At 39.7% G+C, this 141,794-nt stretch overlaps 9 protein-coding genes across 17 annotated transcripts in view; 3 read left to right on the top strand and 6 right to left on the bottom strand.

The window, feature by feature from the left end:
• Positions 1–12,106, top strand: part of LOC120802705 (adhesion G-protein coupled receptor G2) — a 17,761-nt gene extending 5,655 nt beyond the window's left edge. The window contains exons 11-30 of one of the 2 annotated variants that reach the window (XM_040150789.1): positions 537–584; positions 683–750; positions 914–954; positions 1,061–1,100; positions 1,383–1,417; positions 1,520–1,647; positions 1,768–1,888; positions 2,078–2,340; positions 2,437–2,638; positions 3,156–3,312; positions 5,387–5,551; positions 5,805–5,927; positions 6,035–6,080; positions 6,188–6,291; positions 6,411–6,535; positions 6,853–7,224; positions 7,380–7,663; positions 8,789–8,860; positions 9,087–9,239; positions 9,563–12,106. In XM_040150789.1, coding sequence (XP_040006723.1) covers positions 537–584; positions 683–750; positions 914–954; positions 1,061–1,100; positions 1,383–1,417; positions 1,520–1,647; positions 1,768–1,888; positions 2,078–2,340; positions 2,437–2,638; positions 3,156–3,312; positions 5,387–5,551; positions 5,805–5,927; positions 6,035–6,080; positions 6,188–6,291; positions 6,411–6,535; positions 6,853–7,224; positions 7,380–7,663; positions 8,789–8,860; positions 9,087–9,239; positions 9,563–9,666 — 2,651 coding nt within the window. In that variant the 3' untranslated portion in view covers positions 9,667–12,106. Of the gene's footprint in view, positions 1–536; positions 585–682; positions 751–913; positions 955–1,060; positions 1,101–1,382; positions 1,418–1,519; positions 1,648–1,767; positions 1,889–2,077; positions 2,341–2,436; positions 2,639–3,155; positions 3,313–5,386; positions 5,552–5,804; positions 5,928–6,034; positions 6,081–6,187; positions 6,292–6,410; positions 6,536–6,852; positions 7,225–7,379; positions 7,664–8,758; positions 8,861–9,086; positions 9,240–9,562 lie in introns of both variants that reach the window. The other variant, XM_040150788.1, reaches the window with a different exon arrangement.
• Positions 12,107–13,222: 1,116 nt separating this feature from the next.
• Positions 13,223–21,851, bottom strand: sms (spermine synthase). The gene is made up of 11 exons (XM_040150790.1): positions 21,673–21,851; positions 20,023–20,143; positions 17,813–17,900; positions 17,283–17,347; positions 17,013–17,188; positions 16,630–16,784; positions 16,376–16,465; positions 15,593–15,707; positions 14,686–14,765; positions 13,977–14,092; positions 13,223–13,526 (listed from the first exon to the last, which is right to left on the bottom strand). The coding sequence occupies exons 1-11, from the start codon at positions 21,716–21,718 to the stop codon at positions 13,496–13,498; spliced, it is 1,083 nt and encodes a 360-aa protein (XP_040006724.1). The 5' UTR covers positions 21,719–21,851; the 3' UTR covers positions 13,223–13,495.
• Positions 21,852–28,777: 6,926 nt separating this feature from the next.
• On the bottom strand, positions 28,778–79,038 carry LOC120802314 (ryanodine receptor 1-like). Its single transcript, XM_040149990.1, has 108 exons — positions 78,991–79,038; positions 74,628–74,747; positions 74,444–74,542; positions 73,525–73,599; positions 73,291–73,369; positions 73,097–73,209; positions 72,911–73,010; positions 72,722–72,818; positions 72,031–72,105; positions 71,773–71,929; positions 71,501–71,665; positions 71,286–71,407; positions 70,986–71,172; positions 70,711–70,846; positions 70,479–70,574; positions 69,908–70,026; positions 69,602–69,735; positions 69,232–69,473; positions 68,775–68,967; positions 68,446–68,662; positions 68,273–68,377; positions 68,062–68,165; positions 67,880–67,963; positions 67,592–67,751; positions 67,309–67,453; positions 66,950–67,155; positions 66,687–66,861; positions 66,367–66,575; positions 65,897–66,255; positions 65,647–65,776; positions 65,284–65,444; positions 65,024–65,186; positions 64,862–64,948; positions 64,528–64,754; positions 63,987–64,425; positions 63,714–63,912; positions 63,476–63,605; positions 63,334–63,406; positions 63,027–63,227; positions 62,411–62,522; positions 62,167–62,310; positions 61,295–61,568; positions 61,076–61,190; positions 60,804–60,936; positions 60,618–60,712; positions 60,405–60,540; positions 60,115–60,301; positions 59,876–59,987; positions 59,656–59,776; positions 59,262–59,431; positions 58,919–59,139; positions 58,743–58,833; positions 58,500–58,640; positions 58,243–58,406; positions 58,067–58,145; positions 57,745–57,834; positions 57,514–57,654; positions 57,343–57,420; positions 57,188–57,263; positions 56,961–57,084; positions 56,588–56,703; positions 56,393–56,460; positions 56,163–56,284; positions 55,973–56,022; positions 55,722–55,782; positions 55,489–55,615; positions 55,249–55,360; positions 55,068–55,149; positions 54,861–54,991; positions 54,443–54,763; positions 54,109–54,349; positions 53,860–53,947; positions 53,678–53,770; positions 53,098–53,112; positions 50,108–50,278; positions 49,902–49,961; positions 49,645–49,779; positions 49,005–49,117; positions 48,785–48,881; positions 48,591–48,700; positions 48,421–48,472; positions 48,244–48,318; positions 45,609–45,708; positions 45,402–45,481; positions 45,227–45,303; positions 45,038–45,111; positions 43,196–43,213; positions 42,266–42,346; positions 42,057–42,145; positions 41,529–41,657; positions 41,348–41,452; positions 34,745–34,826; positions 33,324–34,645; positions 32,505–32,587; positions 31,892–32,048; positions 31,683–31,769; positions 31,215–31,487; positions 30,962–31,092; positions 30,774–30,816; positions 30,561–30,694; positions 30,397–30,457; positions 30,103–30,249; positions 29,886–30,020; positions 29,636–29,792; positions 29,386–29,450; positions 29,200–29,300; positions 29,031–29,082; positions 28,778–28,873 (listed from the first exon to the last, which is right to left on the bottom strand). The coding sequence occupies exons 1-108, from the start codon at positions 79,036–79,038 to the stop codon at positions 28,778–28,780; spliced, it is 15,054 nt and encodes a 5,017-aa protein (XP_040005924.1).
• A 746-nt stretch (positions 79,039–79,784) lies between these two features.
• nfrkb (nuclear factor related to kappaB binding protein) lies at positions 79,785–89,449 on the top strand. The gene is made up of 26 exons (XM_040151225.1): positions 79,785–79,845; positions 80,236–80,373; positions 80,487–80,688; positions 80,794–80,921; positions 80,996–81,167; positions 81,428–81,532; positions 81,622–81,695; positions 81,770–81,851; positions 81,979–82,174; positions 82,301–82,412; positions 82,501–82,627; positions 82,728–82,805; positions 82,887–82,963; positions 83,068–83,114; positions 83,433–83,493; positions 83,581–83,755; positions 83,872–83,978; positions 84,193–84,316; positions 84,651–84,730; positions 84,926–85,122; positions 85,250–85,520; positions 85,625–85,804; positions 85,980–86,708; positions 87,913–88,019; positions 88,428–88,563; positions 88,735–89,449. Exons 2-26 carry the CDS (start codon positions 80,248–80,250, stop codon positions 88,873–88,875), a joined length of 3,834 nt encoding a protein of 1,277 aa, XP_040007159.1. The 5' UTR covers positions 79,785–79,845; positions 80,236–80,247; the 3' UTR covers positions 88,876–89,449.
• Positions 89,450–89,661: 212 nt separating this feature from the next.
• Positions 89,662–95,575, bottom strand: tmem45b (transmembrane protein 45B). Its single transcript, XM_040150978.1, has 6 exons — positions 95,466–95,575; positions 93,941–94,138; positions 93,639–93,851; positions 93,339–93,523; positions 92,870–93,012; positions 89,662–89,846 (listed from the first exon to the last, which is right to left on the bottom strand). The coding sequence occupies exons 2-6, from the start codon at positions 94,128–94,130 to the stop codon at positions 89,735–89,737; spliced, it is 843 nt and encodes a 280-aa protein (XP_040006912.1). The 5' UTR covers positions 94,131–94,138; positions 95,466–95,575; the 3' UTR covers positions 89,662–89,734.
• A 627-nt stretch (positions 95,576–96,202) lies between these two features.
• gng8 (guanine nucleotide binding protein (G protein), gamma 8) lies at positions 96,203–103,377 on the bottom strand. Its single transcript, XM_040151335.1, has 3 exons — positions 103,364–103,377; positions 96,829–96,913; positions 96,203–96,331 (listed from the first exon to the last, which is right to left on the bottom strand). The coding sequence occupies exons 1-3, from the start codon at positions 103,375–103,377 to the stop codon at positions 96,203–96,205; spliced, it is 228 nt and encodes a 75-aa protein (XP_040007269.1).
• Positions 100,561–112,421, top strand: brd8a (bromodomain containing 8a). 7 transcript variants are annotated; one of them, XM_040151330.1, is made up of 20 exons: positions 100,561–100,608; positions 101,532–101,628; positions 102,040–102,109; positions 102,232–102,281; positions 102,426–102,548; positions 102,671–102,751; positions 102,887–102,951; positions 103,246–103,388; positions 103,698–103,889; positions 105,232–105,322; positions 105,794–105,943; positions 106,552–106,658; positions 106,944–107,424; positions 107,545–107,588; positions 107,724–107,992; positions 108,221–108,313; positions 108,432–108,500; positions 108,754–109,036; positions 110,701–110,745; positions 111,019–112,420. In XM_040151330.1, exons 1-20 carry the CDS (start codon positions 100,587–100,589, stop codon positions 111,076–111,078), a joined length of 2,535 nt encoding a protein of 844 aa, XP_040007264.1. In that variant the 5' UTR covers positions 100,561–100,586; the 3' UTR covers positions 111,079–112,420. The 7 variants fall into 7 exon arrangements, 6 of the variants coding, with proteins under 6 accessions (XP_040007264.1, XP_040007267.1, XP_040007263.1 ...); XR_005709279.1 differs by lacking the exon at positions 100,561–100,608 and adding an exon at positions 100,712–101,098 and having other exon boundaries at positions 108,754–109,086; positions 111,019–111,057; XM_040151333.1 differs by lacking the exon at positions 100,561–100,608 and adding an exon at positions 100,712–100,840.
• Positions 112,422–114,330: 1,909 nt separating this feature from the next.
• Positions 114,331–121,562, bottom strand: dnajc18 (DnaJ (Hsp40) homolog, subfamily C, member 18). Its single transcript, XM_040151016.1, has 8 exons — positions 120,850–121,562; positions 119,706–119,865; positions 119,051–119,196; positions 117,907–118,113; positions 117,541–117,653; positions 117,067–117,176; positions 116,777–116,949; positions 114,331–116,198 (listed from the first exon to the last, which is right to left on the bottom strand). Exons 1-8 carry the CDS (start codon positions 120,974–120,976, stop codon positions 116,074–116,076), a joined length of 1,161 nt encoding a protein of 386 aa, XP_040006950.1. The 5' UTR covers positions 120,977–121,562; the 3' UTR covers positions 114,331–116,073.
• A 3,401-nt stretch (positions 121,563–124,963) lies between these two features.
• ppp3ca (protein phosphatase 3, catalytic subunit, alpha isozyme) overlaps positions 124,964–141,794 on the bottom strand; it is a 25,476-nt gene continuing 8,645 nt past the window's right edge. The window contains exons 3-14 of one of the 2 annotated variants that reach the window (XM_040150694.1): positions 140,389–140,513; positions 140,153–140,264; positions 139,717–139,862; positions 139,472–139,611; positions 131,071–131,148; positions 130,853–130,947; positions 128,560–128,685; positions 128,346–128,423; positions 127,507–127,591; positions 127,096–127,193; positions 126,252–126,302; positions 124,964–125,142 (exon numbers count right to left, since the gene is read on the bottom strand). In XM_040150694.1, coding sequence (XP_040006628.1) covers positions 124,964–125,142; positions 126,252–126,302; positions 127,096–127,193; positions 127,507–127,591; positions 128,346–128,423; positions 128,560–128,685; positions 130,853–130,947; positions 131,071–131,148; positions 139,472–139,611; positions 139,717–139,862; positions 140,153–140,264; positions 140,389–140,513 — 1,313 coding nt within the window. The remainder of the gene's footprint in view (positions 125,143–126,251; positions 126,303–127,095; positions 127,194–127,506; positions 127,592–128,345; positions 128,424–128,559; positions 128,686–130,852; positions 130,948–131,070; positions 131,149–139,471; positions 139,612–139,716; positions 139,863–140,152; positions 140,265–140,388; positions 140,514–141,794) is intronic. The other variant, XM_040150695.1, reaches the window with a different exon arrangement.

Genomic DNA, 141,794 nt, shown 5'->3' with positions numbered 1-141,794 from the left:
AACTCGGACGCCAAATTGTGAGGGCTGTTGTGAGGCTACAGAACTATTTCAGGGTCTCAAAGAAATAGCGCAACATTTGGGGAAAAACACTTTGCTGCTTTCTTGCCTAGAGTTAGATGAGAAGATGGATACCCCTCTCATATCGGTCAGTCATCAGCCAATAACCTTAGCATAAAGACTGGAAACTGGGAGAAACAGCTAGCCAGACGCTGCCCGAATGGAACAAATCTGCCAACCAGTACTTGCATTTTTCCTCAAATTTTTCCACAGATTTGCAAAGGAAGTTTTGAGGAACATGTTTTTACCATGTGGTTGGAGGTTAGGTGTGTGTTTCTCCTCAGTCATATTTAAAATAATGTTTTAATGTGGTCAAATGTGATTATGTAAAATGGGTTAAATGCTCTATAAAGAACTTGAAATTAAGACACAGTATCTTATGTAAAACCCTAAAATCAAGATCTTTCTCTGTTTTGTTCTGGTTCTGTTCACACTGATATTTGTATACAGCCAACCAACATGATTTGACTTTGTTTCAGATACGGAGAAAAACAACTGCACCTGCTCTGCTTACTGCAATAGAACTGGTTAGTGTTTTATCAGCTAACAAAACCACCAGATTATTATCTAGATTCATATAGTCCTAAAGCTTTTAATAAAGCTGCTTTTGCTTCTTTGTTTTTAGATGCATACTACACTTTTCAAATGTCAATACAAGATCCCGAGATGAGCTTTTCATATGTCTTGTCCCTGGTAAGTTCCAGTGCAGACACAGAATATGCATATATGCGTACCTTTATATTTGAGTTATTTGTCTTTAATTATCAATTTTTGCATCAAATAATTCTTGTTGCATCAAACTATAATAATACTTAGTAATAGTAATAATACTATAATAAAACTTGAATCTTTACAGATTTCTAAGCTAAACCAGGCACCAAATTGCTCTCTAAAAAAGTGAGTTTTACCATTTTTGCAGCATTTGAAAATAAAATGTAATATGAATGAATACACTTTTATTAATTTAAAAATAATTCACAATCTTTGTGATGTTCGTTTGCAGTTTTTCATGTCCACTGTCCATCATTTCATCAGAATACAAGGTAATCAGCCACCAAAGCGAAATCATACTGCCTAAACTTTCCAAAACTAATCCAAACTTAATCAAGCCTTTTGCCCATATGATCCAAAAATAAGTACAAGTGCAACTCTATGACACTTGTCCACTTTTTCTCTTTTTGTGACGCTTCTTGAGCAGTTTGTTAATGAAATACAACATTTGGCAACATTTACACTTTGTGAACATTTCATGCCGAAAAAGCACCTCTGTGTTACTTTAACATAATGACTAAGATAGTTTGACTAAAATGGAAATTTCTACACAGGATGCCAATTTGTCCTGTGGAGGCACAGCAACAAAGTGAGTCTAATTCTATTGAAACACAACATTTCTATGCACTAATACATCTGAAATATTTTAACAGCCACTGAAATCTGTGCACCTCGGATTTTTTAATTCTAGTCTTCGAAGCTGCAGAGTGATTTTAGGCTTTGCCCGTGAGGTTCCCATCTGTACTGTGTCAGAAGCTGTGTGGAATCTGTTTCAGTTTGATAAACGGATCCGTTTTAATGGACTGGTGACTCGAGCAGGTGCGTATGTGAACCACAGGGAAACAAGTCAAAGCAGCATCAGTTCATACAGTCAGAAGAATAACTGCAGGTCTGTCTTGTAAAACTTTGCATTTTTGTTTTTTCTGAAATGTCACACAGCGATATGTGGAAATTCAGAAGTCAATGACAGTCTACTGACGTCCCAGTTCACATTGTTTAGCATTAACCTTAAGCCTGCCATGTTTTGTATGACAATAGAAGAGACAAACGTCCTCACCTGGTTTGTATGATCCTCTTACCACCCTATCTTCTGCACTTACTGAACCACATCTTTACAAACTCAGTGTACATGATAGTAACTCAGTTCAGGGTTGTTTTTATTCTAGTAGATCAAAATGTAACACCTGATGTAAAATTCTTACAAATGTCTTCTCCCCAAAATGTTAATTTGTCCTTTTTTTCTTTATAGTCAGAATGGAAAAAATGTGGTTGTAGATCTGGAAGAGCAGTGTATTCATGAGCCATTTACGACACCCAGCCCAAATGCGACAACCATACAACCAAACACCAGCACCTCGTCTGTAAATGTAACTTCATCCCCGCCGAGCACAACAGCTGCTCCCCTCAATGCCACCACCGCTGCTGCTAATGTCACAGTGACGGCAACGCTCAACACAACCACCACCACGGCAAATGTATCTGTTCCTGTGACCCCGACAGCCACCGACACAGGTTTGCCATCACTTCGGCACCGTGTACAACTCTGTCGCAACATTTACATCGTTATAGCATCATTATAGTGACCCTTTCAAATTTTGTTGACTGCAGCTGAAAGCCAAGCCAACGCACTCCTTGAGCTGACCAGAGACGTGTCCCAACTGAACTCCAGCCAGGTGGATCAGCTGGTGTTTCAGCTGGAGAGTCTGCTGTCAGGCCCGACAGTCAGCCTGGCTCTGGGAAACACCTCCATCCACATTGTCAGTAATCTGCTGGGCGCGTCTCCTGAGACACTGGCCGACTCCTCAAACAGGTTACAGATCTGTTTATCTGAAATTCTCTAACATATTGTGTACTGCAATAGAAATTAGATGGCATAACTCAGGGGTTCCCAATCTTTTATGCACGTCTTACCTTTTTTATAGTGACAATTTTGTTGCAGACATATTGAAATATAACTTAAGACAGGGAGTCTCCCATTAGTCTGTTACTTTGTGGTGGCCTTTTTGCAGATTTTATGCAGTGTGTAATGCTGAAATATTGTGTTTTCTGTGGTGAACTATTAACCTACTTTCGTCGGGGGTGTGGCAGGATGATGAAAAATGCCGCGTGGTCTGCAAAAAGTTCAACATAATTTTACCACAAACATAGCCTATGCAGCTATAGAATTGTGCTACTTTTCGTCAGCGGATCATATCACTTCCTCAAAGTGTGGCTTTGAACTGGTCTGCAGCCCAGGGGTTGGGAACCAACAGTATGAACGAACTGGCTCAGTGAATATTAGAATCATTGCTATTGTGCGCAATACTAAATCATTTCTATTTCATCAGGATTATAGGGATTGTTGATAAAGTGGGGTTGAAGCTGGTCCTTGATGAACAGCCTGAGACCCTCTTGTCCCCGGCTGTGGCTTTGTCTGTGAAACCAGCAGATGGTAGTAACTTTCAGGAAACATTTTTTTCCATCTCAGACCCCACTAATGTTCAGGTATGGCATGAATGTTTCACTTTATACTATCTGTATAAGGTATTTTATAGGACATACATCACAACATTTGTGATGCTGTCTAGGGAAGTGCCAGCCTGTTGGATATTGGTTACTATTTTACAGATATTTTCTGGAAGATGTTGGTTTTTTAGAGTTGTATATACAATGTTTGGAATACCAAACAATTGAAATAAATCAAATGAAGTTTCAGGTCTAGATAAAATGCTGCATACTTAACAGTGGTGTAAAGTGACTTAGTACATTTACTCAAGTACTGTACTTTACTTGAGTATTTCGATTTGCTATTCTTTTGTTTGCTATATAGCTGTGTTTAACAGCTGTAGTTAGCCGTTACGTTTCAGATTAAGATTTACAAAAAAAAGATAAGTTTATGAAATACATTAAGATTGGAGAAAAGACCAAAATATGAGGACAGATTAGTGTAGCAGAATTTTTTTTTTTTTTTTTCTTCCTTCCTCTCCAATCAATTATCTCACAAACCCTCAGATTTGTCTTGTGACCCTTTGGAGGGGGCCTGACCTCTAGGTCTGGAGACACTGGACTAAACTACCAAACTGTTTATGAAGTAGACAAAGCAGCTCCACAACCTGCTGCAACAGTGAAATGCTGCTCTCTACACTGATACATCAGTATTAATAATCTAATAATGTCATACGTAATAATATGAGACATTTTTCCGCAAGATGAGCACTTTTACTTTTAATATTTTAAGTACATTTAGATGACAATACTTATGTACTTTGACTTAAGTAGAATTTTGAATGCAGGTTGTATTAGTGCTTTTACTTAAGTAAAGGAGTATTTCTTCCACCACTGATAATGCACCTGCAGCTACATTTTGAAACAGCAGTAACAGTCAGAAACTCTGGACTAACTTGTCAAAGCTAACAGACGTTTTTCACGGCAGAAATACTGACTTATCAAACTATGAAAAGTACACGAGTAATTAATGAATGATAGTTGATGGCTGCTTCCCGCTTAGGTTCATCAGTTCAAGGGCTGCGGTATTTTGCTAGCGTGGCTTACTAAGACATTTCGGTGGAACAAAATTCTTGTTTTCGTTAATTTTTCCACACGTGTTTTACCTGCTATGGCAAGTGCAATTGTCTGCTGAGAAAGACTAGAGAAAGACTAAAGTTTATTACCCAAATAGTTTCGAAATGTTCTGCTGCATGTCTCAAATTAGAAATTGTTCTCCAACATAATGTATACATATATTTGTACACAAATTATAAAGAATTGCTTTTAAAGGATGAGTGTGTAGGATTTAGGGGGGTCTATTGGCAGAAATGGAATATAATATTCATAATTATGTTTTCATTAGTGTACACTCACCTGAAACTAAGAGTCGTTGTGTTTTGTTAGCTTAGAATGAGCCCTTCACATCTACATAGGGAGCAGGTCTTCTTCCCCCGAGCCATGTTTCTACAGTGGCCCAGAACGGATAAAACACAAACACTGGCTCTAGAGAGGTTTTTACGTTGCCTGAAGGCCACCATAGGTTCTTGTACACACTTGGAAAGGGAGGGGTGAGGGGAGGTTTATTCAGTTGGATGCAGTCTGCAACCTCACCACTAGATGTCGCTAAGTCCTACACACTGGTCCTTTAATCAAATTCAACAATTATCTTATATCTAAAAAAAAAAACCAAAAAAAAAACAAAACCCTTCATTAATAGATAACCTGAATGTTAGCTACATTCAGTATATTCTACAAATGTGGAAAGGCTGTTGCTGTTTCTGCCTGAAAACATTCAGTGAGATGAACTAGGTCAGATATTCTGGCAGCCAACCTACTTATTTTCATCACAATGACATGACTTCTGATATGATTTCTGCGGGTACATCCCTGGATTACACTTGTTTCTTTTAAAATCTAACACAATTTTGAGGAAGAATTGACTTGAACCTCTGCAGCTCAGCAATTGCAAATAGTGACCTCTGACAGACTCATGTCGGTTGCCCCAAATAAAGAGTGGTGTTAAAAGTCTCTGTTGATAAAAATCTGTTGGTTAAGCCTGTGCCTCTGTGTCCATGTCCCATGTGTGCTGCAGGTCCGTGGGGATCCCAGGCTGAGGAGGAGTGTGAGAGCAGATTCCTCCATCCCTCAGGGCTCCATTAGGCTGCCCCCCTCTCTCACAGAGGACCTAACCTCTGAGGAACAGCAGCTGGTCTCCCGAGTCCAGTTCAATTTCTACCAGAAGAGCACAGTGTTCCAGGTCTATACAGTCAACCAACGTCCCATTCAAAGTGGGATATCCATTGTCATCAGCTAAGGAGAAACAGAACGCTGAGACTCTTGGCTTTTGAATACAATACAGAAATGTGTTACTCTTATTGTCTGTGTTTTTAATTTCATATCCCTGATTCAGTGTTTGTTTAAAGGGAAGTGAAGGGCTACATTTTAAATTACATACTGAAACATTCTCTTTACAAACTGATAACTGGCGTTGTCTCTAATGGGCCGTGCAGGACAGATCTTTGGGACAACGCAAACTTAATAGTGGGATCCTGGGTGCGAGTGTGGCCAACCAGTCAATCACAGGACTGAAGGACGATGTTGTAATTCACTTGAGGAACACAGAGCCCATTCCGGTGAGTCCTTTTTCAAAAACTATCACTCTCAACGGTGACAAAAAAGCATGATGTCCAATCATAGATTGTAACTGATACAGGCTCTTGTGCCTTTTCCCAAACTACAGGTTCCTTTTGTGGCTACATGTGTTTTCTGGGACTTTACGTTTAATAGTAAGTTTTTTTAAAATTTGTTTTCTTTTTCAAAGTGTCTATCGGATTTAAGTGAATATAAACAAACAAAGCGGAAAATATGTTTTATCTGTGTTTTCTACTGACAGATGGGTCAGGTGGCTGGAATCCTAACGGCTGTTCTGTCCAAAACAGCACAGACAATGAGACGGTTTGTGGCTGCAACCATTTAACCAGTTTTGCTATACTGCTGGTGAGGAGATGATCAGTTTTCTCATTGTTTGGTGATAATCCAATAGTAGTTTGAATCCTAATTCTAACCACTTCCACTCTGCTGTAACTTGTGTTTATTTCTTCTTCTTTTTCTCCCAGGACCTCTCCAGACAACCTCTAACCAATCGTGTCCAGGCCACCATCCTTACTTTTATCACATATATTGGCTGTGGAATCTCTGCCATTTTCCTGTCTGTCACCCTCCTCACTTACCTGGCCTTTGAGTGAGTATTTAGAGTCATAAGATAAATTACAGACACACCCAACATTTATAATTACTATTGAGGTGAAGTGTCTTTTTTAATTTACAACAAGGATGCCACCAATGTTGAAACACCTTGGTCTCTGGCTATATAACTATAAAGTTATAATATTTTTTAATAAAACTCGATTATGGTTAAAAATGAAAGAATGTGCAAAATTCACAAAAACTAGAAATATGCAGATTTTTTCTCACAGCACCTTTTATGATTAACGCATCATTCACTGAGAGGAGTCCAGTGAGATGTTTCAAGTTGTCTAAACCATTTGAACCATGCAGGAAGTTGCGTAAGGACATTCCATCCAAAATCCTGATCCAGCTCTGCCTGGCTCTGTTGCTCCTGAACCTGGTCTTCCTGGTGGATGCTTGGCTGGCACTCTACCCAGACACTGTGGGCCTCTGCATCTCCACTGCCTGGTTCCTCCACTACTTCCTACTGGTTTCCTTCACCTGGATGGGACTTGAGGCGGTTCACATGTACCTGGCCCTCGTGAAAGTCTTTAACAGCTACATATCACGCTACATGCTGAAGTTCTCACTGGCCGGCTGGGGCATCCCGATGATTGTGGTCATTGTAGTCATTGCGATTGACAAGGATAATTACGGTCTTATCTCCTATGGGAAGTTTACTGAGGGCACTAGTGATGACTTGTGAGTTTTTACTTAGATGCCTTATTTGCAGTTATATGCACATTATTCTACATGAACTAAAAATACTCCACAAACACCAAGATACATGAAATAAAACTAACACAAAACAAAAAACTAACCCTTAAATTATATCCCATTCTTGTCCTCTCCCGAAGCTGCTGGCTGAAAAACGACATTGCCTTCTATGTGGCTGTGGTGGCCTATTTCTGCGTCATTTTTCTCCTCAACCTCATCATGTTCATTGTGGTGTTGGTCCAGCTGTGTCGGATAAAGAGGCAGAACCCTCACAATGTGCGGCACCGCACCACACTGCAGGATGTGCGCAGTGTGGCGGGGATAACCATCCTCCTGGGCCTCACTTGGGGCTTTGCCTTTTTCGCATGGGGGCCCGTTAACCTGCCATTTATGTACCTCTTTGCCATCTTTAATTCCTTGCAAGGTGAGTTCACTCATTTGGGTCTGAATTTCCACATAATAGTGGGTCCAATAAAACCTGGGTAAGGTCATAAGGGCATTTCTGTAATCATGGGGACTCCATAGCAGTAGGAGGAAGATCTGACTGTTCTACAAAATGGGTGTTTTATTTTTACACATTAAAATCAGTGGGCAAAAACTGTTTGCATCAATATACTGTAGCACCAACCTTACCTGGGACCCATGGGTAGAAAACCAGCGAAAAAGAAAGGTTGTTCTGGCGTAACACAGGCTCAAATAATTATGTTTTAGGTTCGGTAAATAACCCAACAGTAATATAAAAAATAATAATAACTATAATAATAGCACCATTAATATTGGGTAAAATTAGCCCAGTATTGGCATCTGTGCTACACTGACCCAAACTGGGTCAGGTTTTAACTCAGGGATTATTAGTGTATAGTTTTGGACATCATTAGAATCGCTTATGTTAACATTGTATTTACCAGTCGCTGATGTGGGAATGTGGCAACATCACTACAACGAATTCGGACAGGGCAAGAATCCCAATCAGACGGGTTGTAGACATGCCGACATTTTTAGCCAGATTATCTAATTATCTGAACCACTGAACCACCTGTAAACATCATCTCATTCCCTAATTTCAGCAATCAATTTAATGGGTACAAGGTTATAATTACAGATAGGAATGACAAAAAATGTGATGAGAAAGTTGACCAAAAATTTAAGCAACTCATGCAAGTGCACTCCCACTTACAAAGTGTTCAAGTAAAGTTGTGTGGTAGCAGCACCAGTCCACAATAAAACAGGACTTCCATTAAGCACTTTGAAAGTTTTCAGTAAAAAAAAGAAAATATAAAATATATATATATATAGACATCTAACACACCCCTAAATGAAAGACAACTGTAAAATGATTTAATACGACAAACTCAGACAAACTGTGCAGGCATTATACAGGGGACTCTTACTTTCAAGTTAAAGTTTTTTTCATGTCCATGTCTATGTCCTGTACCTGTATGTCCAAACTGATGACATTGTGCTCCACACTGTAAAAGGTTTGGTGCGGCATTTAAAAAGTGCTGTTTCTGTTTTGTAGGTTTCTTTATATTTGTGTTCCACTGTCTAGTGAAGGATAATGTGAGGAGGCAATGGAGGATCTACCTGTGCTGCGGCAGAATGAGACTAGCAGAGAACTCGGGTTAGATATGTTCACTTCCCATTTCACAGCTCTACCAGTCCTGCTAGTCTAACCTTTACATTTCCGACACTCCTGTTCCGCTCTATTTGGTTTCTGATTCCTCTGAATGTGGACATCTGTTCCTCCAAAGTTAAAGATTCAAGTCCATTAGAGGCATGATGATGGTAGTTAATCAAACATCAAACTCTGGATGATTATGTCACATTTCACCTTCATCTTTTCCCAGAATGGAGTTGCACTGCAACACAGAAGACTGTGAAGAAGTCGTCAGTGACCAGACTAACATCTCTTCATTCCTCAAAGTCGTCCCAGTCCAACAACTCATCTAGCTCCTCGACTTTTCTTGTCGGCGACTCTTCAGAGCAGATTAATGGCATTAGTAAGTGAAGACACTCTAAGCTTTTTATGTTACAGCCACCTGACTGTGAGATGTTTAGTCACTCATGACAAATTTTGACAATTAGACTACTAGTTCAGACACTTAATACAAGTTTTTTGTAGGCCTTAGTAGCAGGACTTTACTCCACCTGCCCAACTATGTAAAAACAAGTTTTATCTCTTGCTGCAGCTCTTAGAATATTTCTATTGTTACCTTGATTGGACATATGTTTGGTCTCATTTATGAGATTATGTGCATTAGGTTATTATATCGTTCGCCACAACTTGTATTTATGAGAAATACTGACAGTAGTCCTGTTATAGGTAGCCCATTTGACGACAGAGCAATCACAGCTGATGAAGACCCCGGGATGGATGTGATCCTCAACGAGATCAACAGGCAATACAGAAACCAACAAGCACTCTGATCCAAAAAGGACAGAACAGACTGTTAAATAGCTCTTATTTAGAAATACCTGTACATAATGTAAATTAATAGAAAGTAATGTATGTGTTATATGACTAAATGGGCAATGTAAAGCCAAAATGCATGGCATTTGATTTTTACACACTTTTCTACATTAATACATTCACTTCACACGAACCTTTATTACTTTTGTACAGTGATGTTATCGATATGAGGTTAGGGTCATATTACAATGGTACGTTGCATGCATTGATGTTGATTCATGGTCAACAAGTCAACATCAGGACAAGCCACTAGACTGGTACCAGTCCAATCTAACATGTGTTGGATTCAATAATGTTAGGCAACTTCACAGAATAGTTATTGTAGCCTTCAAGCAACACCAAAAGGAAATTGTCCAAAAAACTCAGTATATTTTATACTCCCATATCCTGCATATAATCCTTACATCTACATCTCTAATAGATTTACAAGTTAATAAAATTAACTTAGCTGCACTGTTGAAGCACTGTTGCTTCATGTTGGGATAACCTCAATTAGGCGGACAGATACAGCTACAAATACAAAGTGGAGCTCAATAAACACCTCAAGTTAAAAAATATTTACTGCCAGGTTTCAAGTGGGATCTATATGATAAAATTTAAATGAAGAACTCAAGAGTATGCCCTTTTTATTTCTGCTCAGTGTTCAGATATTAACTATAAATGACAGCAGTTTCATATACAGGGAATTACGCTCACATGTGGAGTAACTTGCTAGAAAAGCAGACTAGACTTAGCTTGTCTGCATGCTAATGTTAAATCCAAATCTGTTGGCGGAAAAGTGAAGACTTTGACGAGTTTAAAAGTAAGGGGATTGCAAAAGTCTTCGGGCTTCATCCTGTGGGGAACACGAGTGTCTGTAAAGTGGCAATCCATCCAGTAGAGTAGATTTTCACTGTGGGTGAAAGTATCGGACCAAGACCTCTATCCTTAGAAGGATACATATGGCGTGGCTAGAAGACGATTCACACGCAGGCACGTAGGAGTAGGGATTATCATCAGGTAGCACTTTGTATTAAATGTGATATAGACACTGCACATTTATGCTAACATACCAAAAGCATTGCTGTAGTTTTGCCGGGGTAGGCACAGGACCTGGCTCACATAGCTTATTTGAGAAGTTTTTTGTCTGTGAACTTCAACTCAGAACAATACTTTACTGTGGCTACAACTTTAATTCAGCACTGCGGTGTTTTTTTTTTAGCTTGATTTCAAATATATTTTGTTCAGTCAGTAAGATTTGGTTATACTGTCTGTAAGTATTAAGAATCCAAGCAGCAATGTAGTGCTGATTGAATGAACCCCCCCTGATAAACACATTAAGAACATTAAATCTTGGTTAAGGGTCTCACAGGAGTTTCACGTTGTTCTGGCTTATTAGACCTCTGCGCAGGTTGGAGGTGGGTGAAGTTATGCAGGCAACCACCTGAGGTCAGTGTTTCTGATACAACAGAATACAACAGGAGAGGCCAACCAAGCACAGTCTGTACACACTGAGAAGAGGCCTAATCGGGCAAAATAAGTGAAAATAAACGTGTAGGTATACCACGGTTGTACAGGGCCTTAGTATTAGGTGATAACGGCTGCCTGTACCCCTGTGTGAATATGACTGAGCGTTACTGGTCAGCTGGAACTCAAGCAGCTGATGCAGTCTGAATGAAACAGGTGATGCCATTCAACTACTGCAAGCACAACTCCAGTTCTCTGCCTGAACTAATACTATGCTCCACTTTTACTGCTTTTTTCCAGGGGATCCTAACAACCTTTTATTGTGATGCTGTTCAATTTTGGTATTTTCAATAATTATAACAGAAAGTGTGTTAAAACCTGACCAGACAACAAGGTGACGTATCTGTTTCGTCTTCAGATACACAGCAGCGCTGAATACAACTGTCATTTAGCTTCAGTGACATTCTGTTCTCATTTGCTATAGTCAACTATAGTCTACTACTACAGTTTGCAGCAAAAATCCCATTACACTGTCATCCTGTAAGGATCCACACCAGCTGACCACTTAATACTGACAGTTGAGGAGGCAATAGTCTAATTTACAGCTGCAACTAATAATCATTTCCACTACAGATTAATGTGCTGCCCTATCTTCTTTCTATTATTTAGTTGTTTGGACCATAAAAAGTTCTCAGAGCCAAGGTGACTTCTTTAAAACTGCATGTTTTCTTGAACAAACTGTCCAAAACCAAAAAAATAAATAGTTTACTATCTTACAAGACAAGGAATAGCTGGAAATCTTCACATTTCAGAAACTGGAACCTGTGAAACATTGGTATTTCTGCTTGAAAACCAATTAATTTTCTGTTATCAACTAATCATCTTAGTCTAATGACATATTTGCAGAACACGCTGAACACGCTGGTAATAATATATGTGATGCATAACAAATAAACTGTGCAAAACTTTATCAATTGCTCGTGCTATATCTACATTATTTTCCTGTTCCCCACTTATACTGAGAGGCTTTCTTAAAATAGTCAAAGGGTATCCTTGATTTTTATTCATCATTTTCATTTCTTTTGGGAAAAAAAGTCAAGACATTTTTCCCCCAAAATGTTTTAATCGTAGATGGTCACAAAAATGATCTCAAGTGGGACAGAACAGCATTTGGTGAACTTATATAGAATAAATAAATGTAACTGAGTCCCACAGGGTTGATCACGCGTAAACGTGCTGTGTACTGTATATGCAAGCTACATTCACTGTCCTTTACATGCACCTAATACAGTCGTAAAAAACTTAAAATATATCAGGAGAAACCAAGGTGCTAATAAAACATGACATAAAAACAGCACAAGCACAGAGGTGGCATTAAAGTGGTGGAACTGTTTCCCTTTTAAAACACATTTGGACTTCAACACTTCAGTCTCACTGGGCATGATCACATTGCCTTGATACAACCTGAAAGAATCAAATCACATTTGAGCGGCAGTAACAAAAAAAGAGCTTAAAAGCAACTCACTACAGCTGGGCTGAATCTATAGATTGGCCTATCACACGATTGGAGCTCATAACTCAAGAGGGAAAATAAAAAGCTAAAGCAAACAAGAGAGAACACACACTTGTTGAAAATGAGTTACACCACATTATCAGTGTATCATATCAGTGTTTAAACATCTAACAGTTCCTTCAGAGCACATGCAAATGGACATTCCAAATCAAGTAACACAAATGAAATACAACTTATAGATTGCAGTAAACAACAATGGTAAAACACAACCAAAAAAGGTAGAAAGAGAAGTAAGATTAAGGTAGAATGGGGTCCACAGATAGGGGATAATAAAACTGTCACTGTATCCCTTGAGATGTCTTCAGACTGAATGCAAAGTGATGTGGTCACAGCTGTAGCTCACTGATAATAGGCACAGACCGGCGTGTGTATGTGTGGAGTGTGCCTGCGTAAGGATGGACTACTCAAGACCTACACCAATCAGCCCCAACACTAAAACCAGTTACCGGTTTTAATGTTGGGGCTGAATGGTGTTTTTTTTTGTGTGTGTGTGCGTGTGTGTGCGTGCGCATGTGTGTGTGTGTGTGTTGTGTGTATATAAGACAGATTTCACATTGCTAGAACTCTACTCTATATTTCTCCAGATCCACTCCTATTTTCAAAATTTTAAAGCCCACATAACAATGCATTTATCCAAACCTTGTGTTGCCTGTGATTTCCATGTCACATTCAGTCTGAACGCACCCTTCAGGCTACAGCAGAAGCAGAAGAACTAGAGCATTCACATTCCAGCTGCTGGAGATTCAAGCAGAGAAAACTGGAGGTCTTTACTTTTTCCATATGGTGTAGAAAACCCATCTGACACAGTACAATTAAGGATTGTACACAACAAAATATGAAAGCAAAAATGTACAGTATGGCTTTGTCCCCGTTTGGGAATGTGGGAAAGGATCATTTCAATTTATCTCAACTTGGGTCTTGTAGTTTTGTCCATCATATCTGTGCTCAACAAAGTCATTTCTAAAATTAGAACATTGTTGCAACAAAACCTGGCAGGGTGAAAAAAATGAAGGGTCCAGGTTATGTGAAAAAGAAAAAAGAAAAAGAAATTAACTTTGTGAGCACATGGTTATTATTACCAACATAAATAAGACCCAAATCTACAAGAATAAGATCCAAACAGTAATAAGACAGTAAAACATTATAATAGAAAACATTTTTAGGGTTGTAAATAAATTCAATCACTGTGGTTGGTTTGTGAATTACAACATTAGCATATCAAAAATCTTAGAACTGATGAAAGGATACAGCTCCAAGTAGGAGGGCACACACACCACCTCTTTGGAGAAGCCCACAGGACATGAAAGCTTTCCCAGCTGTTCTTCATACAGACTCAGTGCCTCTGTCAGATTCACGCTGTTACCCTGATCACCAGTGTCAGGAAAAAAAAATAAAAAGTCATGAGACACACATACTGTAGCTAATAAGTTTCTTTTCCTTTTTTCAACCATAGCTGGAGGGTTATAAGTGGAAGTGGTGTGTTCCAGTGCTTAGCCACAATAAAATTAAGAGGCTTTCCCCTTCTTGATTTCCCATTCCGTAAGATATTCCAGTTTGACAGTTTAAAACTAAACTTTATATTAAAACGCTGACCATAAAGCTTAGAGCAAGGAAGCAATTTCATCTCTCTCATCAAATAGCACTGCAGTTCTCTCCTTGACTGATATACAACTGGTTTAACTGTGCTGTGTTCTCTCCTTGCAATATTTACTGCCCAAATAGCCTCTTTCAGCAGGAAATATATCAAACAAAGTAAGGTACTCCAGAAGATGCAAACGTTTTCAGTAAAAATAGGTAAGGGGGAATGGAGGGAAAAAGTTAAAAAGCATCTCTATCTGCCCTCTGATTCCTCTCAGTTAATGCCCACTGAACAACTACGTGTATTGATATATTAACAGTACCAATACCAACAGTTTACACAAGACATACTTAGCAGTTATTAAAGGACAAGACTCACCTGTGTGAAATATTTCCCGGTAGGGTGCAGAACTTTAATTGACAGATCTAAGATGAGACGCAGGAACTCCCATGTTGAGTCTACAAAAACCAGTCAAGACAGGTTCAGAAATAGGTTGAACAACAACATCTTTGTGCTGCATTTATCCAATACCTTAGATTATGCATACATACAGTGGCTTGGATAGAATTGCCATTTTTGCCCATCAATCCACACTCAGTAACCCATAATGACAAAGTGAAAACATGTTTTTAGAAATGTTTGCCACTTTATTAAAAGTCAAAAACTGAAATCTCTTATTTACAAAAGTATTCAGTCCCTTTCTGTCGCACTCCAAGTTATTACTGCTCCAGAGTTCACGCTACCTGAGGCTTGGGGGTCGGTTCAACTCTCAGCACAACAATGACCGGAAACATACATCCAAGAAAACACTGGTGTGGCTTCGGTACAAGTCTCTTACTGTCCTTCAGTGACCCAGCCAAAGCCTGGACTTAAAACCCATAGAACATCTGGCCTGAAGATGGCAGTTCACGGACGCTTTCTATCCAGTGTGATGGATCTGCCAAGAAGAATGGGAAAACTGCCCAAATGCAGGTGTGCAAAGCTTGTACAGACTTGAATTAATGAAAAAAAGTACTGAACTAAGGGAATACTCTTGTAAGTGAGAGATTTTGATTTTTAATAAAGTTGCAAAAATTCGAAAAACATATTTTCAGTTTGTCATAATGGATTATGGAGTGTAGATTGTTGAGCAAAAGAATCCATTAAAAATTTAATCTGCAACATAATAAAGTGTGCAAAAACGACAGTAAAATACAGTACCCTGTACACACATATATATACAGTATATGTGTGTGTGTGTGTGTGTGTATGTGTGTGCGTGTGTACATAGGTAAAATACAGAAACCTTCTTCTGGCTCTGTGGATATTGGGACTGCAGTGAGGTCATTAATCACGTAATCAAACGTCCGTCCCTCCTGGACATACTTCTTCAGCACAGGGACACAGTCCTCAACTAGTATCTGTAATGCATGAGACAAGGAGAATCCACTCAACTGTCTTGTTAAGTTTCTTTCATTTGGAAAATATGGTTAATACATACATTTTCACATATGCTCTATACAATAATATTAAACATGCACATTTATCTTGCTCGTTTCCAATCTAAATCGACAAATCTTTCAGTTCTTTGGCACAATCAGAGACAAAGTATGTTTTGGAGGCGGCCCTCCACCAGCAAGATTATTATCCATCTATCTTTTGGATTAACCCACGAATCACGAAGCTGGCTCACTTTTAACCAGGGTAAATCACCGTGGTAAACTATGCTGAATCTTCTCTGGAGCATGTTAACTTCAGAGGACCAGGTCTGATAAAGTGACAAATATTAAGGAGCAAAGTTGTTTTTTTTATAGATCATAGAATCATTTTGCTGTTCCGGGTTTTCCATGTGTTCACTCCGGTTTTTAAAACCAGAGGGAGAGTATAAGACACAAAAGACATAAAGATGATTTATCGCTGCCTTTTAATAGGGTGAAAATTCTTTCACTTCCGCTTGTGTCGATGCTTTCACACTCTTATTCCATCACTGTAGCTCTGATTAACAACCACGCCCCCTGTTGTCTTTAAAAAGTGATCCACACACTGTTAATTCTCCCCACTCGTCGCTGTATATTTATTCAGCACTCACTTGGTAACAATCTCCCTTCAGGTTGTCAAGGATATTGCCGCAGGTTTTTCTCATGTGCGTTTTGCACCCATCTATCACCTTCTGGTCAATGTACACACTTTGTTAAGGAAGGATCAATCAGATGCGGATGTACAATTATGCATATTAATATAACACTGTGAGGGATAACTAAATTGCCTAAAGGTAAAGTTAAAGTCACAATACTGGGATTAAAAAAAGACAAATTTCAGCAGAATAGAACCCATAAAGGATATCTCCACCATGGTGATCATCTTTGGCTTTTGTTTGACCACCTCAGCGAGGATGCCTCCATCACCTCCTCCTAATATCAGCACCTCTTTTCCAGCATAATTCTCCTTTCCGCTACCTATGATGGCTTGGGTGTAGGCCAAATCACTCTCTGCCAGGTCTGTAGGGTAAATGATTAATTTACACACTTATATATAATAGAAACTAACAAAATAATCACCATTAAATTTACTGAGGAAAGTATAATCAAGAACATTATTACACTTTTAACACCCTGTTAAGAGTGTACTTAAAAAAACATTATTTTCAGTTGATGGGGCTAAACTGACCGTATCTTGTGTCTCAAAATGACATATAAGCCATGTATTGTAGTGTTGTATACACTTACTAACATCTCCATTGAGTACTAGGATATTTCCAAACTGCTGTGAGTGCAATATTTTTATGTTTTGGTATGCAGAATCTTCTTCGTACACCACTCGGTCAATGTCATACTCAATCAGTCGGCCGTCAGCTGTGGGCCAGTATCGGTCAACTTTTGCCCCTCGCACGAGAGCAGGGAGCCTTTGGGGGGGGGGAGTACAATTAATCAATGAAATGAAATACAGTGATCACCTTTCTACTACATGAGCAAAGCCACAAACCTCCAGATACTTACCTTTTAATTCTTGTGATATTGCCATTTAGGAGAACCTTTAGCTTCGTTTCCAGTGCATTTAAAAGCTGCGAAGAAAATACTCGGGTCACCATAAAAGCTTAAGTGCACAACAATTTTCGTCAACTAGTGGGATACTTGTAGCCAATGCCTAAACACACTGGCAGTGAACAATGCAGCAGCTACCGTTTGTATCGTTTACTGTTCTCTGCGTGTATCAACTTGCTATTCAATAGCAATGAAGGGCACAGTTGTATTTCGAGAGGATTGCCAAATATCTGTCTGAGGGAAAGATTGTGGTTGGGTACTGGAGGCAAGTAGACAACATGTGAAGGCAGTAATGTTAGACAGTGGGCCTCATTTTATGTTTCCAGGTAATCCTATATAAGTTGTGCTTTTGTGTATAGTTACCAAGTTGTAATAACATTACATCACAGGACATATTTGCATGCTTTAGTTTGGGTTTGGTTTGGTTTAGTTTTTTTTAGGTAACGCAAAAAAAGTGTTGTGTATTTTTTTTTAAAATCACATACATTGTCTAGTTGTGCAATGTTGTCCTCTTCGTAACACTGCAGATCAATGGTGACCAACCCATGGGAGTGCACACGCAGAATAACAAGCCTGAAAAATGAAGTGAAGATGAAGAGATGGATGCAAACCCATAAAGTGATTAGAACATTTAATTTTACTAAACTGATACATCACCCAAAATCACATTTTCAAAAACTCACACCCTGTTGTCCTGAAGATAGTTGTAAAAGGTTTGTTGTTTCTTCCTTTGCAAAGAACTCACAGTGGGAAGAATCAATACATCCACTGCATCACTCTTTACGTTCTCTGTATGTACCCAACAGTCTTACTTTCACCTAAATATGGCTAAATACATTGCTTCTGCGTCACACTATCAAACCTTCACCAGACGCACTCAAGCCGGACGGCATACTGCAAGAGTGGTGTGAGAGGTTTCTGTAAAAGTTTTTTTTTTTTTGGAAGCTTTCTGTCTGTCCTTCTGTTCATCTAAATATATTATTTCATTTGTTCTGCATGCTCCTGTTCACTGACACAGATCAGTCAGACCTGTCCAACACCAACCACTGAGAACATAATGAGGAGGTCAATCTACTCCAGTCTTTTAGCTTAGCAATTCTCTTTGTTCGTTACTGAAAACTCATCTCAGCAGCTCTGTGAATAGTTCTGAGGACTCCCAGTGGTAAGATAAGATCCTTTGTGAATACTGCACCAGTGCGTCTGTAACTATGACACCGTCTGTAAACTGTAAGACATGTAAGGCTAGCCTGAACTTCTCCAGCAGAGCTCTGAGAGCAAACAGTCACTCATTGTGTGTGTCTGGTACCAGTATAATTTTGGCCAGTCAATACTGGTTGAATCTTAGGATCAGTGAATTTAACCAGTTAGTCAGTGGCATACAGAAACACAGAAACCAAACACTGTACCAAAGCTGTTTCCAAATTGCGATTTGACTTAAAATTATAGTGGAGGACTGCTTAAAAACAAGACCACGCATTTATGGTTAATTCAGACCATACAACACAGACATTTGACCCACAACTTCCTCTATACAAATGACAATTCAGGGCTGCAGGTTATCCCTTTTAGGATGAAATATTTAGCATCCCAATTTTGAGTCTTGTTTTGGTTTTGACAATATTTACGATATGATGTTTACATGGAACATGAGAAAGATGGTTTATTTATATCCCTGTTTACATGATTATAACAGTATCCAGGTTTCTATTTAAACATCTCAGTGGTAATGATGGTTACATGTGCAACACATAACTGGGATACTACAAAAACCTGATGATTGGAGTACCAGTGCACATGTAAACACATTCACCGGTACTACATACGTCAGAATCTGTGTACGTGTCATATGATATGCATAATGTGAGGCGTTTCATACTCAGGGACATAACTGTCTCTATCTTCTTCACATCGAATTGATGTCAGCTTTACAGGATGTCTCCAATCTGTATTTTAGTCAAGTCATGAACATGGAGTTATCTCAATTACTTAAAGCAGTCTTAAATTTGCCCAGCCAACAGTTTCATTCTGCATTGGTTTCTTGGGTTAACTCAAGCCAGCCTTTATGCAATTAACCATATTTTGGCCTCCTCCATATCCACTTGTACAACAATGGCGAGGTCAGATTCATCCATCCAGGTAGCTTGTCAAACTCAGCACCAACTTTGTAATGGATACAACTAAGACAGCTACTTCAGTTGATCAGGACAAATGTAAAAAAAAATCTGTCGCCTGCCAACAGATTTTGGAGAAAAAGTCGCTTTCTGTAGTCTTTCAAAGTCTGAAAATAAATTCCGATTATCAAGTCAACTGTTGGGTCTGCCATACACCCCAAAAGGATGTATGGCATTCTATTTTGTAGAATAGGGAGTCACTACAAAAGCAAAAAAACTACAAAGAGAACTCTTCCAAACAAGAAAAGGGAACCCTAACGATTTGAATTCACAATTTATTCATTTCCAGAGGGTAATCTAACTAAAAGCACTCTATACTTAAAATAAAACAGTAGGTTCCATCTGGCAGTATTAAAATCTGATGTGCATGTTTATATAAAATGTGAAATTAATATTATGTAATAAACTACACAACACTGAGATTTTTCTGGAAATACCTACATCTGTACAGTACCACCAAAGAAAACACAAATCTTAAAAAAAAAACAACAACATTGTGGGGTAAACAAAAATGTTGTTCTTACCGGCCATTCTTGCCTACAAAAGTAGCAAGGTATCCATGCCCATTTGTATCATGGACAGTCTCTGTCATTTCCTGCTCATGAAATATTGACAGCAGGCCAGGAACTGTTGAAGCAGAGTCAACTGGGAAAAGAGGATGAAGCCATGAAAAATAATCTGCCCCTACTCCACATTCTCTGCATCAGTGGTGGAAGAAGTACTCAGATCCTTTACATATATAAAAGTAGCAACATGACAATGTAATAATGCTTCATTATAAGTAAAAGTTCATTCAAAGCTATGCATAAGAAAAGTATTATTGACAAAATGTACCTAATTATGAAAGTAAAAGTACTCATTATGCAGGTGGGATGGCTCCTGACAGTGCAGTATCATTAAACTTTATGCCTCTGGATTATCCCTAAATTATTAAAGATGTATTAACATGTAAACAGCATATTGATGTTGTAGCTGGTCAATGCTGAACTAATTTTAACTACTATATTTACTGCTGAGTAGTTTAATGTATTGCAAAACAAAGCACTGCATTTTACATGAGTAAATCTTAACCAGCAATGTAACAAGTTATTTTAGCTGTCAAATAAATGAGTAAAGCTATACAAAATGTAGTGGAGTACAGGCATCGAATGGCAATAAATGGAAATACTCAGAAGTTGAAGCAATAAATGTGCTAAATCACTATGCACCCTTACTCTGCATAATAATGTAATAATACTGGTATATATATTTCATGAAACCACATTCTTGCCAGATAAGAAGGGTTTCCCCTCTGTTAATAAAAAAAGAGAGTATTTCCATTGTTTGCTTACTTTGTTTACTTCATTTCAGAGGGAAAAATAACGTAGTTTTTACTCCACTACATCTATGTAACAGATATAGTTACTAGTTACTTTTCGGATTAAGTTTTATTGTACAAAACACACGATCATTTTATACAATATGATGTATTATTGTAGATTAAACTTCCCAACAGAGTATGTAGCAGTTAATATCAGTCCCACCCAAACCAACTTAGTGTGCCAACATGTTACACTTACACTGTGTGATATAACTGAATACTTCTTCCATCATTAATACAAAACAAATGCGATTCAAAACCTAGATGTAGTTCATTTTTTATTATCGTATGGTCATATATTTTATTATTGGTGACGAAATGAACACTTCCTGTATTGCTTTTTGAGACAGGTAGGTTATTGCTGGGTCGGACAGCATCAGCGCCTTAAGGTACAGCATAAAACTTCAAAAATGGCCGAAAATGCGCCACTTCCCATGCGACAGCGATGAATTGAATGTACTTTATTGGCATTGTTAGCCAGAAAGGTACTGAGCCGCTGTCCAGAGCAACGACACTGAACAGACACTGAAGTACATGTGTAACAACATGCGTCCATGTAAAAGACACTGAAATGAAACATTTCACCTGGAATAACGATCAGCTTTAACCCCCAACTTGTCGGGAAAATACATATGTATATGCCACTGTCAGCCATGTTTCAACCAAATCAATACAACGTGACTGTTTTGAAGGGCACTGACAGACTAGCAGGTTAATATTAGCACGCTAGCCAGCTAGCTAGCATGCAGCCCTAAAGCAGTGACTGTAACCTGGATGCACTGACTGCAGCAGCCGCCCATCGCACTCGTCTTACCTGCCGTAGAGAGGCTGAAGTCGAGAGTATAATGTCGCAGTGCCATGGCTGCGTGCAACCGTCATCCATGCCTGGAATAGGCAGGCTGCGAATATTTATCTGCAGAGACAGAGGGAGGGCCCTGCTACCACTGCTGTTACCACTACCCACTACACTTGCCAAACGAGGCGTGGCTACTGGGCTGCCGGCGGAGTATGCGGCGACCCGGAGCAGAGAGTAGAAGATGAGACGAGATAGAAATCTTCCTTTGGGCACCGCTTATCTCTGGGGGGAATTATGGTAACAATATTTGCACAATTTGTGTCGAGCGTTGCGCGCCGGTTTCTCAATCAGTGAATGTTTAGAGGAACCAGATGTGTACTGAGATTTGTGAGTGTGTACATTAATCTAAATGTGCGTTACATTTGCATGTGTAAACAAACCTGACAATAATTACTTAGAATACACTCAATGTAGATGGTTTTTATTGATGAGTGCTTAGCTGGAAAAATAGGCAATTCTTTAGTTCCACACAGGACCATGAATACATGTCGACTATATCGCAGTATGACGACAAAAGATTTGACAGAGAGCACAAAACACAGATGATTTGACCATACATAGAGAGCCGAAGTGAAATCAGAACTTCTGGTTTCTGTACAGAAATGAAAAAAACTAAAAATACAGCCTTGGAACAGAGCATTTCCCAAGAGCCATGTGACTCGCTTCGTGTGTTTAGATAAGTCCTGTAGTTTTTTGGAAAATAATCTAATGTTGTTTAGTCAATGTTTTTTTAGATTGTTTTTTTTTTTCATTAGAGTTTAGCTGGATTTAGAGAGGACTGTACATTGTGGAAGTTTTCAGACGGCAAAGATCACAAAGAGAAAGTTGAAAAAATGACTTTTGTTGAGAGCTTTGGTGAGTTTTAAGTATATGGAAGAGACCATATCCATAAAACTACCATATCTAACTAAAATCGGTCATTAGTAACAGAATCATGTTAAGTATCTATGTTAAGTATGAAGAAAAGCAAGTCAAACTGGAAAATCTTTTTATCAGTTTTATTTATACAAGCGAAATTGGCTCAAATAGACAACATAAATTTGCTTTTAATCAAACAAAGGACATGAGCACATAACAGCTGGATATTTGAAAGAAACACTTTACATGAACAAAAGTGGATGATGCTGAGATTTGGAGGAGCCTGTTAATTTGTCCGCAGTCAGAGGTTAACCGCTACTAAATGAACTATCTGATACAGCTCTATTTTAATCCACTCGAGGTTAGAAAATATGTTTAATACTCCTAAAACATTATATTGAAATAGTACAAAAGCGTGTCATATTGCAAATCTCCTATTAGTGTCCATGCCATAGTTAACATATAGGGTTCATTCATGGCTTGTATCAGTTTGAAACACATACATAGCATATTATGAATTATCATAAGTTCGTATCACATTCACAATCACTGATAGTGTTGATAGTGCAATTAATGCACAAACAATGCACATGGGGTGGGCAATATGCACAAAATACATTTTTGCAATAATTATCACATTGTCCATATCACAACATAGGTGTTACAGGTCATACTAAAGAATTCAAAATCACAGAGTGAAAACTTTTTACTTTGCCTTACTGAACTTTTTACTAAAGGTAAAAAAGAGGATGTGTTTTTTAAAGCGGCTATAGTCGATATTTTTATCACAACCATGTATCAAATGACAATGTGAAAGGGGTCCCTCATAGTGATGAACCTACAGAGAATTATCACTTTGAATTTGCAGCTCCACTCTTGCATTACGGAGTTTAGGAGAGAGCAACAGCTCATTGTTTCGTTGTCTGTTGGCCCACAGCTTCCCTGTTCTGGTTCACTCTCACCACTCTCATTGCATTGTTTTCAGTCACAGCAGGCAGCTATTTTCAGTGATTAACCTCCAAAAACCCATTGTACACTACCCGCTCAGCACCAGACGACACAAAGACAGACAGAGTTAGCAACTAAGAACAATCTATAACGATCAAACTAATAATCTTGAATTGAAACCCTTCATATAATTCTGTCATTTTGACAAATCTATCAGGTACATTTAACATCATCATTAAAGCTGTCCATATCCATAGCCGCCATGCAGCACATCATCAGAAAGTAAACCCCCCACAATCAAAAGCATCAAAATCAGAGTCTGCCACTTCAAAGTCAAAGCTGTTAAAGTGAGAGGAGTCGAGTGCGGGCCCACTGGCGTGGTACGTTCCTGCTGGTCCCATGCCAGAGAAATCTGTGTTGAGTGGCAGGTCAGGAGCTTTGGCTTCCAGACTAGAGGGTGAGCATGTGCCTAGGTAACCCATAGCAGAGGAAGCAGCAGCCCCTCCCATCAGCAGATAAACCGCCCTCACTGCTTGGTCATTACTGAGAGTGCCATGACGCAGACACCCTACAGAATGTGCACTTCCTTTGTAATACTTTGTACGGGGAGAATTCCTGCCTGTTGGATTGAGTGGTTTGAAAACAAACAAACAAACAAACATGTTTTACATGTCGTACATGTTATTATTTACACATGTCAAACAAAAGCCCGATGAAAAAAATGTCAATGTATTTGAAAATGTTTCACTAAACTCTGTAATCTTATATCTGACAAGAAAATGTTGCAGACAAACAAACACAAATCCTAAACTCACCTTTCTCCCTCGGGGAAGCACAAATAGGCCCTGGGGAGGAGGCTTCTCTGTCACTAACAGGTGGAGTTGGTGGAGCTTTGTCTAGTATTTGCTCAGGCAACAGATCATGGAGAGTAATGTGTGGGGGTGGTACCTGATGTCTCTTACAAGGACTGAGAGGTGATGAAAGACTCTGTGGGAAATAAAATAAGAATACCGTAAAGGAAAAATATGGGTTGGCCGAGAATTACAAGGAATTTAGTGGTTGATTAAAAGACTGCAAAATCTATAGATAATAAATATATCTAAATGGAAGTGTAAAGAGACAAAAGAAAATGATTTTGCATTATTTTGTTTTCCAATGCTCATTTTTTAGCTACGCTAGCGGCGTGACTCTAGGGTTGGCAATGTCAGTCCAGACTGAAATATGGATTGTCATGAAACATTGTACAAACATTCATGGTTCCCAGGGGATGAATTTTGCTGACTTTAGTGATCCCCTGACTTTTCATTCAGTGACATGAACAGGTCAAAGTTTACACTGTTAAATATCTCTACAAAACGTATTAGAACAAAAATTTTTTTTTACAGACGTTCATGGTTCCCATATAACCTAAGAACTTTGGTCTTTCCTCTAGCACCACCATGAGGATCTCATTTGTGGTTTTGAGTGAAATGTCTCAACAATTATTGAGTGGATTGCCATGAAAGTTGGTAACCACATTCATGTCAGCACCGCAGTGTATCAGTACAGCCTAAGAGAGCCGCTATCATGGCTTTAGGCTCTTAGTCGTTAGGTATGCCTACATATTTTCCAAAACAATTACATTCATAAACATGTCTTATTGACTCACCTTTTTCACTTTTTTCAGCATATTCAGCCATTGACTAAAAAGTGATAAAAATGATTCTGTTATTACCTCCAGGCAAATACATCAAATCAAGTGCATACTAGTGAAATAACTGGGATTGGTTGCGGGTATGGAATGTGTAGTATTTGTGCCTCTCAAAAACCAAGGGTTGCCGGCCCTCTCTTGCACACCTCCAGCTACACAGCTACTCGTTATGGTTGTTAGCTGTGTGAGAGGTCCTACTGAGACGAAGGTAAGCAGGAATGGAAAATACATAGTCAGGTAAAAATGAGAATCTGGGGCAGGATTGTGCTTTTTTTCTTGTCAGATACGTAAAAGAGGAGGGACCAGTAGATGGACTTTATGTGGTTATGTGTAAAATGAGCAAAATTAAAGAAATAGTTCAGTATTTTGGGAAATACACTTTTGAGCTTTCTTGCTGAGAGTGAGGTGAAGATACAACTCTTTTATCTGTCCATTAAATATGAAGCCAGGACCTGATACCTTAGCCTAGCATAAAGACCAGAAAGAAGGGAAATGACTAACCTGGATCTGTCACAGGTAAAAACAAAATCCACCCGATGGTCTCTCTAAAGGCCATTAATGTTATACCTCTTTTGTTTATCCTGTACAAAAACAGACGTATAAAAGGAACAAGTCGTGGTTTTCGCGCTTTATGCACCAGACAATTTATTTATTTTGTTTTTGGCTGGGACCATTTATTTCTTGACCGCTCCTGTTGTTGTTTTTACACTTCAGCCTGGCGAGACGATCTACTATTAACCTGCTAGTCTGTCAGTGCCCTTCAAAACAGTCACGTTGTATTGATTTGGTTGAAACATGGCTGACAGTGGCATATACATATGTATTTTCCCGACAAGTTGGGGGTTAAAGCTGATCGTTATGCTAAGCTAAGATAAGTGGCTGTGGGCAGTAGCTTCATATTTAAAGGACAGACATGAGTGTGGTATCAATCCTTTCATCAAACTCTTGGCAAAAAAAAGGGGAAAAAGCGTATTTCCCCAAAATACTGGAACTATTCACCCAAGTAACTGTAAGTTAAAAAAAAGTAACTATTTTGGTGTAATTGTATCAAAATAGTTTAATCCCAGATCCGGGAAAATTATCGATGTACCGAAACGAGGCAGAGTAATTGATAGAGAAAGCACAGTGGCCATCAGACCTGCAGTCCGTGGGGGTTTCAGCCAGCAGCAGCAGGTATTTATTCTGGAAGAGGATCAGAGCAAAGCAGCAATCCCTGCATCCACCGGAGGGTAATTTAGGCAAGTCTAGGATCTCCTTGCCTTCCACAATTGCCTCACAACTGCTCTGCAACAGCACCAGCTGGTCGGGTGGAGATGATGCATCATGGCACACAAGGAGACTGCCCTCCGCTGTTAGTAGCAGAAACCTCCTTTTCCACTGTTTGAAAATAAATCCACCTGGATAAGAGAAGCAGGTTGGAAATAACAGGAAATCGTATCGAACAGTAAATAGTACTTGTTGGAGAAATGATGCTGTAATAAGCAATTCTAATCATATCCACAAAACACCCAAAGCTTACAGACAGCATTAGGCATGGTCACAGTGATCATGACAGCAGTGTGAGCAGTGTACATCTGGATTAAAGTATGAACACTCTGTCATTCTTTCATCCCCACATATTAAAGGCAGTCAGATGGTTGGAGGATCAAGGGGCTGTGGATGTAGGGCTGAACCAATCAGATTAATGTTGATCCGTGTGCACACGATCTAGCTTGATCACACGCACACATCTGGATCTACTCGTTCTATGTACATATAGTAAAAAAACACATGGACACACTTTATTAAAGCATATAACAGAATTACACAGTGCCAAGAGCTGATGAAAAAAGTTGGTAGAGGAGCAGCTGAGATTTAGTCGGGTGTATTAAGTTTATTTTTAGCTACAGCATGAGATTATGTTTCCATCAGGGTTTGCTACACAGCTGTGGGTACTGAATGCAAACAATTTCACAATGTTCCATGTTTATTTTTGAAAAAAAAAAAATCTATCAATTTTGAACTTGGTTTATAATGGATGATTTAGAGGAGGAAGTCTTTAAGATTATTTCCTCAAACTTGTAATTGGTCTCAAGACCATTGCCAGCTCTATTAACAATATCGTAACATGTTGTGATGTGTCATTTAGGAACAAATCTCTAATGAGTTTGGGCAAACACAGAGACATAAAATACATTTATCATCTCACTGAACAATTATTCAACATCATTGCACCTCCCTGATGCAGAATCCACTTAAATGATACAATCTACTTATTGTAACAGGAAAAATATGAACAAATATCAGTATTTATAAAAGCTTGATAGTGAACGGACATCAAATTTGGAAATTACCATCAGAGAACTGAGAACTGCAAAACTATCCTATAGCTGGTTAAAAGAGAGGAAATCATTTTTGCTCACAAAATGTCACCTCAGCTGTGAAGACGGCTGCTCAGCAAAGTAGAGAATCAACTCACCATACATCCTGAGCATCCCACGGTGGATCCCGGAGACGTTCATGTTATCGGACGATATAGCTCAGTATAACAGACTCAAAAAGAAATGTTTCAGGACAGGATGGCTGAAAAGCACGAGGCTCAATGTGAGTTTTAATGCTCTGCCTTAATCCCCTTTCAGCTGTTCTGCACAACGGGACTTCAGCAGCTCCGCATGAAAATGGGTTGTGATGAGATGTTACACACAAACTGCTGTAGTGTGTGCAGAGTTACTTTGTAAAATGACTTATCAGAATGATGCAACTGCAGGGTTTTAAAATGTAGCTCAACTGTAAATGGCTTTTGACTATGATTAATCAATCAAATCAGAGTCACATTACAATGAAGCTTATTCTTATACAGAATTTAATTATCATCACAGACAACAATAAATTAAATAATTTAAAATCAAGTAAGTATATAAGCTACAGTATCTGAAGAAAACTAAACAGAGAAAACAAAAAACACTCGTTGAGATTAATAAATATGCTCAGGTGAAAGTGACACAATAATCAGAAAGGAAATACATGTTTGAAGCATGTTTGAGTTTGAATAAATCTCTTGTTTGTATATAAAGACAGAAAGGGACTTCATTCTGTTACATACCGTATGTGCTGATTGATGCAGTTGTGTTACCGCTTAGGCTCTTTACCACATTCTCACATAAACAGTAGTTTCACCCTCTCTGCCTCAACAGACAACAAATTAAAACTAATTTATGGAAACCCATTGTGTCACTAAACTGGTTGAAGTATGCAATTTGAAATATGATTAAATAATTGACTACACCTAAAAAAAAGACTTGGTGTGAATTCCATTTGCATATAAAAAGTATTTTTCTTTACTGGCAGATTCTTACAGTAACACTTCTGGGACACTGCAATTTTTTGCCATCTGCTAAAGATGATGGTTTTGTAATGAAATTTGCTCTGCTTGGAAGTTTCTGGTAATGGTCATGCTGTTAATTGTTTACTTTTTTTTTTTTTTGCATTTCTCATGACAAAATCAATTTGTTGTGGGTTTTGTCAGGAATGATGAACACAAGTTGCAAGTTTAATAGTTTCCCTCTGTGTGTGTAAAGTACTTGTTGACTAGGAAAGCTGATCCTCATATTGTTTTCTGAAACAGTCTCCAGCAGGGAAGAAGTCCCAGCAACGCTCCTGGTACATCTTCCACACGTACGACTCCTAAAACAGAGGATTTAAGAAAAACAAGAATTCAAAGGAGGACACTCACATGAGGAAGAGCAACTGAAAGGGGCAGACACCCCAATCAGACAGTGGGGATCCTCCTAATAAAACAAAACAGCAATTAAAAAACTGTAATAAAACAATTCAGACCGACCTGCCCAGTGTGCTCTGTCTCATCTTTGTTGATAAGGTACATTAAGAAGAACCTAAAAAAGAACTCGCATGTTAATATTTTCTCATTCGTACATGCACACTTACTGTACATGCATACACAAACTCACATATTGAACATGCACACACCGTAACACGGAGGAGATACTCACATGTAATTGGCCAAGTTGTGTTCATCTAAAGTGTGGGTCTCAAAGCCATGTGGTGTCGTATCAAAGTAGTCACTTCCAATGCCACATATGAAGCATTTTGTCTGCACAGAACAATCAGTGATGAGAAATAAAGCCATGTTGTGCATAAATCAGATAAAAGTGTAATACTGTTATACAGTGTTATACCTCCATGTCTTCCTTGACCTGCTCCTGTTGGTCTCTGAGTTCTCCGAAGGCGTCAATGATCAGACCTATAATATTTGCACACTAACATTATCGATCAATCAAGTGTCAAATTTAAAAAACCTTAAAATTCCTTTCCTACAACAGCTTCAAGTAAGTCTGTTCCTTTTTCCTCATTTAGGAGTTCGCTCCAATGTTAGTGCCCAATGGCATGACATTTGAAAAGTGTTTTCCAGGCCAGCATTGTCTTTACCCTGAATAATAGCCAGCAGAATGACAATGACGAAGAAGAAGAAAGTTATATCAAAGACCACTCGATACAGCTCGTATTCATCTCCAGCTGGATCCTCGATCTCATCTCCAATGCCTCCGCCAGCACGCACACCCACATACATGTGGAACAGGTAACACTGTAAAGTAAAGAAAATACACATCGTCAGTTGGGAAGTGGTGCAGACACGAATGTGGCAAAGTGCACATTTTTTAGATCAACAGTGACGTACAGTCATCATGTCATCACATTTCATATCTGGTTCATCTTCATCCTCACTCTTGTTGTAAAACTTGCGGAAGAAATTGAAGGCAACTACGGTGTAAAGGTACACCACCACAGCCAACAAGCCCACTGTCATCATGAGCTGGCAGAAACAAGACAGAAACAGAGTAAGTACATTCAAACTGAAGTAAAATTAATTCTATTGAATTTTTTTCTGCACCTGCCTGTTTGCCATTGTGTGTGACTGAGGACAGGATAGTGCGCAGAGTCTTGACACCCATGGCAATATCCAGCAAGTGACAGGCGAAGAAGAAGTTGTTGTAATGCCCAAGCAAGGACATGACCAGGTACCAACAGAGATAAAGGAAAGTCTACAAAGAGATAACAAGGAATGTTCTTTCATTTCACAGAGGCAAGGTCATGGTCACATAGCAGGATATATAGTACAGTATAGTATGATATGGTGTGGTATAATATATTATAGTGTGCAATACACAATTAAATATGGGTTTGCTTACACCATCTGTGAACACAACACCAAATTTCCAGATCTGGTACTTGATGTCAACGGAGGTCCCCCTAAAAAGATACAATATTAGTTGACATTCATGTGAAATTATAGGTCTCAATTTTGAAGAGCAATGTCTAATGTTCATCATTGCACATCTTTATTGTACCATACCATGCAAACACAGAGTTGTCTGGTTCTTCCTGTTTCTTCTCATGTTGTTGACTCACATCCAGGGAGGCTAAATCAACACCCAGGAGCTCAGCGATTCTCTCTCTGCCATAAATGTCTCCATACTTATCCAGAACCTGGACACAGGCATTACATTACACATTAACATGCTCTACAGAGCCCACTTTAAAACCACCAAAATCAAAAACAACTCACCTTTCGTTTGACAAACTTATCCCAATAGTTGTTTGGGAAAGAGCTGTGTAAAAAAGGGACATCATTTATTAATAAAATTAGGAAAGAAAACCTCTTGTTATTAGAAGTAGCTTTCTCGTGAGCCTACTTAATCTTGACACTATAGTGAAGCATCTGTTAGGAGACAAATAATTCCTTTATCCACATACGGCGTATTGAGGACCAGTCGGTCCCACTGGCCCTTGATGTCATCATCCTCAGGCTGCTCAGTGATGAAGAGGCCGTCAAACTCTAGCTTTCGTGCAAGTTCTTTCTCCCTTTTAAATATCACCAGTGGAATCTGCCAAAAACAATTGCAAATGCTCTTTAACTGAAGTATGTACATTTTTGGAATCAGTTTCTGGTATAAGGTAGAACATGGTTTATTAGGTTCAACTGTTCTTTACTGTATGCCCATCATACCTTGAGGCAGTTGTAGCCGATGATGCAGATGAATGAGATGACTGTGTGCAGGATGGCAAGGAAGGCCAATGTGGGCTGCATGTAGCCAGTGCTCTCCTCTAAATAATAATAAACCGGTATGTCTTCCTCATCCTCATCTCCTCCTTCATTCATTCCAGATCCCTCAGCCTCTTCTCCTGAACCTTCAAAAAACCCAGAGCCCTCGAACAGCCCGCTTCCCTCTGACAGTCCAGATCCTTCCATCTCCTCGCCCTCAGGCGGGCTTTCAGACACCTAAACAGAACAGAAAAATGTAGATAAAAGACAGCTTGGTACAGTGGAACTTTCTTTGACTGAACCTCAGACAGCTCACACATAATTTATATAGGCATTTCCTTTGATGAAACCATCTAACACTAAGATAAATATGAGACTGTACTGAGCACTTAAGTACAACACAATCATTCAAATGCGAAATTATCTTTTTACCCTGTAGAACAGCAGAATGAAGTTCAGGGCAAATGCAAGGAACAGAGCCAAAAAACGCAGGTTGTAGAAGTTTCTGGAGAGGTAGTTCTACAAAAGAGGGATAGCATGAGAGAATATTTTTCAGCTGATTTGTGAGTTGGCAATTAGAGAGTGACATTGGAATTATGCTAGTAAGTCAATTCTGAAATAAATACTAGCAGCTGTGGTACCATAAATTTATTTCTTTGGGTTTCCAGCTCAGTCCAGATTTGAAAACCTTCCTTTTTCTGCTTCTTTTCTTTTTTTGTCGCAGATTTCTTTGGTTCTTCTGGTTTTTCTTTGTCTTTGCTCTGGGATTCTTTCTCTGGTTTCTCTCCAGTTTCAACACTGAAAAACAAACACAGAAGGTTTTTTTTTTAAATGTTTCTGTATTCTATCAACATCAAAATCATGACGCACTAAGGCTGTCACTACTACAGATGTGCAGCCCTTTGAATTTACCATCTGTCTGTCTATGTCTCTCCTCTCCAGGTCCCCTACAGAGAGGCCCAATTCTATACTGTATAGTAATACTCCAAGTGTACTGTATATTATATACTGGTAGAAATGTTGATGGTGCAATATTTTGGCAGTTAGCACAAGTAATTTGCTGTATGGAAATAGCCCAAGGCATGTACCTGAGCTGTGAATACAGGACACAAACATCACACCATGCCAAGTTGTTTCAGCAAAATTATCTTATCTATACTATATGCCAGTCTTGGCTAAATGGTCTAGTCTGTTATCTACAATCATGACAGAGAGCATATTAATGAAGCTGCGAAAAAAACTCAAATTTCTTACTCAGCCTTTTCAGGCTCTGGAGGAGGCTCCTCGACAGGAACAGGTTCAGGTGGTTTCTGGCCAGCATCAGTCTCTTCTGGTGGCTGTAACAAAACAAAAACACACACAATAGTTTAAGGAGGTAATGTTTTCACCCGTGTCTGTTTGTTGGCTTGTTTGTTGGTTTATTTGTCAACAAGATTACTCAAAAGGTACTGAACCAATTTGCACCCAACGTGGTGGAGGGATGGGGAATGGGCCAGGGAAGAAACCATCACATTTTGGGGCAGATCCTGATCATTTACTATGAAATTAATTTTTTTCTCTGAAGTCTGGTGTATGCTGTTAGACATTGGCCTTGGAGGAGGTCTGCACTCTACTGAGTACCATTGTAGTTTGTTTATTTGTCAGCAGAATTTTGCAAAAAGTACCAAACCAAATTGCATGGAAATTGGTGGAGGGATGGGGCATGGGCCAAGGAAGGACCCATTAGATTTTGGGGTAGATCCAGATCATTTACTGTGAATTTGAATTTTTTGGCTGGACCACAACAGTGGGGCCAGCCCCATAAACGCAGATGTTGCTGACTGAGTGAGTGAGTGAGTGAGTGAGTGAGTGAGTGAGTGAGTGAGAAACTCCAACACTCAGCTGGCCGATCGTTGGAATTTCCCCATTTGTCGTTGCTTTTTGTTTAACAAATATACAGTACAAGATTTGATCTTTTTCTTTCTCAATTTTTGGGAGATGTCTGTCAATACACAGAATAATATAGGTTTAGGACTGGAAGAATTAGCTAATATTTACATACATTTTTATTTACCTAAAGTGCAAAAAACTCACCATTTTTCTCTTTGTTATGGGAGTTCCTTCAGGAGTTGGAGGTTCAACAGGTGCCTCTACACCCATGTCTCCAAGTCCACCTGGAGCATCAATACCTGGTATCCTCCCACCCTCTTTCTCCTGGGTATCCTCCTCTTCCTCCTCACCACTCCCAGTCTCTCCAGTGTCTGTTACCCCTCCAGTGTCTTGTTCTTCCCCTGTCCTTGGCTCCCCTGGTCCATCTCCATGTACATCATCCTGCGTTGGATCTGGCATGCTTGCTAAAATCTCAGTCACGGTGATATTTTTAGCTCCCTCCACTAAGCCACCTCCAAACAGTGTTTGCCAGATGATCATAAAGAAGCCTTTGCACACATTGTAAATGAAGTGTAGTATACTCATTAGGATGGTCCAGAAAAAAGTGGACAAGGCCACCGCAATTTCCTTGAACGTCATCTTTCTTACCCTGCGATATTGTCTTCGAAGGTTACGGAAGGTGAAAATGCTGAAGAAGCTTAACATGCTGTTTATAAAATCTGCAAAGGCAGAGCTTGATTCAGGCTGCCCTTCCTCTCCATTACTATCCTCATCACCTCCTCCATTTTCTCCCCCTCCTGCTCCTACCTCACCTCCACCTTCATCTCCTTCATCATCTTCTTCTCCCTTTTCTTCTTCCTCCTGCTCTGAAATTTGTGAGGCTATATTCATCTCAAAGATGGTGTCCTCACAGAAGTTGACAAACATCTCCATCTTCTCTGATTCACCACCCTCATTGACAACATCAAAGATAAACTGTCGTTTGGACTCTCTGACCTGGGGCATCTCCCATTGCCTGCGGTTTACTTCACTGATTTCAAAGTAGATGCGCTCAATCTTTCGGCTGGCGCCCATTATTTCAATACGGCCGAGGAAGGGGCGGAAGTAGTTCAGCACACTCTCTGCTTGCTCAAGGAAATTCTGTAGCCTGGTGTCATGGGGGACATGCTCAGACAGGTTGGTGAGCAGAACTGCAATGTTGAAGCCAATGTCCTTGGCAGGTTCCTGGAAGCGATTGGCGAACTCCTCATAGTTAATCATGTCATTCTCATCTGCCTCTGAGCAGGACAAAAGAAACTGGATCTCAGAAGGGGAGTACTGTTTCTGACTGTCCATGGCCTTCTGGAAGTCCTTCTTGGAGATCAGTCCTCGAGGGTCCGTGACATAATCGCTGAAAGCATCTGAGGCCACAATATCTTTCAGTTTGAGGAACATGTCAAAGAACTTGAGGATCATCTCCACGTTGCTGGAGGACTCTACCAACATGTCTACCATCTGGCGGGCAATTGTACCATTTACCACGTTTCCTGAATAATACAGAGTAAATTCAAACAGAGGTTTGAACAGGACAAAATGGGAAGAAATGAAAACTGCTGACCACGAAACAACAGATAAAAGCTTTTTACCCTCTAACAGTGAGAGCAGCATAACAACCATGTCTTTCTGTAGGTCAAGAAGCTCCTTCAGCAAACCAATCTGGCTGGAGTCCTGTGACCATAAAAGGATGCAAGATCTTACAATAATGACAACAGATTTTAGAGATGCAATAGTAATTGGTGAAATGGAAAGCACAAGTGAAAAGTGTCAAGAGTTATCACACAACATTATTTTAACACAAAGTAACCCAAATACGTTATGATATGAGGTTTACATTCAGAAATATGTGGGTTGAACACACTCACATTCACAACAAAGAGGGTGCTGCAAAAAGAAGTTAATTATCCAAACCCTCATGCTGAGAGAATTTGTAAAAACTTAAAAATGGTTTAGGAAAACTTGAATGTCACAATGTAAACTTAACCAATCTCATTTAGTTTTACATAAATTCTGGGTTCAGCGCAAATAAAAACCAGAATGCTTTTTGATGCCACTGGCCTAATCTTATTCTCTTCATATGGTTTGTGTTTGGATATGTATTGCTTCGTCCTAAATATGCTATGAATATAATGTATATTCATAGCATATATACTATACAAACATATACTAATGTTATTTATTATTCTAAATAGTGTTATAGCCAAACAGAGACACAGAAGCCACAAAGGAACACACCAAAAATAAACAGCATACTTCTTCAGGTAAATTATTAGTGAATAAAAATGGCAACAGAATCATAACCCCTGTTAAATGTGCGCACACAAAGTGGATGTCACATTAAAATGTATAATCCAACACCAAAGAATCTCATATTAAAGTGTATACTCCAAAAGCGAAGGTTAAATGTCAGTCCCTTTTCCCAGGGTGTTTTGTAGTAACCTGCTTCTTTGTTATGAATTCAATGATTCAGCAAAAAACGTGTTTGCTTTTAATTATAATATTGTTGCTTTTAAAATTCTTGGTGCTGTACAAAGTAATGGTAATTGCTTAACAAGACATGATGCTTTGCAGTAGGGAGAGTATTGCCATGTCTGGAAATTCACAATTAGTATGCTATTCCTGTGGCCTAATGTGGTACAGTATGCATAAGCAATTGTGCCTCAAGATTTTACTCGAGTGTTTAGAAAAATTATAATGACTTGGTGAATAATGGATTGAATAATGATTTCTCCATTTGGATTTGAAATTTGTACTAGAAGTATGAAGTAATTTGGTGTGCACTGGGATTTAGCAACAGTAATGTGTAACAGCAGAGTGGGGAAAGGTTTGGGTCTCACAAAGTATGTTCTTCTCTTATTTCTGTCTGATTTATGAGACACAAGTGGATCTTTAGCTGTATTTCAAAATTCTGAACTTCAGTTTTATACTCCTTCAAAGACCATCAAAATAAAATTCAATATCATGATGAATTCTGCCTGTAAGGTAAAATAGGTAGTTGGTGATTACAAAAAAAAAAAGGAAAAAAAAGTAATTTCAGGGAGAACATTTTCCAAAATGAATTTAAAAAGGTTGCACATGTGGTTTATCCTGTGTGGTGAAAATTTTTTTTTAGATTAGATATGAGAATAAGTTTTTCCATCATTGTGTGACATTTTTACTTAATGCAAAAAATTAAAAACATGGACAGAGGTTTTCGTTGCAAATCCAATCATCTTTGTTCCTTTTCCAAAATGATCTGGTGTAGTTATTTAACCTTCAAACAACATCTATCGAAAATTTTAGCAATTTTTGAAGTGTTTATTTGATCAAATGACTTGAAAAAGCTTTGTGTTGGTTGACACGATATGGGATGTGGTTGTTGTGACTTCAGACTGACTTAACGAGTATCTGCCTTTATAAACTCAGCTTCTACCTTGTCCTCAGTTTTGTTTGGAAAGATACTGAGCTCAGCATTTAATCAACTGTCAGTGTCAAAATGAAAAACAATCAACTGTGCTATCACAGCATGGGCGCAGGACCGAGGGCAGAGCTTATCATCGCTAACATTAACTGATGATAGCCGTTCACAATAAAACTTCCTTTGGGCTAGCCAGCCGGGAGAAGACTACTGTTGATATTTGTGAGTCACTGTAAACTGTTTAAACAGAGGGATTGTACTAACTCAGTTCAATTGTGTAGGTTAGGTTTTGTTAGCCCCCAATAAACAATGACTGACTTAATGGAGGAAGATTAGTTCATCTTAACAGATGTCTGCAAGGTAGATAGCTAGACCTAACGGCCTGAATGTGAATCCATAGGATGGATGAGTTTTGCAGTGCTTGTAGTTACTACTAATCACAGTCAACTATCGATGTCCACTTTGTTCTAATAACACAACAAAGTGCTACATTTCAGAGGTTTTATATGAGTGGCCCTTGTTTTCATGGCTTTCGCAGTCTTTTAATATGCTTTTAAAGAAGAAGTAACGTATTGAGAATCTGACTGTGAGCTAACAATGGAGTTTTCAGTCAGCAGTAAGTAGAGCTCCACTGCTAAAAGCTGCTGATTCGATAGTGACAATGATAACTCAGTATAGTCAGTTCACTTTGAAATCCCATATATAAAGACTTGCTCGTACATGTACCGAACATCTCTAATTGACAATGCGTTTCCATTTCAAAACAAGAAAAGGCCCCTTTACATCTCCCGCCTCTGCTGGGCAACACTGAAAGGCAATACAGGTTTTCAATTTGTTTTCTGTGTTGTAAAATGATTTTAATGTGGCATGAAAAAGTAATGCCACAATAAAAGAAACAATTAATTTAGTTACATTTGTTTTTCATTTAATTATGACACAGTGAATGTATACACAAAATAGGAAATACAAATACCAATGTATATTGTATTTCACTTTATTTATTTGTTTATTTGTTTTGTTTGACTTGTTTTCATTTAGGTATTTTAGGATCTTTCATAATATACAAACCCCTAATTAAAACCTTTGAAATTAGGTCAATTCTTATTTCATCTTTAAAAGCAGGTGGGTATAAAACAACCTGACAAGGAAAACCAACACTGAATAAATTGCAAACTATTAAACACAATATCACATCAATCGATAAATAAAATGGATACATACTTTACCCTGCATTGACCATGTGGAAGACAGTTTAAATAATGAATAAATTATTCAGTCGTTAAACAATTAAAGACATTATTACATTTTCAAATACACTTGTGTATGACAAATATTTTCTTTCATTTCACAGTAAAACAATGTTTGGTCTAGTCTTGATTTACACACTAAGGGCCCTATTTTAACCACGCAAGCACAACGACAAGTGCAAGGTGGTAGGTCTTGGGCGCACGGGCTGTGCGGGCGTCTCCAGGCGCCCCGGCAGCGCAACGTGCAAAAGGGCTGGCCGGGTTGGAACATAAATCGGAGGGTGCGGCGATTAGTAAATTCGCTCTTAGCCAGTCGCATCACTGGTCTCACCGCTCTGAAACAGCTGTGCCAATCACAGTCACACACGGCGACAACAGCCCAACGAATGGAAAGTGGCTTCTTTAGGAACTCATGTCGTTGTTTGGATGGTGCCGAGCGACACGACCTGAACACACAGCGCCTCAATTCTGCAGCCAGAGACGGACGGTGTAGGTTTTTATTTATCTTCGACAATGATGATAGAAAATACGTAACAACTAGACACCTTCTTGGGATGGGATCACACCAGCCGCGACGCATGTCAACATGTTGACGTTCCGACCCAGGAGGACTCAGTAGTCATTACTACATGAGTACTTAGTAGTTATCACAACATCATTACACAAGCACTCACTCGCTACAGCCGGTGTCCCCAGGACCACGTTTTGCCATGATCTCTCTCTCTCTCTCTCTCTCTCTCACACACACACACACACACACACACACACACACACACACACACACACACACACACACACACACACACACACACACACACACACACACAGAGACTCAAAAGACAATACCAGCCATGCTGTCACAGCTGGTAAAAACGTTGATGAGGCTGCTTATATGACCACACCCATTCTACTCTATCTTATGTCATAAAGGCTCACGCCACAGCGTAAAATGTGAATGTGTGTCAGTGACACACAGGATTGGTGTTATCCAACATCTGCCACTCGAACAACCGCATACCGAGTCACAACAGACCAGTGTGTAGTATTTTATGGAAATACTCTGTAGCAGCCCGGTGTCATCCACACGTGATCTAAAAAAGCTAAACACAGTGGACAGCAGTGCGTAATGGCACTGCGCTCCGGCGCGGCACTTCTCAAATTAAAGGCTACAGATTTATCATCAGCATGTGTGTCCTGCTACCTCCGGATGGCTGCAGGGATTTAATGAACTCAAAGAGAAGCTTTTCGTACAGAATAAAGCAGCTGTGGACAACAGGTACTGTAAGAATCACTAATCTATGGATAGATGCAGACTGATGTACCGGCGTTCCTACTTTAAACACAATAAACGTTCATTTTTTTATGCCAATGGCTGAGGCGTGATGAATTCAAATGGTTCATTTACATTTAAAAGGTTATTCCATCATTGCTGATCATTTGCTTCGTGTATCTAGTTTGCTCTTGTTGAGAAAATCACCAAAGAGGCAGCTGACGTTGAGTCAGAAACAGACGTGGTTCTGATACACCTATTTTCAGCACAAAGACACACACACACATGCACACGCACACACGCGCGCGCGCACGCACACACACACACACACACACACACACACACACACACACACACACACACACACTTATACGTGTTTGTGTCTGCTGATTGGGTAACAGCTCTTACACACCCGCCAAAGAAATCATACCTCGAAACCCTTTGCACAACGTTTCGAGGAGACATATAGTTCAACCTGGAATCCGTGGCAGGACGGTGCACACCGTTTACAGACTGTTCGTGCCCCAGGCGTTGCGGTGCCTCATTTGAATGAACCTCCCTCCTGTTCGCACCTCTCCCCCCGCGTGTGCACTGTGAGCTCTGCGCTTGGCACCAACATACCACACGAAGGGGCCAAGCGAGTTTCAAAGTCAGGAAATTACCAAACCGTCGGAGCGCTGCTTGCACTCGTCTTTGCGGCGCCAAGAAAATAGGGCCCCAAATAATAAATCACATCCTTTACATTCTGTCCTATGATTAGAGTTTACTCTTTGGGATTACACATTTAAAACATCCCCTGTTCACTGGTGTATCATAGTATTTCAAATAGCCTATGATTTCTGCAAAACAGAACATCTGATAATGGGTGAGAATATCAGGTCAAAAAGGGCAGAGCACGGGAAAGTAATTTTCTGTTAAGTGCATTCTATTTGTTAGAGTGTGCTGAGCTGGGAGCTTACAGAAGTATGTATGGCTTGGCTCTTAACTTGAATGTATGATTAGAGGGTTATGCATGCAAACACTTTACTAATGATACAGGTGTGCTATTAGCCTCAGTCATCCACAGAGGATGACTGCACTTTATAGAGTGGAAAAGTCATGGGATTTCTCTCAAAGTATTTTGACATTTCATTTGTAGCATTAAAGTTGCACCATATAGTCTGACACCAACGTGATTCCACACTTTGTCAGCTTGAACTGTTACCTTTAAGTGCATCCATATTTTCATGATTAATTACATGTTTATGTAATTCACAAAAAAAAAGGTATATGGAACCGGCTGGAGAAATTTATTTAATAATGTGCATTACATTAAATGAATATTAAAGGCCTTTTTTTACAGCAGAAATTTAGACTTGTCATAGAAGGAAAGTACAGGTGTTACTAATAATATTAATGATGTCTCTGCTCTATTCACTAAGCCATGAAAGTGTGATGTTGTGCCAGCATGCACAAAACCAGGGGCCTGAAACTGAAGCAGCGAAATGGGATTCGGCCATCATTAATTTGATCTTTTACACCTGTGATCTTCCTACTGTGACGTGTCAAAAATGTCTTCATTGAAAAAGGCGTCCATTCCAGGTTATTGTGAATGTGAAGAACCACCTTGAAACCAGCCCATACAGTAGCTACAAATAAATGGCGGAAATATTTATAGAATCAAGAAATCCAAAGTGACTTTACTCTCTAAATGTGATATTCAGGCATACTATATGCAGTGGATACTGGCTTACCTGTTACACAAAAGTTTGCAAGCATGTTTACTATTAGGCTTGTGACAACATAGTTTTTTTTCATGCACATCTAAGGAGCTGCTTTATGGTTTATACTGTTATATGTACATGGACCAAGCAGAGGTGAAGTCCATCGAAATCAACAGGAGGATTGTCTTAAAGCCATGGTAATGATAAGGTGATTTTGTAAACTTAAACTAATGTAATGGACAATAAGTGCTATGTTGACTCTCTCCTTTGTGACCCATGATAGTTTCAGAGGGCCAAATCGGAACAGAAAATGAGCACCAGTGCACAACTGAGGAAACACTTGGCTCTAAAGAGCACCGCACCTTTCATAGTTACCATCAATTTCTGTCAAAATAAAATATGTCATGAATTCAAAGTCGATTACATAATTGTAGATTTGAGGTCATTGAGCTCAGTCCACACACGAAGTTGCAGAAAGGCAACAATGAGTTTGTGTTTCCTTCATTTGACATGACTACAGCAAATAAATATTTTTCCGTTTGGAAGGTATAATCAGCTGATCGGTATGTGCATACCTGTGCCAGCTTCATCATCATGTGGGCAAAGACATGAAGGAACCCGACAATAGCATCCCACAGCCTGCTGTGGGCCAGGGACTGCTGGTTGCCAGTGCATGGGCCCTGAAGAGAGAAACTGTGTGTTACACACACAACAAACAACCAGCTCGTGTAGAAGCCTGATCTGTTCAAAGTTTACCTGAATATATTCAGTTAGACTGTTGAAAATCTGTTTTGCCACCGTCATAGCTTTGGAGAAATTCTTTTTGCCTGGTTCATCGATGACGTCCTTCCCAGAGTAATACCAGTAGAAATCACTGATAGACTCCTTGATTGAAAAAATGAGAGGTAAGTAGCATATTCCCTCTACCCTAAAAATATTTTATTTTTAAAGAAGAATCAGACTAAAACATATAATTTGGCTTATAAATCCCTTCTTAATCAATTTAAAATACTATATACAAAATACTTACAGTGTTCCGATCATGTGACTTTCTGGATTTTCTGAACTACCACATAAAAACCCTTTGGGATATACAATGACTGGAAAATCCATAGCAAAGTTTTATAGCGAAGGTTCATCCAATCAAACAGCTACAAATTCAATAGCGCATCCCGTTATAAACGTAGTATTTGTGACAAAATAATCCCCAATATGGCCTTTCAAAATTTTAGTTTTTATCTTCATTAATTTCACTCTTTGGGCTAAATTACTCTCAAGCAGCACCTGGAGTCGGAGGAGGTAATCCACGGTACAGATGATGATGTTGATGGTAGTTGTGCTGCCTGTCTGCGTCCGCAAATAGTTCTGAAAATCTGCAGCAAAATATAAATCATTTTGAAAAGTAGTCACGTTTGACAGTGTCTGCTTTAATGGCATTAATACCTTGGTTTGAATTTAAATGTACTCTCATTTGAAACATAAGTCATTCTCACCATTATTGTGACCCTCACAAAGCAGCTGCAAGAAACGGAAGAGGTCACAGGTGAACTCATCATCAGACATCACTTTCTCATCTAAAAAAAAAAAAAAAATCAAATCAATGAAAGTGTTAAATTACATCCTAAAAGCAGGGTGAGATCAGTCTAAATACAATGGTTAAAATATATATATATATATCACTGGTAATTACTTTATCAGGTAAAACAGTGTGAGGATGGGAAATAAAATTCATTTCTCAACTTACCATCATCTCTCTGGATTTTAGTATAAGACATTGCAATAACCACCAGTGACTGTGTGTTGCTTTTCTACCATGAGTCACGCTTAATTGTATAGCTAATATTAATAGAAGAAATACAAATGACTATGGTCTGACAATGGTCTAACATACAATCAAATGTCAAACGACATACTGGAGGCATCAGCATCACATGCATACAGCTAACGTACAAACAGGATGCAGTGAAAAATTACGACAGTAATAGACAAACACATTAACAACATGTATATACTAAACAGACAGTAAAAATACACTGTTGTACAGAAAGAAAGACAACATTAAAGTTAAAACATTGTAGAACCCGTGGGTGAACTGGTCATCTGGAGTTTTACTTTTTGCAAATGTGTATCATCCCATATATCAAATCTGAGCACCAATTTAAAATATACCACAAAAAATGGGCTGTACACTCCATATGTAGAATATTACTTGATACCAGTTCACCACTGGCTGTAGTGAATACACACACACAGCTACACAGACACCGAATCATGCAGCACACACACCAACTTTGCTCTACTGCAGCAGAGTTAAATGTCAGAGAGGTTGGGGCATTGTCCATCAAAATGTTGAAGGGAATCCAGTGCTTGATATAGTACATCAGAGAAAGAGAGTGTGCATTCTTTAGTCAAATCAAAATTACAGTTTGAGGAGCTAATGACTTCCAACAGACTTATACTTGGATGTGCAGGTAAGGGTTTAATCCTTAAACTTTAAGAGATTAAGTTCAAGATATCAGAATATTCTTTTTATTGTTTTGTGTTTAAAAAGGGTTAAAAACTACTATTCTGATAGATTTGAATGTGCTGAGTCTTTTCAAACTTGATGAACATTAGTTATTGAGATTGACAGCAGTTACAACAATGTTTGTAGCCATAATTCAAGATATGAACAGCCTCTCTATAAATGATGTGACTGAAGGTTGTGAAATGAAGAGCTCTATCACCATCTATAAAAAATATTTTTCATTAGAGTCTCACCCACAGTTTTAGTAGTTTTTTCGTGAGCAGAAAAGACCAGATTCCGTTCATTGCCTTTTGAAATAAAAAAGAAATGTGACAGAGACATCCAATCCTCTCTTGGTAGAATTTTAATGTTAGAAAAAGAGGTGATGGAGCAAGAGGGACAGGGGAGAGAAAGAGGAATATGAGGAACAGTGACGCAGATGGACAGAAACATGATTTACCCCGATCTAGGTTCAAGTCTGAGGACCATGAAAGAAGGGACAAGGGAGAGGTGGCAGTGATCGTGGGGAAGGGAGAGAGGATCAGTGTGTTGACAACAGTAGAGGACTAAGAGATGAGGAGGGGGAGATTAACAACATTCCATGGCAAATTCGTTCAGGTAGAATTTCAAATGATCCTCCAGAATTAGATGACAAAAGCTGGTAAAAAAGTAGGTGAAGCCCAGTCAACAAGTCCAACTACTAGACATACTAAGGAAAAAACCTGGACTAATTTAATTGAAATAAAAAATCCTTACATCTAATTCTTTAACAGTTATCCAGGTGTTAATAATATTTCATGTTAGGAACCTAATCATTCCATTAAATTAAAATGTGTGCAGTAAATGCCACAGATGGAAAAACATTTAGAGGATTGATGAATTAATAGATGATCAGAATGTCTTAAATGTATCTATTTATTCAGTCTGACACTGGATAGAGTTTTCTACTCCATAATTATTCCTCTGAAATGCATATTTTGTTGCTCAGAAATAGGAAATCCCCTGTTCTTTTTTGGCACAGGTTGTCGCTAATCTACAATACACAGAAATAACCTATATGGGATTTTTGGGACATATAGAGCACTCAAATCAAGTGAAGACGACCAGACCTCTTGCACACAAAGAACCTATTTTCCAGCCATATCAGATAAGCATGATTTTGATTTTCAGTTAGGTTATTTTAGCATACTTGCTTTGCACAGTTGCCAACCCAATGTCCCCCAATGTTTTATTGCTAATTGATAAGAAATTATACAATAAAAATATAACATCTGCTTAAATTTTTTTTTCGGTCATCAGTGTAGATGATAAAGGTTTGCACTATGATGTTAAATGTAGTGCATGTAGGCTATGCAACTGTTGTTCATAGGAGAACTGCTGCCATCATGTGTGCTGCTGAGGTGAAAATTGCAGTACAATGAATAACAATATCACTTGGTACGCACTTATTTTTGAGTTGTCTCTGTGAATAACTTCTATTCTTTCTGTTCTATTTATAATTTCTATTCTTGATTCCTCATTCAGACAAAATGTGTGCCATCTTCACTTGTATCCCATCGCTGGGGACTGTGTCAGTATTGTGTAATGAGATGGGTGAGGTAAGTGTATTCAACAATGTAATCTGCACCTTCAAACGATGCAGATAATCTATTACATGATAATATTAAACAATGGCTGTGGTGTGATGTTTCCCCTGCTGTACCATGGGCCCTATTAGGTGTGTAAAAGTGATGCTGAAGAAAAGAGTATGGAGACTTACTAGTGCCCTCCTCTGAGACCATGCCCAGCCCCTCTGCCTTGTTCTGCCTCTCAAAGGCATTTAGATCCAAGACACTGCAGAGAACATAAACCCATTTTTAGATTTGAAATCCTCACTCTTCAAACGTAAACAACTAAGTTACTTCAATATTCAAAAGTTGAAAATTGTGTTCATTGATTGAAAACTGACCAGCATGTCTGCATCAGTGCTTGGACACTCAAAAAGAAGCCCACATCCTTCTTATCTTTCAGGTACTCTAGCATTTTCTGACAAAAAAAGGAGTAATCCATAAAAAGCGCTACTTTAAAGGTAACTTCTGATTCCAAATTACATGATCTAAAGGATTCGTTTTCCGAGCACATACCCGTTGAACCTCACTGTTTCCACCATTAAGGATAGAGATACCCAGCTTGAGCGTTGTAGACACCATCGGGCCAGTCTCACCTGCAAGAAAAAAAACCAAACAAACAAAAAGAGAACAAACTCATACACTTGGCAAGGCTAAACCGAACCGCAGTGCAGGCAGGTTTGCAGACAAAAAGTGCTGACTGAATATAAGGAGCTGGACTACCTTTGCAGGCACTGATCATTTGCAGGACCATCTCTGCAGCACCACGGTTGTGAAGTCGGGACTGCTGGTACAAGAGCCTTTGTTTCTCCATTTCTTTTTCCTGTGGTGGACACAAACTTTATGAGCATTTGGTGCTTTTTACCTATATTTCACAGAGAGAATTTGAATAGATAGCATGGACTCTTTTGGGTCAGGATTAGAAATACACCAGCTGTTTAAATTAAAAAAAAAAAAAGAGTTGTTTATTCAAATTGTCCACTCTATCCATTCATATTCTCAGATTCAATTCACATTCACTCACCTTTCACTCAAGTCCCTAACTTTTCACCTCATTACTGTCTAATTAACTTACCATTATCTTCTCAAATGGTTCATAACGCACCATTAACCATCTATACATACAGTGATCTTATAGAAAAAGTATCTATTAATTGGTAGGTTATGTGAACTACATTTTATTACCAATGTCACATCATGCTTTTCCTCTGTGTTGTATATTAGAACATTGTGTAACTCATTGATCATTTTCTTTTCTATTGCCTTTTACAAGCATTTGCTTTATGGGTTATTACTGTCTGACTCGCACACATTCTGACACTTTATTAGTCATGGAGTTGTTACACTACTTCCTCACGTTTGCTGGCTGGAGCAAGCGTTAGACTACAGGAAACAGCCCCACTGGCTTAGCATTTTAGCCATATAACTCACCAAAGTGTCTTTATTGCAGGAGCCCTGCAAAGAAGATACTTTGGACAAAAGCTGTAATACCTCTGTATTCGAGATATTCCTTTGGCATTTCATAGTAGTGTGCCCTTGCTTTACGAAATGGTTTGAAGTATGAATGCAAAATTTAAAAAAAAACTCAAAACATTACTCTGGCTCCAAATGGCCTTTAATCTCTACCTGTGCTAATGCACAGTTCTTTATTTATAGTATTGAGCCAACTGGGAATGAAGTGCCATTTATAGAAAGAAAATGGCTATCAAATGAATATCTCTGAATTCAGAGGACAAATCGACATTCGTCTGTTCAGCCACATCACAAATCCACTTGTAGCATCCCACATCCTGACCCTCAAACACAACCCCCCCCCCTCCCCTGCCTCCCTCCCTCCCGCCCTCCCTCCCTTCCCACACCCAACCCCCCTCCCACCCACCCACATATTTCTGGTCATGCTCTACCCACTATGTGTCGTGTAGTTGGTCCTCAAACTTACACTGCAGTCCCTGACTATCTCAAGAAACCTGATCATGAACTATGCTCTATACGATGCATGTGAACTGACTATGTGTATGATTATGTAGCTTTTAAGGTTGCATGGTCTACACTGGCTTTCACTGTAGTCCGTCAGTACGCTATGTGAGTGGGGGAGGGGGACATTGATCAGTAGCATTCAGTTAAGAAAGACTGGTGTTATGACGGTGAGAGGGATTACATGGAACGATGGCAAAAGAGACAGAGAGAAAGACAAACGGGACAGCTATATAAACTGGGAGAAATGACATCACTAGTCAGTGAGTTTGTGTTAAATCACATTCACAATCATTTTCAGTAGAGATCTCATTTTGAATAACCCTTAAAACACCTCCGATATCATCTCCAGGCTTTTTGTACAGTCTTTTAGCATGTCTAACCCCCCAGTTTGATATGAGCGCTCACACATTTAAAAGGAATTTTTGAACTGGTAAATATTTTTTAGTAGTTTAATCCGACAGTACGTGACAATACGAAAATCTCACTGGAGTTCTTTGACAGTTCAGCTCCATTTGCCTCTAACAGTGAAGTCAGCACCGAGCGTATCAATGAGTACAGTGTCTGAGGCTCATAAATTTGACACAAGGAATGTTGTGAAGGCCTGCACAGTGGCAGGTGGTGTTGCTTTTCAGAATAAACCATATATTATAAAAAGCCCTGCCAGCCCCCGTCAATTCTATGAGCTGAACATGATAACACTAGAGGAGTGGACAGTGTGTTAAACTGTATGGTGTAACAGGAAACCTTTGAGCTACATTGTTCTTACAAATTTGCCTGATTTTCATAACATCATCAAAAAGTGGTTTGCATTATCCATCGAGCTGAGTTGATTACTTATTTTAAAAAGGTTAATCATTATTAAAGCTATGAATATTATTCGATTATCATTATTATTATTGTTGATGTTAGTTTCATATTAATTTAATTTAATGTAATTAGTCCAATCCTGATTCAAGGCACAAAGAGGTGTAAACAAGACTAGTAGGTCTTTTGAAACAGTAAATGGTGCATTGAAATAATTGCAGCGCTTGTTACAATTGGATTACAATAATTTTTTGTCTCAAATTGTTGTGGGATTTGAAAAATTAGGATACATATAATAATTGATAGAGCAAAAAAAAAAACAAACATCTGGATTGGAGCTTTGAGTTTCTAAATCAAGCATCTCACAATAAATGAAGCAGAACATACAGACAGAAGAGACAGAGCACAGACAGAACACACAGAGGTTATGAGACAAAACATAGAAAGACAGAGAGAGAGATGTGGTTGTGAAATAATGCTCCGATGATGAGGCCACTCAATGCGTCGAGAGCTACCGCTCCACTGTGTTCCTGGTCCCTAGCCCCTGGCCGCCCATTACCAGTTCTGACTGTCGCACCTCAAAGGACATCTCATCCTCAGCATTTTCCACCATTTCCTCTCCTCCTTCTTCTTCCTCACCAATATGGCAACTCTAAACAAATGGAGGGATTAAGAAAAAAATATTAGTGTTTCAAAATACATTATGCACATATCAAACCTCAACTAATAGCCAAAACTCTCTGCAATGACTCACCTTTGCCATAATATCTGCATAAGCCATATAAAGATGATCTGTATCAAGTTTACTGAAATGGGACAAGAGAAGACAATTGGCAAACTAGGAATAACATGTTTCCATGTGTTTATACCTCATTTCTGTACATCTCAGTGTCATTTTACAGTAGCAGCAAGGTCCTATCTAACCTCTTTTCTGTTAGAGCAGTACGACTGAAATGCAGAATGAGCTGGTGGAGGGGATCTGGCTTTGTTTCTTTCTCCTCCTCTTCATCTCCTTCCTCTTGCTCCATTGCTTTCTGGGATGCACAGGGAGGGGAAGGGTGAGCGATGGCAAGGAAAGAAAACAATTCTGGGGGAGACATGCACGAGATGCCACTCACAGACAAGTCATCTATCATCCTGTCTTCAAATGAGTAACCCTCAGTGTGAAGCCAGTTGCGTTTGTATCCCTCAAGGAACATATTTGAAGCTCTGTGCCTGCGATTAAAAAACAAAAACAAAAAATGACTTGTGTTAACCTTTTTTATGCATCCGCCGAAGTTATTTTGTGAACATCCTCTACTGTACATGTCAGATCTGCCATAGATCCAGCTTTCTTACCTTGGAATGTTGTATAGTGGTGTCATCCTAAAGCAAGCGACCACAGCCCTGCGTCTCTGCTTGGACAACAGTTTGTGCCACACCATCTTCTTGGATTTAAACGGGTGCTCTGTCTATACCAGAGAAGGTAGACATTGCAAAAGTGTCCATAAGAGTTCCAATGGTAACTTTTTATGTACAGCATGAAATGCCTGAAGTTATAGTTGTTAATCTTTTCGATTGATTTCCCTCCAACATCTGCACCACATCTATTATTATTATTACTATTATTATTATTATTATTATTGTCATTGTTATTATCTCACGTGGTTGTTTCAAAATCTTTGTTATTATAGTTATGAGGCAACACATATGGGAAATCTAGTTTGAACAAGCATTGCCTTTATAACATGCATTATACAGACAAACTGAAACAAATGAAAAAAAGCACAAAAACATGCAAGACAAAACAAAAGAAACAATAATAAAGGAAAACCCCTCACTGTAATTTAGTTTTTCTTTCACATATATGCTACATATTTTCGCAGTGAGTCGAATCTAATTTTTTAAAGCTATTTCCATCTCTGTTAGTGGTCACATCTCATGTTCTGTGCTAGAGACACAGAATGCGTCCACAACAGTTAGTGTGGCTGACACTCACCACTTCAAGGTGGTAGAGGACAGCAGAAACTTCCTGCACTCTCTTGACAACTTTCACGGGAGCGTCAGCATCTTCAGCCTTCCCTGCCATCTCTTTGTACAGGGCCATCTGCCAGCGCATGGATGGGTTGTCCACCTTTCCACAACACAGGGATGCAGAGCTTTCTAAAACGTATTGTGACTGATAATCTATTATCACAAATCTGATTCCTTGGAAGTATATATAGCACCATTGGATTAACAACCCACAAATTATACCTTCCCCTGAAGATGAAGGTTGTTCTGGAGGAACTCTCTAACTTCTTCATCAGTGTCTCTCTGTAAAGTAAAAAGTTTTATCATTGTCCTCCTAAGGTCCTAATGGTTTGCGAGGTAAAATTGCTGCCGAACGGTTACTATATCACGGTATTTAACATCATACAAATGGTTTACAAGAATCTAATTCAATGTCAGAAAAAAACTACCAAAGAGTATCGGATCTTGGCCAAGTTGATAAGCTCCTGATCGGCGGGAGAGCACATGTTGAGGCCTATGGGGAGCATCTTTTTCAAGGCAGCCACAATAAGTGAAGTCTGCACAGAGTAACGATCTCCTCGTCTCTTCTTCTTGGTGCGTTCGGTATCTGAGCCTCCACCCTGAGAAAAGGGGACAATAGAGCAAAAAGCATTCACAGTATCTCATAAAATGCCAGGGGTACGACACCACAGTTAACACTGCTTTGTATCAAACACATTACAGCCCTGATTCAATGCCAGGCAGTCCATTTCATGGATATAAGACCACATTAGTAATTAACTATTTTTTCCTATAATGCTAGGAATGACTGCAATGCCACTAGAGAAAAAATATATGCTATTGTGCATCAGACAAAGTGAATATAAAATAAGTCTGTCAACACATTCAGCATTCATTATAATTCATGACAAACCTGTGATTGTTTTAATACTAACTACTGAACATCGTCCTACCTTTTAGTAATGACTCAGCGCTATACAGTGCTGCAAGCTGTTTATTATCCAATAACAGTAGATCTCTCCATGTAGAATTACCCAGCTACATTCACTGGGTATTCTTATTAAACATTTTACTGTCACAAATGTGTAGATAAAAAGTGCGTACATTTGAATGTCTCTATCCTGCGATTCCCCAAATATAAAGATCATTGTTTCTCTGAGCTCAGACTGGTAAGTAGAGGGTACAGTGAAAATGTGAGGGCAAAGTGGGGATATAGCTGGCTTTAGGAAAGGGAAGCTAAAAGGAATTGGTCTTTTAATCAACTAGGTCAGTGAAAGTGCATTTGCAAAACATGCAAAAGAAAAACGATTTTATTCGAGTGACAACCCATTCAGCGTTCCATGAACAGGATAAATGGCTAAAACAAACTTGTGTGTTTTTCTCTAATATTGAATTAAATTTTGTAACAACAGCAACCCCTGGTGAACATTAAAATGTTAGAAGAAGTTACAGAACAAAACTCTTGAAATTAGAGTTAGACTTATTAGTAGCAGGCTGTTAAACTCACACACCTACTGTAAAACAAACTATCTATGGGATACGTCCCTGTGCTCGCCTCCTGAACTCCTGTTCTGTCGCTGCGAGAGTTCAGTCCTTCTGCTCTTTCTGGAGTCCTCCAAGGTGTGCAAATGTATGTGACAGCATACGCCATGTAAATGTATTTTGTAATATGAATGTTTAGTCTATTAAATGCATGCTGTATGAATAGGTCACAGGGTATCTCGATTTGAGCCATAGTGCAGGTAACAGGATCACACAGTAACAGCCACCTCACAGAAAACTGTAGGTTGAAAAGTTACTGGACATACTGAGAAGTCGAAACTACATCTAACTTGGGGAACTTGGCGACTATATTGTTGAGTGATAGTGATACAATTTAGTACCACTCAGATGTTACACATATTGCTGCTAGAAAGCACTACAAGCACTTCATATGGTCCACTGACTTTTACAAAATCCAAAGTCAGTTATTTTGGTATTATATACAGTGGCTCTTGTGCGTAAACCCTTAGCTTGCCTTGTGAAAACAATGACTAGATTTTACAGGTAGCTCTGTTCAACAGATGCCTGGAACCAGAGAAATTCAGACTCATACATTCCCAGCTTTCTAATGGCAGTCTTTTCATTATAGGTGTTTGCAGGGGTGTAACTGTCAGACATGTACAATTAAATCAATGCCAGAGGCCCTAAGCCCCCCTATTCTAGTCAAATAACAAACACTATCATTACCAGATGTACTAACTCAGCCACCAGCTTCAATTCAGTGCCAGATGCAAGTGTGTTATGTAAGACTTCTTTACAGGAAACAGGATGCTAAGCATTGCGCGGAATACTATAGATAGTAAGTGTGATTTAATGTAATGGTTAGGTTCATGGTCATTTTGAGCATATTCTAAAGAGGGAACCCAACAAATGCTTCAATAAATCTGCTTCAGTGACACTAAACATCAAGTCACATGTTAGTGTAGATACTAGGGAGTGTAAAGGAAACTAAACCATGATTTGCCATGGCATTTCCAGGGAGGAGAGAAGAAAGAGCACAGAGAAGACTAACATCATCCCCTAGTGGAAAAAATCTGCATTACAAGAGCTACAGGTCAACCATCCTTCAACGAAAAGAAACAAAAGACATACTAGAAGACTCCAACTCAACTATGTTCAAAAAAGAGCAAACTCAGTGACAGGATGATGGCACTGTGCTCTCACTGCCACCTTGGGCTTGGTGTAAAGCCCAGTGCCATGAGCCCAATTCTACAGCTGAGTACTTTCATCAAGCGCCTACAGACTCCCCCCCTCACACACTGGCAGGACTGGGGTCGGCCCAGAGATGGGGCCTGCCCTTTTGTCCAGTGATCCTTTATGAGAGTAATGTGAGTGTCTCTCCTGGTGCATATTTATAACAGTTAGTTAAGTCTGTGTAGATATAAATCAGTAGTTTTGTAAAAGCCGTGGCCAATCTAAGTCTGTGTATCAGTGCACAAGACCTGCAGAGGCTTGTACGTTGGGTCAGAGCAATACTAATGACAGTGTAAGTGGATCCAAACTCCATCTGTTGCTCCAATTAAGAAACTTCTGGCTAGGATATTCATATTCTATTAATATAACTAACTTTATATATATAGCAATGACAAATTCTCAACTGAGTTTTGTTCCACTTGTAACAGGCGGCAAAGTATTCATGACTGAGCAGACACAGCTGCATGTACAGAAAAAGCATTTGTCACTGGCACTGAGTTAGTTATCTCCGGTCATGTCTCTCTGAATGGAATGTGCATGTCTTTGTGTGTGTCTTTGCGAGTGAGCGATTGAGTGTACTACATGTGTGTTTGGGAGCGTATGTGGATCAGATGTGCCAGTGTGCTGGGGAGGTTGATGAAAAGCTCCCTCAAAGTGAGGTGCCATGCGGTCAGCACAGTGGTCGTGCAGGAACAAGTCTAACCTCTGAGTCCCCGCCCTGGAAACCCAGCCGCAACCCAAAAGAAGAGGACAAGGGACAGCCAAAGAGAGAATATTGTTAACACAACTGCTATCGTTCTCAAAATTGCGAATTTAAATCAAAACCTCCAAAAGTTATGGAAGGCTTCGCTATGTTAAACTAAGCCCCATAAACAAAAATATATTTAAAAAAAAAACAGAACACGTACAAAATTAAAAACTTTGAAATGCTGTACCTGGTAACGATGGTGCATAATTCCCTTTCTGTCTTAGATTGTTTTGTTGGATTATAATCAGTGATACATAATTTTGAATTTCCTGAGGCCATTTTAAGAATAATACAGAGTTTAATAAATGACCATTTATAACTGGCTGAAAATGGCTGGTAAAGTAACAAAATCTTAAAATTATGATAAACAAAATGAAGGCACAAAGAAAGCAACACATACAGTTGTTTTACAATGTGCCTGCGATACAGTCCTAAAGGTTTTTTTTTTTTGGTTTTTTTTAATCAGCTGCCTGATTTGAGATCTAGCACCATACCAGCCTCCCTGCAGCACTGGTTTTGTCTTTTATCATCTCACCTTGCTCATTTTGCTCTTACTGTCAGCGGTGAGGAATGACATGTTATTGATCTCATTCATCACCACAAAGTTCTGTTCCTCCCGCTTGAAGTTCTACAATAGAGAGAGAAATGGAGAAAATATAGTAAATAATGTGAGCAGCTACAAATGGCTGCATTCCAAGGCCAAGTGAACATACTCACATGAGATTTGGACCAGAAAATAAAGACTTCTCCAACCATTCGGAAGAGCTCTTCTGCATCTGGGTCTGGGCATGTCAGCCACCTGGCCCTGTAGCAGAGCATATTACAGTCAGGCTCCCCAAAGTCACATCAAGTTTGTTTAACGCTATGAAAAGTTAAGTGCTCTAGGTTGCAATTCTGTCAGTACCAGGCAGAATTCACAGTTCAAAGTTTTTTTTTTAAATGTTGGTGTTTGTAACTTTATTGTACCTGTTGTTGTCCACATAGCGAATAAGTAGAGGGTAGAGGGCATACAAGTCTCTGCAGAGGACAGCAAACTCATCACGTATAGTGCCGTCTTCTTCATCTCCCTCTGATTTCCCCTCCATCCGCAAATGGTCCTCTTCAGCCACCACTTTCGAAGTGCGTTTCTTCAGCTTCTCCATTGTTGGGATGAAATGGGACTTGAGCATTTCTGGCTTTGCCCTGCTGACAATGGGCTGTGAAAACACTGGGAAAGAAAACAAATAGTGTCTTTCACTTCTACAGAAACTCACTCAGGTGTATGCAATGACACATTCATAGAGTTCAAAGCAGTGCTCACCAGCCAACCTCTTCATCCAGGAGGCCTCATCAATACCCAGGTTGTTGACTACAATTTTCATGATGCTTCCCAGCAGCTGATTAAGATGTTCTGACGTGACCTCAGTGCAGAGCTGGCCCTCTATCTCAGGGAAGTTTTCAGGTCCTCTCTCCCACCAGCGAGGCAGGTAGTTACAAAGCATGGGCAAAGTGATTTCAATCACATGAGGCATCTCAGTATAACGAGCCCCTGACTCTGCCAAGTCCCCAATATCCTTTAGCAAAGCATCCAGCTCTGGAATGTCTGGACATAATTCCTGGACCTCATTGGGAAGGCCCAAGACTTTGGCATTCACAAGAGAAATAGTGAAAGACGTGAAACTCAGAAACAAGACTTTGTTAAACAGAAACGAATCTGAGGAAAAGGGTATTGCACTCACTGGCTCTCTCCCTGGGTGTCTTTGTGGTGTAGACAGAAAAAGCGTTGAATTCATTTAGAAGGGGTTCTAAGTAGGCCACTGGCATGGCTGCTGCAAGGTGAGCCAAACACTCTCCAAGAGCTGGCCTCTGCCTGTAAATGTAAAGGGCAAGTGAAATAATGCTCCCAGGGTACTTAAAGATTTTAATGAATGGAGATAGGGAGTTACCTCTCAACATGTGGATTCTTGACTGTCCCTAAGGAGTAGATGCTACACATGATGCGATAGCATGACATCTGTAGATCATCCACTGTATGCAAGCGACAGAGACGGGTACAGCAGTGAAATGATAAATGAATAAATGAACACCGTGTGAAATCCGAAATAGCCCTGATGTGAAAACACTTACGGATTACATCATCTCCAAACTGGTGCTGAGCGACATGATCAAACAGGGAGGTCAGCACTGGGAGCAGGGCAATGGTAGTGTAGTTAATGTTCTGGGACACGCCTTTAACTTGCTTTAAAGGAGAAAAGCAGCACATCATCATGGACTCGGGATATTTAAGGTGCAGTGTTTATCAGATTTGCAACAGTCAGGGATAGCAAAATGTTCAAAACCATTTCAAATGCTGTGTTCCTCTCTTACCTGATTGCCTTTGGACACTTTGCCCAGTTTGAGGTTCTCTACCATCTTTTCTATATCATCAGCAGCACTTTCAAAGAATGATCGCAGCCCTGCCTTCACAATCTCAGGCCCCGACTTCATTACTGTCCTAATAAAGTGAATAAGGAGTATTAGAATTAAAAACAAAAACATAACAAAAACATATTTATCCGAATGGTGTTATGCATGTTGTGAGAAAATTAAAAAGACTAAACCTTGCATCCAATGACCGTGCCAGAATGTGAAGACAGTTAACAATTGCTGGAGCATCCGTTCCTGCACATGTAAAAACAGCCCTGCTGTTATAATTTCTTATAGAATCCAACTACAATTATCTGCGTTAGAACAACTACACTTGCTCTAACCCAGATAAGTGAAAGATAAATTACAGACAACCCAATGCAGCCCCATATGAGAAAGAGTGGCAAGATTCAGAAAGACTGATGTTGAGAAACTGACACCTTACCAAAGAGAGAAACTCTGTGTCTCACCAGAGCGGACATTTTACAGAAGATACTATGATGAGAAGGAAAAGGAAAAGGAAGGAAAGGAAATGCAAGAAAAAGGAAACACTGATATAAGAAGGAAAGTGATATATGAAAATAATACACAGGACACCATCTCTGCGTGATATTTCTATATAAGAGAGAGATCACCTTGCAATCATCTCCTTCTCCTTATTGGAAGAATGGCCACCACTACCAAGAACTTTTGCAGGTGTTGACAAGAAGTAGAGGCAGTGGTTTTTGAAATACTGGTTGATTAGAGGCATCAAGATCTGAGAGAGAGAGAGTTTCAGAGAGTGAGTTTTCACACTTAGTACAGCAATGAGGACAAGTTGGGTCTTCAAAATTGTGTCCACTCTAGCTTCAAACAAGAGTTTCACCTTGGCAAAGAATTTGATTTCCTGCTCATGAGGAGACTTTTCCACTCGTCCACTGCTTACCACAGCCTCTGTAAAACACATTGCAAAATATGATAATATTGCAGTAACACTGGCAACAAAGATCTACCTCAAGTTACACCAATACAACTCTATCAGATGTTACAGTATCTGTTCTTCATCCTTCCCCCGCAGTACCAAGATGAGCAATGAACTCCTGGGCAATTTCCATCCATTTCAACAGCTTCTGCAGGAAACCATAAGCGAATCTCTTCTCGATGGATGAGATGTCAGACTCCATATCTTTCAGGCCCCTAAAGTGAAACAGGGTTTAACTCTTTGTACTTTGTGCTTCTATTTAATGAAATATTTCTCCCATGAGTATCTGTGGCACATCATAAAACATAATTTCATGAGGAAAAATTCAAACTATAATGTCAGTGCAATACTGGTTCCCTTATAAAAAAAAAAAATTTTACAAAATACAGTAAATGGAAAAACATGTTAGCAGATTAAGTGAAAATGAATTTTAACAGTATGAATAAAAAAAAATGTTCTTTTGCATTATTACCTTGTGACAGCATATCCATTAAGCTGCAAGAACTTGAGCAGCTCATAAGCCTTCTCTCTATCTCGTGCCTTTTCTTTTGCCGTCAGAGTATCGTAGGGAACCAGTAGAGGATGTGTTCCACCTCCTACACAAACAAATGCACAATCAAAACTCTTGAAGAAAGCAGGAAGAGCCAAGTCTCTAATTTCCCATATATGTGAGTTCCCTCCTCTAAGAAAATATACTACCTTTGGCCTGAAGCTCCAACTTTTTCTTCCTTCCCCAGGTGTTATGGTAATTTTCTGCCAGTTGCTCTGCCATGGACTGTGAACAGATATGAACTCTCATTATTGATCAGATGGTAAGATTATAGCACATATGGTTCAAACGCTTCATTCCATACCTGCAGGTCTCTCGAAAGAGCCATGTGTGAGATATCAATGGGCTGTGGACTGTAACCATGGCTTGGGTCATAGGTTGCCTGGAACAGACAGAGGTATCATTATAAATCGTATGACAAATAACACTGCTGCGATAACATTAGTATTTGTACATTCATCCAACTCCTCTTAACCTGAGCTGTCTGTGAGATTTTTCGTGATGCTGCCTTCTTCTTCTCCGACTCTTCCTCCTCTCTAGCTTTATCTATGTTCCACTCCCACGCAAGCATGGCTTTGATTGACTCTTTGATTGGCCAACGGTAGATCTCTTTGTCCTACCAGAAGAAAAATCAGAGTGATCAGAAGCAGAGAAAGATGAAGTTAAAATACAGAAGATTCAATGCACAGTGTGACTGGGAACCTACCTTCTCTGAGAAGGTTTTGTATGGTCTAAGCATGGGATGATTTTTGGCATTTTCATCCAGCACCTCACCATATGACCAGTTATTCTGGATCTGAAAAATACATACATATACAATCTGTATTACAGCTGTGATTCACGGTTACAAATAAAGTGGCTCCCTTCTTACTTGCAGTGAGTCTGTATCCATTTGGATTTATAAATCCTATTCTTTTTAGCATGTAATGTACAGCTGTCCTGATCAAACTAACCAAACTCCTGAATTAGCTGAAGAATAGTATTCGACTATTGTGAGTGATAACAGTGAGTGAAAACAAATGGTCTACCTTTTCAAAGGCCCATTTATCATGTGTATATTCAGCAAATCTGTTGATAAAGGGATCCAGTCTCTCAGGGATGATAGTGCTGTGGTTGGAGGAAAGATCAGAGTACATGTAGCTTTAATTATTTTACAGAGAGATACTTTATGTCTTGAAAGGCATAATGACAAAAATCCTCTCACTTTGTGGTCTCTACTGGTTTAGGATCAAAGTTTCCCTCTGCATCTACTGATGCCTTTTTCTCTGTTTTGGAGGAGTAGCTGGCATCTACATAGTCGGGAGGAATGGCTCCAGCGATGGCGCATATGCATGGCATTGAAATTTTGAAAATCTCAGCATCAAATTTCTGGAATCACAATGACAATGCATTAAAATATGTCCATACACCATCTATAATATGGAACAAGAAAAATCCTGCAATCTATTGCAGGAGCTCCACCTTGTGTGCAAGAGATTCAAAGATCCCCCAAAACAGTTTGCGGGTCAGATGCAGCTCCTCCTCTGATGCCACTCCAAAGTTGGCCCAACCGTTGGGGAGGCAATAATATTTCCAACAACGTTCATAGTGATTGGTCAAAAGCTGCAGGACACAAAAATATAAAAGTGAAAGTAAAAAATTAATACCAGAAAAACATCTGAACTCAAAGGGAAGTTGGCTTTAATAGTTTAAAGGTCCTCATACCTTCAGTGGCATTTTGGCGTACTCATTGAGAATGGGCACATCAAACACCAGCCGTCTTAACAGGTGCTGAAGCATGGATGGACGTAGATGTCTGAAAAATGATTAACAAATTAACTTCTTCTTCTAACCTGGCAATATTAAATGACCTGTAAAGTTTGCCATGAAGTTAAACGCACTTGCACAAAGCCATGAGGCACTCTTCAATGATGTCTCTTTGGGCCTTTGTGAAGGCTCGTCCACGAGACAGCCGGTAGATTGTGTGCAACATGGAGTCGATCATTATGGCTCGGTGGTCACTGCCAGCAAAGAGTGGGGCACACTTGGTGATGAGTGGTAACACAGCAGAACACAGGTAGCGGTTCAAAGCGAGGGCCATCTCTGTTGTGCTGAAAGCAACCTGTTGGAGAGAAATTTTAGCTATGAATTAAATGCAACAGTATGGGTATAATCCTGCTCTGTACTTCTCCCCAAAAGTCACGTACAGTACGACTGTATGTTTGTAAATTGTTTGAAGCTCACTGTGTCCAGGGAGGCAGCAGCCCTCATGTCAGGCAGAAAGCCCACCTCCAGCACGTGGAGCAGGAAATCCTGGTTCTCAATACCATACACTCTGTCCAGGAACAGCACCATGGGAGCCTTGTGATCTGGCACAAAACTAGCTGACATCTTTGGTTCTATGATGCTGTTGTCTAAGCACAACATAAAAAAAAACATTTTGGAGCAATTATTAACACTATGTTAATTTGGACAGAAGTGATCTGATGGCACAACAAGCTTTCGGCATACAGCTGTAGTTAAACCTTGAAAGAATGCTAGTCAGGATACTGACATCATATACTCTGTGTGTTCATAAAATAAATAAACACTGATTAATGCCACACAACCATTTCAATATGGTCTCTCATGTGTTTACCTTTTCCAAAAGAAGGAATCTGAACAGGAAGACTGATGACTCCCACCAGATCCTCAATAGGGACAAGAGACCTCAGAATGGCCCTGATCCTCAGAGCCTCACCCTTACCAGCCTGGATCAACTGTAGAGACAAGAGTTCAGCTTTTCTATAAAGGCATTTCCAACTAGATTTCATGTTCTTGTATCTGTTCTTTCTTTCTCAGTCCCTTTAATAGCTTACGTGCATCTCTGGAGCACAGCGTCCCAGCAAGTCAATAAGGGCAGAGTAGAAAGACATGATGGCATTTCCAAGGTGAACCCTGTTCTCCTCATGCTGCTCCTCTCCTCCAAACCTACCAAAAAAAAAAAATAGTGGCTCTATTTGTTTCTGCTACAGCAACATTGGAGGAGATAATGCACTCACTGGCGCCTCATCAAATACAACCAAAAGGCCTCTGAACCAAAGCTAAGAGCTCTTACATGGGAAAGCGTCTGTCTTTTTTAACACTAGGGCCATCCCTTGCAGGGTCCTCTGATATTTTGATGGCCTCCTCTATTGCAGCCAACAGACCATTGCCTCCCTCCCCTCTCAGAGCTGGACCAAAGCACTCAGGCCTGCGAATGAGGAGACGTACCACCACATTGGCATTCTCTTCTACGCTCTCTCCTATGGGAGGGAGAGACACACTTTGTTATTCATATGGGAGTAAAACTAAAACATTATGGATTAGTATTACATACTGTATTTTGTAGCACATTAAGAATCAGACCGTTGACAAATACAGCAAAACGAAGAAAGTCAAGGTATTTCTCTCCACCACAAGGATTCCAGCCAATGTCAGGATAGCCTTTAGACAGTAGCATTGGACAGCTCTGCAGTCCACATCCAGCTAAATATTTCACCACCTGGAAAGACATCAGTGTACTAAAGTGATGAACAATTTTGCACAATTCTTGTTTTGTAAAAATTGATTATATGTTACCATTTCTAGGTCCTGCTCTTGGAGAGCCAATGCAAGCTCGTTGTTGTCGATACAAGAGGCTGCAGCCACGTCCAAGGGAGTGGAGCCCCGCATTCCTAAAGAACAGCACATAATGTAGAGCTTTATCACAGTTCACATGTCAACAATAACATATCAAGAATAATGCTGGAACTCAAAGAAAATCACCAAGGCCAATGCCACTGTTCTGAAGAAGGTAGCTGAGGTGGTCAAACATAGAGCGTTGATTTTGACGACTAATGCGACAGAAATAGCAGAGAAAACGGCAACAGTTTGTCACCACTCGAGGGAATCTGATCTCCTGTTGGAAGAAAGCATTTTACAAATGTAAAGTTACGTAACATATAAGGCTAATCTTATTGCCTTCTTTTGTCTATTCTCTGGTGGTAATAGAAAGCAAGGTCTATCTGTGGAGCATGCCTACATTTCAAAAAATATACCTTTGAGTCCCCACCGCCCAGTACATTAACCATAACCTCCATGACAGTTTCATGCATGCCCAGAGCTCGCATCAAGTTGGGGTGCTGATAGAAAACTTTGTTACTCATGATGTTCCTAAGGGAGACAAAAATCAAGTTACTATAGTTTTAATGACATGCATTTATCAAAGAATTCACTTCAAGACAAGATATTCAGAATAAATGAAATCTTATATCCACCCAATGCTTTGAATCATAAGCCTCTCCTCTTCTGGACCCATTTGGACAATAAGAAGTGAGCGGATCTGACCCAAGCACTCCAGCAGGTCCATGGTGTCCTGAATTGACACTGCATTGATGGTGTAGGCCTTGGGAAGGGCACGCATGAGCTCACCCAGCCCATCATACTGCCTGTGAAGGAGGCTGAACATCATGCGCACTAGCTCAGGGTTCTGGATAAATGACTCCTGGGCCCAGTGGATCGTTGTATGGGAAATCAACTCCTGCAATGTGCCTGGTAAAAAGAGTCCAGAAGCTTAAGCAATGGTATAAAAGATACTATATACTGTAGTGACTGTGATTATAGAGGAGGTTTTTGATATGGGGTAGCAAAGTCTCAAATAGGTACTCTAAAGTTACTGGAAAGAAAGTTTCAAGTTCAGGGAATGAACAGGGATAACACAGCACTATTTCATCGAAGAACAGACAAAAATGTTCAACAAATCTTCTATTTAATACTCATGAGTTAACAGGGCAACTCTCATATTTCTGCCAGTGTAGTTCCTAATCAAGGGGTGAACAAAGTTGTTCTTATATGACCAATAAGTACCATTATGACTTGTGATTTTTTCTGGACAATTCATATTTTAATTATGAGTTATGTCGTTTCGTAGCATGTTTTCATCATGGTTTTCAATGCATTTCACTTTGGAAAGCAGCGAAAAGTGACTACTGATGCTGATGCTTTTACAATTCTAGTACATGCTCTAATATTCTTCCTTTGGATCACTTAACCTGGTCAAGTATCTCTTTTTTCTCCAGACAAATGTTGATCTACAAAATACACAGTTTTATTGCAGTTGCATATGACATGCAAAAGATGAGAGACTCACTTGGTTTTTTATCTTCCTGTGGCTCAGGCTCTACCTCTATCTTCTTCTTGCGGGATTTTTTCACCTTTTCCAACAAACGGAGCAGCCGTCCACGGAGAGAATTATCCACTTCTTCCTCTTGTTCTTCTTCTTCGATATGAACACCTGAGAGTGAAGTTTTAAATAAAATATTGTAACTTATATCTAATTTAGTTCATTTTAAATGCTGATGTCAGTAGATTTGATACTGTAGATGAAAACTGACCACAGTGTGCCAGCAGAGCATTGTGAAAAGCCAGCAAGGATTCGCGGACCTCATCAGGAATGGGGCATTCTTCATCCTCAGAGCAGTTCTTGAAGTTCATGAGCATGTTGACCTTCGCAATAGCAAGAAAAGGTACAAGCAAGTATGCTCATATTATTTTCAAAAGCCAAAAATGGCTAATCTTAGTTATGACAACAATTACAAACTTATTTCAGACAGATGAGTCACCTAATGAGAGGGATTTATATTTGTTCTTTGAGGAATATATTCTGTCCCAAAAAGAAAGCTGAAGTTCTTGCATGCAGGCACTGGCTGAGACGAGTTTCTTTGGTAGGATATAGTGAGCATGCTTTGTTTTCAGTGTGCAGCTGAGTGCATTTTAAATCAGCTGCACAGAATAGTTGGAATTTGATATTATGTTTAACCAGTTTTGTACCAGAAAAAAATAAAATACACCATCGAATGGAGAAAGTAGCGCAGAAATGCACGGTAGATTCCTGCTATGCCTTTTTAAACAGTGTTTGAGTGTTTTTAGAATGGAGATTTTCTTGAATTTAAAAATTGCACAATCAACAAATGTACTCTGCTCTCTTCATATGGATTTGTCTGAGTGTACCTGCTCCTGTGGTGGGGACCGAAATTCACGGGTCTTGCGGGCAGTCTCGGCAGCACTCATGGTGAAGGCCAGCATAAGTTCATTGTAGCGCTGCCTCTGGTTGGACTGTATCTGGCTGACGAACTGGTCTGAAAAGGCAGTGATGGCCTCCACTCTGTGACGTAGCTCACAATCACAGAAATACTGCAGTAGAGTACACATCTAAAGGACAAAAGCAAAACTGAATCAATAATAGTATACAGTAGATACTAACAGTATCATTGTAAAACCGAGGGTTTTTTGGACATTCTAAAAAGACCAGAAATACCTGCAATTTGACAGACTCTGGAAGCTTCATCTGGAAAAGTCCTTGCTCTAGATGTTCCTCTTTAGCCTCCCCACTTGTCTCTACAGGTTTTATCTCTTTCTCTGTTTCCTCAGCTCCTTTTTCGCCATTTGCTTGCTCTGACTTGTTCACCGTTTCTTCATGTGGCATGATGGATTCTGTCTCCTCTAATTCTTCCTCTTCCTCCACTTCTTCCTCCTCCTCCTCTTCACCCAAGCCATCATCCTCATATTCCTCTTCTTCTTCCCCCACGGCTTCCTGCTCTTCTTCCTTCATCACTCCTATTTTAGGGGGTACTTTTTGTTCCTTCTCTTCCTGCAACTTGGAATTCTCCTCAGCAGGCTCCTCTGCTTTCTTGCCACTGAAGACTGTGGGCTCAATCATCTTCAGGATGTGTGTGACATCTTCATCATCGAACACACCCATGATGAGGAGGGTACTGATGAGCTTCAGGATTGGAACAAAATGAAACTCAACACTGCCTCCGACAGGATCTCTCATGGCTTGCCCTCCATCTTGCACTGCCTCAGTCAGCATGTTCAGGGCCTTGGTCTTTAGCACCTGGAAACACAAGCAAACATATGATTATAAGTGTCTCCGGAGTTCCCTAAAATGCCAAACCTGTTCCACCTCACCTGTAAGGGGAGGACTGGACTCAGTGTGTAGATGTCTGGATCTGTTCCCACAAACCCAGTGGAAGAGAAATGGAGTTTGGGACGTAGACATGTAGTGAGGCCGACCCCAGGTAAAGCATGAGATTTGTCAGAGTACAGGGTGATAGTGCGTGTTTCGTCTGTCATTGGAACTATGAATTCCTTGTTGGTTCCAAGCCGGTTCCTCTTGGCAGACTCAAGGTGCATGCTGATTAGCAGGTCATAAAAGCCACTCCTCATTGGTCCAGGTAGGTAGGTGTTCTCTATGGCGTAGAAGAGCTGGGATTCATCCACATGGCTGCAAAGAGCGTGAGCCACACGGTTGTTTCCCAAAGCGCACACTGAGCCATACAGCTTCAGAGTATGATAGTGGAATTTCAGCAAGTCCATACGTTCAGACAGCTCCAGGATGTCAATACACCTAGAGAATGCCAAAGGGGTTAATTTTGATGAAAAAAAAAACAGCAAATTTATGTAATTCTTCATAATGCATTAGACAAATGCTGAGTAATTCAGCTCTGACCTGTTCTCTTCTGGGATGTGGAGGGCCATCATGGTAAGTGGCTCCTGACACTGTACCGTCCAGCCCAGTCTCTCACTTACACGCCCTGTCTCTGGAGCCAGGAAGTGGTTGGGCATGCGGCTCCAGATGACTGGGGTTAACATCTGGACATCCAGTCTAGGAGGGCACTGGGGGACAGGGTTCTTGCGTTCGCTCCGGAACATGGCAGCAGAGATTGGCATAATGTTCTGGCAGGACAAGTAAAGGAAGACAAATTATGTGCAGAAGAGATTTACATAACAAAGTCGTAAATATGTGATTGTGGTCTCAATTGTGAGGATTACCGCAGACTGACCTTGAGCTTGCCTAGTTCGAACTGAATCATATTCTGACTGGAAGGAAGGACAAACACAGCTGGGAACAGTTTTGTGTTGGGCTCAACCTGCAAGAACATAACATGGTTACATTAACTGTATTAACATTAAGTGTATGAATACTAGATAGAAAATTTTCTGACCTGGTAAAATGTGTTTATCTCTTTTCCATTAGCAGTGAAAGTCATGAGTCCTGTGTCCAAATCAATTAGACAGCCAATAACAAAATCCTCCTGACTGACTCGGGTCTGCTGGGAGCTGCTGAACTCCCCTCCACATACCATGTAGCAGTTACTGCGTTTTATACTGTGGAAGATAGAAAAAAGTCAAAGCCCAATAGTTAATGCATGTTTGCTATTTTAAATAAAAACACGCTATAATTTGTTTTCTGTCTACAACATACCTGTCATGAATGTTGCCTTTATCATCACCTACAGTGACTGTTACATTTCTCACTTTGCTGATGTCAAAATGAAGGCCATACTGGTGATAGTCAGGTGTGATCCAGCCCACCCACACGCCACTGGGCTCCTGCCCCGCAAACACTCGCACAGAATAATAGTACTGGTAAAGAAAGAAGGTAGTGGTGAGGGGAATAAAGATTAGTACAGTTTTGGGTTAAGATTATTCAACACTAATGTTAAGTCATAGCAAGTACTGACAGACACGTTCAATATGGAAAACACTGTAAACACAAATGAGCAAGTATGCATGAAGCTTATATGGCTAAGAATATGATAACCATATATATGAGTTATAGCCATACTGTAGTGGTGTTGAGAATGATGTCGACGTCATCCCTGTCATCTGGCACCACATCTTCCACTAAGCGGGGCATAGTGGGAACAACAGGCGGTGGTGTAATTAATGCCGCCTTTTTAGCCTTGAAAAGGAACCTGTAAATAACAGCAACAAGTACTCACTATAAATGAAAATGTGAATAGAGTATTTCAGCTGTAGCATTCTCAAACCCCATACACCCCTTCTCAAGTCACTCTGCATAAATCAAGACAGACCCTTTCTTCTTGCTTTTCTCAGTTGAGGCATCTTTCTCATTCTCTCCATTTTTGATGGAAGGAATCTCTTTAGTCACAGAGGGCTCTTTCTTCTCCTCCTCCTGCTCTTTGCGAGAAGCAGACTTCTTAAGTATTTCAAAGTCAGAGTCTGGGTCCACCTCTAACACCTCATCCTCAGGGATGGTCATGGCACGAGTGAGAAGGGTGGTCCCCGCTGGGACTTTGAAGGTTTCATGAAACTCAACTGGCATGCTGAGCCTGAAGAATAGCAGATCTGTGTTGGCATTCTGAGATCCGAATGTCTTGTGGGTCACTTTGAGACAAGGGGCAGTTTCCACTGTCCCATCAACACGGGACACCTAGAGCATAAATAAAAAGGGCCCAGATTGTGATCTACAAAATAATAAGTTATTCAAACTGGGAACAAAGTAATATTTCATCAAAAAACTGTGAAAACTAATTCTCAATACCTCAATGTGAGGATGATCAGTAGGCGCAGTGATGAACTGGGGAAGGCTCTTGCTGAACCACATAGTAATGTCTCTTTTCATGTTAATAGCAAAGGGCTCAAATCCCTCCTGCAGGCCACAGATGGTAAAGTAACGGAGACTGCTGACGTTCTGACCCAAGTTGATCCTTCCGACCTGGGACAGGCCCAGACTGCACACAGGTATGAAGCCTAGGGATGTTCAATGCGTGCATGAAGGTGTATCAAAAACACAAACCCACATGTGTTAATATCCAGTGTCTCTATCTGAGAACATTTGCTATCAGTTGTTACTGTACTTACCCTCTCCTATCTCAATATCCTTAAAGGCCATCTCTGAGCCTGAGTCACTGATCAACATTTCTCCATTGAGTGTAAACATGATGTTCATCTCTGTGAGGTCAATCATACAACCCACCACATCACCAGATTGCCACTGACGACCAAATGGCTCATTTCCCACATGCCAGCGTTGGGCCTGAAAAAGAAAATTGCTAATTTTAGAGTTTAGTATTACAGGAGCTTCGGCATCCTTCACAAACATGTAAACTAGGTCTTGCTCCCACCTTGAAACCATTGAAGACGTATGCCAACTCATCTCCTCCAAGTTCTTTGTCAGCGCGAACACTGGGCCTGGCCCAGCCCACTCTCATCTCCCCGACTGTCACAGCCTCAAACTCAAAGTACCACTTCCCCTGTGTGATGGCATAAGATTTCTCTGCTCTGAACACTCTGATCTTATCTCCACGGGAGCTGCCTGGTCCATGCCCGCCTACATTAACACAAACACAATAAAATTTAATAGAAAAGTATGTAGATTCAATAAAACACCTTTAGCTCTAATAATGAATCTTGCAAGACTACATAAAAAAATAAACAGATACTCTTACCATCCTGCTTATAGAATGCAGTGAAAACTTACTGCTCTCCTGGTCAGGTGGTTCTATGTTGTAACCATATCCGATGAGTGTGCGAACAGCTGCACAAACTGTGTCTCTGTTAGTCTTTTTAGTCTTTTCATCCAGTAGGTTGTAAGGAACCAGACGGGGGTTGCGCTTGTTCAATATATCCTACACAAGAAAATAATATCAAATATGAAAATGTAATAGAATAAATCTAGGAAAAAAAACTTGTATCCATCAAAATATCTACACATATTTAATCATATTATTATCATAGGGACCTCTTCATAAAAAGAATGGTGGTACCTGCACAATACTGTATGTCCAGCCCTGGCGAACTCGGTCTCTTGCCCACACATTGTGTCCATTTTCTGCCAGTCTCTCCACAAGAGTGTTTTGATTAGGAGTCAGCCTTACATGGTTGAGGTCCAGAGGGGCTGGCTTATATCCATTACTCTGCATGTAACTAACGAACAATGCTTTGTGATCAGAATTGGTCCTGGGGAGCCTTTACAAGGCCATTAACAGAATACATGATAAAAGAGCAGCAATGTCAAAAAATGAATCAAAATAAATGAATGCCTTGCAGCTCACGTTTTGGGGAGCTTGGTCCTTTTCAGATTCTCCTCTGCTTTCTCATCTCCCATTCCTACATGACATCCTAGTGCCAGCAGAGTCCTTTGAAATGAATCACACGAGGCATTAGAAATGCAAAAAAAAAAAAAAAAAAAAAAACAAAGCACAGCGCTGTTAATTAAGTAAAAGCACTGACTTACTTAAGTGTCTCTCCTGACATAGCTAAATTGTAATTCTTCTCTGGTTCAGGCAGACTCTGGAAATCTACCAGACAGGGGTGCAGCTTCTTGTTGTCATCACGAAACTTGGCATTGATTTTAAAAAGTAAAGAGCAAAGATTTTTTAAGGAAATTGTCAGTGTACACAACAATATTTTCTATGGGAAAGATAACCAACACTGAAAACACTCACTGTTCCATAGGTCCATCCCTGTTCAATGCGAGTAACAGCCCATAGCTCATGGCTATTTTCTGCAAGCTTCTCTCGAATGCGCTCCAAATGAGGAGGAAGTACAATCTGAAAGGATAATAAGTTCAGTGCAGTGGAAAAGATGAAGATGAAAAAGAGATGGAATAGGGTTCTACCTGTATAGTGTCCACAGGGCAAGGAGTGAAGGCTGTATGTGAGAGGGCCTGAGTTGGACCCAACAGGTTACGGATGCCATCAAAATCATGCTTATACTCCTTGATGGGCTCAATCCGCAAACGGTCCCTGGGCAACACTGCTTCATAGCAAGGAGCATAGCCTGGAGGTGGGAGGAACTTGAAATCCCCATGACGCCCTCCGAGAAGAAAACGTAACCTTGAAGTTGGAGTGGCAAACTGACATTAGTCTCATATGTCATAACTGTACTGTGCTTATTAAACAAAAAAGGGAATTCATAGTCTTTCATGTATTATGCACAAGGTCCTACTTAATGCCTGCAGAGAAGCTGACAACAGGGAAGAACAGGCCGTCCAGGTTGAAGTTCTCAAACATTCCCTGAACAGGATGCCCATTGATACGGAAAGAAATACTGGGCACGCTTAGATCCAAACAGCAGCTGACCACGTCCTCTGCTGCCAGGATATGCTGATTTGGTGCGGCAACATGACTCGGAACACGTCCTGTGGAAACACAGAGCAAGTGAACTCATATTTTGTCAACATACATGAAATCTTAAGTAGTTCATAAGTATAACTCGTAGGCATTGTGTAGGAAAATGTAAGTGGTATGAACTCAAAAGCACAAGATCAAATGTATTGTAAAAATAAGGAAATACATGTAAATGTTCTTGCAAATAAATTGTCCAAATCTGAGCTGGATGTGGTGCAAGTGCAGGTCAAATGCATGCAAAAGACTACTTGTAAGTCATACCATGTTTACTTTACCTGACCAGAGGTGAAGCCCATCAAAACCATAGGAGTAGAGGTCATCCCCAACCCCGTTGCCCCCCCAGCCTTCCCCTCCACCAGGGTAAGGACTGTAGCCTTCTGTCAGAGCCCAACCCACACGCAGGTGATATGGCTGAGCTGTAAGGAATGGCTCCACGTGGTCCACCATCACCTCAAAATACCACTTCCTATACTGAGTGGATCCTTCACAAGTTCCAAGGAAAATGTTGGGTCTCATGCTAAAAGAGGATTAAAAAACAAATACCTAACTCAGAGCAGGTGTTTAGATAGCTGGGCTTCAGGACAGAAGAAACAGTACAAAGCATTTTGAGCCTGTGCTGATGAACGCTCATGCAAACTTACTCACCTGGTTACATAATTGATAATGTTGGTTTGCAGTAGGAGGTCACGACCGGGAAGTAGATTCTCTGTGATGAGATTCTGATTTGACCTGACAGCCACCCCGTTACACACACACAGAGAACAGAGCACATCCAAGACCTGCCATAATTTGGGAGACAGAAATCCATAACGATTGTTCTGATGCTGCCATGTAGCTCAAGATTTGATATGTGACTGTATCTTATGTATTAAAGAATATGTGAACTGCAGTCAACTCAGAAGTTTCAGGTTTTTCCAACATGGCCAGCAAACAGTGTTACATGTTCCTGACCTTATGATTGCGTCCATGCTTATCCAGCAGAGAGATGATTGATTTGATGTGATTCTCCTGGATAATATTCAGCACCTCTGGACTCTCAATCAAAACACAGTACAACACCTCGAGGATTCCTGTCATAAAAATTTGACATATTTACAGAAGGGTTGTGTTTTACATGGTATTGTAGAATAGCACAGTACAATGTAATACACCCTTAGCAAAAATAAGAGAAACACATTAAAACGTAATTCAACTGAATGCAACACAACAATCTACAGCTCTAAAAATAACTGTTTAACTGAAACCTCTTTGGCACAGTCTTTACAAAACCATACAACCTTCAAATAGTTATTGTTTGTCGCAGGAATATTCTTTTAAATTGCATTATACTGTCATATTGCCTAGATCATCCAGTGTATACTGTTTGTAACCAGTCAAATTCAATTTCAAATGACAGGACAAACGACTAGTTTATCGTTGACTAGTTTTATGCGGTCAGTCTATTATATGCTGGCTTTTTTGAAGAGCAAACAAGAAACTATATGTATATCATACATTTAAATGATCTATTTGTCTTGAATACCTGAAGATGCCTCCAAACGATCCAATTTACTGACCAGCCAGTCAAGGTTATCACAAAACAGGGCACAGTTGGCACGATTACCTCTAATCAAAGAAGCTTCACGAAGGAGGAGAAGCAGAAAAGATTGTTAATGCGTTGTATTCAAAAACGTGGCTGGATATGGGAAACATAAATGACTAATCTAAAATCACCATGAAAGCATTGAACAAATCACCAGATGGGCATACTGTACCTAGCAATTCATACAGTAAATTTACTATCTCCTTCCATGACTCTGCGGCTTCCTCCCCAGCATACTCTGAGAAGTGGGCTGCTGTGTTGTAGACATTGAGCCGATCAACACAGTCCAGGACAAGAGTAATCATTCCCTGTTCAAAACAATAATAACTTATAGAGAACTCAAATAAAAATACTTAATGGAAATAAATCAACCAAACTAAATCTGCTTCCAAGCATGCAGGTGTTATACATTTTCAGCAAACGTTATTCCTTTGTACGTAGACCAACCTCTTCCTGGAAGAGGTTCTGTCTGTTCTTGAGGGAGCGAAGCTTGAACTGTTTGTCCTCATGCTCCAGCTCTTCTTCAGGGGGCCGGAAGTAGAAAATTAGGTCTTGCAGGGAGAGAACCACTGTGTCCATAGGCAGAGATGGGGGATTGGCAGATTTGTTTTTCCCACTCAGAGCATCTAGACCTCTGGAGAAGTGAAAAGAACATGACGAGAGTACCACAACAAATATGCTGTTCTAAAAAGCAAAAGCATGGCTATTAGCAAAGATTTGAATCAAATATAACTGAAGTAGTGCTACTTGATGAACTGGTTGAAGAGGCCTGTTGTGCTGTAAATCATTCTGGCAGCTTGGGACTCTTCGTTCTGAGATCTAGCCACTGTGAGTGCATCATCCATGTGACCTTCTTTATGGAGTATGGCCTAAGAATTGAATACAGGTGTTCTTAAAACATAAGTATATACTCAACACTCATGAATAAATTAGTAAATTATACATGTATAATTCTGCTTTACCTTTCTCTTTAGGGGACCCAGACGGGCAGATTTAGCATCAACAGCAGCATATGTAAGCCAGAGGCCTGATGAAGCATGCTGTACAAAGCACATTGACTCTCCATACTTAATCTCAGGTGTGCCCATGCCTTCCACATCTCGCTTCTGGGTCACTTCGATTTTTTCCTGTAGTTTAAATAAAAGTGTGTTCCTCATCAAGCCTGGTAAGAACCTCTATACTGCACATTGGTGTCTCAGACACTCAGGCACAATTGACTTTGCCTGACAATGACCTTTGAAATCCTGAAGCAGAAGGCTGACATCTTGGAAACTGCCTTCTCTGGGTCCACCAACAGAAGTCCTTTCTCCTCATCCAGATAAAGGTACCTGCCTGTTGTTATGTGACGTATCCGGAAAGACTGGCCCCATTTAATGTGACCTCCACTCCAACTACCAACAGGCGCAAAGGAATGAGCATCATACTGTAAAGACACTTAAAGTAAATGATTGTAAAACACATGTTGTTCAATGTAAGGAATCAAGACACTCACGCGATACGCAGTGGCTCAAGTCTCCATAAGGATCGGGCATGACTGCATACAGCCCCTCCTTCATAATGAGCAACTCTGAAAAAAACAAAACAAAAATATGTCAATGATGTGGAACACATATCACGAAATTTAACGTTGACAAATTCAAAAATATTTTGATTTATTTTCACCTCCCTGGCAGCCAGTGGTTTCAGTTTATGTCAGTGAACTATGACAATCAACTTACAGACACTTTCCTCAGATAGGTATTGCATTGCAATGCAATTTGTCAGTTATTCCATCAGTATGTAGTAACGCAAAAACTGCAAGCAGGGACCACTCTAAAAACTAGGACCCTATGACCCTACAATTTAAGCTGCTGCAAAACATTCACAAACAATGCTGCCAAAAAACCCAACCAAGCAGAAAAAATATTGAACATACATTATATGATAAGGATAAGGGGCTGTCTTATTCATTAAAAGAACCAAGTGGCAAAGTCTCAGGTGTGGAAGAGCTTTCAAGACAGTCTCTACAACACAATGCATCACAAGACATGCACCACCAGAGGTGTGTTTTATAATAAAGGGAACATACCAAAAAAACATATGGTATTCTTTAGAAAACGGTTGAGAGTGACATAAAGTGTAAAGCTAATTCAACCAAATATTAATATATTGTGATATGTACAGCAATGAAAGATATTGCTCACCTGCGCTGGTCGTCCCCTTGGTCAGCTCCAGGGATTGCCAAGCACTCGTCCATGTGACCATGGAACAGCCTGAGTACATATCCTCCAGTCAGAAAACCTAGAGAACATGAGTCATATTGCTAAGAGAGACTGGACAGGTTTATGAACTAAAGAGATTTTTTTTTTCCCAGCAACAGCAAAATTACAGACCTTCAGCTAGCTCACATCCAGACATCACAGGGGTCATGGTCCACAGTGTTTGCATGAAGGAAGCATCTACCATCAAGTCACCACTGGCATAGGACAGATGCTGAAAAGAGTGCAGGTGATAATACTGGCAAGATTTACAGACATCATATTGTCAGTTACAGTGGAAGTAAATAAACTTGCGGTTACCAGGTATCTCTCTGAAGAAACACTGACAAGAATGAGGTCATCTCCCACCCTGACCTTCTCGCCTTCCGACCTTTGCTTGGAGGCTGGATGGATGGTCCACCAGCAGGCCTCTCCTGTAACGGACAAATGATTTAGAGTAGAGAAATTTACATTGGCTTGTGTGGGGCATAATAGGCAGTAAAGTCCATAACCACCTGTGGATTCCTCCTGCAAGCCCACATCAAAAGCCAGTTTGTCTGTCAGTGAGCGCGAAGTAGTCAAACAGCTCAAGTACTGCACCATAAAGAAAGGGATAACAAGTTAGTGACATGAGATGACATGCACTCCAAACAATAGAGACAATAATAAATTGCAAGGGCAACTGCTGCGTAGAGGAGAAGACACGATAGAGCAGCAGAAGCAACATACTTGATTGTAAACATGCTCACCATGCTGGAGTGGGTGTGTTTCAGGAGGATGGCATGTCCATACAGTAGGGTTCGGTGACCCCCCCCTTGGGATGACTGGGAGAGGAGGAAGGGGCAGGTAGAGGCAGAGTCAATTAAATTGACAAAAGATGAAAGGAGGTTATAATTTTCAGAGTTGTCCCTTTGAAACCACTTCAAGGTGACAAGACAATAACTGAATATCAAAATAACAATGGGGCAGACTCCAAGCTGGTGCGGAGGTCATTAGGAGGAATAAAAACCACAGCCATGTCTTACAATTGTAAAACTAAGAAAGGTGTAATTGGTAGGAAACAAACTAAATTATCTCAGAACAACTAATGCAAATGAGCAAATCAATTACTAAGTATTATTGTAGCACTGAGGCAGGTTATTTAGTAATTACCAAAACAACTGCTGCTTAAAATCTTTTACTGCTCTTATGCTATGTCATCATGTGTTTTTCATGTTTATATTCTATTATTGTTATTTATTCATTGGACGTTAAAAAATAGATTAGCATGAACAAAGAGATTTACAATGACAGAGACATGACATTTTCAAAAAAAACAATAAAAAAAAGGGGGAAGCTGAGGTTGATCTGATGTCACCCTTGTAATAAACCAGTGGAGGTCGTGTAAGCTAAGTAGCTCTATGACAGCACTAAACAGGTTGTAAAAGGTAGCTGCAATGCATTTATGACACAAACTCTCAGGCTGAGGCAGTGGACAAAAATTTCATAGGACACTGAAAAGGAAGAAAGTGCAAACGTACCCATTTGTCCAGATCGACAGCCTGTGAAAAGAACCAAAGTGAGTTTCAGTTGTTGAATGAACAACATACTGCATTCATTGATTATATCATGGGTACATACCATGGAAGAGACGCAGCTTTTAACCAAACACTACTAATTCTGCCTTACCTCATCCACAGAGGTGTTGGACAGCATCTCCTGTAATGCCCGCACAGACAGGGACTGCTCCAAAATGAAGCAGCAGATAGCCAGGTCTGGAGGGACATTCTGAAATACAGCACAAACTGTCAACCTGGTGAATGGCAGCAATTCAAATTCGCAAATAAATGAGATAAAAGTGTCCTTTCACTACCTGGGCGTTCGAGGTGGTCTCAAGGAAACACAGACGATTCCCGAACCCTTCACATGACAGACACAGCTTGATCTGTTCCTTAAGAATAGATGCAGTGCACTGCAGCACCACGTGATCGTCCTACAAGGACAAAAAAAGTCCAAAGTGAGGGAGGAGGGTTTTTTGGGGTCATTTTGCAGGAGAACACCGGAAGAGCGCAAAAGGGTCGACATACAACAAAGGTCCCCAGCCAGAATTATCTGAGGGAAACATGACATTTTGGATTTTACATTACTCTCAGGCAAAACAACAATTTATGTTATAAACCTGTTTTTTCAAAAGGAAAACTGCTAATTTTCTAATGCAATAAAAATAGAAAATAGATGAAAAAATAAAAATAGGTGAAGCACAATCAGTGACATTGTCTTCTTAATTTCATGCATTCTACTGCATTACCCACAATGCAACGCAACTACCAACAGATCAGTTTTAGATTTGGGTGTGTTATGCTAATAATGTTTAACGCGGCCTCGAGCCGCTAGCCTCAAGCAGAGATGAGGAGTAGGCCATTTTCAAATTTGTAGATTTCTCCGACTCCAATCAGCTCCCTCTGGAGCCACAAAAGGCTTCTTACATCTTTTTTTTCACACATGCCCAACTGTAATACTCCACAAGACATGTAAACAGACTCTGATTTGTAAAATCTGCAGAGTTCCCCTTTAATGCATTCTGAAAATCTTAGATCACATTATGTCTCTTACATTTCATGGCCTTGCATATAAAACTGACCATCCATGGCTCTGATAGGTTGAAGCCCTATGACCCATACTATACTGTATTTGCGAGGGGTGGCATTGAAAGCAAAGCTAATTTCGAGGTGTCTCCAGGAACACAGATAGTGTAGATGTCTGACTGCATTTCACCACATAAATGAGCGTCTTTTTGGCAACTGAAGACAAAAAACACTGTGGCCAACAGAAATAACAAAAATCTGGGGCAATGCATGAATAAAAAAACCTGCAAAAACAGCTGTTTCCCTATTCAACATGTTTTTTACTGAAATTCTCTGAGCCTGTCACTGGCCCAGCTCTAATCTCCCTGCCCGTCTGGCTCCAAGACACCAGGCACGCCCCCACAGCTCTCTATTTCAGGCCACTGCACCTGCTGTTCACACATCCCTTTCTGGATAGCAACAGATATTTCAGATTTGACAGCCACTGAACAAATTGGCCCACGTTGCTGATTTAATAAAGCAATTAGTCAGCTTACCAAGGAGAGGAATATGCAGAATCTTAATTGGACTCACCTTAGCTCAAAACGTCATGCTCAGCTGTTTGTGTTTTTATCTGCAGATGCTTCTGGTTCGTTCATACCCTAAATTAAGACGCCGCAAAGTAACAAATGTCATTTTTAGTAAAAACAGCTCAACATAGTTGTCAGTGGTGTCTCAAATGGGTTCAGCCATTTATATTTATAAGTTAATGTAGTTTGTGCCTTATTATAGTTGTTTTTGCAGTTGTATACTGGCAACAGGTTCTGCAATATATAAACTGCTCCTTTTGACAATAAAACAAATGTAATCCATTTTGGTTCATTACGGGAAATGATGAAAGTCCAGAATAGAAACTGTTGCAAAGATGAGGAAAGTATACAAACTCCAGACAACAAAAGAACCAGAGCTGTGATCCAGGAATTTTCATTATACTGACAAAATCATAGCCCAAGCATGACACACCTTGGATATGGTTTGGTGGTCTGTGTTTTCAGATTAAAGGTGCAACAGAGTGTGGTAGTTCTGCAACTACGACCACTATTTTTTGTTGCTATATTGTGTTTAAGTGTGAGTTTAAGAAAATTTGTATCATGCCTGTGTAACTGTTTGTGAAACTGCAGTGTTTTAAAAGGGAGTTGGTACCGTCTGTTTCCTCTTCACCGAGCTCATGCCCTAAACAGATAAACTGTAAATATATTTATACTTAACATTTACAATGAGACACCGCTCCTATACAGTAGACATAAAAGTCAAGTCAGCAGTTTGCTAATACTTTACAACAGACATTAGATTGAAGCAAAAAAACTGCATCTGACAGTACTCACAATTTAAAGACAATTCAGCCAAATTTTAGGGACCACTTGACAAACTGACAATCCTACCATAGCATATGGCAGATTTAAGTATTAAGTTTCTGTCACATTCTCCAGCACACACAGACCGACAAACAGACCGACCGAAAGACAGATGCCATCATGACAACATGAGGCTAGCAGCTAGGTGTTTATATAAAATTCCACCAGTTTTTGTCAGAATATTTGCCATCTAAGAACTACGGAAAAAATTTTTTTTAAAAATAAAAAATCTGAAAGCATGTTTTGAAACCAGCATCTGATAATGTCAGTCCAAGCAGTAAAGGTCCAATTTGGACTGAAGTAAGCAGGTGCTGAAATGGGCCAAGCTTTGAACCTGCTAATCCTCACACAGTAAATATAGAACTCAGCTGAGTTCAGGGTGAACAGCTACAGAATGACAGTAAGTTTATGACACACTGTTGACATATTTTCACTTTAGTGCTGTGTTTCAAGCCATAAGACAATGCCAGCTGAAAACAAAGGGGTTTTTTTTTACATCTAAGTAGCTGCTAGATTAAACATGTAAAAGAAAACATATTTGACCAATTCCATTCATGATGATGACCAATTCATGCTCATCAAAATATTACGTTAATGCGTCTGTAAGGAAAAAAAAAAAAACGGGCTGCAGACACACTTTAGGATTTGCAACTTATATTCAAGTGACTGTAAGTGTAAGGAACCGAGTTTCAAGTGATACTCAATTTGCAGTCTATAGATATTCGGTTTCAGGTTTTGGCTAACATCAGGGCTAGAGTTGCCACGGTGACACTAACTGGAATATTTACAATAGTCGAGTATCAGCGCTATCTAAATGGAGTGTTACACACAGTAGACTGCTTGAAAGGCCACAATGCCCTTCTGCCGGCTTTGGCACAGAGCTCTAAAGAGGAAATCTGATAGCTCAGCGGTGAGTAATGCAGCAAATATAAACTGATTTTAAACTAAATATTTTATAACATCTACTGTATGATCGATGATGTCAAATTTCAAAACTTAAAAACTGGAACTCCAAAATGAAACCTCCATTAGAAAAATATTTATATTAAAAATACATGTTACCTAAAACAGAAGTTGGGGCTGCAGCAGAAAAAAACGTGAGAACAAACTGACACCCCGAGGATGGTCAGTGACATAATGCACAATAAGTGATCAGTTATGGCTCACAAACAGTGATACGCAACACTGTCTCGTAAAACAGCAGAGAATGAGTACGCTGCAAGGGTTGACCTCCATCTGTAACAGCCTTTTATTTCCAAGGAGCGACAAAATGAGTACATATGCCACGATATTTGTGCAGTAATTACCAATCAGGCAATTTAGGTTTGGAGCACTGCAATCTGTCATATGTAATGTATTTTTTCCTTAAAAAAGGTACTTGGAAATGGGTGAGTAGTCCTTGAGATAAATGACAAGTCTAGGTCAAATAGTTTCTTGACACAAATACAAATAAAAGCAGTTTTTCCTATTTTCATTCTCTCCAACAGCAAAAAACAACACTGCCAAGTATTTAATCTGGAATCACATCAAGTGACAAACATGGTGATTGTGCAATAACAGGACACTGGAGGACTTTACAGTCTCTTAGAATTTTGTTGCAGAAAATTTAGCATATCAGCATTAATCTGTTGTAGATTTTCAACCTACAACCTACCTACATCCCCATAAAACCACTAGGAGAAGTACAACTGAGTCCAGGATTTCACACTACACCCACAACTTTGCTTTTTTTTTTTTCTGTGAAGCCAATGTAATCTTGATCCCTGCCTCAGCCACAGATGCAATGCTCTGCTTCAAGCACTGGTGACTTCACTACAAGCTGCGGAAAATGCAACATGCGATTACTGATTCAAAGAATATTTACTGTCTTACTCGTTATCAAAGTTACAGCTGTGGGGTCATTGTCAAAATGTAGTGGATGAAAATGCTTAATAACTGTGGCTATTTGCTTTTCGTAATCTGTTCCCCGTCTACATGTTAAATGTCACCTGGCACTAGGAGTTTTATTCTCTAAGACAAAACAGTAACATATCAAGTACCCGTTGGGATATAAATAGATAACAATGCCAAAAAAACCAGCCACCTGTCCTTGTCAGTCTGTGCTCCAAGTAAAGAAAGTTACCCAGCACAGAAAATGTTTGTCTATTATCTGTCATGAAGTGACAACTTAGAAAAGTCGTATTACCGTACATTGTCGACTGAATAAGTTCACAAACAGTTGTAAACTATTTGGGAAGAGACAGTCAGCATCACTTACCGTACGCAGGAACTGAATCTCTTCCTCTCCATCTGCACCTTCTGCCATCCTTCCAAGGCATTAAAAGCAAAACCTTGAGAGAAATGGGAAAACGTTTGTCTCACGGTTCTGTGACTCCTGGTGCCTGTACGCCCACCACATAAGGAAAGACGATGTTTGTGAGGGGTTCCTGAAGGGCACTTCTGGTCCTGTGCCCCTCTCTGGCTGTGTTAGGAGGCAGAGGGATTGACTGTTCATTCCTGTTCATTACAGCATGATAAAGAGGTGGAGCAAGCTGACAAAGCTGAACCAGTTATTCAAATGTTCCTAAGTTGTGCTATCTGGACCATTGTCAAGCACTATTTTGTTACAATAATGACTTAATTTAGTTAGGTGAGAACTACACCAATAACAGTTACAAATTGAGTTTTTTTTTTTTTTTTTTAAAGAAGTAAATGACTCATTAATTATTGAAATTGTTAACATTGAATTGTTGTCAGTTACTTTTCTGTAAAGCAACTAATCTATTAATGGGCTAATTACTTCAGCTGTAGAGTACTGCTAGGTTTTTGGGTGCCTGGGGGTAATAATCAAACTGTCGAATATAGTGGGGGTCCGTTGAGGAGAGACTGAACGTGGTAAGTAAGAATTATGTCTTTTCTCCAGCCAAAAAGTGTGACTACGTTATGAGGCTGCGTGTAAAATTTCACACTTTTACGAACCGAATTACTACCGATACACACACATTGATTTCCTGTGGAGGGCAGCAAAACGGGACAGGCGCGCGATGGTCGTCATCCAATTTCAGTAGAAGAAGAAAACGGTACGTCAGCATAACAGTTCCCTCTTCATTTCCCAAACATAAAGCAGTGTCAAGTAAGAGCTATTTAGCAGTTTTTATCCAGCACTATCAAATTAGTCGTTAAACGTATATTTGCCAGTATGCCGTACAGAAATAGTATGTTTGCGTTGAAAGTTGAAAGAGGAATTCAAATGTTGTAACTGGCTCTTTTGCTAACTTAGCTGGTAGCTTAGCTCGCTAAGCAGCGCTACGTGACTGTACAGATTGGCTAATGTTTTGACATTGTTGAATGCTTGCTAATGTAATTTGTAATAGTCTGAACAACCCGACTATTTCAAAACTATATACCCAACAATGTTTGCAAGTTGAGTGACCGGAAGCAAACGCATCAGCTGGCGTCAGTCCGCCTGTTAAAAAGAGGTTTTTGTGTGACTTCGTACCCTTGTGTTCTTCTTTGTGGACAGACTTGGAGAAGAATGGATGCCCTCACACACATGCTTACAGACCCTCTTGATCCAAAAGAAGAAAACGATGGACAGATCACAGAGGAATGCATGCTGGGGAACTGCAGAGTTAACCTTCCAGAGGACCTACTTGAGGACGTGAGTTGTCCGGCGCTCAGTGATGAAATGCTGGTCTTTCGTGAGTTGTTTTCAGGTTAAGACACAATGGGGATGATGCATTCACTTTTGCTGTTTGCTTTTATTTTCAACAGCCTGAAATTTTCTTCTCTGTGATGAGTGAAAGCACCTGGAGTGAAGTACTGTCAGATTCCCAGAGGCAGCACCTTCGTCAGTTTTTGCCACAGTTTCCTGACAACAATGTTGCAGAGCAGGACAACACCATCAGTGACCTATTCAACAACAGAAATTTTAACTTTGGAAATCCCCTTCATCTAGCGCAGAAACTGTTCAGAGGTGCTTCCTATTTACCCACTTACTTACCCACCAACACACAAATATAGCATGCTGGGTGAATTTTTGAAACACTTTTTGATCCTGACCCTCATTGTCTCAACCCAGATGGTTACTTCAATCCTGAGGTGGTCAAGTATAGACAATTGTGTGCCAAGTCCCAGAGAAAGCGACAGTTGTACTCCCTTCAGCAGTATTACCACAGACTGTTGAAGCAGATCCTTGTCTCCAGAAAGGTATTTTTGTAAGAGTTTGAAGTACAAGGCACATGGCCTCTTGCAGTTAGTCTTAATATGTTTTCTTGTTGTAGGAGCTGCTGGAGTTTGCTGTTCATAACGGTCTGGACTTTCCACCAAAAAGAAAGTTACCGACCAAGACTCATGCTGAAATGCGGGAGCCAAGGGTGAGAAAAAGATTGAGCCGCATATTAAAAGAGGTCAAAACTGAGTGCGGAGACAGCAATGCTTCATCTGATGATGACGGTCAGTCTGTTTTTTCATTAGTATCACTGCCAATAATAATACAATTTATTTCCAAAGCACTTCTCTGACATTAGAGTTCCCAAGCTGATTTAGGCAATAGTTACAACCAATAGTAAAATATGAAAAATAAAAAATCTTAAATGAAGAAGGATTCAGTGATAAATAAGACACATTACGAGTGAAATTCAAGTGCAGAAAAGGCAACTTTATCAAACTGACCATACCAATTCTTTTGCACGTCTTCCTGCATATGCTTTTAGACATATCATTATGGACTCCAGCACCACAGTCACCTTCCTCTCCGACACCCACTGTCTCGCTCAGGGTTCTTCCCAGCCTCTCCACCCAAGACATGAAGACCACTGGTCAGCGATTTCTGCAATATCCAGATTATGTTACTCTTATGTGTGAGCACTGTGAATATAATGCTAAAAGACATTTTATTTTTAAACAGAAAAAATAGAACTAGGTGAGCGGAACTTGAAAGCCATGCTGCAAAATCATCGGGAGAAGAGGAAGCGTCAGCCAGTAAGTGGAAAAAAAACACTGATATAGTTTCGTCTTAACTTGTACTGTACCTCACTAATGATTGATTTACTCAGGACCATCCAGACCTGATGACCTCTGACATCCACCTTGGAGACATACTTTCAAGAGCAAATATTGGTCGTAAGGGGACTATGTGTGAGTAAAAAAAAAAAAATAAAAAAATAAAAAATAGATAGATATATATCTTAAGCTGACGTCTTGTTTTTTTTTTTTTAACTTCATGATACACATTTTATACATTTCTTTCCTATTTAAATTCCAGCACTCTTTGATCTGTCTCTGCCTAAGAAGAAGATGAGAGATGACAGAAGGAAGAAGAAAATGAGGACAATAAAAGTGGAATCTGAGGATCCCTTTGAAACTCTTGCACCTGCAGACACCCCTTCAGCTCCACCAGCAAACATCATCAACTCCCTGCCGGACACACCGTCTACTCCACTGCCCAATATCAAGGAAGAGTGAGTCTAGTGCCACGCTGGTGTCAAGAATATTTACACGCTCACACACCTATAATTATATATATATATATACAATCAGAACCCCCAGTTATACAAAACTAATGTAAAGAGCCATCATTATTGCAGAATTGTGGAGGAGTGTCAGAGCAGTCCGGTTACAGTTGAGGAAATAGCTGTCAGTTTCTTCAGCTTGTTGGAGAACATCTTAAGGGCAGAGAACCTTGCCAGTACTTCAATGGTATGCCCTCATTACAGAATCTCACATACATATAGAATTGATCACAGTTCTGACTAGACATTATAACGCCTACGTGTTGATTTCTCAGCTGGAGGAGAAAGTTCAAATGTGGCAGTCCTCTCCAGCAAGTTCCCTCAACGTGTGGTTTTCATCTGCCTCCTGTTGGTCTGAATTGGTTCTTCAAGCCCTGCAGTTTCTTGCAGGAGAGACTAAAGGTAAGTAGCAGTAGTAATTTACATGTAAATAGTCAGACTCTATTTTCCACCCTGTGTTACTCATGTATTTTTCTTCCACACTCTTACGTTTGTAAATCAGATGGCATGATGGCACTCCCCAGTGGCTTTTCTCCGTTTGTGGAATTTGCTGATGAATCTCAGCAGTGGCGGTGGATTGGTAAGAACTTCTAGATTGATGCAGGGCTTGGTGTTCAGGGGGATGCTGTTCATTGAGATTAATGTCCATGACCTATTTCAGGTCCCACCCAGGATACAGAGAAGGATCTCAGTGCGCTTTGTCAGTTGTGGCTGGACTCCAAAGATTTAATTGTCAAGGTAGTACAGTTATTATTATCTGACAAATACTGTTGCAGCACTGACTTTACAGTTTGTGCTATGCTACCATATTTATGTTTATAATGATTTTTTGTCTTCCATAGACAGAAAATGAAGACATGTTAGAGATGACTTCTCCCACACCAAGAGTGTAAGATTCATTCATTCACCAAAAATGGTCAACATGACATAATGATGAAAAATCAATTAACTAATTAGTTGATAGACAGAAAATGAATTGATTATTACTTTGTGGGTAGCTGGTGGGTCTAGGCATGCCATTTTTCTTTTTAACTTAGTTTTTTCAACAGCAAATACTTAATTTCTTGATTCCTCAATCAAAATATCATTAGTTTAATAGTAAATAAAGTTCATATTTATTTGAAGCTTTACATGAACATAATGAAGTAGTTTGAGTTTCAATATCAAGGATGTTGAAGTTAACAGTGTAATGTCTCTAACCAAGCAGTTCGACTGATTATGTGGTGCGGCCCAGCACTGGAGATGAAAGACAGGTGTTTCAAGTCCAGGTTTGTTTGTGCTGCTGGAATATTGCTCTCTAACATTTTGCTTCTTTCAGGCATGAATTCTCTACATACTTTTTGTTTGTTTTTTAGGAGCAGCAGCGATACAACCAGCCACATAAAGCCTTCACCTTTAGGATGCACGGCTTTGAATCTGTGGTGGGACCCGTTAAAGGAGTGTTTGATAAGGAGATGTCTCTCAACAAAGCCAGGGAGCACACACTGCTCCGCTCAGACCGACCACCATATGTCACCATTCTCTCCCTGGGTTAGACCTTCTGTTTCACTCTTACTCCGTTTTCAAGCTGTGGGGAACTGGTGCTATAAGAGTGTGCAACAGAAACCAATCACACAATTCTGACTTCTACCCTCTTTCTTCCATAGTGCGGGATGCAGCAGCCAGGTTACCCAATGGAGAGGGAACAAGGGCAGAGATCTGTGAACTGTTGAAAGACTCACAGTTTCTTGCTCCAGATGTCACTAGTGCTCAGGTGTGATTGACTTTGCATGTTTCATTTCATTCATTTAGCTTACTTGGGCAGCGTAGCTTGTTATTTGACTAAGGTGTCAACATTAAACAATATTTAGTTTTGTGTGTACCCTGTGTGTACCATACTTTCCCACTTTGCAGAGGCAGATGTTGCCTTCAAGCTGGTGCCTTATGGTGACATTTCCTGTGAATAAGGAGCTTTGTTTTCCACTTAGGTGAACACAGTTGTCAGTGGGGCTCTGGATAGACTCCACTATGAGAAAGATCCATGTGTAAAGTATGACATTGGCCGCAAACTGTGGATTTACCTGCACCGCCATCGCAGTCAAGAAGAGTTTGGTAAGCAACAATGTGTTTGATTAAGAAATTGCTATGGTTTATGAAGCTATCAAAAATTATTGTCAAGTACTGACACATTTTAGATCTCTAGTCATGTGGTTTTTGAATGGAGGCAGATAGTAAGGAGCTGTCTATCTAGTTTCATTGTCTGTTATTGTCTGAATAGCAGATGTATTTTATTTCATAAAACCCCTGTAGCTCTGCCAGATGCATACATTTTGTTAGTTTGTAGTTTTTAAAACAACAATGGGTAGAAGTTCACAATTTTCTGATCTTGATGATAAAGCTGGATTGAAAAATGTTAATTCTTATGTTTTTTCTTTCTCCCATCCAGAGAGGATCCACCAGGCACAAGCTGCTGCTGCGAAAGCAAGAAAAGCTTTACAGCAGAAACCTAAACCGGCATCTAAGCCTGTGAGTCAAATGCCTCCATTTTACTGCAGAAAAAAACACGTAGCTGCAATTGCTGTTTTACTGTTTAGAAAACGCTGTTGATGTTGTGCTGCTGAAGTGGAAGTCATCATTTTTCCACCTGGAGTTTTAAATCGTGTCTGAGTAATGCAAATTTTAGTTGTTGATTTCTAACTTCAGACCTTGTTTATTTTTTAGAAGTCTGGAAGTAAAGACGGAGGCAGTAAAACCCCTGGATGTCTGGAAGCAGGACAGGATATAGGCTCCGGTCCCATGTCGCCAACCCCTACAACACCCACCCCAAACACACCTGGAACCCCTAAGTCACCCTTACCCTGCACAGCGTCCACGCCAACAAAAACTGGAGTGCCGGATACAATGAAAACCGGCCCAGGGTCAGTGTGACACAAGATTTTTTGTTCTTATTTATATTGTACAGTACATAAAGTACATCCATGTTTCATCCGTGCAATTTGAAATGGACTCTTCTCTTGTCATATCCTTCTGCCCTTGCTCTCCCAGTGTTCTTCTAGTGTCCCCTCCCGCGTTGCCCCAGCTGGGAACCATCTTACCCACCAGTCAGGCTGGTCCACCAACTTCACAGCCAGTAACATCCCAACACGCGGCTCGGATAGTGAGTCACCTGGCGGCAGGCTCCCTCCCTCAGGTGCGGGTTGTTTCTGCTCAGTCGGGTCTGGGCTCTTCAGCAGGAAATCAGCAGGCTACACTGGTACATCAGACCCCTCACCAGATCAGGATGCCGGTGTCAGTGGCAGCCAAGGGCATTTCACAGGTACCCACAACAACTAATAGTTAAACGTAAGATAAATATGTGTTTGTTTTGCATGTTGCAAATGTATAATTAATTCTGTCTGTGTTTATTGTGTATATCAATAGGCAGTGGTTTCTGTGCCTCTGAGGAGTCAGTCTGCTAGTAGTCCAGTCCAAGTGCCGACCACCCTGTCTGTGTCTGCTGTAACTGTGGCCAAACCTCAAACTGCATCACCTGGTAGCCCGGCTAACAACCCTGCTTCCCCTGCTATGCTGCAAGGAGTTGCCAGCCCGAACATCAAGCAGGTAAAGCTTTTTGTTTTAAATGGGATATTTGATCGGTTAGGTTAACTTCCAGTAAGGCCTTTCTGCACCATCTTGAACTACAAGAATGTCTCAACTAGGCTGAAAGTATTTGCCATGTTGATGATTACGAATCTTATCTGTTGGTATGTTACATGTTTTTTTTTTTCCTTTCAAGGTGTCCATCACAGGACAACTGGGAATGAAGACTCCAGGAGGAGCAGGAATTCCAATAACAGCTACAAACCTGCGCATTCAGGGTAAAGATGTCCTACGTCTTCCACCATCCTCCATCACCACAGATGCTAAAGGCCAGACAGTGCTGCGGATAACCCCAGACATGATGGCAACTCTTGCCAAATCTCCAGTCGCAACTGTCAAACTCACCCCTGACTTTCTGGGCACTGCCACCTCAGGCAGCAAAAGCATATCAGCCACTCTCCATGTGACGTCGCCCCACCCTGCACCTTCCTCTGCCTCCAGTGCTACATCCTGCACAGGAGAAGTACAGACCACTAAAGCAGGCCCCGTCGCCTCCACCTTGTTGAAGGCTGCTGGAGACACAGCCATACGTCTGATGCCCACATTGGCTGTCACGGCTGACCAAAAATCTAGGACCTTCTCCACTGTGACCTCCCCTGACAAGAGTGGCGCCACCATTCGGATAATGCCAGGCCTTGGTGTTATTCCACAGAAACAGGGTCAGACCATCACAATGACAACGACCACTGGCAGTAAACCACTCACAGCGTCTACATGTGCTAATGTAGTGACCATGGCTGCCGGTGTCGTAGCTGGTGCTAAGGGGATCACAGTTGCTCCCGGAGCCTCGGGCTCACCTCTGACACTAGGAACAGCTACAGCCACTGTAAGGCAGGTCCCTGCTACAGTGGTTACTACACAAACAGTAAGAGAATTCTTCACTTTCTATCTATTTCTATCTATCTATATTCTATCAGACGAAGAATGTAGTTCAATACGGTTACAGCTATTGTACACCAGAAATCCACACTTAATATTTTTAGCCAGAGTGTGTAGCTTTTAAGAATGTCAACTTTAGTCAGTTGGGTCAAACCATTTTCAGAATGTACATGTAAGAAAAAGCATGGCCTCTGAGGGCCACTGTTGGACCATTCATTGTCTCACTTTGTTAGTTCCTGTGGGAACATTATGTTTAACAGATCTTTTTCAGTAACACTGTACAAATTAAACTGTTTTTTTTTTTTTCCATTATACATTTTTACATCATATCATATAAGTGATATTGATTAGGTAGGGTTCTAAGTGTTATATATTGTTCAGCATGATCAACCAAATGTTTGTCTAGGTCCTTCACCCAGGTCATGGGATATCAAGTAATAGAAATTCAAAAGCACTGGCACCCACAGTAAGGGAATGCATGTAACCACACACCATAGTCATCTGTCCACACTGTATATAATGGAAATCTCTCCTGAGCGGCTCACATTTGCCTGTGCAAAACAATCCAGTTATGTTTTCGATTTGATATGAGGTGATATACCAGATAAACAAAGCTGAGCACAAATTAGTTTTTTTTTTTTCCTGCAGCAGTCACAGTTTTCCAAAGAAAAGGGGTAAATGAAATTTGTTTATTCGTGCTCATTTGAGTTGAAGTTGGATGCCAGGTGTGAACTGCAAGCTGGCGATAGACTCAATCTGAATTTAGGTTTCTGAACACGAGCTATCTGGTTTGCATGGGAACTTTGATTGAAAACAAATGGATACTTCCTCCTAAATGCCTCTTTGAGTTGTGGATTTATTGCATTGCATAGTTTCCTCCAGAGAGAATTGGATTTCTTTGACGAATTTTCCTGTTTCTCCACTCTCTAAGAAGTCTACTTCCACATAGCAAATTAACTGGACTGTAAATTATGCAGATTAAGTCATTTGAAGTACTGATTAATATGTATAAGCACTTTCTCAATAATGGGGATTTCGACTTTGCTTTGTTACTTAAATGACTTTTCTGATGTTTGTATTGATCCACACTGCTGATTTAAGAAACTCGCCTCAGCTGTGCCTCAGTATTTAACTGCCCCTTCTGAAAGTCACATGACTCAGGAACAATCCTTTTCTTTACAACACTGTAGGGGAAGTTACCTGCACGGATCACTGTGCCCCTCTCTGTACTCAACCAACCACTGAAGAGCAAGAGTGTAGTGACCACACCAATTGTGAAAGGAAGTCTTAACGCAAAGTAAGTCTCATAGTCCACACTGTTATTAATTGATTTTTTTAAAATTAAGAATATTTTTCTTGTTAAGACCGTCTGCAGACATAATGAATTGAGATTTTTTTTGTGAAGATTAAATTAAACTGAACATAAAAATTGTATTATTTAAAGATTTCCACTCTATTCAGTGCTTAGAGGCTTAACTTCTGTTGGACCGCCCTTGTAAGATGATGGCAACTACCTTGTCACTATTTATTTCTATTGTTTGTATATTTTGTTTACACTGCAGCGGCAGAAGTATCAATTTTAGAGCCTCTTAAATATATTTATTCATCGATGTCTGTTTTTCTTTACATGGTTCTTCTCTACAGCTTGTAAGCTGGGCTGGTAGACTGACATGTTTTTGTCCCTTTTCATCTCTTTTCTGAGCAGTATCAGCAGCCTGGGCAGGAACATCATCCTGACCACAATGCCTGCTGGCACAAAGCTGATCGCAGGGAACAAACCAGTCAGCTTTGTCACAGCGCAACAGTTCCAGCAGCTTCAGCAGCAAGGACAGGCCACACAGGCTAGCTTACATTTTACTTTCTTTTATGTCGCAAATTAGAAAGTATTGTCAAGAAAAGGGAATAATCTATTTTATAACACCTGTTCAATCAAAACAAGTTTTCATCTAGTACATCATTGTGTTATCATACATACTCTATGTTATAATAACTATCTGTCTTTCTTCCTATAGGTTCGCATCCAGACAGTTCAGGCACAGCAGCTCCAGCAGCACATGGCAACAGGCTCTCCGAAATCTGTTTCCACAGTTGTAGTCACAACAGCACCTTCACCCAAATGTGCACCCGATCCCCCACCTGCACCTCAACAGTGATCCTGTCTCACCAGCCAGCAATGAATCGTAGGTCCAGTGCACAATACACATGCCTGTATTTGGTTATTGAGTGCTTTGATTGTCAAGCTTTTTCAGGACCATTTGACTGGTTTCAACTCTTGCAAGTGAAGTTTTATATTTTATAACATTGTTGAAAGTTGTCATGATTGCTGAACTAAATTTCATCTAATGAATTTTACTCTCCACCTTATTACAGCCAAAATATAATATAATAGAGCTCACTAGGCTGTTGACAACTGCAAACATATTCATGCAGGTTGCAGTCTTTCCATAGAAATTACTTATGTTTTCTTTCAGTGGTTGACAAACTTTGAAAAGATCAGTTGCGCTGTTGATATTCCGCCTAAATATAACCTCAAAAGTCACAACTTGTCAACTAATATCAAACTACTCCTTCAAATTTCTGTATGAATGTCAGTAAGATGTTGTGTTTTTCATTTTGTTAAATTTATGATTATACAATGTTAGCAAATGTGAAGTGAGTTGGACTTGTGTCTGATTTATTTGGATGTTATGACTTGTTTTTTGTGTTAATACATTATTTGTTCTCTAACCATGTGTTGTATTTTAATTGATAGCAGGCCATACACTTGAACCATACATTTCAGGTTACAATTTATGTAACTTTTTGTTTTTAAAATAGTTTAACAGACCATTATAACAACAGATAAAATTTAAACAGATTTTTTGTTCTTGTTTTTTTTTTTTTTTAATTTTATTTTTTTACATAAAAAAAATCTAAAGTACATTGTGCAAACAGCAACAGCAGACTTGGTCTTACACACAGACCAGCCCCATTGCAAATGAAATAAAAATTGAAGAACCATAACAAAAGCATTCACTCCTCATCTGACTCTTCAAGCAAAGCTTTCTGGCAGTTTGTTTTGGAGGATGTATTTCGCATTCCAATTTCTATGTCCCGGCCCCTTCCTGAGAATCGCTTCACTGTGCTATTGGAACAAGAGAGAGAGGTTTTAGGAAACACCTTAAAGACATAAAGATTACACAAATGACTTTCTGCTCCAGTCTACTCAAAGTTAACAAATCTTTGATATGTTGATTCCAAAAAGTGGTCCTACAAGCTATCTTGCATTGAGAGCCAAATATCGAAAAAGTGCTCAAAAGAACCAAACCAAGTCATAAGTTACGACCAGTACTGGTGCTTTTAATCGTATGTGTGCATCTCATGTTCTACCAGTGTGTGCATGAGGATGCACAAGCATGTAAATGCAGATATATGTACCATCTTTATGTATAAAAATATATATAGAAAACATATAAAAAATATAAATATATATATTATATATATTAAAAAAAACAAAGCCATCAAGATGTGATTGAAGTGTAGACTTTCAACTTTAATTGGGGAGGTGGGGGTAATAGCTAGTAATAGTAATATCGCATTAACAGCTTCATGTCCAAGTGTGGCCTGTTGCCTCATTATTTCATAATAAATGAGGCACATAAAAGGTCTGGAGTTGATTCCAATTATTGACTTTGCATCTGGTAGCCTTCATGGGAACTCTCAATATGCAGCCCAAAGAGGTGTAAATACAAATGAAGGAGGCCACCATTAGTCTAAAAAAACAAAACTAATCTATCAGACAGATAGCAGAAACTTCACGAGTGGCCAAATCAACAATTTGGAACATTCTTAAAAAGGAGGAATGCACTGGCAAGCTCAGCAACACCACAATGCCTGGAAGACCATGGAAGACAACTAAAGTGGATGATCACAGAATGCTTTCCTTGGTGAAGAAAAACCCTTCACAACATCTAGACAGGTCAAGAACACTATCCGGGAGATAGGTTTATCATTGTCAAGGTCTACAATCAAGACACCTTCATGAATGTAAATGCAGAGGGTTCACCACAAGGTGTAAACCACTGTTAATACTCAAGATTAGATAGGCCGGATTAGAATTTGTCAGAAAACACAAAAAAGCCTGCCCAGTTCTGGAAAAAGTATCTTTGGACATGTGAAACTAAGATTAACTTGTACTAGAATGATGGGAAGAGAAGAGTGTGGATAAGAAAAAGGATTGGCTCATGATCCAAAGTATACCACATCACTTTTTCAAACATGGAGGAGGCAGTGTTATAGCACGGGCATGTATGGCTGCCGATAGAACTGGGTCACTGGTGTTTATTGATGATGTGACTGCTGATCGAAGTAGCAGGATGAATTCTGAAGTGTACAGGATTATACTATCTGCTCAGATTCAGCCAAATGCTGCAAAACTGATAGGACGATGCTTCACTGTTCAGACGCATAATGACCTAAAACATACTGCGAAAGCAACCCGACAGATTCTCAAGGCAATGAAATGGAATATTCTTCAATGGCCAAGTCAGTCACCTGACCCAAACCCAACGGAGCATGCCTTTCACTTACTGAAGACACAACTGAGGGCAGAAAGACCCAGAAACAAGAAGCAACTGGAGGCGACTGCAGTAAAGATCTGGCAAAGCATCTCGAGCGAGAAAATACAGCATTTGGTGATGTCCCTGGGTTCCAGATTTAAGGCAGTTATTGACTGAAAAGGATTTTCATCCCAGTATTAAAAATAATCCTTATAAATATACTTATACATTATAAATATAATGTATGATTATATTTATTGATATATTTATTTTTTGGAGTTAAAGGTGAAAGTCTACTCTTCTATCACATCTTGATGGCTTCGTTTCAAATCCACTGGGGTGGTGTACAGAGGCAAAATCCCGAAAATTGTGTCACTGTAAAAATACTTGCGTACCTGACCATATATATTTTTATATATTGTATATACACACAGACACACGCGCGCACACACACACACACACACACACACACACACACACACACACATATATACTGAATATTAAGCCTACATTAAGCCACAAAAGTAACTGGTTTTAATGTTGTGGCTGATCGCTGATAGGTGTATGATAGTCATGTTATAGAGTAAAGATTTTAAATATTCATTCAACAGGTTTAGTAAGCTTTAAGGAGACACTGCATTTTGGTGAGAAATGCTGATTGTAAACAAAACCATTCACTATAAAAACATAACCAGGTACCTTAAAATGCACATTCAGGGCTCAGAATAAAACTCAAAAGGTTTGGTGTTTTCTGTTCAAAGAATGTGATAAAGTGTTATATCTAAAAGTTTCTAACACTTGACTGAAGAAATCGTTATTTGATCAGATTTCTTATTCTTAAATATGGTGACATACTGTACAGTAGAAGAATGCAGGAACACACTTTCGGCCTAACCCAGAGCTTCCCACATGTTTGGGAACTATACACTAACTATACTATATTTATTTATGGTTTTCACTTTTTAAATTTTAACATATAGATAAAACTACCAAATAGGTTTCCTTGCACCAGGAAGAAGGCTGATATCTGATCTGATATATCAAATATAGAGTGAGCACTCACAAATTTTCTATTTTTTAATAAATAATTAGCAACAGTCCACTGTGGACAAGCCCTCGCCCTATATGTGAATTCAGTGAAGTTTTGCTCCTGGCTGGAAGGACTTCAAGAGACTTACTATTAAGAAAAGGAGTAGAGCCCATTCCCTCTTTTTTTTTTGGCTGACAGTCTCCGCGTTTTTCACAAGACAGACAAGCTCATATTATTTCTGTATTCTAGTTGTGGTTTAACAGGCTATTATTAAGTTGCCCTTGAAACCTCACCTTAGAATGAATCCCAGCCATCGTGTTATTCTGATAACTCAAGTGAACTTGTGACATGAAACAATCTCTCCCAGAATATGCTGTGATCACCCATCATTTCCTCTGCACAGTAAATTACTGTAAATTATAGGGGGTTTTTTTTGAGCAAATTATAAAAACAGGTTCAATTCAATCAGTTTACTGCTCTATCATGTAGGTATCATGAAAGTGAAGAAGCACATAACAGATACAGTATCATACGACTATAACTGAATTTTACTTCAACTACTTGAGATGGGATACTTACAACCAAACCACAGAGGAAGTGCAGGCGACTAAAAGCAGGGCGACAGCTAAATGCCAGCAGAAGCACATTGTGACGAACATGATGTTGTCATGCAGTTCCAAGTCCCACTTTGGTCCACTTAAAGGGTATAGTACAAATCCAATCTGAAATTTAAAAAGCTAAATTTTTAGGTGTTCAGAAAACAGACATTGTGTTTGAGAAGAAGAAAGGTCTGAGGTCAGATGTTGATGGATGACAAATCTCAAGGCATTATCCACAAATAGGCCAAGATTAAAGTAATTTGGAACTGAAAAAACACTTTTGGTTAACAGTATTTAAATGGCTCAAACTCTCCTTCTTTTGGCTTTGAGTGTACATTGGTAGTGTGTGTTACCAAATGGTTCTGAACACTCAAGAAATGTTTATGGGCACGCTGACAAATCACATTCAACACATTTGAGCAGTCTCCGCGTCTCATTTTGATAATCACCTGGTAGAACCATGAGCCCTGCAAGATGAACAGGCATGCCCTGAGTAGTTCCAAAATAATGTTGTCTCTTAAGAACACCTCCAACATAGTGCTGGCTGATCCACCAAAAACAGCCACTAGCAGCAGGGAGTGGATGTGAGCATCCAGATGGGGTCGCATGTGCACATGGTAATAGAACAGAAACCCTGGATGATACGGGAGAGCCAAACACACACATAGCTCATATACACATGTATAGAGGGACATATTCGTGGTGTGAGGAATAATGTTCAACTAAACCCCAGCTTCCGTACAGCTTACCTTCAACAAAAAGAGCCAAGGAGAGAGCAAGGCGGTCAACACCAGGTGGCACCAGTTTGGAAGTAGTACTGGCAACCAATGCTATTCCAGAGATCCCAAAGAACAAATACATTGTGCCGTGCTGCCAGTTCATCAGCTTGACCCAAGAGTTGTTCTCTCTGTCATAGAGGTGGGCATGTGGCCCATCCACCACAAACTGTTCAACCATAATACCTGTGACAGGACAACACCAGACAAATGGGATGAGTCAAGAATAGGTTTAGAGAGTGTAAGTGTGCCAATTGATTGAGAGAAAAACTGACCCACAAATGAAGCAAAGATTTTGAATCCTCCCTCAATGTAATCCATTCTTTTAAAGAAAGGTGGCATAGTCTGTCTTCCTTTGGGCTGACTTGTCCTCCAGTAGTGTTGGAGAATGTGTTTCACTGTTAGCCAAAAGCCATAGAACAGGAAAAAAGTGCCAGGAATGGCATGTCCTCCAAAGTTGGCCATCGTTAGGCCTAAAAGAAATATACCTTAGTAATCAATAACATACATTTGAGAGAAACGCAGTGTTTAATATTTTTAGCCTAATGCTCTTATTCCGTTGCATGTTAAAGGACTCAACTTTGAGGTCAAAGTGCAGGCTGATAGCTTTATTTTATCGTGTCTGAGCCATGTAATGATTACAAGCAATCAAGTGTCAACTAAAGGAAAGGAAAAGGGAATGAAAAGAGCCACTGACAATGAGATACCCACAATCACTGGATGTCTATAGATTGCTTGCATATAAAGGCTATTGCAAAGTACTGGGCAAATTATATAGTCACATAACCAGTTCATCAGTATAGTGTACGTTTGCAAATGTTATTGAAAAGCATAAACAAAATAGCTAGTAATATTCTCAGATGAAAGCATCACTTGTAAGATGACAGTGAGTTCATTTTGAGCCAAACCATCAGTCTTATAATCCAATACTAATACTATTAAGGTTCAAGTCATATTAATGTCACATAATCCTCAGATGAAATGGCAGCAAAGATCTATCATACAGTGGAAAAGAAGAAACATCGATTACTTGTTACTATATCCTGGATTTTATCTGATCAGGGAATGTTCATACAGTATGCCCTGTGATCCAGGCGTCAGCTGCTCATTTGTCTTGCAAACATGAAATTCAAATCAGACAGGACTGTTTCCTAAATGAACATGTTGGCCACCAAGGTTTTTAAAAAAAGCACTAAAGCAGTTTGTATCTCAGTTTTAGAAATACTGGTTGCAGTCACTAAAGCCTTACTGGTAAAAATATGAAAAGCTGAGTCGTGCTTTCAGCATAAAGGTGCCACGGAGGTATTTATATGATTTAAAAATTAGACACATATTCTTGTAGCATGGTCTCTCTTAAGATGGCCAATTGGGGCTTTTTTTCATGTTCATGTAGTGTAACTTTCTCTGGTAATATAGTAACAGTAATAGATGGAGGACTTTTAACTTCCTGTTTTTGTCCTCAGTATCAGTTGGTGAGAGTAAGGGTTGTGGTCAGGATCCACATGTTTAGTCAGACAAGTTTTTCTTGACTAGCCCTGTTTGACTTGATGTGACAACTCATTTGATTCTTCCCTCCACACTTTGTACATCAATTATCAGGAGGCACAGGCATGTAGTTTGGTAGATGTAGTTTGTACCAAATAGATTGTAAAAAAAAGACTTGTCATTTCTGCATCTTGGTTAGTTAGCTTAGGTAAGCTGTTGCACAACAGTCCCCTCTACAGAAACTAAATGTGAATACCAGCCTTTATTCTCACAGTTACGACCGATGGTGTGGTTAACAAAATGTAGAGTACATACCTTATTTTAATCCCAATGCTCAGGAGGTCCGCAGAAATGTGTGAATGCTGGCAGCTGTCAGAGTGAGAGCGCACTGGTCTGTGTAAACTGTACACACCTGTTGCCTGCACTTCTAAACCTGTATGTTCATCATAACATAGCCCCACCCATCATTTGCATTGGTTGCTGAGACCAAGGGGACATCCTCTTGGGAAAAAGCTGTGACATTCAGGCAGAAAAACAATACCTGGCTACAGATCAAGTTGTTTATTCAGGTATTAATTAAAAAAAAAAAAAAGACTTTCTTCAGCGTGAGTGTAGTGTAAGTGTAGAGTATTTTTCTCATGCCGTGTGAACAACAAATTAATAATTTCTTTTACTTTTTGATTTGACAAAAAATCATTCTAAAACTTTAATTCCAACATGTAACCAGATTGATGTTTTGGAACACAAAGTTTTAAAAGCAATTTACTGAAAACTTTCATATACTAATGAGTTAATATGTAAACTGTTTGCACAAGGAAAAGCAGCAGCACAGGCCTGTGTAAATGAACTTTGCACCCATTTCCAATAAATCTTTATTGTTGTCATTATCGTATTTAAATGATAATCATTCCTCCAGCAGTCACCACAAAGAGCAACTTGCTGTAAAAAAAAAAGGGTTTGTTTTTTTATTGTGTTTGTCATCTAAGTTGACACTGAATTCACACATTAAAACAGCTACAGGTGTTAATGCCTAGACGTTTGTCTGGTGCATGTCATAGTATTACACAGAATAATTTCTTCTCTCGAAATGGGTTTTCAGAGGAAGGCACTGGTGTCACCAGGGGGTCCTCTTTGGCGTGAGCTTCACAGTAGGCCATCAAATCAGCTGCTGCTTTAGATACCTGTACAAAAAGGCTGCGTTAAAGTGCATCTGTGGGTCAAGGAGGGGAGGATAAGAGGATAAAAAAATCATACTTAATCATATTTATTTATTTTTACCATTGATTAATGAAAACCCAAAGCACACCTGACTTCCTTAATTTGATGTATTTCCTCTTAAAACGTGATATCGGTTATGGAGTGGGAGCAAGGTTTTAATTGACTGAAGGGGTCTGATGGTTCAAAAATTGGGATTGTACTAGTTGGAAAGTTTATGTTTCCACACATGATAAGCTACCTGGTAAATATGCAGAGCTTTTCAGAAGGTACAAGTTTAAAAATAGTTAGTTAAAATAGTTTGAAAATAGATGCTCGTCTATGAAAGTAAATTACTTTGAAACATTTATTTAGACTTTAGTTCTCCATATTGAAACACAAGATATGGCATCAATCTAAAGCAATATCTGCTAAACATTTCATTAGTTGCTGGGCTGTGTACTTCAATGATGTGCCGACTCACCATCATCCTCTCTATGTTGACCTCCAGTTTCAATTGTTCTACCGTCTTTCGAGCATCTGCAATCTTGGCCATGTTGTTCGACATCCTGCCCCTTCCCACTAAAGTCAGCCAGCCTGCTGCAAAACGTCAAGTGTTGAGTTTTCAGACAAGAAATTACGGTACACATCCAGGATAAAGAAAACAGGTGGGGGAAAAATTACAAACATGATCACACAGTGCGTGGCAAATTACTGGAGGTATCTCGGCCATGGTTAGTCTGTTTCAATTTGCTTGTTAATTCTGCTCCCTGGGTCTCAGCTGCAAGTGGCACAGGGAGGGTCTCAAAGGAGGAGGGCAGGGGAGGGGAGGCAGAGCAGCCCTCCCCATGGGGTGGCATCCACCAGCTGAGAATGTAAATACACCTAACATTAACATTAACTTGTTGCTCTTGCACAGTATGTTGGTCATAAACTGCAGATGTGGAGCTGCTATGAGTGCTATCTTCCCACTGCTATTATGTTGCTCAGTTGCAGGCATAGACTGATGCAAGAGATTCATCCCGCTGAGCCTCTTAGAGGGCAGTACATGAAAAGCATCATTAGTCAACAGCCTTAATTTATTTGTCAGGATCTGTGAGTTTGAAATTCATTCGTCAGTTCTATCGATACGAATCATTTCTACATACCAATGGACTTCAAACTTGTAAAATATGCTGCAAATACATGCACACATGCAGAGATAATGTAAAGACATATGATGATGATATAAGATGTTTCCAGGCATCTGTACAAAAGTAGATTTTTTTTTAAAATTGTGAAGTTTCTCAAGATTTATCCTAACTCATAATAATTCACAATATCACTCACCACTGGACCGACAGCACCGGTTGGGCTCCCGGAATGAAAGTCCACTTGTCTTCAATAGGGTCCTCCACACCAACTTACAGTAACAAGTGAAGTGATATTAATGGCAAAGATGAGGAGGGAGGCTTCAGTAGGTTCCCTCCTTCAAATAATTAGCTCTGGTTCTGCCCCCAGGATGGGCTCAGTGCAGCAGTTAAAGGCAACATGCGGTGTGACCTTCATCTCCTGAGTCTCCATCACTCGCTTACCTGAGATAATGGAGGAGCTTGTGTTCGAAGATGGAACACTAAAATGTCGTTTTTTAAATAAATAAAAAAAGCCTACACACTAATTAGCTTTAAATACTTAATAGTGTATTAAATGTAGAGAAATGTTTGTCATAACCGACAACAACTTGCAAAGGCATTAGACTGTTATGAAGAAGCTCTCGAGAGAATAGGCAATGTTGTTTTTCATGACTATAATTAATTTTCTGGTTTGGAATTAATCCTTAGGCAAACATCAGATCTTTGAAACTTAGATATGCATGTATCAAGGGCATTCATTATAGGCTCAATGGGATTGTTTCATCCTAAGAGCACCACATAATGAATAGGCAGTATTTATAACAATTTTATTACTATGTTTATTGTGTGGCACAGCTGGATGTTAGAATTAAAAAAAAAAGTCCTCATCACTGCTTTGAGCAGTTAGATAAAAATGCTCCTCATGCCTGTACAAAAAGAGTGAAAAAGAGCAGATTTTGGACGGTTTAATAGGCTCAGTCTCTACAAAGGGACAGACATATGTTGAACATCAACAAGGTGTGTTCTGATACAGAAAGGAAAATAATCTTTGGCTATATTTCTTCTTTTCTGTCGTGTTGTACTTCATGTGTTTCAGGTTTTAGCTGTAGGCCAAATGAAACCTGTGAGTGTTTCTCTGACAAAGTTAAATTGAGCATTGTGAGTATTATGCAGTTTTACAGTATATCAATAGTAAGCACTCTAAAGGTACAATAAACAGATAATATGCTAATGTCTTTCAAGAGGGTGTGTGTGGTAGAAACAATGAAAGTCTTATCAAGCTCCAAACAAATATTTCAAGAGTCTAATTCTTTCCTTAAAAACATACACAAGAACAGCAATAGTAAGCTTGCAAGGTAAGTTACTGAGTTTCTGTCGAGGTGTGAGTTTTACAACAGTATTACAGTATTTGTCTCATGGTGAAGCTATCTATCATCTACAAGGCTGCCAGTCTTTCCTGTAGAGCTGACAGTTAGTCCACACGCTAGCAGGGGGCAAAGTAGCAGTGTTATTGAGTTAAATGTCAAGTGCCTCATTAACATTTGTTTCCCTGTTGTAATTGGCCTCTTTCTGAGGAAGATACGGGACCATATGACCCCTGTCACCAAGGGCCCAAAAGTATCATTTTATATGTGTTGTGTTGCATATTTCCAGCAGGGAATGTTCAGATTTTGTTGTTCTCCTTAGGAAGAACTTAATATTGTTGCCTGTTCTTGACAAATATAAACTCTAATCATCCAGCCAACCAGCAGCATATGTAACAACATATATGCTGCATAGCATAACAACTAACATCATTTTTGACAGACGCTACATCATAGGATCAGTGAAACCAGAGAGAAGGGAGAGAAGGGTAGCGTGTCCACCTATCTCATCAACACTAGAGTTACAAAGTGTATAGCAACTGACAAACATACAGTATATTTGAATAGCTGCAGGATCAAAAATATGCTGTACATATTTTAATGATTATGTAGGGAGCTTAGGCCTAGCTCCTCATCTCCTTGTCAACTGCAAATTGTCTTCATGAAATTCAGCTCCGGTCTGTCTGCTCACAGTGGGTATCTCTCACAGAGATACTTGAGATGGTTCATGTTTTTCAGTCTGCTTTACCCAAAACAGTTCTACCGAACAATGGTTTTGTAATGGCTTTTATTTTCATTTGTAACATTAACTGAAGGAAATTTGACTGTAAGCAAGAGAAAGCAAGAGATCATAAAGGTTTACTGCTTTATTAGTAGATCTACATAAAACAACAGTGGTGTAAGCAGAACTTTTAAAGAAGAACTATCTATTTTGGCATAATTCTTGTGTAGCCCTTTGGCTACACATGAAATTATATTGTGGGATTACATAACAGAAAAGAGAAGGCACCTCTACAACAGTTGTAGTGTCCCAATTTCATAAAACTGTAAAGGTGGCAAATGTAGACATATTTCATACTGAGACAACATTTAAAGCTAAGCCAAAGCTATTCATGTCAAAACAACCCAGAGAGCCTGGTTCACCTGGATGTCGTGGTTGATTATTTTTTTTTTGCCACATTATACTGGTCACAAACCAGTTTTTCTAGTCTGTGTGACAGACTCACCAGCATTGTTTAAACAGAATTTACAGGTGGTTACTGGAAATACTGTTATCTTCATTTTGCATTCTTTGTGACTTGGGAAAGTCCTTTCATAATGAAAAACGAAGAATTTCGTTATTAAAGGTAAAAAACTGAAATAAATGTGCTTTTAACGGTTTTGTAACTTATTATGACGCAGTGATAAGAAAGTAAACGGCACTTAATTTCATTTCTTTGTTTGAGTTGTTTGGCCTTTTAAATATTCAATATAATGCATTTTACATGTAACTGGCTGTAGTTAATTTATAATACCCACACACCAATTGTTGTATAATTTTTCTGCATGTAATGTAATAATACTAGATGTGAATTATAACTTAGTTGTTCAGTAAACAACTGAAGTATTCACAGAAGTTGTCCGGTTTTTTCACTCAGCTGTTTTAGCCTAACCACAAAAGTGACATCAAATACTCTCTAGGGTAAAAAAAAAAAAAAAAAAAAAAAAGGTCTGTACTATTACCGTTATTTCTGTTCTACAGCCACAAGAAAAAGGGCCGTGTTTGCATGAAACTCAAATACAAGCTAAGTTAGCTAAGTTAAGAATATTCAACAGCACCCAGGGTTGTACCATCTTTACTGTGGTGGTGGGCGTGTACGAACAGTTCGCTGCTAGCTACAGTGATAAATAACTAGTGACTGCATTAAGCTAAATTTTCTCGTCTGGCTGTTACCTGGTAGCATAGACTCTGTTGAGGTTAACGCCAAATCAAACCATTTTTGCGACTCTTAAACAAAGAAAGCCCTATATAGCATTCGAGGTAGCTAGTTAATCCTTAAGTTATCAAAGACACATAAGACTGTGACTTTAACGGACAACGGTGATTCGGCGTGCTAGCTAAAAAGAAAAATCCCGAAAGCCTCAACATCCTTAACGTAACATTCACTGATGTTAACGTCCATCTTCTTATGTCTAGCCATCGTTTAAGGAACTCGCCAGCGTGATTAATTGCTGGGTTTTTAACTACCAAGATGTATGAGATGTCGGGATGACAGTAAGATGGCAAACGGGGTTGGAAGTGAGTAACATCGGTGCATAGCGAATGTCATGACATGCTATCCGTTAGCGCTTAGTGTGTCGTACTGTCGGTGTTACCACCACTAACTTCCTGCGTGGCAGCCTCCGGTGCCTGCAGGGGAGCCTGCAAGGATTAAACGCTGTTATCACGAGTTGACCGCTCCGTTTACCCAAGTGTTGGTGGTTACTGTTTACCACCAGCAGTATAAACGAAATGCTTTTTGTGTGCTGATTCCAGGCATTTATGTTTCCATTGCTGGCACGGTGGGCAGCTTTAGGTGGCATAAAACTGAAGCTTCAAGTGATTAACAATACTGTCGATACCGGGACTGAAAACGGTGGCAGGCAATCAGTTGAACATGCATGACATATAGGCGTTTTATGTAACTATAAGTATATGCCATTTTTTTGTCCATCTTCCACCACATCTGTAGAACACAAGCTGCTTATCATTGGACCAACAGAGCCATGGTCAGTGAGGGAGAAGCTGTGTTTGGCCACATCTGTCATGAAGAGTGGAGACCAGAACTGGTATTGTATTCTCTTCCATTTTTGCCACTTTAGTCTAAAGCCGGCAAAAATAATTCTTTGTTGTGTGCAAAATTTGAAGTGTCATAGGTCTATGATATAGTCATATGCAATCATTTTTTAGTTTGAACATGTATGAATATACTGAAATTGTCAGACGTCACAATCTATATGGCAGTGTATAAAAAGTATGTTTGTATTAACCCTATGATGGACTGGCATACTGTCCACTGAGATTTTGCATGAAATTACAAATAAAAAAAAAAGACAAAAAAGATTTAGAGGAATTTAGACTGGGAATAAAAAAATGGTTTTAAGACTATAATAAACCAGGACAACAGCAGTAGGCTGCTGTGGATTATTTAATGTGTGTTTCTTCTTGGGTCATCTTACAACATTTCTTCATCCAAACAGGGTATCTGTCAGTCGAGCCATCAAACCATTTGCAGAACCTGGGCGACCACCTGACTGGTTCTCTCAAAAGGTATGACAAAATCCGAGCTCACTCAACTGCAGAACACAAGGACCAAATTCACAGTCATTGCAGTAGGTTGCCACATTATTATTTTGTCCTGTTGTCCTTGATTCTCCTTTGGCTCCTCACAGCACTGTGCCTCCAAGTACTCTGAACTCCTGGAAACAACAGAAGCCCCAAAGTGAGCACATAAGTGAATCTTACCCCAAGCAGTCTTTGCAAGCCAAAATAGATTAAATAGCTTTATACTGTTTGACACATGCATTAACAGTTTATGCCAGGTAACGATGCCTTAAACTAATAATGCCTTTGTCTGTAACCTCAGGAGGAAGCGTGGTGAGAAAGGTGAATTGGTGGAGACAGTGGAGGATGTGATAGTACGCAGGTTGACAGCCGAGAGGATCGATGAACTAAAAAAGTTGATCAAAGAAACACAGGAGAAGCACAGGTATACAAGCATAGCTTTTAAAAGAATGAATACGTCACCATCATTGTGAAAACATACAAAAAAAGTAGTTGCATTATAAACCGCAGTCAGTGAGATTGGTTGATGGGGTGCTGTTTTCATAGGAAGCTGAAGAGAGAGGCTGAACTGATTCACGCAGGACATCTAGATTCCAAACTAGAAGAGTTATGGGAAGAGATTCTGCAGTAAGAAGCAACAAACTTTCTTTCTGACCTGTTTACAAAATGATACAGCTAATCGGTTTTTTCCTTTGTAAAGCTTAGACATTAGTTTCTCTCTAATAATGTGCAAAATTAAATGATCTCATGTGTGTCTGTCAGGAAGAAGAAACTGCAGGATGATGAAGCAGAGTTAAAAAGAAAAAACACAGATGCTGCTTATCAGGGTATTTCCTTCGCTTTTAAGGGGTATTTTGGGGGGGAAATACAGAATTATGCTCCAGTTAAGTGTGAAGTAAGTAAAATAGTTCATTTGAAGTGTTGATCTACAATGTGTTGGCCTGCTTGCTGCAGACATTATCCTTTATCTACCCTCAGTTGAAAGTAGCTTTTGCTATATTACTGTTAAAAAATGTACTTGATAAAAATTGCACAGGAAAAATAACTAGTTGAGGAGCCGAACATCAGCTTTTGTGTGACTGATAAGAACCTCCTCTCTTGGCTGCCCCTCCCTCCTCCAGCCAGACAGGTGGCAAAGAGCACACCTAAGCGAGTGCCCGGTGTCACCATGCATTCGCCGTCAGGCTGTAGCTCCCCAAGCCAGGAGTTCTCACCAGGTGACCCACTCGAGAGCTTGACACTGGATCTTGCATCCACAAAGAATGTAAGTCTCTGAAGGTTCAAAAGTATTGAAGCTCTGCCCTACTTTTCAACAATCATACCTCCTCTTGGAACATTTAAAAACAAAAAGTTTGTTGGTATTTTTAGTGGGTGTAATGCTTATGTTAGGAATTGGTATTTCTGTAACTATTAATTATCCCTCGGAGAGGGATCGAATATTTCTGACCAATCCCTGGGAGGAGGCAGAAACACATTATAGATACTTAACAGAATTGATTACAGGTTAATCTATGAAAGCATTCCTGGTATGTTATGGCAGTATGACATCAGGCTTCCCTCCTTCTGTATCTAGGCTTCAGGATCAGCCAGGTTAATGACATTTGCTGAATCTACTGAACTTGGAAATGACGACATCAGCAACGGGTCCCTTCTGGATGACCCCGCCCAAAAGAAACTCCTGTGCCAGAAAGCCACACCACCACCATCTCCACTCCTGTCCGAGTTACTGAAGAAAGGCAGTATCTTGGCATCAAATTCCAGACTGGTATGTTGAGAGGAATTACTGTATTATGCCAACAGTTCCAATCTCTGTAATTAATATGTTCAAGTCTGCAGGGGCATCCCATCTTCATCTCATCATTCGTAGAGTTGCTGTGCATTTGGGAAATATTTAATCATTATGTCTTCCAGTCTGTTTCGTGGTTTTGGTAGCTGTAGTGTGTTTTTCCAGTGGTATTGAGATTTTAGTCATGCAAATGTATTTTCATTTGGAACAAAGAAATATTGTTGGATTTTTTAACACCCAGCTTGTTTTCACCCGGGACATCTAAGTGTTTGGATATTTTAGATTTACTCAAGCTCTGTAAAGTTGGATGGGGTACACATTTGTGTAGCTGTCTTCAGTCGAATCCTCTCCATTTTGAAAGGAGTTCAGGTGTTGTCTTAGGCTGTGCTACACAAGGTCATTCATATTTCTGTTTGTAGCCATTGCAGTGTTCAGAATATGCTCGATTGTACTTCTGTCTTTGGTCGTAAGTAGTCTGAAGCCTATCCTTTACAAGTTTCCTGTGTTTGGAAACAGGAGTTGTTGCTATTCCCTTGACACAGTGCATTCAGTCAGGAAACAATTTTGCCTCGCTTTCTCGAAACGAGTTGAAGAAAAAAAAGTACCATTTGACAGTTAACGTATCACTAAATATAATTAATTTTACTGCTAAATGTTTTTCCTCTCAGTTTCTCAGGCTATTTCTTGGCAAACTGAGGGTAGCTGGCTTTTGCTACCTGGTTTGCTTCCTCTTGTACCTCAAGGCCTTTTGTCATATGTCATCAGTGGTTCCTGTATGGCATGATTTTCCATTGCAGCCGAGGAGTTGTCATTCAATCAGTCCCTGACCAAGGTTCCTCTTGAATGGTTGCTGACAGTTACCTCCTGGTATTCTCTGGCTTGTTTCTTTTTTTTTCTTTTTTATTTGATGAAACCTACTATGCTCTTGTGAAATCCCAACAAGTCAGAATAAGTGTATCCTTTACTAGATCTTTGTCTCCTCACATTCCTCTGGAAATGTTTTTGTTCTGACTTGCAATGCTGTCTGTAGGGCCTGCTGTATAGACATACATACAGGGATTCCAGTCAAATTGCAGAAATAACAAAATATTCAGACATTTAGTTTTAGATTTGCGTTATTTATAAAATAATGCAGTGTACATACAAAATTCACTTTGACATACTGTAATGGATCACCATGTGAGAATCAGCAACAAAATTTCTGATTTTTTTTTTAATACAGACTGGATGAATAATAATACTGGATGTGCACTTTATGTGCAAGAAAACACACAAAATACATGTAAAACGTTTGACATGCTTGAATGTGTATATATCCCAGATAGGTGAGGGTGATGTGTCCACGGGTAATATGACCGCAGCACATGACTTGCAGCTGGCGTCGCCTAGTCAGCCTCTCTCTCAGGCAACAGGTACAGATCCTGTGTGATTTTTAATCATTATTGATAATGATTTGAGTTATGCATGCTTGTTTTTTTTTCAACACTGAATCACAGTGTATACAGTTCCTTTCCTTGGTACTAATCAAAGGAAATTTCATGTTAAAGTGAAAACAAATGTCTCAGAAAATACTCGCATAAGATAATAATCTTGTGCATAAGATTTCATTCCAGTAAAGACAGTATTTAGTAGAGTCTTCTTTGGCACAAAAAAGTTCAAGAGGATTCAATACAATTCATAAGAATTCTATCTTTATTGTAGGAACATGTGTTAAATTTTTAATTTTACTCCTTCAATCCTAAATGTATGTATGCTTTCTATATAAGCATGCTACTGTTGTCTAAACTGTTCGCTCATACATTGGCTAGCTGAAAGCCTACGCTGCTTTGTCTGCACTCTCCAGGATGTGTGTTAATGTGTCGGTATGAATGTTTGCATGGCAGGTGCCCCGATGTTGTCTCGTCTCCTGGAAGCAGGTCCCACCCAGTTTTCTGCCCCATTAGGTTTCATGGTCAGTGCAGACTCAGCCTCCAGTGCTCCGCTCTCTACTGCCATTCCCCTTCATGTTGACTCTACTGCCTCAGCCATTACAGGTCTGTCCACTTTGACCCATATCCAAACCACTCAGTGCTCAATCCACAGGCTAAACCTCTCCACATCACTGATGTTATCTGCTTTGTAGATGCAGAATGCAATTTCAGACCTTGTTTGTTTGCCATTTCCTCTAAAGGTAGGAAATATGTAATATAATGTTTTAGCTATAACTATTAGAGATCAAATTGCTGTGTAATGTCAGAAAAGTGGCACAAGCATGAGAAACTATGTGTCTTCTGTTACGAATATTCCCAAACTCCAGCTATTTTTACACAATTTCATACATCAGAGGGATGTGAATACATACTTGTGATACTTAATAACTGAAGTATACTAACACCTTTTGTGAATATTTAATGAACTAAAGGATACAGATATATGTTTACCGAGGTAAAACCAAACCAGAGTACAAATTGGTTGTGGTTAAAATTTAAACCAAAGCTAATGATAATACTTGAGCTGAGTAAGCTGTGAAATAGATATTAAAAAAACAATTGCTTTTACAAACTGCTACAATTACTAGTTAAAAACTGTATCTCGAAAAAAAAGTGGAACAGTTGTTGTATGTGTGCAGAGGTGGATACGATGGCTCTGTCTCTCTCTGCAGAGGATAAGGTGTCAGGGCTCAGTGTGGAGGATGTGACTGTGTCCTACATTGGAGATGAGCTGGACCTGAAGACGGTGGGGGACATTATCGCCATCATCGAAGACAAGGTGCAAAAGGGCGAGAAGTACTATAGATTTTCACAGCACAGAGATCAGTTGTGGATAAACTAAACATTTATGACACCCGTTTGGGGTTTTACATGAATTAAATTCTTTTCCAATCTGACTATTTTCATTTTGGTCATTAATCTAGTGAGTTGTGACAACAGTTCACTCACCAACATCACTGCTGAGATTTGGTGACATGGTGATCTCTAAAAGTACGACCCATGTTTTGAGAAAAAAAAAAAAAAGTATTCTTTGAGATGCAGAGTCATATCTCTTCTTCCACAGGCAGATGATGCAGCAGAGGCTTTCGATGCAGCTGCAGTGGAGGCTGCTCTGTCCCTGTGTGAGGAGAATGGCCATGCTCTGTCTGGTGCCTGGGAGGCTGGGCCTTTCCAGCCCCACGACTCTCACCCCACACTCCCCACAGGGGTCCCACAGTCCTCATCGCTACGCTGTAGCATGGAGAGGAAGACAGAAGTGTTAGAAGTTCAAGATGAGACTTCAAACACACTCTCCTCTCTGTGCAACAGTCAAGATAACTGTCTTGCAGCATTCCCCATGGGACTAAGGAGCGTTCCCCGTACCTCCTCATCCCCATATAACTCAAAGAGTTTGGAGCACTGCCACACTGGAGCACCTTCACGGCCTGAGGCGGTGAGAGAGACTGGAGAGGTGGTGCACTCGAAAAGACAAATTTCATTGGATGTCACCATAAAATGCGAGAGTGAGCAGTGGGCACAGCAAAGATCTAATAAATCCCATGGAGGTATGCACACCCATGCATAAATATCATAATTCACTTGCTTCATAATGTGCAGTTTACGTGCAATTATACATTTTTACACAACAGTTCCCTTCTTATTATTCATCCTTACTATCTTGGCAGACTCGTTATTAGAAGATATCCCACTGAGAGAAAGGCATCACAAGGTAAAGCACCCAACAAGGACAGAGCAAACATGATGCTTGTAATTGCTGTACTGAAATGCTGGGAGCATAGCTCCACAGTATTCCTGTACTGTAAGCTTTGTTTGAGTCTCTCTGCATTTTTCTCCATCTTTGTAGGAGATGAAGGCAGAGAATGGAATAAGTGTTGTGCGAAGAGAGAATGCTTCAGGGACCAAAGTGGACAATGAAGTCAACAGGCCAGAAGTGTGTGGAGAAGAGGAGGGTGATGGGGTGGAGGGATTCTTTTCAGAGCCAGATGGTGAGATGGAGCTAGAACCTGCGGCCAGTGAGAGTGAGGATGGATACAGCCTCCACACGGCTTCCTCGTCTCTGCAGCTCCATACAACCGCAGACTCCATCCCCAGCAGCCCTGCCTCATCGCAGTTGTGAGTGAAAACACATTCAGGCGCACACAGCATGGTAACAAACTGTCACTTGTGAGAGATGGTGCTAATGATGTTTGTTGTTAATGATGATGTTGTTTTTCATTTCTGTCAACTAGTAACATGAATTTCTCACTGTGTCATGCTGCAGGTTAGGCTCTGCTTGATAATACTTTCCTTATGACCTTTCGGTTTGTACTTCAATCCTTTCTACATTCTGTTATTGTGCAGTTCTGTGTGCAGTGAGGACCTGGAGGCACTACAGGCTCACAAGATCTGGAAGAAAGCCATTATGCTGGTGTGGCGTGCAGCGGCCAATCACAGGTCAGAATATGACTCGTAACAGTAACACTAGCCACTGATGCGCAGCCTTTCATATACTTTCATTTTTTAATTCTTTGTATCAGTACTGAAACATGTTATTTATGTCAACCTGTTGTAGGTATGCAAATGTCTTCCTACAGCCAGTAACAGATGAAATTGCACCTGGATATCACAGTATAGTGCACAGGTAAGCACAGGATATTTTTGTTATGGTCATATTTTATGGCTATTTGCCTTTCACTAACCGTTTTTATAGTGGTTGCTAGTCATATTCATCTCACATCACAAAAATATCAACTTTTCAGACACTAAGGCCAAATTTTGCTGGATGACTCTGGATTATTGACATTCACCAATCAGAAGCCCTCATCAGCACCTTCGATCACACAGACTGTACCGTCTTATCACCCTAACCCCCTCTCTGTCTGTCTCCTCTACAGGCCCATGGACTTGGCCACCATAAAAAAGAACATTGAGACTGGTTTGATACGGACCACCGCTGAGTTCCAGAGGGACATCATGCTGATGTTTCAGAACGCAGTCATGTACAACAGCCTGGATCACGACGTGTACCACATGGCTCTCGAGATGCAGCGTGATGTCCTGGAGCAGATTCAGCAGTTTCTAGCTACCCAGCTCATCATGGAAACTTCAGAGTCTGGTATCAGCGCCAAGAGTCTGAGGGGCCGTGAGAGCACACGCAAACAGGACTCCACTGACAAGGTGCTTCACTAGAATTTTGACAAAAGCAGAGTACAGAAGAAGAGACAAGGGTGAGACAACAGGCTGACTTAAAGGTAGAAGAAAGTGATGCTAAACTAGATCTGCTGGCCATTTTCCAAAGCATGACATTAGTTTTTAGAATAATATCCTTTCAGGTAGCCATTGGTTTTGTATGCTATGAAAAGAGCTAAAACCCTATGAGGTTTGATGCCAAGATTTGAAACCTTTCTGTGGTAGATAATCTGTCAGTTTTTTTTCCTGCTAGAATCCGCCAATTTCCCAGGCTTTTCCACAATGTCCACAGGTCCATTATTGTTCTTCTAATGGCTTTGACTTTTCAGACATCAGTTAAGTATTTGAAGACATTACTGTAGAAAGCTAACTGGAAAAAGACAAGACGGTGCTCTGTGTGTATTTTAAACAAGTTTCAGCCAGTGGTTGACTGGAAAGCAAGAATTCTATTTTAAAACATACTGTATGTTATGCTTTGGAAAATGGTAGGCATTAATGTAATAATGCAATAATGTTAAGAACATTACTGACAACTATTTACCAAAGCATACAGGAAGTATATTCTACCTTCAAGAAAGCTATTTTTTTCGATTAATTTCACATCAGTATGAAAATGAACCTGCAGTTAAATGTCCTGATGATTACATTTAATATTTAGTCACCTCTATGTTTTTTTTCCACACATTATTTTTGCATGATAATGAGTCTGAGTGAAGAACTGCTAATGTTGATGTTGGTTTTGCTGGAACAGAAACATAGAGCATATTTTCAAAACACCTACATAACCATACCTCAACTAGAATGGCACTAGACTACTATGGCAGTAGAGTGTCATACTTCCACCAAGGCCAAATTTTGACAATTATGTCAAAAAAAAAACAACTTTATCTCACAATGTTAAAGAAAGTGATAATAGGATTCACACCAAACTTTAATGGGCTCTTCCCTGGCCCATGTCCCATCCCTCCATCAAGTTTGGTGCAAATCAGTTCAGTACTTTTTGCGTGATCCTGCTGACAAATAAACCAACAAACAAGCAGACATGGGTGAAAACATAACCTCCTTGGCGGAGATAATAATGTAACTTTGACAAAACAAAATAAGGCTAAGTGAATATTTAAATTTTTTACACATTCTGTAGACCATCCTGATAAAAATTCTTTGCCGAAAGCTGGTGAAGTAGTAACAGCATACTCCTCAATACTTTGATGACAAATTACCTATCTGAAGCAGATTTTCATAGTGTACTTATGTTAAATAAAACCAGTAGTTGACTGGAAGATAGGAGATGATTGTAAAACTTCATGCTATGCTTTGAAAAATGGTTGACAAAAATATATGTCTGTAGTACATGTTGAATGTACTTAAAGAGCTAAACATACTGACATGTTCCTTAAAAAATAATGTGTATAAGTAGTGCAATTGCAGTGCAGTGAGGAATTAAATAGTAAACAGTTGAAATGTCCACATAGAAATAGGCCCATTTATGGGAAAAAGTGTTCTAATTGCCTTTCTCTTAAAGCTCACTTCAACCTTTCCTTGTGCTGTATATATACTGTGTTGCGTCTTTCTTGGCATTATTTTGCTTCCTCTTGAGACTCCCAATACACTTTTGAGTCACAGCTCTGATGTGGATCATTTTCCTCTTACAGGACACTGTCTCCATGTCTTCTCCTGCCTTCCTCCTTTCTCTTTTTGTAAGTACCCATCCTGCGGCCTTTAAACCTTTCTCTTTCTTGTCTTATTTTCCTGAAGCAAGCAGAATAAAAAACACTGATGTTGTATATATCAACTCAAAGAACAAAACTCATTCATATAGAGCTGAACTCGAATATGATAATTGGCTAAGTCATACAGTATGTGACTTTAATATCTTGAAGCACAACTTGTTAAGTGTTGGTTCAGTCAAATACTTTGAGTGAAGACTAAATGTGGTCTAATAGGTTGTTCTTTCCTGTCTTTGACTGTAGGATGGAGGCACCAGAGGGCGCCGTTGTGCCATAGAAGCTGACCTCAAGATGAAGAAATGAACGTACAGTGTGAAAATTTTGTCTGACACTGTCCCTGAGCTGTAGTGAAAGGTGTGATACCACAAGACTGAACATATTCTCTGTCAGTTGCACAGATTCTCACTCTGCATAATGTGCAGTCTAACCTTTATTTGCACTCTAGATTAAATGGGTAGATTGTAATGTGGAGAAGATCATTTCCTCTGAGACAGCCATACAGACGTGGATTACATATGGTATAATCCCAGATTACAATGGCACATTCACAAAGACTAGGTCAAACCTTCCATAGAAGTAGCTGCAGATCACTTAGCCTGCTCTGAATTTCATCAGGTTATATAACTGAAGATAACAGTTACTCCTAGCCTACAAATGGGCTGAAATGAACCTTACAGAGGGCCTGGTTGAACTCCAGATTAGTGTGCTTGATTTTGATCATATGTAAAACCAGAGGCCAAAGAGATTGATTAATCTAATTTCTGATAGTCTGAGCCCAAAAACTGAATGATCAGGGGGTCACATACTTATTTCAAACAGAAACATTTTCATTGCTGGTATGAAATCATTTGAGTTTTTGTTTTGTTTTTTTTTAGTTTTTTCAATTTTAAAAACTTTCAAATGTTGTGATGAATTGATTTTATCTATGGTACACATCCTGTGAAACAGTACCCCCATGCATACTCTTGTCGTTTTCAGTGTTTTTGTAAAAGTGTCATGTTTAAAAATTTGTTTTGTGGACTTAAAAATGTTAAAACAATAAAACAGTATAAAGAGCCCCCAACCTATTTTGTTAAACTTGGATTTGCAAAAAAAATTTCCACAGTGCCAACTGAAAGCACACCACAGTAGTAACTGCTGCAACCTAACTTGTGTTTAAGAACTGATTTTAAGTGAAAAAAAGGCCTCATCTTCCTTTGGGGAACTTCAGTGGTTGACATTTTATATCCTTTTTTTAAGTATAAAAGTCTGCTTTGCCTAATTTGTGGGACTAATGTTTAAATCAGTGTCACAAGTACGTCAGTGCAGAAGCTTGCAGGTTTTCTCAGGATTGGGTTAAAAAAATCTGTTGAAGCTGCGGTGGCCACATTGACCAAAGCTGTTAAGAGTTATGTTATGTGAGCATTACAAGAGAAATAAGTTATCACTGTTGTGTTTCATATAACTTCTCTGACCTGTTGTTCCATAGTGCTGCCTACACACAGAGGGGACACAGCATCTTCCACCAAGCCGCCACTCTGGTGTAGGACCAATAATAATGAAGGATTTTGCATTTGGGTTCTGTCCAGTCATGTTGATGCTGATCAATAAAACTCATTCATAGCTTTTACTGAAACAGAGCCAACTCATTTACAGGATGCCACCTAATGATGCCTCATTCTTGCTGTTGTCAACTACCACTTTGTCCTCACTCATTTCTTTTGAACTTGCAAATACATTGTGTTCATGTTTCGCTATGACCACTTCCACTGTCTTTGCAAAGTGAAAGGATAAACAGATATTCCTCTACAGTCCAGACCCAAAGTATTATAATGGCTACTACATTAAAGTGCCAAGTCAGAGCATCAATTTGAATAGGTTTACATTATTGAAAGAACTGTGTGGGAGATACCACCCTTTTAACACATAGTGCCCAACTTGCAAGTGTTCAAAAGTAATTGGACACAACCCCACACATGGCTCAGAGTGGAATGAGAGTTGAGTGTTACCGTTTAGATTGAGGTGCATGTGTCTGTCAACATGAGGAGTAAAGAGGTGACCATGCTAGTGAAGAAGACAATAATGAGGCTCAAAAAAGCAAAAATCTATCATAAATCAAAGGTAGTTGGTTTGGCAAAATCAACAGTTGGGTATAATTTAACAAAAACGGGTGCGCTGAGGAAAATAAGAACAGGAAGTCAAGAATGCTCTGCAGGATGTATGTTTACAAGTTTCCTTGTCAAGGATCAATAGAAGACTTCATGACCATAACCTAGATACCCTGGTACCAAAAGAAAAAAAAAGAAAGAAAAAAGGTTGCAAAAAAAAAAAAAAAAAAAAAAAAAAAAAAAAAAACTGGAAAAAAAAAAAAAAAACTAAAAACAAAAAAAAAAAAATCAATCAAAAAAAAAATGATGGAAAGAAGAAAGTGGAAAAAAAAAAAAAAAACGGCCCAAAGTCCACACCTCATCTCATCAAACCATCTGGTTGGTGTAGGTAGCTATGATATGATTTGAGCTCTGACAACAGGCAACAGAATGAGGAGGTAATAAAACATTGGGCCAGGGCAACCACAGAGCTTTTCAGGGTGAAGAGGTAGAATATCCTCGACCAGCCGAGTTAGTCAGCTGATCTAAGTCCGACTGAGCAGCGTCTCACTTGGTGAATACCAGACTAAAGGTAGAGAGACCCAACAAAAAGCAAGAGCTGAAGAAGGCTGCAGTGAAGCTCTGGGAGAGCATCACCAGGGAAGATACAAAGTGTCTGCTGATATCCGTGGGTCGAAGACTTAAAGCAGTCATCGACTGCAAAGGACTTTCCAGAGAGTATTAAATGATTTGATATTTGTTTGACTTCATCTGTATCTGTCCAATTACTTTTGAACCCCAAAACATTGGGCACTAGGTGTTAGAAGGGCTATATCTCCCACACAGTTCTTCCCTACTGAAATTAAAGCTGAGACTTGGCACTTTAATGTAGTTTCCATCATTTTATTTCAAATTGAATGTGCTGAAGCAAGGGGGCCCGAGGAACATAAAATGTGTAACTGTCCCAAGTACAAAAATCCATCCAGACGATTCAAACTGGCATCAACGGAAGTAAAGGTATATTAGTTTGACAGCTCAAATGTTGACTAAGTGCTGTCAAACAGAAAAAGTAAGACACCATCTTAACTTGCACATTTAGTCTGTGAAATAAGTCAGAAGTCTAAGACCAATCCAAATATTTGATATTCACTCTTTGCTGCCTGACAAACCTTGACTGTTATCAGCAGGATCTGCTGACTGGCTTGGAGGTTCCAATAATCACCTTGAAATAAAGAGACACCAAGTCCTTCGTTGACAGCCCAGCTTCACATTGTGATGAGTCGAAATGAACGAAATACCAATTAAACCATTATACCTCAAGCAGGTATGTATAGTTTTATGGTTTTCTAATGATGGTACTGAACAATGATCACTAAATATGTAGTACAGTTTCAAATACTTTACTGATGCCTGTGTCACCTGTAGCTTTCATTTGAAAGGGTCAAACCACCAGGAAATCACAAATGAACCAATCAGACGAGCCAAAATATATTCTGGATACATCTTTAATTTTCTGGTATTTCTGGCTGAAGTGTACTACCACACTGACTGATACCAAAACCTGATTTGTGTGTATCACAGTAAAAGTTTTACATGTTTGTGACTTACAGTGTGGCCCTGAATATTCTAAGTAACATTTATTGTGTCAGTAGTCGGGAAGATGTGTTCGCCAAAAAGGAAAACAAAACAAAACGCTCGCTCACTAGGGTGCATGCAACAGTCATGATATGGAACACAGGATTAAATATTAACTTAAAAGTGCTTGAGATGAACCTGAACATTTCACAAGTATGAGAACAGCTAAGGCAGTTTGGCAGTCTTAGTGCACGGCAACAAGTATTAATGTCTGTATAGGGCTTGAATGATCTGGGGTTGGTTTAAAGAATTCAAGTTAACGACATCACAAAGTTAGCGTCCTACTCATGACTAGACCTGACAAGTAAAAGTCACAATTCTGGTTCGTAGTTGTGGGAGAAATATGTCCACAGATGTTTTAAAAGAATTGATCAAAACTGTTAATTCTGTTGGCGTTCAGATTTTCAAACTAAAATGGATCTCCCTTATAAAACATTATATAAATGAAAGGTGCAGGATTTACAAAACATTTATAAGTTTGAGCTGAAAAGCATTTTTCCCCTCACACAAAATTAAGCTTGTGCATGGTTTATGAATAGAAGATGTTGCATATCAGTTAAACTCCGGTAACCTTACAGATACTGCTTACCACTGAGCTTCCAATATATAGCAGATACACCAGGAAAACTCTGCAGGACTGTGTATGGGCTTTGAAATCCCTGCTTGGGACAAATCAAAATTACTTCCAAAACATAGCCTCTTTTTTTCGACACACTACAGTCATTTCTCACGCTTAAACCTCAAACAAATGGTTTCTGAATGGCAGAAGCTTAATGACCAATGCAATCAACACCTATGTTGAGTAGTAGTGCGGGGAGTGGGAAGCTCTACTGTAGAAGAAATCTCACTTTTTGGCAAATACAACCTGTTATAATAAGCACATTGATCAGAAAAATGTGGCCACATTTTGTAAAACTCTGCTCTACTGTGCTGCCTATTTCTATAAGTCAAAATGCCTGATTAACCACAGTATAGATGTTACAGTACTTTCTAATGTCTGATTTGTCTATATTTAATAATAAATAAAAATGTCCTGTGTCATTTCACAGTACAGAAACTCTCAGATTTGTCCAGACTACAGTATTATTGTACTTCATTACTTCCAACAGAAAAAAGATGAGCCAAGATGCTCAAGTAACATTCACTCTATTAACTATTAAATAAATACAATTAAGATTTAAGCGAGGACACAAAAACATTCAAGAAAATAAATACAGGTAAACTACAAAAACCTAGACGAATAAAACATGTATGTGTGAACATACAACTGCCTTCAGAACCCCAAAGGGAGACCCCGTATGTCATGCCATTTCTATAAGAAAGTTTAAAGGCTCTGACGCATCATACACACTGCCACAGCGAGTTTGCGCATGGTGCTGCTACCACCACGGCCAGGGTTGGCAGCTGACATGCAACTCTATTTTCTACCACCAAAGAGGAGAGAAGGCACATTGTTTCCAGTGGCATAATCTCCCACTGACTGCGCTGTACCCAAAAAATTTCTTTACAAAGTGGCCTGATTGGATAAATTACACGCTTTAATAAAATGCATTACTGTAAAGTCTGTAAAGAAATGTGTTCTCCTCTTAAACAGTCCTCATTTGCCTCTTTGACGCCCAACCAGTCGATGCAGTTTCTCACAGTGGTCCAGCCTCATTGACTCTGCCTTCTGCTTTAGCCGTTCATCTCGGTACAGTTGTCCGAGGTTTGCCAGGTCTGATTCTGAAAAGGAGAGAATGACAAAAGACAGATACCGTTTATAATAGCTTTTTACACTTGAAGGAGTAGTAATACACTTATTGCCAGAGAGTTAGATGGAAAGATCCATACCACGCTCTTATCTGTATGGTAAATATAACTCTAAAGCCAGTAGCTATGGAAACAGCTATCTTGGCACTGTCCAGCATTTACAAAATCCACCTACCAGCACCTCTAAAGATTGCGACACGTTATATGTTGTTAGTTTAATCCAGAGGAAAAATGAAGTGAAAAAACATCATTTTGCTGTGTTTTACAGGGGGTTATGTGCTGAACTGTGTCTCGGGTAGGACCAGTTGCCAGGAAACCAGTTGACTCCAGATAGTCTCCGCTGGTAGCGACAGCTGTAGTTTTATATTTACCTTGCAGATACGGAAAGTGACCAGCTGAATGCAATGTGAATTTGAAGATTTGCTTATGTCACAGGAAACAATGTAAAAAAATTTCACCTAAATCAAGAATTGAGTTTTATCAAACTAAGTGATACCTGCACCGTAACTAAAATAGACTCCCTGTATAAGCAAAGCGAGGTAATCACTTACTCTGCTGTTTCTCTTTCCAGCAGCTGCTCTGCAGGTGATCGATATAGTCGCTCTCAATTGTTTTCTCTAGCTCCTCCAGTGCAGCCCCGTGGTATTCCTTCTCAAAACTTTTATCCACATAGTACGGTACGCCCATGTGCTGCGTTTCCCTGGACACCACCAGCCCCATGGCCCTGAAACCCAAACACATCATTCAAATTCATTCAGTGAAACCACGGGGTCATCCATGGTGGAACCCCGGGGATTTGTTCAAATGTCACCGTAGTAAAATGATGGTGCGACAGACTCACGGCTTATAGAAGAGACTATAGGGCGGGGTAGTGGCCATCATCTGAGTAAACACTGATATGAGGATTAGCACCAGCACTGGGAGAAGCTGCAGGAGCGCTGTGAAGGTGTTCTGTGGGAAGAGCAAATCAGCACAGATTACAAAGTATATAATACCGCATGTAGGCTGATACACTGTATTCATGCCAGCACACCACTTTTGTGTCTTTGAAGCAAACCACGATCTTCCAACGCAATAAAGGCACTTCAGTTATGAGGAAAGTAACATTGTGACATTAAATCAATCATAATGGTTAAAAAGTCACTGGAGCGCTGCAACCACGTTAAAATGCATCCTCAAAAATATCGTTTTACTATTGTTCTCCACTGCACATTAATGATAAGAATAATGTTTCTCCACAGGAGGATCACAACATAATACTGTGGCTGTTTAAAAGGGATTTGGGATTTGTTTGATGGCTTGGTGAGTCACTGACCTGACTCTGGTTTTCTTCCACCACCTCCTCGCGCCTCTCATACGCACGTCGACGACGAGGCTGATAGAACTGAGAGTAGGAGGCTCCCTGGTTGGTGTACACATGGATATTTCCTGTACAGACACACGGTTCTATAACATCTACGCTTCCACAATGAGACGGTAGATACTAGTTCTAAACTGTGGCTAGCAGCAACAATCATAAACGATACTGAGAACAACAATAATAAATACTACTACTACTAAAACTAATAATAAAATTAATAATAAAAGATTGAACTCTTTAAAGTATTTAAGATTAAATTAAAAATCTGTAAAACTTCTGTTTCATCAATCATTGCTTACTGGGCCAAACCCAATCGCTAACCTGTGGGAAACCTTCCACCAAAGAAAATGTTGAAGAGTTCCTCGGGGGAAATGTCGGCCTCAAAGTCTCTGTGGAAGTTTCGGTAGTGTCCATGGCGACTGTGGCTAGAGTGTTGGGGTGCGTTCGAAGCCGCAGACTGATCTCCATATTGGTCATACTGTTGTCTCTTCTCTGGATTGCTCAGCACCGCATATGCATTTCCTATTGCTGTTGGGAGAGGAGGGAAAGATTTTGTCGTGGGATGCATGATGTCCAAAGCAGAACAGAACAATCAATGATGCTGGGAGGCATCTCTTAAAATAGGTGAGTACTGGAGTTTGCAGTGGCCACTTCAAGGACATGTATTTACTCCCCATAAATCAGGTCAAATCTGACACTATGCCCCCATTATTATATACGTATAGCGCAACATGACAAAAGTTTACATTAAGAGATTTTCTTTGTCTTACCTCTAGTTGATAGATAATCATAGCCATAGTTTTGGGGGGTGTAAACAGCAAGTATAATGTTGCTTTGGATTCAGCTGGTTGGCTGTGGGCTAAAACTTGAGCCCCATTTATTTAACCTGTATTTGTTTCGATTTTAGCAAATTGGCACCACTAAAAGTACGACGAATTAACTATTAGCAGTTCTTATTTGCAATATACCCACGGATGTACAGAAGTCTATCACTGGATTTCTCTGGTACTGAAGAAAACTTAAAAACATGATGATTCTCAGGCAAGTTCTGCAGTTACAAGGAGCGTCTTTAGTCTATGATTTCTAAGCGGATTTATGGACATTATTCGCAATGAACATTGAAGTTCAACACAGAATTTCTGAACTCAATTATAATGGGTAAAACTGGTTGATCAAGGTTCAAACCTCTGCTCTGCTGAAGTTTGTTTGAACAAGAAACTGCCCGCATGAAGGTGCTGCTGTTGAACTGACCTCAGCCTTTGCTGAGACATGGTAACTGTGAAAAAAGAACTTCCTTTGTGGGATCAGTAGAGTCTTATCATTATGGCAGAGTGGTGCTCAGAAATTAAAATCAGTCACACAAAAAAAATGTTTTTTAGATACAATACAAATGCACAATAAAAAGATATTGTATCTCACAGAAAAAAAAAGCATTTTTTCCTTTGTCCTCTGCCAAAACTCGTACCTTTGAAAGCATCTGTGGCTCCTGGAGCGAAATTCTTGTCGGGGTGAAACTTGAGGGCCAACTTCCTGTACGCCTTCTTCAAATCTTCATCGCTGGCATTTTTGGGAACGCCGAGGATTTCATAAAAGTCCTTGCAATTCTTTATCCTGCAATAACAAAGCATAATGGATTGCAAAACACAAGCCTGAACTTCAAAGCAAAAAGAGGCACTCTCTCTCAAACTCATATGAGGTTAATAAATGTGTATACTCTTCACACAGTAGTTAGGTACGTGTACATTTACAGAGAGCTCCGTCCAACAGTCAATCATCTACATGCAAAGACACAAGTCAATGGAAACTTAACAGCCTTTCCAGGCCATTTTAAGGGTACACTTTTATTTCAAACAAAAGCATTAGCAGTAGTTACAATTACAATCACTATAATTGTGCTCCCCTTTACGAGGAAAAAACATACTGCTCAGTCACAGAAGGGCAGCTGGCAGAGTGTTGTATCTGTTGTCAGGACACCACAGGTAGTCAGGAATATTGTGAGCTGTTTACTTATTGGCATCTGGGACTAGCCAAAGTTATATGGTGCGGAACAATGACAGCGGTCAGTCTGTCCCCACGTAACTGTGAAAAAAACAAATGTGGAGTAAAGAGTCCCTGTGCACCTGAGAACACCCTGGCGTTGCTCCTCGGTGTAGCTCTTCTTTTCGTCACCCCTCACATCATTGTTTCTGATGTCCTCGTCTCTCCAGCCTGTTGGTGGGGGTACGTGGTTTGCTTCTGGGGCAGCAGTGCCCCCATTTCTTACTATGGCATCGATCAGCACTATGAACAAGAGTGTCTGAGGTCAACTGACAATTCAGGTGGAAATACAGATAGCTTAAACAAGAGGAGTATTGGTATCAGTCAAAATCCCCATGGAAATGACGGCCACTAGGCAGCAGTCCACATGAGAGGTCCTGAACATACAGATGGTTGCCAAATAAAAGGAAAACTCAACATTAAGTATCTTAGTAAGGTGTATTAAGAGATTCAAGGCTTCTTGACACGGAATATATACATCTCTGAAACTCTGCCACTTTTCCAAAACCCCTTATTTGGTGTTTTGATGATGGTGGTGGAGAGCGCTTTCAAAGACGCTGCTTCCAAATCTCCCATAAGTGTTAAGATCTGGTGAAGCTGAGGGCCGTAGTATTTGCTTCGCGTCATTTTCATACTCAGACCATTCAGTGATTCCTTGTGCCCTGCATGAAAGCATTTGACCATGTTTCCCCCATTCATTTCATTCAGGTTTTCCCTTCCCCCCCCCATCTATATATGACCAGAGTGGGACTGACGGTGCAGTGTACATCAAGAGTTTTCCACTTCTTGCACAATACATGCAACATAACACAAAAGGCTTGACCCTGTGGCATTTAACTGCCTCATGCATGTTGTGTCCAAAGGGCTTAACTATACTGGTTAGGATGGCTTTACTGCAAAGGCAACTGGAAACAGCATCAGATTTGAACACAGCGCTTCCTCAACAGTCTGTGGTGCCGTCTGTGAACTGCAAGGGGGGAGGGAGCCCCCGAACAGCCCTACATTTCAGCACGCAGCCTACACAAACAGCTTGAAAACGCATTGAGCACTAATGCAAGAAAGCTCAATTTTGCCCCCGTCTGAAAATAGCAATTGCAAGCACCCGTCCTGGAAATCCGACAATGCCTTTTCTACAGCTAACAGGCTGCGACAAGTTCGGTAGTCGAGCAACGTTAGCTAACGACACAACGTTACTGCCATTGCAGAATGTGCGTCAGCTAATTTTACCTCTGGCCCGGGTGCTGGGGTAAATATTCTGCGCTTCACGGAGCAGCTGCAGCGCCCGGTCTTTCTGTCCGGACCGCAGACACAGCTTCGCCTTCTCTATCAGCCGGTCTGCCTCGTCTTTGTCCATCTCGCCGTCGCGGGCTTGTCGTGCCGATCCAGTCGCCGTCCGCGGAGGTCTGTCCCCGTGCAACGTGCGTCAATATCATATGGCAAGGCGAGCCGCCGCAGCTAACGACAGGTAGCCGCCTAGCTTTGGTTTGCGGGCAGCTGGCCGTTGAGCCTGCCGCCGCCGCCGCCGCCGCCGCTCAGCGTCCCTCGCCCTGCCCGATTAGCAGGCGACGGCCGTTGCTGGCGGGCTGCGGGCGGGCCCGCGGCCGGGCCATTTCTTTTGAGCCGAAGGTAGGGAAAACGGACGGTCGTATCGGTCTGTTTTTAGCGGCGTTTAAAGGGGCCACCGTGTCAAATTAAACGGCGCTGCGATGGACAAGAGGTGGAGGCAAGACAGGAGCGACGTCACATCCTCTGGAGTGAGCTCTGAAATCTGGAAAATCGCCCTGATACTGATTCAAAACATTATTTACTTTTTTTTTTTTTGTCCCTTTCTCAGCAAGTTAGGCGCTGAGCCTTTTGCCCCATCTCACCGCTTTTCATACCGGTCACCTAGTACTTAAACAACCCAGAAGGTTGAGTAACAGCAGCAGGTGACCAGTGGTTGTGCTGCTACATTCAAGGTCTTTCATTAAAGGCACATCTCTGACACTTGCTTGTGATGCCTTCACTTGCCTATGATGGAGACTAATGTACAAAATGGACTCAAGTAGGCTGTATTTGGTGGCTGATATATATATTTATTTATTTATTATTATTATTATTATTATTATTGTTGTTCTTGTTGTTCTTAGCCGAAGTGGCACATTGCTGCGCTCACAGAATGAAAAAAGCAGAAAGCATTTGGACAGGACATTATCACAGATTTAATTGGATGGAAGATACCGTCGTGTGATGGTTCTGATACAGAAATCAACTTTATAAAGTTTAGCTGATATTCTTGGTTGGCTACACTGAACACAAGTAAGCCACTTACTTCTGCATTGACGGGTTGTATCTGGATGTACGTCAGGCTGAAAGCTAAAAATGGCATTAATACCTCCATCAGTCAGTTAGAAACTATGCAACACATTTTTGTTCATGCATATTTTATTCAAGAGTAAAAAAATGTGATTTGTCCCATAGGGCATGCTTACAATGTGTGAATTGTCTAGGAAGTCAAATGACAAAACATATTCCCATAGATAATAAAAAATGTTGCAAGATAAAATCTATTATATCTGTTTGTTGAAATATGCATGTAGACCATACAAGAACCAGAAACAGAGGAATGAAAATAACCATAAGCTAAATTGTAACAATAATAATATCAGCAGTAAATATAACCAGAGTAATGTTTCCTGTTAAATGTAAGTGCGACACATGATTTTCTTTGTGTCCAGTTCGTTTACATCTGAAAACCATGCTATCATGCTTTTGCAGCCTGAAAGTGGCTTTTCACTGAGATTATATTCATTCACACTATTGAACATTTTCTGTACATCAGTACAACAAAAAAAATAAATAAACACAAGGCTTCACACCTCTTCATATAATAAACCAATATATATATATATATATATAAAAAAAAGCAGTGGTAGTAAATAACAGAATGAAAAAATGGACAAACCAATCAAAGGAAGCCTATTTATAAAATTTATAAAACAAGACAAATTAAACAACAAATATAATTGAAAAATAAAATAATTCAAGCTTACTATTTGAAACACAACTATCACAATTATAATCTCACACAACAATTAGGAACTTAATTGCATGCATTGATGCGTTCCGTACCATAGAGGCTGTGTTAAAAATCATTTGTCCATCCTTAACTGACATACCTTTATCATTAAATAGAAAGATGGAATTTAAGGTAGAAAAAATACTGATGTATGAAAGCAAATTCTAGAAATTTATGTGATAGTATGTGTAGTTTGAGGTTGGGGTTTCACTGGTATCGACTTTCCCAAATCATACATTTTGAAAGAACCAGAATGTTTTCGGTTTTAATTTTGTTTTTCTTTTTCTCTTCTTCCATCAGTTGAAAAGACCCCTTCAGTGCAACACGGCATTTTAGAATGTAACTGACTTTTCATCAAAGTATTTTGACACAATATTTGGACATGTGAAATTATGTATACTTTGGATCACAGTGTGGGTGCACTCGTCAGTGAAGTTTTTCTTCAGCCTGTTTCTCCACTGTACTCCACGGTAAAATTAGCTTAGAAAAGTTGATTGAAAAACAAGAAATGATATAAGATTAACGCACTTAGATGCAATATGGATGGATTCATAAAATACATGCCCGGTCTGCTCTGTGCTTAGTTTTCATGAAGGAAGTACTTCTGACTACTTCAAATTAATGTAAGGTTAATTTTAGTGAAAAAAAAAATTGTTATCGAATTTGTTCACAAAAGTAGCATTAATCAACTAAATCCTGGTCAGGATACATTCTTCAAATCCCGTCAATAAATTTCAGGATTGATCTAAGCTTGCTTATTTCAAATGACACAATGATGTGTGATTGTTAAATAAATTTGTAGAATTTCCTTCTCACTTTGATAAAATACTCTGTTTAGCTCTTAGGCATGAAATCGCATTGAATTTGCAGCACAGCGAAAAGTGCACAAACTCACAGGGCGCTAATGTATACTTGAGTGACTGCACACATTTTTTGACTTTCTTTTTAGCAACAAGCAGGTGCGAAATAATTAGGTAGTGTGTGACAGCAGAGGATGTCACAAAGTTCAAAATCACTTCTTCTCTTTTCCTCTGTGGTCCAGAAACAGGTGTTAATGCTGCTTTGTTGCCAGCCACAGCAATGCAGAAAAGATGAGAAAATCATGATTCCAAAGCCTACCTCAGTTGGAGGATGCTCAAATGTATGCTTTCAAGAAAGTGAATTGCATGAATTTTGGACATTTGTGAGGTATAGCTTGATCAAATGTCATTCTTTTGTGAGGTGAGATGCTTAAATAGTTAGTGAAGAGGAAGAAAATAACTCTGAGGATCAGCTCGATAAAAAAATGACCCTTTGAGATTCACCTACAGACGTTGAGGAAGTTGCATCTTCATACGTGATGGCGTGTTCCTTTTGAGGACATTTTCAGATGTTGAATCTTGGTGTTTAATCTGTGATGCTGAGGTACCTACAGTAAGTTGAGGATCCAAATTTTCCAAGTGCTCTTTTCATCCCCTTACTTTCTTCCCTCATCCCCTCCAAGTTACTTCTTGCTAGGAGATGACTGATAAAGAGGAAGGTGAGGAAAGGAGTAGTACTAGAGAGTATTGAGACATACCCAAGGTGGAGTTTGATCTCCGACTGCAGTGGCTTTGGTGGTTAGGGCAGAGCTGTGAGCACCCGGTCCTCTTTCACTTGCAGGATGACAGCATCTTACAGCAAGGTAAATCAATAAATTTAAGTCCACTGGTAAGATTGCACTGCCAGTTTTAAGAGGTATACATTTTGCTTTGCTTCTCTTTGCTTTCTTTCTCACAAAGTGGTGCGACTTGTCAATACTAGCAAAACATGTAGGTAAACAAGGTTATTTTCCTCAGAAGTGAATTTGTGAGTGATTCATAATAAACACTTTGTAAAATAGTAAAATGATTTGTGTGGCATGGATACTGCAATTATGTCTCTTGTCAGGCCCTGGTATGAAGGAGCAGACATTTGTCAGCGCTCAGAGCAACACAGCCCCCGACAATTCAGTCTGTAATTGAACTGAGAAAGGGAACACCGGGCAGGGACCACTTTAAGTCACACCTTTTCAGTCAAGCTGCAGCCGGCTGGCCTCTCCTTATCCCTGCCCTCTGCTGTGAACCCCAGCTCCCCCCTCCCCCAACTGTGCGATGACACTGTCATGAAAAAAATGACCTTTTTGCCTGTTTTAGATGTGCTGCAGATTTCATGTTCTGTCTGTGGGCCCATTTGATTTCTATGTTCTGAGGCCTGAATTCCCGATTTGGCAATGTCTTGCTGCACAGCGCAACAGCGGCACAGTTCTGAGGCTCAGGCAGCACATCACTGGATGTTGCTGTTGTCATCCGTGCCGTTTGCCTCTGACATATTCATCTTTCCCATGGAGTGACCTACGTGGTTCACCCCGTCCTTGCGAGGTGGCATGCGCTCGTTGATGCGGTCTAGGCCCTTAGCCTCCTCAAAACTGGTGATCTTGTGCTGGGGGGAGAACCCACGGATAGCTGAATGGAGAAAACACATATAAAGGGATCAGGCCCACCGTGTAATGGCACAGGCTATTAATATTCCTAATATCATCTCATATTTTGTATTTCCCTCCAAATATCAAATGCTGTTGGGATTTCCAAGGCATTAAAACCACGGAGACAAAACTCCAATGGGTCAGTCTTAATTAGGAACAAAGGAGCCTATTTCAATGGTGGGTATGTGTATTAAATGTATTGTATGACGCTTTAAAATGCCATATTTTTGTCTGAATCGCATGTTTTCCGCCCTGATAGTTATTTCAAATACGTGTACTGTAAATGAAAAAAAAAAAATCTATGTCTTCGTGCGGGTGCTGTTAATTGCTGTCTCATAGTAAAGCGTCTTGGTTAGTGAGCAATAATTACCTCAGACATATCACAAGGAACTGAGCCTTCAAGATGCATATTTCATGTTGATACTCCGGTCTGTTTCTTGTTCTCGTGCATGCAACACTTTTTAGAACCAGATGGAGGCCATTTACAAGCCAATCCAAAAACAAGTATTTTAGTCATGCATCTCTTAGCAGCACTTGACTTTGCAGCATTTTAATATATTATGAACATGCCTTTATGCCTTAACCTGAGACTTCTTTTCATCTGTCTTTTCATGTTATCTTCTCTTTTCCCTCCACCCTCAGTATGTGCCCTGTTCGAACAGTAACAAGATTATGATCCCTCACCATCTTCCCACCCTGAAATACTGTCAATTGTAAGTTATTTTTTCTCTTAACCACTCAGGCATAAAAATCCTCATCATGCATAAGGTGGCCTACATTACAAATAACCATTTATTTCCTTTCAATAAAAAAAAAAAAACTTAAAAAATATCTTTATCAGTTCTAAATGCATCACCTCTCTCTAAAATTTAAAAAGCAATCATTTAGGTGGATTTCTGTTTTAATTAATAGTATGGCAAAGTAAAGTGCCAGCCATACCAGCATCACACTGTCTCATGAAATGCTGCTGGATGAAGCTGGTAATGTGTGAGCTGTTGTGTGCATGAACTTGTCGATGGCAGGTGGCCTCTGTAGCAGGAAACCGTGGCAATATGTTTCAGATGGCTGGGAGGGGGAGCACAGGTTTACCTTCTCTGTCCTCATCATGCGTCTCGATGGCTTCAATGGCTTCAATGGTGGCTGAGGGGGGAGGAGGGGAGCAGGTTACTCCTGATAAAGCCATGCAAATGTACAATGCAGCCCTAGCGAAAAGGCGGCTTGTGTCAGGCCAGATGAGATATACATGTTCCCTGGCAACGCAGACACACTCAGGGGAGTGGCATGCATTAATACTGAGAGAATTAATATGGGGCTTGAAAGTTCATGTAAAAAAAAAAACCAAAGACAGATCCATAGAGAGAGAGAGTGACAAAGATATTGAGATGGAAAGAGTAATAGTTGAGACTGTGATAGATTTTAGGTAGGTGGACAGGAATTAATTGTTCTGGCTTTGCACTACATATTTTTTAAACAATTTCACGATTTCAAAAAATTTTGAAAAGTCAGAATAAACTAATTGCAGATTTCTTTGAGCTAAATAGTGGTCTTGCTGTCACTGCGTTCAGCATACCAGTAGTGACACACAGTCATGGATACCACCTAGATTTTGTGCAATGACTGGGTTAGAGTTAGCTAAACTTTGATTTGAAAATAATTTTTGATTTAAACACTGTGTTACTATAGACAGAAATATTGAATAAAAGTTTTCCTTAAGTGTGTAACATTAGCTTCTTCTTTCATAGCCTAAATGTGATTAGAGCATCGATAAAGAAGCTAGAAAACAAAGCTTGCTGCCTGCTGTACATTAAAGGCAGAGGAGGAGAAAGAGAGAGAGGTAAGACCAATGGTAGAGCTGCGAATGGTAATGAAGAAATGAAAAAAAGGAGATGAAGTCAATCATAGTGAAAAGGCCTATGCTGAGCCTTGTACTCACCACTCTGCAGTGTCTGTCGGCCTCCAGAGAGAACCCCACTTGGAAGCATGCCAGTGGGCGTCAGGCCCTTAAGCGTCAACACATTTTCACTCTCTTCTCTGCAGGAAATGCAGAATCAGGCAAACAGGTCAGAAAACTTTGTGGAACCCTGATCAAACTAGAAAAAAAACTTCGTGCCCCGACTCTGACAACAGAGAATGCACATACAGTACAGTGTGTGCACACATGACACCCGCTCACTCTACACGCATACATGTACACACAGAAAAATGTAATACAGTTTTGGAATTTTGAAAATAAACACTCATTCTTACATTCACACACACACACACACACACACACACACACACACACACACACACACACACACACACACACACACACACACACACACACAAACATAAAGTCTACCTGAGAACTGAGAACATTTTGGCCATTTTTCCAATAGCACGGATCTTGTTTCTGATCACCTCCTTGCGTGCTGCAGCTGCATTGGCTGCAAGGAAATATTTATACATACTGTCGTTATATGCTTCTCTGATACAATAGATTCTGTGCCCATGTAATGCATTAGAAACTGTTTGTTGGGCTTATGATGCATAAAGTACTCTGATTTCATGAGTATCTTGATGATTAGTATACTGTGATAATTTCCCTAAATAACACAATACATACTGTTGTTATAGGGCACTATTATAGGCCATGCATTAGATACTGCAATTCAAGTCCCAAGTGACTCATCATAGCCTGTATCTAGTGAATCAGAAACTGTGTTTATTTGCCTCTCTGATGCAATAACCTTTGTTTTATTATATTTTGTAATGCAATGAGGCACAAATCTTTATTTTACTAATGGACTGTAGGCTACTGTTTAATTTTAAATAATTGCAACATTAACATGTCAAGATCAATTGACAATTTACTGCATGCATTGTAACAACAGTAAATTTAAGCCAGTATTTAAAGGCAATGCCTTTGTAAAAGTATGTGAAAAAGAGGACAATTTAATCCCTGATTTTCTACTATGCCTCTTGGTAAGAAAAAGATGCCAAACTTTCAAACAAATTTGGCACTAGCAAAGGAAGCCCTAAATCCTTAGTGTGAATAGTTCAGATGTTCTCAGCTCAAGTGTGCAAATCTCATTTCTTGATAGACCTAGTTTAGTTTATGCAGTCTGAATTGAACTTGTGCAGCACTAATGATAAAAATAAATATTGAATTATTAAATCGTTATTTACAAGACTTCTCACCATCAAAGATCTCATCTTCATCATTCATGAGTTCGTCATCAGAGCAGATGCTCAGCACATTCACCAGCATTTCTGTGACTGGGGAAGAAATAGAGAGTAGGAAAGATGTAAAGTCACTGAGCAATAGGCCAGAGAGATAACAGATTAGGATGTGGTACTGTATTAAAAACACCTGACAGAGGTCAGAAGACATTGTTCTACAAGCACGTAATACCTTTCTCTCCAACAAATGGCAGAGACCAGGTGAAGACATCCATGAAGTTGGGCAGCCAGTAGGGATGGGGTGAGCAGTTGAACTGTCGGATGTTCATGACATTATTTTCATACTTCAGTACAGCAGCTGTTGGGAAAGCAGATGGTGAGACAGTAGAGCAAAAAATTTCCTCTCAGATCTCACAGTGTTTTACAGCCTGGTGATGTAGATACAGACTTATTGCACGCTTTATGTTTAGATTACATACAGTTTCTTACATTAAAAAAGTACATATTAAGTGTAATAATATTATGTTGAATAACACTAAAGTCAGTCTACATTTAGTGATCCAGAGTCTTGTAGTTTTATCTGATAAAGACGAGGATTAGAGCTCTAGAAAGCCAGAGTGAGCATGAAAGCATCATGAAGTATATGGTAAATGCACTGCACTTACAGTACATAGTGCTTTTCTAGTCTTATCAAACATTCAAAGCCCTTTACACTACATTCCACATTCACCCATTCACATATTCATACATCAAATTCACACACATACTGATGGCACAGCCATCAGGGGCAATGAGGGGTTCAGTATCTTGCCCGAGGACACTTCGGGAGGCGGACTGGAGGAGCCGGGGATGAATCCACCGACCCTCCGGTTAGTGGACGACCCACTCTATCTCCTGTACCGTCCGTATACAAAAAGGGTAGGATGAATAATGCTTTTCTTTAAGATAAAGAGAACACTGACAAGTACATGTAATGATGTAATGTATAGACGTACTGCCTATATACATCATTACAATATGAGACATAGGGTTGTGAAGTGTCAGTCCTTTATTGGCATCTTATGCAGAATCACAAAAATATCCAGGGTTTACCAAAACATAGTAACTGAAGAACTGCTGGAGCAACTGTGATGATCATGTTTAAATGAGAACAAACATTACATACCTTAACTACAACTAAAATAGTCAAAGAATATTTACAATTCAAGCAAGTATTCAGTGTTACGGTTGGATCAAATAGGCATTGATGCTGTGGCTTACGTGATTTGGAGCATTTCTTCCTTTTGAAGCGAATTAGTAGAACTTAGTGCCGTTTAACTTAAATAAGCCTCTGTTGCAGCTATATTTGCACTCGGAATGACCAAAGCAGGTACATTTTTAGTTAGCCTGCTAAATATTATTATTATTATGAACCTGTAATAAATGTTTACTAGAATCAGATGTTTTTTTTATGACATTTGCTCAACGAAAAGGCATCTATACCTGTGCTATACAAATCTATACTTGCATGATAAAAAACATTCAAAACAATGGCAGACTGCACAATACACAAACTGTCATTTTGTTTCACAGTGTGCTCTGTGTAAGATCTATTCATTGCATACGGTCATGGCCATATGCATAACACTGTTTCATATATGCTTCCAATGTTTTCATGTTTTCAGTGTTACCCATTTTGATATTTTTACAAACAGCTCCTTTTGTACACGCAGTATGAGAACAGAAACATAGCCGAAAATGGGACATTCAACCACTAGATGGCCCAGCTGAGGCCAGGGTTTGCTGACACTGTTATATCAAGAGGGATAAAGCTACATGCAGATAGTCAGCGATGCCGACAGTACCTCCCACACTCCCCATCTCCCATAGCCCATGGCAACCAAGACACGGATCTGAGAACACAAACAAACGAGGCCTCCCTAATGCAATCTTATGCCCGCTCACAAGCTAAATGCGGTTCCATTACCCATACGCTCCAGTTTGTGCTGTTGAAACAATTTTAATAGATAAGTCAGAGGAGCCCATGGTAGTCATGTTATGAGATGTAAAGAGATGTTTTTTTGTTGGTTCTAAAATGCCAAATGTCCCTTTAGTCCAACTCCATTGTGTGTCTGTTTGTTCAGCAAAGAGCTGTATACAGGGATCTTTCTGATTAGATATTTATGTTTTTCATAAAATCTAACCCAGGTACAGTCAAAAGGCGAGATGTTACAAAGATAACAAAATTGGGAAACCTCTTTTACACAACACCAGGCTTTACTGTTTACTTTTTAACATTTATGTCAACAGTAAATTAATCTCTCAAGGCCTGCCTGCCTGCTTTACATAGCTTTTGAAATTGTATGATATATTATTTTTTCAACAGCAATATTCCATCTTACATAGCTTAACATCACTTGGGCCCATTTCTGTGATTCTGCACAAAAATATGACACATTTGCAGGCAGATACAAATGACAGAACTGCAAATGAATCGGAAAACTGAAACCAAGATGGGTAGAAAATGAAAAAAGAGATTTTCTGACCTTTGTTGTTGTAAACATCCAGGTAGTTTGGTGCTGAGAAGATGGTAATGAGGGATGGGAATCCAGTGGTCTGACTTTTACGGTACATCCGGTAGCTTCAAGGCGGTCAGTTAGAGGTACAGACAAAATAGAAGACAAATTATTATTTTTGCAAGTATGTATCTATTTTTGTTTGTGTGGGTATATGTGTCTTTTTATGTGTTGTAGGGAAAACGTACCCAGCATCTTGTGCTTCATGTGCTCGAATAATTGATAATAGGTTATTGCTCTGTAGGAATTCACATACAGCTGGATAACTGGAAAAGAGTAAATAAAATTGTTTTAGAAACATCACGGAAAATGCTTTTAATGTTCTGAAAAATAAAAGAGCTGCGCTAGTAACAAGAGTATGACAGAGTACAAATCTATTCAATTAAGAACCCACTCTTACCATAACTTGAAAGAATTTTAAAAACATTTTTCCATCACACAACAGAACTACTTTTAAGCTGCAAGTTACCCATTTCAGTTTTACTCTCTAGAAAATGAAAGAACAAAGCTCTATCACTCATAAATGCATTTATGAAAGCCTTGCTGAGGATGATGCAAGGGTGTGAAAAACAAAGCCAACAGCTACCTGTTGCAGTGAAAAACAAACTAACCCAGTAAGTGGCAGTGAGAGCTTCTAGCTGTAACCTGACAGGAAATGTGCCTGAAAGGGAGTGAAACCTCTGAGCTAGCTCAGACAGACAACTAAATGAGCTGTTACACTGACACATGGCATAATGTAGGGTCTACGTATTTACTGTATATCCAGTGCCATTTCCGAACCACTTCTCTCCTGAGCGTTGAAGGCAAGATTTTCTTCTCTGTCCTGGCCAAAAGGATGACTACCTATAGTGGGGCGCAAAAGTCTTTCCAAGTGGTCAAAGAATTTAGCTAGATCAATACATCAATCCAGAAGGATTGCATCCCAGGCTTCTCCGGGCGTTTGGAACACAGGAGTGTCCTCATCCAGCTGATCCAGGAGGCCAATGAGAGCAAAGGCAATTTAACAGTTGTCTGGCTCGACTTGGCCGATGCGTATGGATCACTCCTTCACGACCTCATCAATGCAGCTATGAAACACTACCGTATCCCCCATCAGATCAGGGGAATGATCACCAGCTACTTTGGAGGATTCAAGTTACGGTTCAAGACTGCCCATTCACAACCCAGTGGCAAGACCTGTGAAAAATCTCATAACGGGCTACACTCTCTCCCCCACCGTGTTTATCATGGGAAAGAATCTGCTCATAACAGGAGCAGGGAAGGAATCTAGAGGGCCAATAATGGAGTCCAGCATCCGTCAACTTCCAAGAGGCTTTATGGATTACCTAAGGATTTAACTTCATCCAATGTACAAGCAAGGTGGATCCTGAAGGCACTTGATGACTTGGAGCATGGGCAGGAATGAAGTTCAAACCAAAGAAGTCAAAAAAGCATGGTGATGAAAACTGGGAAAGTGACCAGCAAGTTCCAGGTCCAGGTCCAGGGAGAGGTTATACCATCAATTGAGGAAAACCCAAAACACCCAATAAAATGTCTAGGACATTGGTATGATGCCTCTCTTACTGACAGAAGCAACTTATCCAGGTCAGTGAAACAGGCAGATGAATGGCTGAGAAAAGCTGTTTTCTCAAATGAACTTCACACAATGTGTGGAGAATCAGGTCCGGGCATTGTCCCGAGTTGCCTTCTCACACATTTAGCACAAAACAGGAGATTGTCCATGTCAAACGCTTTCTCACCTTTTGGAAGTACTCCATTTGGTTTAGGTGAGGGGTGGCGCTTGGGTAGAGCATGAGAGAGGCAGGACAGAAATTTCACTAACACGCCCATTCACTCACTGTGAATTCAAGGCCCCATGGAACGTGGATCACAAGTAGCATGGAGAAAGTGGGATCTGCCAAAGAATCAGATCACGTGGATCGTTGAACTTTGGAGACTGGAACCCTTCTGCATCCCTTCCTGATCCGATCAGTTTATGGCACTTTGCCAACACCTAAAAAACTGCACAGGTGGGGAATGAGGGAGGACTTACTGTGCAGAGAGAGAGGCACGTTGGTGCACATACTGGTGGGGTGCACAGCACAGGCTGACATCTTGGAGCTGGAGAAACGGAAAAAGCGTCAGACCCACGTGAGACCACCCCCCTCTCTGAAGTTCATGGGGGCCTCCTGCATCTGGAACAATTGTGGGAGATGAGGATGGACCTGGGAAAAAACTACACTTTCCCCAGGTCGTCCAAACACCTGTGTGGCCTGACATAGTCATATGGTCTGATGAGGCGAAAATGATCATCCTGATTGAACTGACAGTCCTGTGGGAAGACGGATGTGAAGAAGCCTTGGAGAGCAAGGCCACCAAGTACCAGGAACTGGTCCAACAATGCAGGGGCAAAGGGTGGCAGGTCTTTGCCCCTGAAGATGGAAGAAGACAGGAAAGGTGAAAGGTCATAACTGATGACTCGCCAACTGGGGCACATTGTGGTTCCGGGTTGGAACATCCAAGGAAAGTTGGACGCCACCTAATGACATTTTCTACTGGCTGAAAGCTTCAGTCATAAAAAAGTGACTGAAGGTGTTTGCATCCAGATGTATCTAATAGTAAAGCCACCAATATTGCCTAGTTGCTTTAAACACTGATTTAATTGTAAAAGAACCTCTCTAGTGCTGATTAACTAAATCGTTCCCCAAGGACTAATTAAAATTGTGATATTGTTATCTCTCCACTGGCTGAATGCCGAAGTAGATCTCCATGTTTTTCTGGCCAGACAGACAATTTGCTGTCCCTGGGAGACTTCCTATGTGACATTTCAGACTAGAGTTGCATAGCCATGGATCAGATCTGGAACAGACAGCACCTGAATTTGTTTCCAAAGAAAGAAAGGAGTGCACAGAAACATAAGACCTGTTTCACACAGGAGGGACAAATAATAAGAATTAGGACAATTCCCGCTGCAGTGTGAATTAAGCCTACCATTCGGCAGCTCTAACCACAGTTGTTATGTAATGCCTAGAAGGTTGTGTTATGTCATTCAGAAACTGTATGATCGCTTCAGATTGTGTCTCCTGGGATACAAAAAAAAGATTATAGATTACAATTTGATTAGTTCTTTTAAAATGGAACTATTAATGCCCTCAAGTCAACACCTCCTCATTCTGTCACTTCCCTACGGGTCATGAGTTTTTAAAAGTCCTTTGTGATTCCTTTATTTCCTCCAGCTGCTCTATTGCAAACATATACCTGACAAATAATATTCTTAGATCCATTAGTCATTATTACCAACCTGTTTACAAATTATGTCATTTTCAAAAGTTTGCTTGATTGGTATTTAATTGTAGCTATCTTAACAATCTTTCCAAGTAATTTCTTAAATGATAATTGCTGAATGAACAAAGCATGATATTTGTCCGCCAATGGCTGTGCGTCCTGCCAAAATATCGCTGAATAAAGCAGTCCAGATGCACTGGATGAAAGCATTAGCCAAATGTAAATCAGACACATCCCTGACTTCAATACATACACTCCAGAAATCGTTGGGGCAAGGCTTTGACACACCATCGTTCACTTAAATGAGTTCAAAAGGACACATTTCAGTTTATTATTGTGATAGTTTGCTCCTTAGGAAGTTTCTGTGCAGGGATTTAGAGATAGATAAACTTTCTTATAGTCTCAATCTGCTAATTAAATTTAATTAGAATTAATTAAATTAAATTTAATTAGATTTAAGCAATTTCCCTGCAGCGATCGATAAAGTTCTTCTGATTCTGATTACTGTTTGCAATTATCCATATTCACTCTATTTTCAAATTCACACTGTGACTCCACACGGTGTAATCCAATTCCGAAGACTGACACTTTGAAAAAGAGATAGAGATATTTCGAGTAACCTATTAGCAAAGACTGCTTGAGGCCCAGTAGACAATGTAAACCTAGATGACCGATTATTACCAGTTTTTGCTGTCTTTGACATAACCGTATTATAATGTCACTTCTAGGGATGTAATTAATGATTATTTTTACCCCCACCAAGGAGGTTATGTTTTCACCTGTGTCTCTTTGTTGATTTGTTTGTTGGTTTGTTTTTTCAGCAAGGTTATGCAAAAAATACTGAAAAGATTTAAAATGAACTTGTTGGAGGGATGGGGAATGGGCCAGTGAAGAACCTATTATATTTTGGGGAAGATCTGGATCATTTACTATGGATCTGAATTTTTTCTCTGAAGTCTGGAGTGTGTTGTTTGACATTGGCCTTGGTGAAGGTCTGCGCTCTCTGAGTGTCCTTCTAGTTGGTTTGTTTGTTGGTTTGAGTATTTGTCAGATGGATTTTGCAAAATTTACTGAACCGATTTGCACCAAACTTGGTGGAGGAATCGGGTTTGGACCAGGAAAGAACCCATTAATTTTTAATAATCCGTTCAATTTTGGTAATCTGGAAAAGCATTTGATCAAGGAATCTTTTTTTATCACTTTCCTTAAAATTGACATTTTTGTCAATATTTGGCCTTAGTGGAGGTATGCGCTCTACTGAGTGCCATTGTGGTTGTTATCAATTAATATGCCAGGTGTTTTTTTTAATTCGTTCATTATGCTTTTCATTGAGAAAATGTCTGACAGTAGTGAAAATGTCCATTAACATTTCCAAGAGTCCAAATTAACATCTTCAGATTGCTCATTTTATCTGACCAACAGTCTCAAACTGAAGCTATTTAATTTACAGTGATAAACCAAAGAAAAACAACAGCTTTGAGAGACTGAAAGGATTCTTTCCTATTTCTTTTCTGACCACTGACTGATTATCAACTAATTGCTTCAACACCAGTCACTTAGATTTTTACAAACCTACAGTAACATACAGTATATCCTTCCCAGCAACAATTCTCTCTTCCTACACTTCCATACAGTCACTCCAGTCCATGGACCCATCAAACTTTCAGAAGTGTTTAAAATATTTAAGTGCTGAAAGGTTTGTTCCCAGAAGAAAAACAATGAGACTGCTGTGCCCTCATACCTGGCAAAACTGTGCCATCCTCATATATCTAGGTCATGTGTCTATCATCCGCTTGGTGGCCAATATATAAGTTACAGGGATAGCTCTGTTACAGATTAACTGAATATGCTGTAACTCTTTCCACTGTAACTGACAGTGCACCCTAGTAGAACTGAAAAATGCTGGTCTCAAAAATGTTATATAACTGTTTCTATTAAAACCACATCTACATTTCATTTCTAACTTATAAGGCCAATAAGGCCAATTTTTACATCACACTTATTAAAGATTATGTTCGTCATAGCTGTAAAAGAGCATTATTTGTCTCACAATCTTGTGCACAGTACTGGCACAAATGTCATGTAATAACATAAAACTAAAGATCTCAATTCAAACTATGTACTAATTTATTTTCTGTCCGTTCCAACAGTATCTATTGATTACTGCGAGGGAACAAAGTACACACACATTGCTTGCCTGCGGCTCATATTCCTTCTCTCCCCTTTGTGAAAACACACAATTATGTGTCGGTGAGCCTGTGAGTGAGAGAGAGCGAGAAATCTGACAAGTGAGCATGAGTGAATTCGACTGAGAGAGATGGAAGCGCTGTGCTGTGAGTTTGCAACTTAGAAAATCCATCTGTCGGCTGTTTGTCATCACATTAATTTCCCCCAATATGTAGTACAGACTTATGTTGATAACCACAATCCTAATCAGTAAGCAGAATCCCATTTTTTCTAAGAAATTACAAGAAATTAGACTTGGTTAGCTGGTGCTTTGATATTGTTATAATTTGAGTACTGAGAACATTAAGAACAGAAAGTAACAGGACTTAACATGTTATGTAGTCAGTATTATGTGACAATAGACTTAATACAAACCCTTAAGTGTTAAAACATCACAATATTACTCTTACACATTATTGAAATGAATAAGCTTGCTGTTGTGCTGTGCCTCCACATAAATATTATATATTATTTATAAAAGCTATATGCAAAACATATTTGAAATACTGGAGAATTTGTTTCGGATGTTTTATGGGTAGTAATTTCATAATTTCATCAAACGTGAGGCCACAAAAATTTCATAATCTGCCTTGAAAGACAGTTCATCCATTTGGTCATTGTCACAAAAAAAACAAAACAATATAACATCATAGGAGAGCAGGCATGCATGGCTACAAAACCCTGTAAGCACTGGATCTTCTGCAATAGGTTGCATCTATTTCAAGCATTCTCCTCAGCTCAATTGTAAGGCTACTTGTGAAAAATGCTCGGTGCTGATTTTATGGAACACATGTTTAGGGAGTCGAATAACGCTGCCCAATGCACGAGTAGGTCTTTGCATGAACAGTTCATTTACAGTTAGGTACATAAGTATTTGGACAGTGACACAATTTTCGTAACTTTGTCTCTACACAAAACAAAACCTCTCGGATGTTTCCTATGCCTTATTGGACCCATATTTTGATGAAGATTTCTTGCTGCTTTAAATGAAAAATGCATACTTGTTTATAAACAAGCATACAGTATTACAACAATCAGTCATTGTCAATATACAGCTTATAGTCAAATCAGTCACTGAATTTTGATGTATCCCCTTTTTCTCAACCTGCTATATCTACTTCTATTTCTGACAGAGTTCTCCTTGCATTTCCCAGAAATCCCCAGGAGAATGTGCTTCTCTGTGCTGCACACATACTGTATAGTTGGCGAGAGTCATGATGATGGAGAGTTAAGTATGAGAGTGAAGGCAGAACAGAGCCATAGGGAGATAGATGACTATTATAGCAGCATCCTCCACACATCTACAGAATAATCCTCACTATGCTCCTCTCTCACTGTGAATAGTTGGTTTCTTATCGGTGACCATTTAACGGTGGTGAAAGGGCAAGTTAAGACCCTTCACCTGCTTCTTTTTTCTGTATCTGATACTCTCCATGGATGCTGGTAAACTCTATCAGTACACTGCTGTTATTCATCAGTGTCAGTCATGTGTCAGGTGTGGTTCTTTGCTTGTTTTTAACAGAATATTAAAAGTTCTAATGACGATTTTCCAAAAAATAATAAGCTGTAAGTTTTCAGATCGATATGTTTAAGGAAATCACTGGTTTCATTTCATCTCAGGGCTGTAATCAAAACTACTTTCAGGTACTTCAAACTTGCTTGATGAAGGTAATCCATCACAGTGAACTTATGTTGAATTTATTGTAAAGTTATTTCAGATGTTTAAATGATCCTGAGCTCACCAACAAGAAGAGTTTTCAGATGGTCCTTGCTTGAGGTGGTACTTCGTACAGAAATAATGTAACTTTGATAACATATAACAACTAAAAGTAATTACATTTTCACTGTGTTTTCAAGCAAACTTGATGTCTTTGCAACCTTAATTCTGGAATAGAAACCAATGGCCTTGAAGCACAACAAATATTTAAAACTCATTAAAAATCTAAAATCCTGTCATGCATTGGGAAAAGAGCAGCACTACTGCAGACAGTTAGCAGAGTGGAAGTTCGCAGGCTAAAATTTAAAAAATATTCAGGGGGGCTTTAAGTATAATTACAATTACAATTACAATTACATCTGATATCATATGAAGCAAATAACATTTCACCATGTTGGTGCGAATACACGGAAATGAGAATTACAGTTGGGTTATAATGTAAATCTGAACTGCAATTATCCTACACACACTGTCCAGAATGTCATTTCCTCTTCGGTGGAGGAATAAATCTTCCTTACTTTTTGTGATTTGAGCTGAACTGCAGCTCCCACGCAGGGGTCTGTACTGTTCTGAACCATCATTAAGAAAACTTGCACCACAACTGCCACCTAATCTCTTCTCCTCAACACCACCTACTTCCACAGCTCTCTTCCTTCTCACAATAATATTAGGACAGTGCTCACTCCTCCTTTTTTTACATGCTCTGTCACGGAGGTTGAATAGTTGCATAACAAACCCATTTCCAATTTCCTCGCTATTATGTTTTGTATTTTATTCCGTCCTCTCTCTTCCTCTATTTTTATTTGACTCCAGGTCTGTAACAATCTTTAAGTCAAAAAGACGACATCCTATGAAAAACAGCTGTTAACCACAAGGCAATATGACCCATTTACTCATAGACACAGACACTATCTATAAACTTAAAGGATATGTTTATCTATTCAGTCATTGAATCATTCAGTCTCCTTAACAGTCTGTTTCCCATGTTATTCCCACTCTGGTCTGTTAAGTGTGCATCTATTGTTTCTCTTGTTCTTTTTGGTTTTAGTCACGTACTAATATATGTTTGATATATATTAATAATTTTTAGTCTTACCATCTATTTTTGATATTAAAATTTCAGTTCTGAGGCTTTTGTGATACAGTCAAATTTCACCCTGTACTCCAGCAATTGTCTTGAAAGATTAAATCACATCTCACAAGCACTAATAATTTAGGGTGAAAGCAGCATTGCACTGTATCCTTAAGTAAATTTGGTTTTCAAAGCCATGCAGTCATTTTCTCGAGTATCCATGTATGGACAAAAACAGTGTTCAACTTATAATAATCCCGAAGGTCCAGAGGACTGAAGCCACTGCAGGGAAGGAGAAGCAACAGCTCACCTGTAGAAGTAGGAGCAGCCTCGCACTGTGTTGTGGCTGAAATATTCCTGGGTTTTCTCATTGCCAAAGTCTTCCAGAGGATCAGACCACAGCAGGTCACACATGGGCCCAAAAGCTGGTGGCTCCTTGAACCGATCCAACTTAACATAAAGAAACCGGAATGTAGATTATAAAAACTGACAGGCATAAACACACGCGACCAATGTGCAGTAAGAGCTGCTAGTACTGAGGTAGTAGGTTATTACCTTTTTAATGTCATCTAAGGTGTGTATTTCGGGTGAGAGTCCACCATGGACACACAGAAACTGTTGGTTCATGAGTGCAGCCAGGGGAAGGCAGTCAAACGCATCCATACATGAGTCATACACCTGCTCTGAGTACTTGATTTTACCTGACAGAAGACAGATATGTAATCAGCTGCATCAGGGTTCTCAGTTGTAAAATGATATCCACGTAGAAAGAATTACAAACCGTTTCTTTGGACAAGTACATTTGGACATAAAATGAATAAACAACATTACAAAACAACTACATTGAATTAGTTGAAATATGCACAAATCAAATATTAAAACAGATACAATTTACAAAATGATTATTGTTAATATTTATACAGTAAAAACACCATTTATTAACAATATCTTCTCAATGTTTTCTCTTTTGTATAAACACAGACGTACTCACATTCCTGTTTGAAGGTAAAATATTCTGTCAAATGTCTACATTCATGATTTCCACGAAGTAAAAATAGGGTCTTTGGATAGAGAATTTTCAGCGACCAAAGGTATAAAACACACTGTCAAAACAAACACATAAACAAAGTGTTATTCCACACAAAAAGCTGCAAAAAATCAGTATAACTTATGTTACAGTGACTATAGGAAGCGTTCTGCTGTGTGTTTCCCCCATGATGGTTTTACCTCAATACTGAAGTAGCCACGGTCAACGTAGTCCCCAAGGAACAGGTACCGTGTTGTGGCTGGTGATCCTCCCACTTCAAACAGCTTCATTAGATCAAAGAATTGCCCATGGATGTCCCCGCACACTGGAAAACAACCAAAGGAACAGCAAACATTACACAATCAAAGAATGTAAGCATCTTTGTGTTTTGCGTGTCTGTGTGCACATCCATCTTTTTCTACATATGTGACAGACAAAACATACGCACTCCTCATGCTCAGCACATGTCTGTGTTATTATTTGGTCATTTTGGCATAGTCATTCCAGTCGGAAATTACACTAGCCTCACTACGGGTTGATAACAGGTATTGCTTTATTTTTGAGAGGGTTGCATCTATTTATTTTTGATTGGGTTGCGGAAGCGGCAGCAACCCACTCAGTTGTAAATGTATTATCATGAAGCTAAAAATCAAGCATGATTTTCCTTTAGAAAAAGATTCTGGAGATACACACTTTTTACATGACAGTCGTGATGCGTACATTTACGTAGACGTGTAACGCCTGAGCATCAGATCTACTTCTTTTATTTATTGGTTGTGAAGTTCCAAAGACAGAAAACAAGAGAGACAATAGCACACCTTGTACCGGAGGTATCTGTATCTCAACAGTCTCGATAATTCGTATTCGATAAAGGTGATAAATTGGCTTTATTGTAATGATTGCTGGTGCTACTGCTAAGATATCATTAAGATATCAAGCATTAAACTTATAGTGAGCTACGACTGATAATGAAGTATAATTTACAATTAAATATAGATGTTATGTAACCATAAATACACAGTCACAAATAACAATAGCTTTGTACAGAAAAACAGAACATATTGTATAGTAGTTTAAATTTGTTACAGCTATTCGTATTTACACATTTCTTCATTATTACTTGGGATAATTGTATGCAACAAGCTGACCCTCCCTCAATGCACTTCACAACTCTTTCAGTGGAAAACACAGCAAAGCCAATTTGTAACACCGTCACTATTAAAAAACGTGTTTCTTATTCTATTAAGCGCTAAGTCTTTGGCCCTTTTTGAATGTCTATGAGTTGTGTAGAAACAAGATGGACTTCACCTTAAACAGTCAGCAGAGCAGCAGAAGAGGATATGAGTTATGAAAATAATATTCCTGTTTGTGCATATGCCTGCCTCAAGAATATATATTTAATCTACAAATACGGCCACAGCACCTGTATTAAAACCACTCCTTAACATCAAAAGTATTTTGAGCACTTTGATTTGAGAACATAATTACATAATTTTTTCTAAGGTTGTCATCGTATTGAGATATCTCTATGGTCTTTGGCTGAAAGGCCTCTGTCCTCCACAGAAAAATGAGAAGTTTTCACCTCAGAGAGGTAGAAAATTCTCAA

The sequence above is a fragment of the Xiphias gladius genome, chromosome 17 (genome assembly GCF_016859285.1).
Source record: "Xiphias gladius isolate SHS-SW01 ecotype Sanya breed wild chromosome 17, ASM1685928v1, whole genome shotgun sequence".
NCBI lineage: Eukaryota > Metazoa > Chordata > Actinopteri > Istiophoriformes > Xiphiidae > Xiphias > Xiphias gladius.
The sequence above is the reverse complement of the archived record's forward strand: the minus strand, read 5'-3'. Positions and strand labels throughout refer to the sequence as shown.

What these genes read in the sequence shown, in the direction of transcription:
- tmem45b (XM_040150978.1), bottom strand. Translation starts at nt 94,130, where the DNA reads ATGGCCAACTTTGGAGGACATGCCATTCCTGGCACTTTTTTCCTGTTC. An exon ending in CTTGGCTCTTTTTGTTGAAG is followed by an intron (nt 93,524 to 93,638) that starts GTAAGCTGTACG and finishes CGTATCATCCAG; the next exon opens with GGTTTCTGTTCTATTACCAT. An exon ending in ACTTCCTCTGTGGTTTGGTT is followed by an intron (nt 89,847 to 92,869) that starts GTAAGTATCCCA and finishes TTGTTCCAATAG; the next exon opens with CACAGTGAAGCGATTCTCAG.
- sms (XM_040150790.1), bottom strand. Translation starts at nt 21,718, where the DNA reads ATGGCACTGCGACATTATACTCTCGACTTCAGCCTCTCTACGGCAG. An exon ending in TTTGTAGGCAAGAATGGCCG is followed by an intron (nt 17,901 to 20,022) that starts GTAAGAACAACA and finishes TTCATTTTTCAG; the next exon opens with GCTTGTTATTCTGCGTGTGC. An exon ending in AATATCACAAGAATTAAAAG is followed by an intron (nt 17,189 to 17,282) that starts GTAAGTATCTGG and finishes CCCCCCCCAAAG; the next exon opens with GCTCCCTGCTCTCGTGCGAG.
- nfrkb (XM_040151225.1), top strand. Translation starts at nt 80,248, where the DNA reads ATGGATGCCCTCACACACATGCTTACAGACCCTCTTGATCCAAAAGAA. An exon ending in AGATCCTTGTCTCCAGAAAG is followed by an intron (nt 80,922 to 80,995) that starts GTATTTTTGTAA and finishes TTCTTGTTGTAG; the next exon opens with GAGCTGCTGGAGTTTGCTGT. An exon ending in CTAAACCGGCATCTAAGCCT is followed by an intron (nt 84,731 to 84,925) that starts GTGAGTCAAATG and finishes TTTATTTTTTAG; the next exon opens with AAGTCTGGAAGTAAAGACGG.
- dnajc18 (XM_040151016.1), bottom strand. Translation starts at nt 120,976, where the DNA reads ATGGACAAAGACGAGGCAGACCGGCTGATAGAGAAGGCGAAGCTGTGT. An exon ending in TGGTGGAAGGTTTCCCACAG is followed by an intron (nt 117,654 to 117,906) that starts GTTAGCGATTGG and finishes GTGTCTGTACAG; the next exon opens with GAAATATCCATGTGTACACC. An exon ending in TATAGTCTCTTCTATAAGCC is followed by an intron (nt 116,950 to 117,066) that starts GTGAGTCTGTCG and finishes TTTGGGTTTCAG; the next exon opens with GGCCATGGGGCTGGTGGTGT.
- LOC120802314 (XM_040149990.1), bottom strand. Translation starts at nt 79,038, where the DNA reads ATGGCAGAAGGTGCAGATGGAGAGGAAGAGATTCAGTTCCTGCGTACG. An exon ending in CGCTATGTGGACAACAACAG is followed by an intron (nt 53,948 to 54,108) that starts GTACAATAAAGT and finishes GCTCTGCTACAG; the next exon opens with GGCCAGGTGGCTGACATGCC. An exon ending in TGATGATGAAGCTGGCACAG is followed by an intron (nt 34,827 to 41,347) that starts GTATGCACATAC and finishes TTATGGTCACAG; the next exon opens with GACTCCAGCCAGATTGGTTT.
- gng8 (XM_040151335.1), bottom strand. An exon ending in TCAACATAGAGAGGATGATG is followed by an intron (nt 96,332 to 96,828) that starts GTGAGTCGGCAC and finishes CTTTTTGTACAG; the next exon opens with GTATCTAAAGCAGCAGCTGA.
- brd8a (XM_040151329.1), top strand. Translation starts at nt 101,056, where the DNA reads ATGAGATGTCGGGATGACAGTAAGATGGCAAACGGGGTTGGAA. An exon ending in TCGCCATCATCGAAGACAAG is followed by an intron (nt 106,659 to 106,943) that starts GTGCAAAAGGGC and finishes CTTCTTCCACAG; the next exon opens with GCAGATGATGCAGCAGAGGC. An exon ending in ATCTAATAAATCCCATGGAG is followed by an intron (nt 107,425 to 107,544) that starts GTATGCACACCC and finishes CTATCTTGGCAG; the next exon opens with ACTCGTTATTAGAAGATATC.